At 42.2% G+C, this 144,179-nt stretch overlaps 1 protein-coding gene across 1 annotated transcript; it reads right to left on the bottom strand.

Annotated features, from left to right (window-relative positions):
* Positions 1-75,609: 75,609 nt before the first annotated feature.
* LOC140367116 (ras association domain-containing protein 8-like) lies at positions 75,610-111,430 on the bottom strand. The gene is made up of 11 exons (XM_072453451.1): positions 111,102-111,430; positions 109,014-109,237; positions 90,532-90,702; positions 85,967-86,147; positions 83,074-83,243; positions 81,592-81,821; positions 81,172-81,375; positions 81,018-81,092; positions 80,141-80,263; positions 79,399-79,525; positions 75,610-77,483 (listed from the first exon to the last, which is right to left on the bottom strand). Exons 3-11 carry the CDS (start codon positions 90,641-90,643, stop codon positions 77,368-77,370), a joined length of 1,338 nt encoding a protein of 445 aa, XP_072309552.1. The 5' UTR covers positions 90,644-90,702; positions 109,014-109,237; positions 111,102-111,430; the 3' UTR covers positions 75,610-77,367.
* Positions 111,431-144,179: the final 32,749 nt, after the last annotated feature.

The raw sequence follows: 144,179 nt of genomic DNA, 5'->3' as shown, positions 1-144,179 counted from the left end.
GAAGTAACAACCACTTTTCATGTGGGGATTGGAAAAGATTAAAAGGGAATAATTTACTCATGTTGGACGATTTCAAAGCAAAAGCAGTGCAAATGTAAACCTTTGAGACCAGGAAGCTCTTGATCATTACGGCACTTTCCCGACGATTACGATGGAATTACTTTTTCAATTAAAGAAAGAAACGTTAATGATCATCGATCTGATACGACAGAAAAGGGGGAGAGGAAGCGAGAGATTGGGAGAGAGAAGGGGCTGAGAGAGAGAGGCCGTCACAACCAAATCTATCTTTAGCTTTTCAAGATCGATTCGGCCGATCTCGAGGTGGAAGAAATATTGCCCTCCACAATTTGTGTCGCTCAGGCTAGTTTGTTAGCATGATTATATCTTCATTATTTAAGTAGACAGAAAACACTTAGACATGTAATTTAGCTTTAGTTAAGTAGCCAAGTTTAATAGTTTGCAAAGATAATTTCATAACAGATGTAAAATATCATCCATCTGCCCCCTACAGGTCTGACAACTTATTGAACTAAAATGCAGTTAAGATAAATATATTTTGAATTAACAATTATAAAAATGCTATCACAGAATAGCACATTTTTTAGGTTTATATTTTCACTTCCTGTTTGTAATTGATGACATCACACTAGGAAATTACCCAGCAAACACTGGGCAAACTCTCATCTAATGTCAAGATTATTTTATTTGAAAATAGACATATATGAGATTTGATGAGAGGCACATTTAGGGGAATCCAGACTCCAAAGAAAGAGTGGGGATGCACACAACCACAATGTCTTAGGGTTCACGTCTCCAGGTCCAGCTCCATGAACTGATAAGGCGATTTTCATTTATTCTACAACCATATGGAATAGGCTTGACATTGCTCTTTTTTTCAGATGATAGACATGCATTTACGAGTATGTATTAGCATGTATCCGCATACATCACTTTATTTATCACTTTTATTTTGAAAACAGCTTAGAAGGTAACTTTGTTTTGACACTTTGACACTAAACAGAGGACCATACAAATTATGTGTTTGGAAAGTTTTCTGTTGAAAATGTGTCTTTCATGATATCAAAGTGCACATTATTGACACACAGAAATGCTAACTGTTGTTTTTATGACCGTTTAAACAATCATTTCACAAAATAAACATGTTGCTGTTGTAATAATTTGTCAAATCATAACTATTGTATGATTTAAATGGACTTTGGCCCTTATTTACAGTCTGATTGCTAAGTAAGAGTTGTAGATGTCGTATGTTGCCGGTGTCATATTTACCGGCAGTGTCAAACCAGGAAGTGACATTATAAACGTCACAAATAATCGCCAAATTGGAGAAAAACAGGCAAAATGTTTGGTCAAATCTTAAATATAAACATGTTCCCTTTGTTTTACTTAAAAATGTAGTTTAATTTGTCACATGGACTTTAAACATGGACAAATTCACCAGAGAGACACAGTCATGGAGGGCATACAGTGTTCCTGACATATTCTTTTCTGATTTATCATTTGAGTTTCTCTTCTTCCTTTTTTGTCCTTTACTTTTTGGTTTGTTTGTTTGTTCTGCTTGTTTGTCTGTAAAGAGAAAAACTACTTTCAGGTTAGCTTATTAATGCTCTAACAAACATTCTGTACACGGTTTATTAACACGCATATTTTTATTTTACAGCTCATTAACACATGTAAACAAGTAACCAGTGTTTGTGAATGCCGCATAAATAGTTGTCGAAGGATCATTATCTTAAAGCGTTACTGTTGTGGCGTTCTCTACATTTTTCTCTTCCTCTCTTTTTCTTCATTACACATTGCCCTCTTCTTCTCTCTCCTTCTTCATCTCCCACTGTTTCATGGCTGTTCTGGTTCTCTCTCTTCTTCTCCATTTCCTCTTTCTCCTCCTATACTCCGCCCTCCTCATCTTCTCTCTCCTCCTTTATCTCCCACTGTTGGTTGATCTGGTTCTCTCGCTCCTTCTCCTTCTCCTCCCACACCTCGCCCTCACTCCTTCTTCATCTCCTCTGTACCGTATCAATATTCATGTCTGTCTCATTAGCCTTTGATCCGGGCGTGCGAGCGTGGCCGGCCGGAGCTTTGCCGAACGGTTGCCGGAGCGATGCCAACAACACAGGGCCGTTTGAAGTGTCAAGAGAACAGCTGCTGCCATTGATCTGCGTCGACACACGCACGAGCGCACACGTACAGATGTGCCCACAAGGTCTGTGAATACTCGTGTCGACTGAAGAGAGAGTTTGCGCTGCTCGGATCACAACCTCATTTATTTATTTATTCATTTATTTTTGCGCACGCAGCCTTTTGTTTCATTTAGCTCGTATGTCGCTGCGAAAAGAGACATGTACCTTCAGAAAACACACGCGTGACAAGAAGAAGAAATGTCGTCGACCCCTTTATAGTACGCTGAAGTTGAAGTATTATATGTATTACACGTTTGTTATTATGTATTGTACTTTTTCATGTACAAAATAAGGCAATTTCTGTGTAAAAATGGCCAAAATTGACACATTAGGTACAAAAAAAAGTTTCTTTGGGGATTTTGGACGTTCATTTTGTATTTGAGTAAACTAGATGACCATTTTTTGTGGAGTTTAGACTATTGACAAAGCTTTCAGTACAAGGTCGTAAAGTTTGGTGTGGGAGGTGCTACTTTAAGGCCTGATCTTTGTTTGTGTGGGAGAAAACGGCTTTGTGTCCCAGAGAAATCTATGGACGCAAGTAGATTAAATTAAACGATATAAAACTTCTTCAGATGCGGCTTGGTCATTGTCATTTCCGCTTGAAAACTTACAAATATTGAAGAAAGAGGTGTAATGTCTCACCATAATAGAAACATTTGATCTACTGTCATATATGTTTCATTACGTTCCTTGGTCAGATTATTATCAGATCTGTAGGTTTTTGGTCGATTAATCGGTCGATAAGTGTCTTAGTTGATTAGAATTGTTGATAGATGACTAATTTTTTCACATTTACAGACTGGCGAGTAAAGGTTAGTCTGACTTTTTACACATAAATGGCATATGGATGCTAGCGAGTGCAGTTTGGGTCAGATATCGTCCTTTAGATCTGACCAATCAATGCGGTAGGACACGTCTTTAGTCGACCAAGAGTTTATTTGCTGATAGTCCCCGACGGGCAGTGCAATAAAACGGCACACGCTGTGGAGGCCGGAGAGTTCAGGGGCAAAGCGATGCAGTAAATAGAGCTACTTTGTGAGAAGACAAAGAAGAACAAGAAGAAGTCTAAACAGGAACTGCGATGTGTGCGGGGAATGAAAGTGGAGCCTATTTATGGCCAGGACAGAAAGGAAATTATCATGAAGCCGTATGTAATGTCAGTAATTTAGTTCCTGTTAAAAGCTTTGCTTGTCTGGTTGAAAAGGCGGACACGAGCAACTTTTTTTCCCCACTTCATTGTATAAAATCTACAGAAAAGATAAGTGTTGGAGGAGCCTGTATTTAGTTGAAATTGTTCTCTATGGCTGCAACTGGAAATTATTATTGGAGTCAAACAATTATTTCTGTTGCATGTCAAGACTTTTTGAGTGCATTTTTAACCAAGTAAATGTTGAACTGTCGTGACTGACGTTGGCTAGAGGAATAAAATGTAAGAATAAAGTGTGTTATTATAAAAATCAGACATCGTTTAGTCTATTTTTGCCTAAAACATTTCATTGCATGTGTTTTAGAGACGATTACGCATTCAAAACAAAAATGAATTATTATTACGATTATTATTATTTTTTGATTAATTGTTGGAGGTCAAGAAGCTTAAAAGCCCTGATGAATAGCTCCATTGTGAAATATTCAGTCTGTTCGTTTGGCCAATATTAGAATTTTTAAGATAAAATATATGTAGAAAAATATGCACGGACAAGTTTTAATAGTCATTTAAATCATGATATGCTCAACATACCACACAACAAATATATTGATACCTTCATTTAAACACTACATGGACAATAATAATGTACTTTCCAACAGATTAGTTTCTTCAAAGTGCCTACGACAGGTGGGACTCGACCTGAACACAGTTGAGATATTTATATATGAGATTTTGCAGGGGGGAAAAAATCTGATTTGATCCCAGCTTGGCATTTATTTAGCTTTTTTCCTTTTACTTCCTTGATGTAAATTGTGACAACACTCTAGGTAATTCTGTAACAATAATTCCTCCAATGTCACAGATTATATTTTGATTATATTTTTTATTTGTATTTTGAAAAAAAGACTAAATCTAAACCTTTTTTATCATAATTTAAGTTATGGTTATTCAGAGCAAATATTAATGCACCGTCCTAACTTAATGTCATGATTCTTGTTTGGCCTTTGAGAACCCGCCGCCGACACTGATTGATACCGACGATCAGGGCTGCACGATATATATCGTAACTGTATCGATATCGCAATAGGCTGATGCCAATCAATGCTAGTCAATATAGCAACACATTTGATGTATGGCAAGTTCGCCGAGTTCAGCTTTTCAAATGAAAACATTGAAAAGGTTTTATTCACGCTTTTCCTTGAATAAGCCTGGACTCACCGTTTTTATTTGGCACAGATTGACATATTTGTTTTAGTTTAAAGGTTGAATGGACGATTTTTTTGGCACAAATCTAAGTCTTATTTGCTCGTGGCGTGGACTGCCAATTAGTCCTGCCACGTATCAATCATAAAACACACCTATCGCTCACCTGCAGCCGCGTGTGGCTCGTCCTCACGTTTCCGTGTGCCTAAGCGCATGGATCTATCATAATATAGTTCCCTCAGTGTACGGGGCAAAATGAAGACGGAGAAAGACAGTTCGAGCTGACGCAGAAGAGACGGAAATCTACGGGAGATGCGATGCGCTCCGTCGCGCTAATAAACAAACGCACGTGTGTGTTGTATCAGTCCGCACGGGGGTGTGCGCATGCGCACTTCCGCCTGCGTTCTCAAATCGCCGAAAAATCGTCCATTGCGCCTTTAAGTGAAATGATGATGTCAGAAAGTACATTTAATCGTCGCCATGGTCTCAATATCGCAACAAACTCGATGTATCGCGAGTGCACCGAGTTTTTAGAGTGAAAACGTTGATTTTTATTCATGCTTTCTTTTAATAAACTTGTCTCTGTTTGGTTTTTATTTTGACACAGATTCACATATCTGTTTCAATACAAGTGAGTTTATCACGTCAGAAAGTACATTTAATCGCCGCCACGATCTTGATATCAATTGATAGAAATCTATATCAACAAAGAAAAATTACCATTATTTTCCATTGGATTTAAGAAGTTTTGTGCTGACTAAATTATCAAATGTCTATGTTTTTGTGATGATCGTGAGCGTTGCAGTGAGTTGCTGCAACACTCCCTCTTTTCCAACCTTTTTTGCTGTTGCTATTTATTGTAATATTGTAACTATTCTCTGGAACTTTTTTGCAGTCCTTTGTAAGGCCAGGGCTTACAGATACACTTTGATTCAATTTTTATTTTGTTGGATTATTGCGTGTTTTTGTTGCATGTGCGTTGGCCCCCAGGCCTACGTTTGTCTACACAAAGGAGCAGCTGTTGGAGCCCCAGATTGCGGTGGTTTGCCCCCGGGACCGACAAGAGATTCCAGCGGAGATGCTTTGCAAGACACGCAGAGGCCGGCATGCGGGACGAATACTCCGGGAAAAGAAGAGATGCTTCAGATCTGTTCTCCCTGCCATCGTCACTGGAAACGTGAGATCTCTCCAGAACAAAACAGCGGAGCTGGTGGGACTCACACGATCCCCGCACAAGTACAGGGACAGCAGCATCATTCTTTTTACTAAATTCACATCTATGCTGGACCATGCGTCTCACCCCCCACAGGACACTGTCTGCTTTGGAGAGCAGCTTCAGTGAAAGACTGATCCACCCTCGCTGTCTTTCTTTCTTGCTGCTGTTAGTCCTGAACATGTGTCATTCAGCTTCATAATCATGCGCAATACTGTCATAAGCATGTGCAATACTGTGACAATCATCCCTGGTGCAATATTTTCTGTCCATATAACAGCTATAGCGTGTGTAATTCTTTGATTATTTTATTTATTTATACTAGATTTAAATACAGTATATGTATACAGATTTAAGTATATTTTTATGGAAGTTTGTAATATTCCACTTCTGTTTCTAATCTGTGTTTCCGTACCAAATTTGTGTTGCAACATTTGCATTCAATTCAATTCAATTCAATTCAATGTATTTTTGTAACACCCAAAATCACAACAGCGGTTGCCTCGGAGGGCATTTCCCCATTGTGGGCCAAATAAAGGTTAGCTTATCTTACTTTAATCACACACAAAAAAACCTGGCCAAATCTGAGTTGGAGGTCATTTTTGGATGTTTTTCCCACTTTACAGCCTCCGCGCTTCTCCGTTCCACATTCTTCACTCTGCAGTTTATTGCATCAGGAGTGCTTCAGCAGCGCATCAGGAGCACGGCGCGGCGGGAGCATGTTAAAGATCGATATTGCCGTCGTGTCTGATAACGTTAGGTCCGCCTTAATGACACTAATGAAGCGGCGACGGAGATAACGACAGGAGCCTCTGAAGGAGTCTGATAGAGACGTCTGAAAGAACCAGGACTCAAACTAAGAACCAGGACTCAAACCAAGACCCAGGAGTCAAACCGAGAACCAGGGCTCAAACCGAGAACCAGGGCTCAAACCGAGAACCATGAGTCAAACCAAGAACCAGGGCTCAAACCAAGAACCAGGAATCAAACAAAGAACCAGGACTCAAACCAACAAGTAGGCTCAAACCATTTCAGATGCAAAGCAGTGGTTCCAAAACGAGTCAACCCAGTTTAATCTTTTCCTTTTTCTGCGTCTTGTGTACATTTTTTATTTTGAAGTCGTTTTTTTTTTGTGAGTAGGTTTTGGTCTACGTTTAGAACATAACCAGTTTAGTCCTGCTTTATTCTGGGTCCTGTTTTAGACTTGGTTTAGTCCTGCTTTATTCTGGGTCCTGTTTTAGACTTGGTTTAGTCCTGCTTTAGTCTGGGTCTTGTTTTAGACTTGGTTTAGTCCTGCTTTAGTCTGGGTCTTGTTTTAGACTTGGTTTAGTCCTGCTTTATTCTGGGTCCTGTTTTAGACTTGGTTTAGTCCTGCTTTAGTCTGGGTCCTATTCTAGACTTGGTTTAGTCCTGCTTTAGTCTGGGTCTTGTTTTAGACTTGGTTTAGTCCTGCTTTAGTCTGGGTCCTATTCTAGACTTGGTTTAGTCCTGCTTTATTCTGGGTCCTGTTTTAGACTTGGTTTAGTCCTGCTTTATTCTGGGTCCTGTTTTAGACTTGGTTTAGTCCTGCTTTAGTCTGGGTCCTGTTTTAGACTTGGTTTAGTCCTGCTTTATTCTGGGTCCTGTTTTAGACTTGGTTTAGTCCTCCTTTATTCTGGGTCCTGTTTTAGACTTGGTTTAGTCCTGCTTTATTATGGGTCCTGTTCTAGACTTAGTTTAGTCCAGCTTTATTCTGGGTCTTGTTTTAGACTTGGTTTAGTCCTGCTTTAGTCTGTGCCCTGTTTTAGACTTGGTTTATTCCTGCATTAGTCTGGGTCTTGTTTTAGACTTGGTTTAGTCCTGCGTTAGTCTGGGTCTTGTTTTAGACTTGGTTTAGTCCTGCTTTATTCTGGGTCCTTTTTTAGACTTGGTTTAGTCCTGCTTTAGTCTGGGTCCTGTTTTAGACTTGGTTTAGTCTTGCTTTAGTCTGCGTCCTGTTTTAGACTTGGTTTAGTCCTGCTTTATTCTGGGTCCTGTTTTAGACTTGGTTTAGTCCTGCTTTAGTCTGGGTCCTGTTTTAGACTTGGTTTAGTCCTGCTTTATTCTGGGTCCTGTTTTAGACTTGGTTTAGTCCTGCTTTAGTCTGCGCCCTGTTTTAGACTTGGTTTAGTCCTGCTTTATTCTGGGTCCTGTTTTAGACTTGGTTTAGTCCTCCTTTATTCTGGGTCCTGTTTTAGACTTGGTTTAGTCCTGCTTTATTCTGGGTCCTGTTCTAGACTTAGTTTAGTCCAGCTTTATTCTGGGTCTTGTTTTAGACTTGGTTTAGTCCTGCTTTAGTCTGCGCCCTGTTTTAGACTTGGTTTATTCCTGCATTAGTCTGGGTCCTGTTTTAGACTTGGTTTAGTCCTGCTTTAGTCTGGGTCCTGTTTTAGACTTGGTTTAGTCCTGCTTTATTCTGGGTCCTGTTTTAGACTTGGTTTAGTCCTCCTTTATTCTGGGTCCTGTTTTAGACTTGGTTTAGTCCTGCTTTATTATGGGTCCTGTTCTAGACTTAGTTTAGTCCAGCTTTATTCTGGGTCTTGTTTTAGACTTGGTTTAGTCCTGCTTTAGTCTGTGCCCTGTTTTAGACTTGGTTTATTCCTGCATTAGTCTGGGTCTTGTTTTAGACTTGGTTTAGTCCTGCGTTAGTCTGGGTCTTGTTTTAGACTTGGTTTAGTCCTGCTTTATTCTGGGTCCTTTTTTAGACTTGGTTTAGTCCTGCTTTAGTCTGGGTCCTGTTTTAGACTTGGTTTAGTCCTGCTTTAGTCTGGGTCCTGTTTTAGACTTGGTTTAGTCTTGCTTTAGTCTGCGTCCTGTTTTAGACTTGGTTTAGTCCTGCTTTAGTCTGGGTCCTGTTTTAGACTTGGTTTAGTCTTGCTTTAGTCTGCGTCCTGTTTTAGACTTGGTTTAGTTCTGCTTTAGTCTGCGTCCTGTTTTAGACTTGGTTTAGTCCTGCTTTAGTCTGGGTCCTGTTTTAGACTTGGTTTATTCCTGCATTAGTCTGGGTCTTGATTTAGACTTGGTTTAGTCCTGCTTTAGTCTGCGTCCTGTTCTAGACTTGGTTTAGTCCTGCTTTAGTCTGGGTCCTGTTTTAGACTTGGTTTATTCCTGCATTAGTCTGGGTCTTGATTTAGACTTGGTTTAGTCCTGCTTTAGTCTGCGTCCTGTTTTGGACTTGGTTTTGTCCTGCTTTAGCCTGCGTCCTGTTTTAGACTTGGTTTAGTCCTGCTTTAGTCTGGGTCCTGTTTTAGACTTGGTTTATTCCTGCATTAGTCTGGGTCTTGATTTAGACTTGGTTTAGTCCTGCTTTAGCCTGCGTCCTGTTTTAGACTTGGTTTAGTCCTGCTTTAGCCTGCGTCCTGTTTTAGACTTAGTTTAGTCCTGCTTTAGTCTGGGTCTTGTTTTAGACTTGGTTTAGTCCTCCTTTAGTCTGGGTCTTGTTTTAGACTTGGTTTAGTCCTGCTTTAGTCTGCGTCCTGTTTTAGACTTGGTTTAGTCCTGCTTTAGTCTGGGTCTTGTTTTAGACTTGGTTTAGTCCTGCTTTAGTCTGCGTCCTGTTTTAGACTTGGTTTAGTCCTGCTTTAGTCTGGGTCTTGTTTCAGACTTGGTTTAGTCCTGCTTTATTCTGTGGTTTAGTCCTGCTTTATTCTGGGTCCTGTTCTAGACTTGGTTTAGTTCTGCTTTAGTCTGGGTCCTGTTTTAGACTTGTTTTAGTCCTGCTTTAGTCTGCGTCCTGTTTTAGACTTGGTTTATTCCTGCATTAGTCTGGGTCTTGATTTAGACTTGGTTTGGTCCTGCTTTATTCTGGGTCCTGTTCTAGACTTGGTTTAGTCCTGCTTTAGTCTGGGTCTTGTTTTAGACTTGGTTTAGTCCTGCTTTAGTCTGGGTCTTGTTTTAGACTTGGTTTAGTCCTGCTTTAGTCTGGGTCTTGTTTTAGACTTGGTTTAGTCCTGCTTTAGTCTGGGTCTTGTTTTAGACTTGGTTTAGTCCTGCTTTAGTCTGCGTCTTGTTTTAGACTTGGTTTAGTCCTGCTTTAGTCTGGGTCTTGTTTTAGACTTGGTTTAGTCCTGCTTTAGTCTGCGTCTTGTTTTAGACTTGGTTTAGAACATGTTTTTTGTTCTTTTTGCATGATCTCAACAACAATTTTCATACAATATTTTGGATAGTGCAGGAATGTTCAAAAATGTCTCAAAATGTCTTAATTAACCACCAAATTTCAGAAATATCACTCTTGATAATTGTTTCCGTCTCTTTTCGAGCTCATTTTTAACAGTTTTAACAATAACCAACGCAAACACTCAATTGTGCACATTTCCAAAACAACAACTGTGATATTATGATTTATAAATACTCCCCACTTTTCCTTGTTTCACGACTTCTCTTTACTCTTTCTGTCGGATTGAACAAAAGACTACAATCTAGCGAGAGGACAAAGTATTTATACTTCTAAAGGTATTCCAGCGGAGGCATGAATGAACATGTCAATCTTCTGTCTGTCCTGTATCACACCGGGAGCGACCCCGAACTGCACCTCCATCTGCTCTTCACCCCTTCTCCTCCTCCTCCTTCCCCTCCACCTTTTACGCACTCCCTCGTCTCCCTCGTGCTGCGCATACCAATCAACCTGCCGCACAATTCTCGGGAAAAAGGATGGAGAAACGTGGAAGAAATGTGGGAGCAGTGTGGAAGAATGGGAAAGAACAGAGGGGGAGATTTACCTTGGACGTTGTCAAGAACTTGGAGAAAGGAGGAGAAGGAGGAAGAGGAGGAGCTGTCGTTCGTCTTGTCCCGCGCCGGTTGCTTCTCAGATGTTGGCTCTTCGTCGGTCTGGGACGTTCTGGCGCTGCTCCGCGACCGTCTCAGCCTCTTTCACTACAAATCCCCTCCTCCTCCTCCTCCTCCTCTGTTTCTCCTCCTCCGCTCAGAACTCCACCCACTTTCCCTAAACCTGCCGTCTCCCCCCTGAACAAGTGAATCCCCCGCATGCAGAACAGCTTCAAAACGCTCATAAATGGAAGAAATTAGGGCAGGTGTTGTCACGATTGGATAATTTAAAACTCGACTCTGCGACCAAGGAAAAACTCGATATTCAGTTACGATTTTGACGCCACGATGATGGTAAAAGAGACCGTTTTTTTAGACAATAAAGAGCTCCTGCACCACTAAATGTGTCGAGGACTGTTGTTGAGATAATTATATTCTGATGTTTGTTAATTGTGGCCCAAACTACAATGCTGAGCGAGTCCAATCAGAGGATTCACAAGAGAAGTACAAGTTTATAAAAAGGCACTGAAACAAAACAAGACCAGAGAAAACGTCCAATGAAAAACAGAAATGAAAACACAAACCAAATGAAACGTCCCATTTAGTCCAGAGTCGGTCAAACGTGTCCATTTTCAAATCAAGTCCAAATGTCCAATAAAATGTCGGTGCAATTTGTGTCATCCATTTTTTAGTGAAGGTCTTTTTCGCTACTTCCAGAAGAAAGTTCCAGAGGTAACTGTATTTAGTGTCAATAGTAGTGTTAGAATCAATTAGTGTTAGATTTTTGATACTTTTGACTCGACCTGAGTTTTAAAAGAGGAACTCATTACCCATCAGTTCACAACACTACACAATGAACGTCAAAAAACCCGCCATCCAAATTCAACAGTTTAATTGCGGAGGTTGTAAAAACGGTTCTTTTTCCGTCGTGACAGGAGCCCGGAAAACCAGCGAATCAAAAAGACGTTGGACAAGAACAAAAGAAGAACAAATCGTTAAAAACCCAAAAGAAACCCGGAGGAGGACCACAGTGAAGAAGAAATCCTTCTTCTATGGATTGAACCAGGACTAGACCAGGACTAGACCAGGACTAGACCAGGACTAGACCAGGACTAGAACAGGACTAGAACAGGACTAGACCAGGACTAGACCAGGACTAGACCAGGACTAGAACAGGACTAGACCAGGACTAGACCAGGACTAGACCAGGACTAGACCAGGACTAGAACAGGACTAGAACAGGACTAGAACAGGACTAGACCAGGACTAGAACAGGACTAGACCAGGACTAGAACAGGACTAGACCAGGACTAGAACAGGACTGAAACAGGACTAGAACAGGACTAGAACAGGACTAGACCAGACTAGACCAGGACTAGAACAGGACTAGAACAGGACAAGACCAGGACTAGACCAGGACTAGAACAGGACTAGACCAGGACTAGACCAGGACTAGAACAGGACTAGACCAGGACTAGACCAGGACTAGAACAGGACTAGACCAGGACTAGAACAGGACTGAAACAGGACTAGACCAGGACTAGAACAGGACTAGACCAGGACTAGAACAGGACTAGACCAGGACTAGACCAGGACTAGACCAGGACTAGACCAGGACTAGAACAGGACTAGACCAGGACTAGACCAGGACTAGACCAGGACTAGAACAGGACTAGACCAGGACTAGAACAGGACTAGACCAGGACTAGACCAGGACTAGAACAGGACTAGACCAGGACTAGAACAGGACTGAAACAGGACTAGAACAGGACTAGAACAGGACTGAAACAGGACTAGACCAGGACTAGAACAGGACTAGACCAGGACTAGAACAGGACTAGACCAGGACTAGACCAGGACTAGACCAGGACTAGACCAGGACTAGAACAGGACTAGACCAGGACTAGACCAGGACTAGACCAGGACTAGACCAGGACTAGAACAGGACTAGAACAGGACTAGACCAGGACTAGACCAGGACTAGACCAGGACTAGAACAGGACTAGACCAGGACTAGACCAGGACTAGACCAGGACTAGACCAGGACTAGAACAGGACTAGAACAGGACTAGAACAGGACTAGACCAGGACTAGACCAGGACTAGAACAGGACTAGAACAGGACTAGAACAGGACTAGACCAGGACTAGAACAGGACTGAAACAGGACTAGAACAGGACTAGAACAGGACTAGACCAGACTAGACCAGGACTAGAACAGGACTAGAACAGGACAAGACCAGGACTAGACCAGGACTAGAACAGGACTAGACCAGGACTAGACCAGGACTAGAACAGGACTAGAACAGGACTGAAACAGGACTAGAACAGGACTAGAACAGGACTGAAACAGGACTAGACCAGGACTAGAACAGGACTAGAACAGGACTGAAACAGGACTAGACCAGGACTGAAACAGGACTAGACCAGGACTAGAACAGGACTAGAACAGGACTAGACCAGGACTAGAACAGGACTAGACCAGGACTAGACCAGGACTAGAACAGGACTAGACCAGGACTAGAACAGGACTAGAACAGGACTGAAACAGGACTAGACCAGGACTGAAACAGGACTAGACCAGGACTAGAACAGGACTAGAACAGGACTAGACCAGGACTAGAACAGGACTAGACCAGGACTAGAACAGGACTAGAACAGGACTGAAACAGGACTAGACCAGGACTAGACCAGGACTAGAACAGGACTAGAACAGGACTAGAACAGGACTGAAACAGGACTAGACCAGGACTGAAACAGGAATAGAACAGGACTAGACCAGGACTAGAACATGACTAGAACAGGACTAGAACAGGACTAGACCAGGACTAGAACAGGACTAGAACAGGACTAGACCAGGACTGAAACAGGACTAGACCAGGACTAGAACAGGACTAGAACAGGACTAGAACAGGACTGAAACAGGACTAGACCAGGACTAGAACAGGACTAGAACAGGACTAGAACAGGACTAGAACAGGACTTCTCCAGGATGGACAGGACTCACTTCTAGACTGTGGAGCCAGAACTGTCAGCAGGACAGAGGGAGGTTCATCTGGTGTAGAGAGAGTTCCTCCAGGCAGATGAGGAGCATCCAGATGACAGGTCAGGGTTCAGTCGTCACTGGAGCAGCAGCACTGCCCAGATGGAGAGAGAGAACGAGAAAACAAGTGAACAGCAATGAACACTTGGACACAGGAGAACAAAAATATGGGGAGGAAGCAGAGGATGGAGCTCAAGTTGCCATAGTTGCTCTTAGGGCAGTGGAGCTGGGAAACTGTGGGTTTTTATTTCTGTTCCTAACTGGCCTGACCATAAGCAAGTTCAAAGTTTTAAGCCTGGTCTTAAATGAAGAGACCGTGTTGGCCTCTTTAACACACACACACACACACACACACATAGGAAGTGCTAGATTCTAAAGTGGGTTAAAGGGGAAGTATTATAAAAGCCAGCCTTTAAACTTGTAATAACTGTGTTCTCTCGTCATTACCTTTTTCACATTTGTGTTACGATCGATTCTTCCATGTTAGAGTGTGTCAGAAAATCCCTGTGTTCACCTACCCCCTACTCCTGCCCACTACTCTGTACTTACTTTAAAGTGTTGTGGTGTTAAATCCATCATTCATTTAATAATAAAAATGCAGTAATAAGTATTTGTGAAAAAAGCTAACAACACCAAGCAGATCTCAAGGAAAACTGAGTGCTTTGATTTGAGTGATAATAATGTAAAATTGCCCCGGCTTTTCCAGATATTGTTACACTTTGAGAACATTCTGGTATGTGGGACCGACTGAAAGCTCCTCTGAGATTCTCTAGGTCTAAAAGTTCACCACGGTTTTCAGATCTGCATCAGTTGAACGACACATAAGAGATAAAGGCAGCGCCGTCATCACTTATTCAAACAGAAAGATATGTAAATATTCAGAAGTGCTGCAGGTTTTATACAATGACAGTTTATTAATTCTTTCTTGTCCCTTCGGTCATTTCTGGTGCTCTGCCGCCTTTGGAAAAACCAGGTAAAAGTAAAAATGAGAAAAGGAAGGAGAGAGGTATTGCTGGCTGGTTTGAAATTCTAGGGTTGGATTGGTGGAGTTTGCATGTTCTCACTGATTATTTTATTTAAATGTGTTTCTTTATGGAATCCGTCTGACTTTAAGAAGCAGTGAACCTTTGCTTTTTAAGTTGTATATTACATTTCAATTGCTTGTTTTACTACAAACTAAGGGGAGGATTAAATGAGACGTGGAGATGTGGTCCACGAGAACGATGAGATGATGTAATTACATGACCACGCCCCCCCTCTTAAGACCTGACCCCCCCTTCCGGCCGCTAGACAAGAGAAATATTCGTGCTCTATTTTTTTCAATGATTTACAATAAAAGGATTGATAAATATTTTGTTTGCATATTTCCTTTTTACTGAACACATTTTCCGCAAAATAAGTGGTTGCACATAACTGTTATTGCACCGTTCAGAAAGAAGGAAAGAAAGAATGAATGAAAGAAAGGCCAGGGAGTTTGAGGGTTCTTCAGTATCTTTGCTGTTCCTGCACAGCACTTTTCTGGACTGAGATGTCTGATATTTTATCTGCTGTAGCCACTCCACCCTCCAGTTTGGGGGTCACAGCTCAGAGTGCTCCGATGACCACAGGTACCACTTTCGCTTTCACCTTCCACCCCTTCTCCAGTTCCTCTCTGAGCCCTTGGTATTTCTCCAGTTTCTCATGTTCCTTTTTCCTGATGTTTATCCACCACCACAAGGACCTTGACTCGGTCATTCGGGGGTGTTTCCCACTTTGACCTTGGGGTTTCCAGCCCATGCTCCTCACAGATGTTCCAGGAAACTATGAGCTTCACGTTTGCTTTCCTGCCAGACTCTTACAACCTACAGGGACATTTTGTGGTTTAATATTCAGCAATATTTTCATAAACTCTAATAATGTTCAGTCTGTTTTGTTTGATTTAGGCTTCCTTGAGTGTTTCTATTGTTCATAAACTCTAATAATGTTCAGTCTGTTTTGTTTGATTTAGGCTTCCTTGAGTGTTTCTATCGTTCCCCAGCACCTCGTCCTTGTTCACGCTCTCCTATCGCTCTGTGCTGCCGTGCATATCGTCTCCACTCCGACGACTCTCTCCTGCTCGGCTCCTCGCAGTCTCACCCGTGCTGTGCCTCCGCATTAAAATTCACATTGATCAACTCCGTCCCATAATTCATTTGGGCTCTGGTGGGAGCATTGTCACCGGCACAAGAGGCTATCCAGTGGCGTGATGACTGAGATAATTATTTCAGCCATATGCGCCGCAGCAGCGGAGCCCCCCGTGTGAACCAGGGCTGCGCGGTTTGGAAGTCAAATGGTTTTTTTGTGGAGCCAAACTGTGATTAGATTCAAGCGTTACGGTTTAAAATCCAGATTCAGCTCACAGTTAGGTAGAAAAGCAGACACTAATTGCTCTTAATACCAACACCATATACTCATTTGAGCAAGTATCCATGCTATAATGACAAAATGTGACCTTTCCGTTTAATTTGAGCATTTATTTTTGTATTGTTTCATTCTTAGTATAAAAAATCAAGCTTGGAATGTTAGTGTTGTTGTGTTCCAGAGAGTTGATGTTCAAAATATTCACTGTTAAACCGCAAAATGCCTTTAAAATATCAGCAAAAGCATTTAGAATTGCATGCGATTCAACAGTTAAAGAGGACATATTGTGCGAAAGCAACTTTAAAGTGAAGTATTTTCTAATTTTGACTTTATTTGGTGTATTTCTACCTGTTTTGCATACAAATTATAGTTTTACACAGATCGAGTAGTAAATCTGTGTGGAGAGAAAATGACAGGAAGTGACTTTACAGCAGGGACACACATTCCTGTCAAAGTTTATGCATAATTTACACAAAGAAACAACTTTTTGACTCTCTAAACATTGTTTCAACAAAATAAAGTCGCTTTCATATGGATGAAATATAAATTTTCCTCATATATATATATATATGTATATACAACATCATTCTTTATATATATATATATATATATATATATATAGTCGGGTCTACAATATGTGGTAACTAATGAACACAAGTGAAATTTACATTTAAAGAATGATGGTGTCTGTGTAACCCCTCAGTCCTGTCCTCCAGGTAGCTCCATTGTAAAAGAGTTAAAAAGTTTTAGATGTGTTGTTTGAACTGAAGACGACATTATGAACATTATTAACAATCAACACATAGTTTAGCCTCAGTCGTTCCTTTGAATTCTTAAACTGTTTAAAATCATGGGGGAAATGAAGATTTACGAGTTTCAGAAACTTCAGCAAAAAAATGTATTCCAAACCATGAGTTTCAGTTTCCTATGGGCAACATTTAGAGGACTTTTCCCCTTAAAATATAAATTGTTTGAAATGTTTAATTGCTATTCTTATTCTTTTTTTAGCATTATGAAACCCATGGTTATGATATGTGTGTGGTCAGGCTTTTGTTTGGATGAGGATTATTCCAAATGGTGAGCAATGTCACCGTCGTGGCGTGTGACAAACTGTGCCTGATGATGGCTCCTGTTGATCTGCAGTTTGTTATCGGGGCGTGTTTGGCCTCTTTCCCCCTCCCCCTCAAACGCTCCGCGATGCCCGAGGAAGAGGGGAAAGAGTGTCACTATGGAAACAGGGGCAGAGGCAGCAGCAGAGGGATATTTCTCTGTCTGTGCGGAGGAGAAGAGAGGGGGGAGAGAGGGAGGAGAAGAGAGGTATAGAAGAGAGAAGAGGGAGAGAGATGTGAAGAGACAGGGGAGAGAGAGAGAGATGTGAAGAGGGGGGAGAGAGGGGGGAGTGGGATGAGAAGGGGGAGTGAGAAGGAGAGAGAGAGAGAGAAAGGAGAAGAAAAGGGGGAGAGAGATGTGAAGAGAGGGGAGAGAGAGAGAGATGAAAAGGAGGGAGGAGAAAGAGGGCCACAAGGAGAGAGGAAGAGAAGAGAGGGAGAGAGGAGAAGAGAAGGGAGAGAGAGAGAGCTGTGAAGAGAGGTGGAGAAGAGAGATGAGAGAGAGAGATGTGAAGAGAGGGAGAGAGAGAAATGTGAAGAGGGGGAGAGAGAGGAGAGGGAGATAGAGTGATGGAGGGAGAAGGGGAGAGCAAGAGAGACAAGGAGGAGAAGAGAGACAGAAAGAAAGAGAAAGGAAAATAATAGGAGGACAGAGGGGGTGAGGGAGTAGAAAGGGAGAGAGAAGAGTGCAAACAGAGGTAGCGAGAAAGAGATAAGCAGTGCAACAAGGGGGAATGGGGAAGAGAAGGAGAAAGAGGGAAAAAGAGGGAAAGAGAAGGAGAGAGAGATGATATATAAAGAGAGAAAGAGAGATAACAAGAAGGAGAGAGAGCACAAGGGAAAGAGAAGGGGGAGAAAAAGAAGGTACCCCGCCTAAGGCCCGAAGTCACTGGGATAGGCTCCAGTCACCCGCGACCCCGAAAGGGAACAAGCGGTAGAAAATGGATGGATGGATGGATGGATTTAATTTCATCATGATATTTTTTTCCTTAAAAGAGTTTAAAAAATGCAGTGGATTATTCTACAAATTGTATGATGTATTGCATAAACTCTAAAGTGAAGTAAATCCTAGTTTAGTCCTCATTAAGTACTGGTTAAATTCAGGTTTAGTCCTTATGAGATAAGATAATATAGGATAACCTTTATTCCAGTGTTGCAACACAGATTAGGTACAGAAACAGATTCATTACTGGTTAAATCCTGGTTTAGTCCTATTTTTGTCCTGATTTAGTCTCGATTTAGCTTCAGCTTTCATCTCTCCGTGCCCGATCATCCTCCAGTAGATTTAGCAATGTGATTAACCACGCCTACACCGAACCCGACACAAACTTTACGTTCCACCCACCCGCTCCCCCCTCCTCCCCCCCTCCCCCCCTCCCCCCGTCCCCTGTGCGAGCCAAACGAAACGCCAGATAAACCTCCACCTCCTGCAGCAAATAAAGAGCACTTTATTAGTCTTCTCCAGGCTTCACGAAGAATGATGTTTAATATTGGACGATCTGCTACACAGTTAATCCGATGATTGCAGACGTGTTCCAAGCTGCTCATACCTCGTTCCACCCATAAGCACATTGGATATTATAATGTATGTAGTATTTATTCACGAGTTATTTGGTTGGTACAAGAAAAATGGCATGGCATTTTAATAATGGCATCATGATATTGTGGCGCGCCAATTCGAGCCGCTGGAGATCAAATGGTGTGTTGTTTTTTTATAAAGTAAAATGGCCGACGTGTCTCCAGATACGAAGTAAACGTCGATTTTATTGACAACCATTGTAAAGTTGATTTATTCCAAATTAGAAGATGTAATCCCTCATTCGTCCAGGAACGGTCAATGGTAGAACAGGCTTTAAAGGTCTCATATCATGCTATTTTTGAACCCTAAGGGTATATTTGATAATAATAAGTGTTGTGCAACACCCATAACATACTAGTTATAAAATATCACCCATACCTTGGACCCCGCGCACAGACCCGGAAATGCAGACGGCTTAGTTTGAGATTCACCCCCACCTTCGCAAAGAGCGATCCGCCTCCCCCAATCCCGCCCTCCCCCTAACTCGTGACGTATTCTCAGTGTGCGTTCCCCGCCCAACCCGTGACGTAGCCTAGCGTGGAGATGGTGGGGGTGTAAACCAATAATATATTAGATCCATGGTGTAAACAGAGGCCGAGGCATGTGCCGGTACACAGCGTATGACACAATAACACATGTCAGCGGCAGCACCATTGGAACAAAAGAAGCAGCATTTGATGCTAACCGTGCCTAAATAGCCAAGGTTCTTCCCGAGCGTGGAGGCAGGGGGTAGGGGGGTGTCTTACAGGTACAGAGTGCTTCCTGGCAGAGTGCTTCCTCCTCGTCCGAGGAGAAGGATAGAGACTGTTCTCTAGCTAAAGACTGCAGGAATCAATCAAAACACACTTTGGGCACGTATATGAGGTACCAATAGCACTGTAAGAAGGTTAAAAGCTCTGAAAAGTCGATTTTGCATGCACCTTTATACCTAGTCTGTTTTTTTGGTGGGGGTTTTTGACCCGGAAGTCATTTTCAATCTGTAGGTACTGGTCATGAAACTGCCCAGAGTTTACTATGGCCTCGTTTTGTGTTGTTCTTCTGTTTTCTCTGCTATCTTCGGCGACCTTACGATAACAACACAAATCATTCATGAATGACAAAAATACAAAATATACGTACAAGGACTTACTTTTCTGTCCATTTGAAAGTTATTTTAATATAAAGGCGTTTAATTGTCTTACAACGAGGTAATTCCATGCAGTAGAATAGAGACATGCAATAAAAATTAAGATAAAGAACAGGCTGGTTTTTGTTTTTTAAATCAAGAATGTATTGATCCGGAAGTCATTTTCAATCTGAAAGTACTGGTCTGAGGAGGCAGTTGACACATGAAACTGCCCAGAGTTGGTTTTAGCCTCGTTTTGAGTCGTCCGTCTGTTACAACTTTACAAATACAACACGAATCATTCACGAATAAAGCAAAATATATGTACACATTTTTCTGTCCATTAAATATATAAAATACTGCCCTCGTCCAACAGGGAAGCATAATCATAAACTTGATTTTTTCTTTTTGCAGATTTTGCATTTTTAGTCAGCATTAGTTAAACACTAGACTTAAATGTTTACATATGAATATCCCAAGATTCCTTAGTGAGTTCATGTGTATATCTTTATCAATAAAACTCAAAATACTGAACATTCAAACATAAGGGGAAGGAAACATGAACACAAAAATACACAGTGCTGTTTTTGTCGGACAGAGAACGACAGAGAACAACAAGGAGGAACGGCTCGTGTGCAATTTGAGGCAATCACGTTCCGAACCGCCCTCTTTTCCTGACTTTAATGATATATAATGCTTCACAGTGAAATGACACGTCGCTAATGTTTAGAAACGAGCAGAAAAACAGAACAATACGTCCTTGGACTCTCCTCGCGACGAGACAAAACCCAGAGCAGAATTCATTATTGATTCTTTTAAATGCGGTTCTCAAATAAACAGCGGCTTTTCCATATGAATGTTTGTACCTCCTGTATCTCCTCTACCTCCTGTACCTCCTCTACCTCCGGTACCTCCTCTACCTCCTGTATCTCCTCTACCTCCTCTACCTCCGGTACCTCCTCTACCTCCTGTACCTCCTCTACCTCCTGTACCTCCTCTACCTCCTATACCTCCTCTACCTCCTCTACCTCCTCTACCTCCTGTACCTCCTCTACCTCTTGTATCTCCTGTACCTCCTCTACCTCCTATACCTCCTCTACCTCCTCTACCTCCTCTACCTCCTGTACCTCCTCTACCTCTTGTATCTCCTCTACCTCCTGTACCTCCTCTACCTCCTGTACCTCCTCTACCTCTTGTATCTCCTCTACCTCCTGTACCTCCTCTACCTCCTGTACCTCCTCTACCTCTTGTATCTCCTGTACCTCCTCTACCTCCGGTACCTCCTCTACCTCCTGTACCTCTTCTACCTCCTGTACCTCCTCTACTTCTTGTATCTCCTCTACCTCCTCTACCTCCGGTACCTCCTCTACCTCCTGTACCTCCTCCACCTCCTGTACCTCCTCTACCTCCTATACCTCCTCTACCTCTTGTATCTCCTGTACCTCCTCTACCTCCTGTACCTCTTCTACCTCCTGTACCTCCTCTACTTCTTGTATCTCCTCTACCTCCTCTACCTCCGGTACCTCCTCTACCTCCTGTACCTCCTCTACCTCCTGTACCTCCTCTACCTCCTATACCTCCTCTACCTCTTGTATCTCCTGTACCTCCTCTACCTCCTCTACCTCCTGTACCTCCTCTACCTCTTGTATCTCCTCTACCTCCTGTACCTCCTCTACCTCCTGTACCTCCTCTACCTCTTGTATCTCCTCTACCTCCTCTACCTCCGGTACCTCCTCTACCTCCTGTACCTCTTCTACCTCCTGTACCTCCTCTACTTCTTGTATCTCCTGTACCTCCTCTACCTCCGGTACCTCCTCTACCTCCTGTACCTCTTCTACCTCCTGTACCTCTTCTACCTCTTGTATCTCCTGTACCTCCTCTACCTCCGGTACCTCCTCAACCTCTTTTACCTCCTATACCTCCTCTTCCTCCTGTATCTCCTCTATCTCCTGTACCTCCTGTACCTCCTATACCTACTCTACCTCCTGTACCTCCTGTACCTCCCTCTGAGAGAGCTCATCCCTCCACAAAACTTTGAACAGAAGAGCAGAGGTGGTAGCATTTATTTACATTTACTTTTTCAAGGAATTGTATATCCTGGTGTTCTGATTTAAAACACTCAGTGACAAAACCAACATGAAAAAACCTTTGCTCCCAACGTTGGGTTGGAACCTACGACCCTCAGATTAGGAGTCTCATATTCTACCTACTCTACTTGAGTAATACTACTTTGAGTAAAAATCTTGGAGTTTGAAGTAACAGTTTCTTACTTTATGACTGATAAATGATTTGAACATTTGTGTTTTTCCTTCTGATATGATTTAGTTTAATTTTTGTTTAAAGTAAAAGTCAGTTTTACCTTTAGCAGACACTTGCCTCAATGAGCTGTTTGTCCTGTAGCTGTAGTTTCTCTGCTTTAGCTTTGTAGATTAATAAAACCTCTCCTCTGAGCCACTGCTACACTGACAACCACAATGAATTAATTGTGCTGTTGTTGTCTAGTCTACGTTACATAAACTTTGTTTTTCAGCACATGTTCTGAAAGCATCTTTCTTTCACTCGATCTGCTCTAATTTATGCCCTACACTACACAAAACATCAGTTAAATGATGGAGAAAAGGCATTTTTGTTAGCTCCATGGTCAGATTGCATGGAGCGCTGTCTGCTGTAAACACAGCGCACTTGCTACGCTCCCGCCCACTTTCTACATGCAGCCAATCATACACCAGTTCAACAAAATAACCAATGAGACAACGGGTGAAGAGAGCCTGCATCCAATCAGAGATGGGAACGGTTAAAAAATGTAAACATGAAAAATTTAATAAATTGAGGCCACTGCAAGGATCAAACCCGGGTCACCCGCACCCGCACCCGTTGCTCTACCTGCTGAACTAATCTCTTCTGAGGTGTGAACAAGTAAAAAAAATGTAATCCCGTTGCTCCGCCCATGGTCTGGGTTAGTCCGTGTTTAGTCCAGGTTTAGTCTATCTTTAGTCTATCTTTACACCATGTTCAGTCCAGGTTTAATGTAGCTTTAGTCCATGCTTTAGTCCGTGTTTAGTCCAGGTTTAGTTTAGTGGAAGGGTCGGCAACCTGCGGCTCCGGAGCCGCATGCGGCTCTTTAGCGCCCTCCTTGTGGCTCCCTGGAGATTTTTCAAAAATTTATGAAAACTGAACTAAATGGGGGGGGTATATTTGTTGTTTTAATATGGTTTCTGTAGGAGGACAAACATGACGCAAATATTCTTAACGTTTTCCAATGTTGTAAAAATGTATGTTGTGAAAATAAATTTGCGTCAACGAAGATTTGCGTCATAGTCTGCGACGCTCGTTTCAGCGCAACGCACATGGGCGGCGCAGTGCCAGGCAGGTGCCAGTTGTAAACAAACCGTCATGGAAGAACTTATGAGAACAGAGGATTCAAGGAAGAATGGACCGAATCATTTGCTTTCATTGCCAATGCAGAGGGATTGCCTGCATGTTTGCTTTGTCATGAGAAGTTGTCGAATAACAAAAAGAGTCATTTGGAAAGACATTTCCAGGATGACATGAAGGATTTGCCGCAAAGACAGTGAAGGGAAGGGACATTAAAACGGGAGGCAACATCATCAATCGGTAAATCAAGGACATTAATTCAGCTCGAACATACTCAAGTGCCTGTGAATGTGATGTGATCGATATCGAACATGCAGCGCTGATATACAGGTATGTGAACTTTGACTGGCCGACTTTGAAGAAATGAAAAAATATATAATTGCAGGCTTTGTTCAATTCCACTGTTGCCCAGATACGGGGGAAAAGAGAAGAGGATTGTATTGTTATTGAGGTTTGAAGTGGACTGCATTTTTGTATTTTTCTAATCCTCTAAATAAAAATGACACCAAAAATCAGATTTCTTAATTGTATTTGTATATTTTGATCAATGCAAAAAAATATGCTACATTAACATTGTAATGGAAGTTAAACTTCCACCAATTGTAGAGCAGAGTAGTCACGTGGTACGTCACTCGAGCGCTGCCGGGAAAATAAACATTTAATCAGGAATGCTCATTATGTATTTATAGCCTTGATAGTAGGCTAATATAGCAATAAAACATTTCAATGTATTCTAAAACAATCCTTAGACTATCTGTTAAAAAATAAAATTGCCTATTATAATACTCTTTACGTATGTTATAACATATATTATAATATAGTTATATATTGAAGTTCCGGACCTCGGCTTGTGGACATTTTCCCAAACTTGACCTCGGTGAGAGTTTATTAGTGACCCCTGTTGTATATGGATTTGGTCCAACTGTATTTTGATCAAGAAACTGCATATTCTCATTCCGTCTCCATGACAGCCAAATTGGATTGTGGCTTTCCTTTCACATGCCGCCGAGATCCTGCTATCCTCACTATCATCCAATTTGGTTCTCGCCCTCATAAAACCACCACAGCTGGCCCAAGCAAAGTTGTCCAGAAGATTTATGTGTCTGCAAGTCAAATTCCTCCAATCTCTGCCTAACAGTTAACACTTTAGGTAGAAAATTGGCTGGGGGCTACAATCTGGCTTAAAGGGGATGTATTATGCAAAATTGACTTTTCAGAGCTTTGAAGGTCTTTCTCTAGAGAAATTCTTTACAATTCAAAAACTGCTATTTAGACACAATTCCAATTGAACATAAAAATAATTCACCCTGGAGAGACAAAGAGACCACGAGAATGGACTGTTTAGCAAGCTTTATTTGCGAGTTATTTGGCGCTCAGACCCCGGCGGAAGACGTTGCAATCATGGGCACTCCATGATCTATTTGTATTAGGTGTCTCCCCCCGGAGCCTGGAGACTGGTGGTGGTAGATGTGGAGAGGAGGTAGAGGATGAGGGGAATGTAGAGGAGGAGCTGGGGAGGTGGTGGGTCGCAGTACGGCTTGAGCGGCCGAGCCATCTGCCTGAGGGCTTAAATGCCATCGCCTGGTGCTGATTGGGAGCAGGGAGGAGTCACTGGAAGCGTTGATTGGGGATGAGGAGCAGGTGCGAGGGCCATGGTACAGACGCCCCCTGACCTTTCACCCTACTTCTTTGGCCAGGAAAAACTGCATAACCTCTTTGGGATAAGCGCAGAAACCTGGGAGAGTCCATGGTGAAGGAGGGATCTGACTCTCACAGACGGACAGGCGGGCGCCCGCTTGAGTGCGATGATGGAGCTGGGGAGCAGGGTCCTTCCATGGTGGCCTTGATGTAGGAAGGAGTTAGGTCTTCCAGGCTGAATTTACGCAGGCTTCATTTCACCCTGGAGAGACAAAGAGACCACGAGAATGGACTGTTTAGCAAGCTTTATTTGCGAGTTATTTGGCGCTCAGACCCCGGCGGAAGACGTTGCAATCATGGGCACTCCATGATCTATTTGTATTAGATGTCTCCCCCCAAAAACCCGGGGTCTGAGCAGCTGTGTGCCAAGGTTATTACGGATACTCAGAAAGAACAGGACAGCAGATACTTAGAATAGAGTAGACTGGTCAGGCCACGAGGCTGCCATTGATCACGTGGTGGCCCGAGAGGGGCGGATGCGTAGCGACGGGGAGAGTAGGGGGCGAAGCCCTGAAAACTATAAGCGTCTGAAATGGAGGCCTCTATTCGCGGAGATGTGGTGAAGGACCGAGGACGGGAATATGAAGCGCCTGGAGTAGATAAGAAATGACGTGGACACGTGGAGAGCTAGAGGATGCGACTAAGGAACAGGTAATGAGGAAATATGAACCACCACCAGTATTTGTTGCGAGACGAGACTTACTCGAGATGCGAGGAGCGTTGAGCCACCAAAATTGGAGGCAGGTAGGGACAAACGTACGGGTATGGGCGAAAGGGACTGTCGCCCGAGTTGTTAGAGGGCTGTGGAGGATATGCCCTGAGTGGCCGCGGATGTGGCGGCTCCTATTCTAAACTGGTGCCCGGTGAGACGAGGGGGCGGATTGCATAGGATCGATGTTACCTTCGGGTATTTCCGAAACCAGGGGGCTGCCTCTGGAGTTAGGAACGGCGGGGAATGAAGTGCGCCGTGGTTTGACCCGATTGGGAATTTACCCGATGCCCTGAGCCACGTGTGCGTGCTGTGATGATGCAGGGGCTTTACCTTGAAAGTTAAATTATAATAGAATTCTGATTCCCCCCAAAAACGAAGGAGGCGGCAGATGACAGAGTGGAGGTGCCGGCAGACGGCGAAGCGTGGACTGGAGAGCGCCGGCAGACGGCGGAGCGTGGACTGGAGAGCGCCGGCAGACTGCGGAGCGTGGACTGGAGAGCGCCGGCAGACGGCGGAGCGTGGACGGGATAGCGCCGGCAGAACGTAGACCTGAAAGCGCCGGCGGAACGGCAGAACGGAAACCTGGAAGCGCCGGCAGAACGGAAACCTAGAAGCGCCGGCAGAACGGAAACCTGGAAGCGCCGGCAGAACGGAAACCTGGAAGCGCCGGCGGACGACAGAGCGTAGACCTGGAAAGAACGGCAGAACGGAAACCTGGAAGCGCCGGCAGAACGGAAACCTAGAAGCGCCGGTGGACGACATAGCGTAGACCTGGAAAGAACGGCAGAATATAGAACTGAAAGCGCTGGCAGAACGGCAGAGCATGCACGCCGGGGCAGACGGCGGAGCGTGCACACAGTTGCGCGCGCGCAGGGCGCCGGGCAGACGGCGAAGCGTGCACACAGTTGCGCGCGCGCAGGGCGCCGGACAGACCGCGACGCGTGCACGCAGTGCGCCGGAGCAGACGGCGAAGCCCGCACGCAGTGCGCCGGAGCAAACGGCGAAGCCCGCACGCAGTGCGCCGGGGCAGACGGCGAAGCGTGCACGCAGTGCGCCGGGGCAGACGGCGAAGCGTTCACGCAGTGCGCCAGGCAGACGGCGGAGCGTTCACGCAGTGCGCCGGGCAGGCGGCGAAGCGCGCGGGCAGTGCGCCGGGGCAGGCGGCGAAGCGCGCGGGCAGTGCGCCGGGGCAGACGGCGAACGTGCACGCAGTGCGCCGGGGTAGACGGGAGAACGTGGACTGACAGCGCCGGTAGACGGCAGAACGTGAACTGCGAGCTCCGGTAGACGGCAGAAGGTGAACTGCGAGCGCCGGTAGACGGCAGAAGGTGAACTGCAAGCGCCGGTAGACGACAGAAGGTGAACTGCGAGCGCCGGTAGAAGGTGAACTGCGAGTGCCGGTAGACAGCAGAAGGTGAACTGAGCGCGCCGGTAGACGGCAGAGCGTGGACTGAGAGCGCCGGCAGGCGGCAGAGCGTGGACTGAGAGCGCCGGCAAGCGGCAGAGCGTGGACTGAGAGCGCCGGCAGGCGGCAGAGCGTGGACTGAGAGCGCCGGCAGGCGGCAGAGCGTGGACTGAGAGCGCCGGCAGGCGGCAGAGCGTAGACCTGGAAGCGCCGACAGGCGGCAGAGCGTAGACCTGGAAGCGCCGACAGGCGGCAGAGCGTAGACCTGGAAGCGCCGGCAGGCGGCAGAGTGTAGACCTGAAAGCGCCGGCAGGCAGCAGAGCTGGAAGCGCCGGCGGGCGGCAGGGCGTAGACCTGGAAGCGCCGGCAGGCGGCAGGGCGTTGACCTGAAAGCGCCAGAGCATAGACCTGAAAGCGCCGGCAGGCGGCAGAGCGTAGACCTGAAAGCGCCGGCAGGCGGCAGAGTGTAGACCTGAAAGCGCCGGCAGGCAGCAGAGCTGGAAGCGCCGGCGGGCGGCAGGGCGTAGACCTGGAAGCGCCGGCAGGCGGCAGGGCGTTGACCTGAAAGCGCCAGAGCATAGACCTGAAAGCGCCGGCAGGCGGCAGAGCGTAGACCTGAAAGCGCCGGCAGGCGGCAGAGCGTAGACCTGAAAGCGCCGGCAGGCGGCAGAGCGTAGACCTGAAAGCGCCGGCAGGCGGCAGAGCGTAGACCTGGAAGCGCCGACAGGCGGCAGAGCGTAGACCTGGAAGCGCCGACAGGCGGCAGAGCGTAGACCTGGAAGCGCCGGCAGGCGGCAGAGTGTAGACCTGAAAGCGCCGGCAGGCGGCAGAGCTGGAAGCGCCGGCGGGCGGCAGGGCGTAGACCTGGAAGCGCCGGCAGGCGGCGGAGCGTAGGCCTGGAAGCGCCGGTAGAACATGGGCTGAGAGTGCCGGTAGACGGCAGAACATGGGCTGAGAGTGCCGGTAGACGGCAGAACGTGCGGTAGGCCTTAGATTATAATAGAGTTTTAATACCCCCCAAACCAGAGGAGGCGGAGCGACCGTGTAAAAGCGTCGGGAGTCGGAGACGGAATGATTTGTCATGGAAAAATTAAAAAACGTTCCACTCGTGGAGGAGGCGGGACCGGAAGTGAGGTGGGGCCGACGCGTCGCCAAACAGATGAGTCGAGAGGGGAGGGGGCGAGCTAGCCGGGTCGCGCAGTGTGGAATGAACACTGAAGTAAGATGGCCTTGGAGGAACAGATTTGGCCCATTAAAACGACCAGAGGGGCCCGGAGCGAGCAGATTTCGGGCAGAGGGACAGTAAAGGAACAGTCTGTGGGGCTGGACCGACTGGACCGGTGCTGCAACTCCTGATACGCGCATGCGCGAGTAAGCCGGCCTGACAGGCAGTTTGAATTGAATCGCGGGCCTTTTTGTGCGGCGCTTGCGCTGATCGCTTTGCGACGGTGAGTGTAGCGTGACTAGAATTCCCGTACTTTCGGCTATAGAAAGGTGCTCCAGAAAGGGAGCTGCCCTGAGATTTGGGAAGTTTGAACATAGCTGGCCGCACCGTCATGCGCCCACGGTGTAACGTGGGATATTTTAAACGTGAATATATATTACATGATGCGACGTAACAGTTGTCTTTTGGACCGGGGGATTGTAGTGTGCCTGCGGACTGGCCACATGACCCATTTCTAGTGAATATGAGTCTGAGACATGCAGCGCATTTATTTTATTGTTTGATTATATATTTATTATTAATAAACCCACAGAGTGTTTGGAAAAGCTGAGGAGCAGATACACTTCTGGTGAATGAGATTGGAGCGAGCTGAATAAAAGCCCTAAAGGAATGAATGGCACGATATGTACAATGCATGGAGCTGCCTCGATCTGCTCTACAGGAGCAGCCTGCGTGAGGTGAGAGGGCGGAACAAGGATGTTAGGAATGAAAAGACGAAAAGTTAGATTGTTGGAGACCCGTAGTTGGGAACCTTGAAATCTTGCTTAAGATTGTGATTCAAGCAATATTCTCGAGATGAAGACAATTTAAAAAACACTTAATTTCGACTGGGGAGATCGCTGGGCGTTCGGCCTGGGGGCCCCGTATGGCCAGCGGCGGGCCTGGGACAGGCCCCTGGAGTCGAGGACAGAGCGCTGCCGCGTGTTGGAGCCTGACGTGGACAGGAGCGTGTTCTGGAGCTGGACCAGGTGTCACGTGATCCGGTGGAGACAGCTGTGGCGCGGGAGGAGCCACGTGAAGGAGCCGTCCCGGCGCTCGATGCGGAGGAGAGGCGCCGCGGCACAGCAGCGTGCGCGGAGCGGCTGATGATGATTTCCTGGTTCGTGCCGCGGGGCGCGCGGCAGGTGGATGGGACGTTTCGAGCAGAAGTGAGGAGTCTTGTAATGAGAGAACGCGGCGAGACGCTCAGCTCTTCCACCGGGTCGGGTGGATGCGCTCTTCCGAAGCCGGAGGACCCGGGGCCCCCGTGAGAGGAACACGGAGGGTCATCTGATTTGAAATCTGACATGATATCAGTCGCAGTACGGTTTGAGCGGCCGAGCCATCTGCCTGAGGGCTTAAATGCCACCGCCTGGTGCTGATTGGGAGCAGGGAGGAGTCACTGGGAGCGTTGATTGGGGATGAGGAGCAGGTGCGAGGGCCATGGTACAGACGCCCCCTGACCTTTCACCCTACTTCTTTGGCCAGGAAAAACTGCATAACCTCTTTGGGATAAGCGCAGAAACCTGGGAGAGTCCATGGTGAAGTGAGGGATCTGACTCTCACAGACGGACAGGCGGGCGCCCGCTTGAGTGCGATGATGGAGCTGGGGAGAGGGGTCCTTCCATGGTGGCCTTGATGTAGGAAGGAGTTAGGTCTTCCAGGCTGAATTTACGCAGGCTTCATTTCTGCTCGACACAATAGCCCACACTCTTACGTTGTGGTTGTTCTATGATACACGTAGGATTCAGCAGCGTCTTGAAGCCGTTTATGCACAAATTAAAAAATGTATCTTCAAAGTCCGACCTTTTACGTTACGTGATCTTGGACGTTTACGTTGACAGAAACCAACGCCGCAATTTTCAACTGGAAGTCAGTGAACTTCTTTTATCAAGCCCTTTTAGATCAAGATTGGGATTTATCAACAGAGGTGAATAGGGAAAGCAAAGTATTAAACAGTCAAATATAAAGGGAAGTAAATAACACACAAAGTACTTTACAACTGATGTTGTTTTCATTAGCCTCATGCTCATGTGCAATTTGAGGCAATCAAGTCCAAACCACCCTCTAATCTCGACCTTAATAATATATAATGTTAACAAAAGAGCCCTTCTTATTATTTATTTGATCAACATTTGTGATTTAAGATTATCATAATCCAAGGTATGACGTCATATGAACAGACAAAATCTTAATGTGTATTTGTCTGTTTTGGTGGAGAGTCACCAAAACTTAGAGTCCTGGTTGTGTCTGTGGAGTTCCACAGTATTGCTATAAACTTAACAATCTCCATGGAGACCACCACCACCAGGTCAAGTACGGTGGAAAAAGGAATCCACTCATAATATGTATATTATTATTTTTATTAATATTGTGTTTTTCAAGGCATTTTATAAACACGTGCAAATAAATAAATGTAAGATATGTTTAATTCTATACAGTGGAAAATTCATAGTTACACTGTCCTGACAAATACAATGGTTCTTTTTTCTGGTTTTAGTTGTAATTGGGTCCTGCTTTCTTGCATCCTTAACCTAAAGCCACGTGTCCACTGCACAATGTTGGCCGCCTGCGAAAATCCTGAGTCCTGGCTCAAAATCGTGGGTCGTAGGTCTCACAGTGAGACAAGAACAAAGTCTAAACTTAAAACTGTTGTACAAACAAAGAGGATCTATCAGAATCTATCACTTTAGATTGATATCAAACTTGTTTGATGTTTTTTAGTCTAGTTCGCAGAGTGAGCCCTCCTGTCACTGCTTATACCATCAGTCTTTGTAAACACGAGCGCCTCAAAGTGCTGCAGAAGAGTGCCACTGTGAACAGAATCTTATCACATCATTTCTCTTTCATTTACTAACTTTTACAAACAATAAAACACTGGCCTAGAGCCTAGAGTCTGATATTCTCACAGACAAACTGATCGTAGCTACAATTGATCGTGTGAAGCATTGCACACTGACTTGACTGTGTTCTGTCATATCACTTTAATACAGCACAGCACGTCTTGTGGGGCATCCATAAATCTTATGTAAATAAAATTACAATATACAGAACATGTAATACAATATAAACATAAGACTTTCTTGATATGAGGCGTGAGCGGTAGAGACGCCACCGTGCCCTTCACATGTCCTGGTTTAGACCTGGTTGTGATCCCGGTTTAGTCCTTTACTTTACTTCATTTCAGTGCAAGCCCTGCTCTAAAACCACTACACTTGGCCAACAAAAACGTGTCACAAAGATTTATGTCTCTCCAAGACGAAATTCTCCAATGTGGGTGTGTTAGTTCTCCACCGCAGCATTGGTGCGGTTGGCAGGATGACTGACGGCAGGTTGATTGGGCGAGCGGTGGATTTCTGTGTGCCTGGAGTCAGATTGTGAGGGGATTGGACCAATTACTGCTCAAGGGCAGGAAGACAGGGCACTGGGCTCTGACACAGACCAGGTTTCACTCACAAGGAGCAGAGCGCTAAAAGATTACAACAACACAGGTGCACAGGCTGATGGGCAGCATAATTGGACCAAGAATTAGTTTTACTGCAAAATGATAAAGAAGGGCAATTTAAAGTGCACATATTATGCAAAATGTACTTTATTGAGTATGTCATAACTTTGTTCCATCTTCAAAAACATGGAGTTGTTTTTAGCTTCAATCACACTTGATTACCGTATCCCGTTTGGTAGGTCATCTCCCCTCTGAAACCCAGAAAACACACACACTGAGAATTTGAGTGTTTCTGCCATCAAATTATGTCATTACAACTGCGTGTTAGCGCAAACTAGCTTATGTTCATTTTCCCTTGGCAATTCCATCTGCTGCAAGTAGAGGGAGTTCTAACACAAATCCTAATGAAGAATAGACCATGTGAACAATTAAATGCTAACTACCTGAAGTTGAGGATGAAATCAATTGCTTTAAAGTAAAAGTTTTCTTCTAATTACATGGTTTATTTTTTTGTTGCGCATCAACCAACTTTATTTCTCCTGTGGAGTCAAACGGGTCAAAATCAGACTTTAACGCAGGTTTCAGGGGTGATTTGCTTTGAAACTTTGCTCAAATGGATAGAAATAGCAGCGTTTTCAGTATTTAGCAGCAGTTGTACAATGTCGATGAACCACAAAGTACAAGAATGTATTATTAAACGTGACCATCAGCAAATTTCAAAAATGGAATGAACATGCAGTGAAGCATTTTGCCAAGAAACCACTATGATCAGTGGGGATAGCCAATAAAAGCACGTTTCCTAACATTTGAGAACAAAAAAGCCTCTATAATAAATCACAATTATACTTATAGTTCAGGAATAGTAGGCCTATATTAATTTAATAATGCCCGATGGGCAGGGCCTACCCAGAGTAGGATAAATATCTGAGTTCTCGGTCTTGATTTGCAGATTGAGACTGACTCTTGGATGAGAGTCGAAACATATAATTTAAAAAAAATCTGAGTCCAGAGACTACAGCTGAATCTTTTTCTACAAAGATGGCATAAAATAATGTGAGACCTCGGGCATCCAGACATTTAGCTGAAGACAGACCTTTCACCCCATTAGTGAAATGTTAGACTTACTGTACCTCTTCATTCTGCGGATATGTCACTTTCACATTTTGAGGAAAGGTGCTGGTGCTTCTTAATTACTTGCTGTTGTTGCTTTAAGGATGATTAATTACACACATGGAGCTGAAATCGAGTGAGAGGAGAAGACTGCGGTGCCTATCTAACCAGAAACACTTCACCATTTTGAGTTTCACAACAAGCATTTAATGTCATTATTTTACATTCTTAAATGCCAAAGCAGAGATTCAATAGCAGGTTAAAAGCACAATATACAAATACCGTATTTTCCGGACTATAAGTTTTCATAGTTTTGGCCGGGGTGCGACTTATATGTGATATTATTTGTTATTTTCACACTTCACAACTGCATTTCATACTCCAGTGCAAATGTTTTTTCTTCTCTATTATGCATTTTTCAGCTGGTGCAACTTAATCTCCGGTGCGATTTATAGTCCGGAAAATACGGTAATGCAAAATATATGTTCCTTTTTTCCACAGTAAGGGTTGTATTGAAAAGTGCACTGATGTCTCTCTGTAGACATAACGTTTGGCATTCAGTGTTTCTATCCATTACAAGTGTTTTCCTTGCTAAATGCCCTGGCAAACATGTATATGTACTGCAGATCGGATCCTTTTAGATTAAAAGATTGCTGTGTCAACTTGTAATTCTTTCATTTCAGCTTTCCTGCTATATGCTAATTCTATAAACCCAAGTTAAGTATAAAACACTTTGTGATGACTTTTCTGAAGCAAAGTCCCTCTTAAATGGAATGATTATGAAAATCCCTGACTGTTCCATTAAAGATAATTTAAACTAGAATTGCATTTAAAAAACTACATTTCTCTTGTGGAAGGTAAGAAAAGCTAATGTATATTCAGTAAGGTTTATAATTGCTTAACAAGCCTCCCAGAACTGTTTATTTATCAAACAGAAAGTCAGAGAACAAACAGAAAGTCCAATGAAATGGTAATTAGCAGATTAACATCACAGGAATTAAGCAAATGGATAAATGTCCCAGAGTGCCCCCTGTCCTTGACCCGCCTTCTGCAGGAGAACCGCAGTGAAGACCTCCTGCTGGTGCTAGAGTCAGGACTAATCATGGACTGGCCTCCTGCTGGTGCTAGAGTCAGGACTAATCATGGACTGGCCTCCTGCTGGTGCTAGAGTCAGGACTAATCATGGACTGGCCTCCTGCTGGTGCTAGAGTCAGGACTAAACATGGACCGGCCTCCTGCTGGTGCCAGAGTCAGGACTAAACATGGACCGGAATCCTGCTGGTGCTAGAGTCATGACTAAACATGGACCGGCCTTCTGCTGGTGCTAGAGTCAAGACTAAACATGGACCGGCCTCCTGCTGGTGCTAGAGTCATGACTAAACATGGACCGGCCTCCTGCTGGTGCTAGAGTCAGGACTAAACATGGACCGGCCTCCTGCTGGTGCTAGAGTCAAGACTAAACATGGACCGGCCTCCTGCTGGTGCTAGAGTCAAGACTAAACATGGACCGGCCTCCTGCTGGTGCTAGAGTCATGACTAAACATGGACCGGCCTCCTGCTGGTGCTAGAGTCATGACTAAACATGGACCGGCCTCCTGCTGGTGCTAGAGTCATGACTAAACATGGACCGGCCTCCTGCTGGTGCTAGAGTCAAGACTAAACATGGACCGGCCTCCTGCTGGTGCTAGAGTCATGACTAAACATGGACCGGCCTTCTGCTGGTGCTAGAGTCAAGACTAAACATGGACCGGCCTCCTGCTGGTGCTAGAGTCATGACTAAACATGGACCGGCCTCCTGCTGGTGCTAGAGTCAGGACTAAACATGGACCGGCCTCCTGCTGGTGCTAGAGTCAAGACTAAACATGGACCGGCCTCCTGCTGGTGCTAGAGTCAAGACTAAACATGGACCGGCCTCCTGCTGGTGCTAGAGTCATGACTAAACATGGACCGGCCTCCTGCTGGTGCTAGAGTCATGACTAAACATGGACCGGCCTCCTGCTGGTGCTAGAGTCATGACTAAACATGGACCGGCCTCCTGCTGGTGCTAGAGTCAAGACTAAACATGGACCGGCCTCCTGCTGGTGCCAGAGTCAAGAATAAACATGGACCGGCCTCCTGCTGGTGCCGGAGGATAGTGATCGAGCTGCTATACTTCCCCCCAGCATAGTTGCTCCCAGGGCAGCGCAGCTGGGAACTGTAGGATTTTATTTCTGTTCCTAACTGGCCTGACCATAAGTTAATTCAAAGAGGAATGTTTTAAGCCTGGTCATAAATTAAGAGACTGTCGGGCTTCTTTAATAGTCAACCATGTTATAACGCTGTTCCCTAGTTAAAGACATACTGGAGTTGTACTTTGCTTCAGTCACGCTTGTTTCATTACTCCTGTTTAAGAGGTCGTCTTATCTGAGCGCTCAGAAATTACTCAGTAGTGATTTTCCCCAGATTGTAACATAATATCTTCAGTGCAGTTTTCAACATCACCGGACTCGTTTTGAACATTACTGCACAGCAAACACTGATATTGGCATGTGGCCTTGTTGCTAGCTATTAAAAAGCTTTTTGCATGGTTCACGTCTGTTGCTGTAAGCAGAGGAAATTATGTTTTGGACATGACCAAAAGCAATGTGCCCACTATCCCTCCGGTGATGACTAAACCGTCACAAACTGGCCGAGCTAGTTATTTACCAGGCAAAATCTCCTTCAAGTCTTTGGACATGTTTAAACTGCTGTGAATCTCAAGGAGAAATCCTGAAAACGTAAACATCTTACCATTGTGTGAACACTTGACACAAAAAGAGAGAGAGAAAAGAGAAGAGAGAGAGGAGGAGGAAGAGAGAGATGGGGTAGAGGCAGTAGAGATAGTCAAGGGTATACTGGCATATAAAGGAGAGAGAGAAGGTGACGGGAAAAGTGATAATGAGGGGGTGAGGGAGTCAGATAGAGGAGCGAACACTTGTAAAAGATGTCTTTGATCAGCTGACTTCAGACGAGCCGTCACCTCCTCCATTATACAGACGCCATGAACAAAGAGGAGCTGCATATGGAGCCAAACATGCACCGAATACACAACACTCACCTCTGGCCACCAGAGGAGGCCACACAGGGCACGCAAAAACAGACCGCCAAAAGTAATGTGTAGGCAAGTTTGTACTGATGGCCTGGTTTCAAAATGTTTTGCTTAAAGGGAGGGTATTCATGGTTTTCAGTCACATGACTTATTTAGTTGCTGTTGCCTCTCGCTGTTAGATGGTCATGAAACTGAAACGTAAAAGGGTTGGTACTTGAAGAAGACAGGAGTTTTGGGCTTTGATCTTTTGATTCTTAAAAGCAGAGACAAACTTTTGTGGACGTTTCCATCTGCTCTTCCTCGTCCACAAGCCTCTGCACCAGACAAGCCTTCAAAACTTTCAAGAGCACGGACTTTGTGTCTGATCCTAAAATATAACACAGTTGGAAATTTAGCTTATTAAAACTGAGAGTAGGCTAATGTTTATTAGCATAGCCAGGCAATAATATGTGAACTAGCATTAGCATTAGCTGCTAACGACCTGAAAGAAACAGCTCAGTCTGGAGTGATTTCTGTGAGTCCACTGACCATGGTAACACATTTCTGGACAAACGGGGTCTTTGGGGATGTTATAAAAGTGAAATAATCCTTTGTTTTCAGACTTTTAGATGAAACAGACCATAGTGAGCATACGGCTTTTGTCCTCAAGATGGCAGTAGCAACGAGTGAGTGAGGTCACTTCAAACCCATGAATTTAGAATTTGTATTTCAAAATGTATAAACGTGACTGGTCTGTGTCTTCAGATATGAGATAAACATGATCAAATCAAATATTACATCGACAATTGTTACGTTGATCTGTCCTTCATTAAAAAAAACTTTGTACATGATGCAGGCAAACCGAGAGGACATCCGAGAGGCATCAATCGAGGGAGGACACAGAATTTAACATTTTGTATTATTTTTCTGTATGAGATCTGTTTTTTTGCCACTCGAGATCCTGGCACATCTTCCCAAAACTCACATTTTTATCTTGTCATTTTCAGGCAAACGTCACAACCATGAACAAAGTAACCTTTGCCTCCATCCTGATATTTAGTCAAACCTCCATGAGGTGCCTTCAGGAATCCATTTAAAGTTGTCTGCTCCAGTGGACACACCCTGGGCCTCTGCAGCGCTGGAGCTGAACCACCGGGGCCAGAATCAACCGATGGAGGATATTTTAAAGTCTAAATCTAACTGGATGTATAGCAAATGCCAAAGCGTTTAAGTGCGGGTGGCAGAAGGGAACTATATGTGTCTTATGGGGCATTAAATAGTGATAAAACCGGACATTTGCCCATTATAGGTACATCCAGGCGTGCAAGACCTTGCTCCGGCAAATCGTACAGTAATGCCTTTTCCTATCGCCGTCTCGGGCCGTGTGTTTCCTCTGACAGTCTAAACGGGAAATTGAAATTGCTTGTCGCCAAAGTCACATTTGGAGACGATATTCAAGTGAGTGATTGGAATGAGAATGTCAGGGTGAAACGAAGAGAATGAGCCAGGATTAGAAGGACTCAAGTAAATAAGATGACCGGCAACTTTTAACAGACTCATTAAAAACACATAAATAGCAACGTTTTATGAACACGGAAAATGTATTTCTCTGTTTTTCGGGTCATTGTATTAAGTTCAATCCCATGTGAAAAGAAGTAGAGTAGATATTTCATCAATCAATCTGTTACAATTAAGTGTGGGAATATATTATATAGCATGCACGAGAAAAGTAACTTTCATATATTTTACTTTAAAGCAGTAGCATAAACATTTTTGGGTAATTTTAGTTAGAGAATTTAGTTTGTCTTTTTTTCAGCCCTATTTCAATACGTGCAATTTCCTCATTTCGAGACAAACAAATAATTGATCTAATCTAATTTTATAACTGCAGATTGATGTGGATTTTGTTTTTATTGAGTGTCTGCGTTGAGTGTCTGCGTAATGACGTCACGCAGACACTATATGTTCTTGTATTGTGAGTGATGTCACATTTTTTTTATTATTATTATTATTATTATATTTTCCATGATTTTCCATTTAGCCAGTTTCAACTCCTTAACGCTTTAACCGATTTCAACATGTTATACCTCATTGTGATCGCTTTCGCAGTAGTACGTGTGCTATTACGACATTTGAAAAACATTTATGTTTTTGCATCATGAGTGTCTGCGGAATTCTTTAGACTTTATTCTTTAGGCTTCATTCTTTAGAATTTTGAGACGGAGCCAGTCGAGCGAGAGAGAGAGAGAGAGAGAGAGAGAGAGAGAGAGAGAGAGGGAGGGGGAGAGAGAGAGAGAGAGAGAGAGAGAGAGAGAGAGAGAGGGGGGGAGATGGGGGGAGAGGGAGAGACGCAGACACTCCAGTAATGGCTTCAGCCATTGCAGATTTTCTAGTTTAAATTGTTCTTGGCAGCACGGTGGCCTTTCTGTGTGGACGCTTCTCTTTGCGTCTGTGTGGGTTTCCTCCAGGTTCAACACATGCAGGTAAAATCACAGAGTTAAAGTCCTGACCAAGACGAGCTCAAGCTCTGGAGCTGTGTCCTCGAGCAGCAGCTGCTCCTGACAGGTTTCCCCAGCGACACAGGATGAGGGATGGGGGTCAAATGTAGAGAATTTATTTCCATCTCAAGGGACTGAGAAAAGGATACCTTACCTTATATCATTATTAAAAAATAATCATAATAAATTGCTCTAAGGGGTCATTTGACATTCAAATTATCTTTCTAGCCATAATAAACATCTCATGAATATGTTGTGTTCCCTTCACTGCTCCTGTTTTTTCCCTCTGACATTATCTGCCATCAATGTGGAAATGCACCATAATAATGTCAATGGGAGCGCATTAGCAGCTCTTGGCTGTTTATTTGTCAGACACACCATTAGGTAGAGTCAGGCCCAGTCACAGCTCCGGAGAGAGAGAGCTCTGTGTGGTAAATTAGCTCACTGTTTGTTTATTGTTTACCACTGGTCAGACTGGTTTAATGAGGATTCATGGAGGTGTAATGGTACATTGACATCAAAAGTGGCAAAATCATGTATGCATTTGTGGACCGCGTGTTTGAAGCCCTGAATCCTCATCTTAAGGAGCGTTGCTGTGGTTCTCTGCCAAAGAAATGACTGATGTTTCCAAATGTATTATCAAAAGTATATCCATAGTTGACACAAGGAATATCCCCAAGATTTAGGCTTAAATGCAGGAAAAGGAGCTATTTGAGTGTTCACTCCAAGTAAAGCCTGGGGTTAAATGGCTCGCACTGGTGGCAAGGTCCCCTGAAGTTGGGAAGTACACAATAATCTACTAATACACCCACGACTGCTCCATGGCTTATAAACCATTTTATATCTATGATGATGGATTTTCTTTATGTTTGTTTCTTTCTTGTTTAAACATGATCGATCAGTGCTAGCTTCCTCTGATGTGATTATTGTATCTTCACACATTCACAGCGCTGATCCAGTCACTACAGAGTATTTAGTGATGTCTTCTGTTGCTCTGTCACGTGATAAAATGAACAGCTGCTGTAGCACAGATCCGGTTTTTCAAACACAAAGGATAAAGCTAGTCATCATTTGGGGAAAGTTCCAGAGTGGTTGTAGCACCGTGAAATCCACACAAAGTTTCACTGTGTAATCGCCTGGTGTGAGTCGTCATGCTTGTAGAGAGCTTGTAGAGAGCTTGTAGAGAAAAGTTTCTCATTGCACCTTTATTCAAAGGAACCATTTAAGACAATGAAGACTTTTTCTTCTGTTCAAGTACCATTTTGTTGAAGTGGCTGTACTCATCCAATCCAAATCCTACTTTACACAGCTCCAGTCTCATCTCGGTGGCTCGACGGCGCAGACAGCTTCATTATTAAACCCGGCCGTCTCGCCTTGTCACTCGCCGTCCAAAGGAATGGCCAAAACAACAACACAGTAATATCGCTGACATTTACAATAGGCGTCTGGTATCATATCCAATTTCTCCCCTCCACACCCTTAATTCTCTTTTAATTGCTTTTCCGGCGTCTGCTCCTGGAATAAGGCTGTCTCTCTTCATTTAGAAAAGTGGACTGATATCACCGGCACTTTGGATGGCTCCTGGCTCTATAATAACATGTGGGGTTGTGTGTATTTGTGAATGAAGAGTTGACTGAGGAGCAGACAAGGCCAAAACCTAAGATAATTTGGTAGCATTTCTGAATAAATAGTTTTAAACCAAGCTTTGATTAAACACGTTGGAGCACTTCATTATCATAAAAGTTGCTAAACAGCAATGATAGCGGTGATTAATTGTCTTCCACTGTGCGGCGGAATTACATTGTCCTGTTTTTTTTCTATCTCGAGGTTCAGATGAGATAAAGAAGACAAGAAGATGTAGGGTCATTAAAGGGGCTATTTATAATTTTGACAGTGAAGAAATGAGCAGACAGCCAGAGGAGCGTATGCAGGAGGGTAAGAGGCACAAGTAACCAAGGACATACGATTACAGTCAACTTTTGTAAGAGTTACTTCAGAACATGAATACTGAGTAGGAAAGAATATTGCTTCAAGTTCAACCAATTGTTAGAATACAGGTGTTTTGTTTCATTAGCCCGTGTGCAAGAATGTTAATTTGTGGACTAATTTTTGTGCGTAGATAATAATTACTCTCAATACTACATTCCTCATTTCAATTAAAGCAACTTGAACACTCTTGACTGACCAACAATCTAAAATAGGTGACTTGATTTCAGTTTCAGTCCAAGTTCATTTTATTAATTGTCGATTATCAAAAAAGAAAAAAGCTAGAATTTATAACGTAAAACTGCTTTGTTTACCTTGTTCACTGACATCTATCTTGCAGCTCTTTCCTGGCATTATACTGTATATTACATTGTTTGTCTCCATTGTTCTCTGCCTCCCCAACACTTGATTCATCGTTTGACTGATTCAAGTTATCACTTGACAAGGTTTGATGATACAGTTGTAAACAGAAGGTAGATTATACTATTTCTGTTTAAGAAAAAAAAAGCTTCAGCGCCGGGAACACTTGTGCAGTTTGGCTCTTGAAGTCACTGCAAAAGATATGTACACAGGTTGTTATTTTCTGTAGTTATAGTAATTAGCAGGTTGTAGTAATAATAATTTGTTTCAAAGTAGCCTATTTTTTCCCCCCAGAGGAGTAAAAGACTAAGAATAAATGAAAATGGTCACCATTTTCATCTCTGCAAAAGGAAAATGTTTTTCTTTTTCGTTCCTTCCTTCACTATCTTTCAAAATATTTCTCACTTTCTTCAAACAGTCTGAGCAGTGGTCGTTTCCCCAATGATGTACTCATGACATTCTTCTTCACTGCAGAAAGAAAAACATGACTTGCTTATATTTATTTATATTTTTGAGTTTGTCTCAAGGTGATTCTGGATGGATATTGTGTTTCAATATAACTGCACGGTCAAAAACAAAACGACCCAAATACTATTCTATATTTACATTAGTACTGAAACTAGATCCTAGGTCCTTTGATACTGAAAAATAAAAGTTTAATATAGGTTCTGTTCTCAATTGTTTTATGATGAAGACAACAACACAAACATTGCATTCTACAAAAAAGAAAAAAAAAGTGTTTTGTTATTGCTGCGGTATTAGTATTGATCTTCAAAATTGAGTATGAAATGTTAGTATTGAGGCAACACTACCTTTGGCTGGGATCCAGAATACACGCGTCTTCAGTTCTTTACGAAGAGTGAGTCTGGTCACACTCGGTCGCGCCTCGAGCCAAAATCAAACAGAACTGTGCAATCAGGCGAGTTTATTTCTGTGACACATGTGAAAAGTTGACTGGTCATCATCATTTACAACTGAATCTAACTTTGCTCACCTTAGATTGTTTTTCAGTGTTTTTCAGTCCCCCGTGAGACATATTTTTTTCTTTCTTTTTTCCAAGCGGCCATATGATGAGTGTGCCTGTCAGTCACACTCATCTGAACTTGCAGAGATGAACATGGTGACCAAACAGTTTTTCTATCATTTATAGTTTAGTCTTTTACTCCACTGACAGATACGCATTTTCATTAAACAAAAACAAAAATAAATTCTGTCGAAAAAAGGCTACTTTGAAACAAATTATTAATACTACAATCTGCTAAGTACTATAACTACAGAAAAAATAACAACCCGTGTACATATCTTTTGCAGAGACCACAAGAGCCAACCCGCACGAGTGTTCCCGGCGCTGAAAGCTGAGGTCCGTCACATGTTTGAGTGGCAGCGGGGCCCAGAGCTCCAGCGGTTGGCACCAGCTCCTCCACTTTTATCCAATCCTGCGCGTGCTGTTTAATCAAAGTCCGACATTTCCATAATTCATGTGTGCCCATCTGCTCGCCACCTACTCCCGTGCCCAAGCGCAGAGTAAACAGGAGCAGGAGCAGGGCCAAGGGGTGAGTTAATGACAGAAACACAGCGCGCATACAGAGAGAGAGGCTGCAACAATTTATGGACTAATCATGTCTGGTCGAGTGTAAAAAAAGAATCATGCTCGTGTCTCGATAATCATAATTGTTGACTAGACCATACGGATTCTAAAACTCACGCACAAATGCGTTTGTCTTTTTTTTTCTTTGGGAGAAAAAACATGGAGCATAGTATGGCAACAAGATACAAACATGTTAAATAGTCCTAAACATGTCCAGCGTAATGGTCCCATTTGGGAGTGTGAAGCTTAAAACATCACAAACTATGAAATACCAGGGCTGATTTTTACCATTAGCAACAATATTTAGCAACCTCGTGATATACTTTTCTTAAATCTAACGTTATTTTGAACAATAAGGCACCGCAGATGATCAAGGTTGATTCTTAAAGTTCCTTTCATTGTGTTTTTGTCCACCCCATCCCGTTGCTTTTAAAGACTTTTTCTGTTATCAAGTTGGAAAATGATTTATTTCGTGGGGATTTTAACATTTGGGTTGATGGCTCACCCTGTCCGCAATGGAACTCTGACTGAAACATTTAATTTTGAGCTGCATGTCTCGGTCTCACTCACCAAAGGGGCCAACCTTTAGACTTTGAGTGTTGCTTACCTGTATGTGGAGGATGATCAAACATATGAGTGATCATAGCTGTGTCCCCTGAGCCTGTGGTTGAGACTTTATGGTCTCAAAGGCCCATAATCACTGCAAATACAGCTGACACATGTTCTGCTGTTTGATCCTTATGAACCCTATGAATTGTCTTGATGTGGACAATTTATTTCATTGCTTTAGAAGCCACTGTGTATCAATTTTAGAACAGATGGCCCCTGCAAAACTCACCTATAGGTTACAACTCAGGGTGTAATCCCTCATTTATCCAGGAGTGTTCCATTGTAAAAAAAAGTTTCGACACTCAGCCGAGAGTCCTTCTCAATCCCGATTGAGAAGGACTCTCGGATTCCAGATGACTACAACTGAATCTTTTTCTACAATGAAATGATGGAAAATGCCAGATCTGCTTACTTCTGCCAGCGAATAACATTGAACCCAAAGTGTGCCTTGACATTTTCAATTCTATTATATGTCGTACAAATCTGACAGCAATTAATTTCTTAGGTTTCTCACTGATAAGATTAAGATTATCAAAGACCAAACCCCACCTCTTTTGTGTGATAGCCCTGTTTCTGTGGAGCTTGTCTTCCACAATTGGTCTTCATTTAAGCCTGTCACTCTGGGACATCTCGGCTCTGGTGACCAAGATGAAACCCTCCTCTTGTTCTGATGCCCTTACCTGCAGGCTTTTCAATGTTTGATGTAATTGGTCCTTGGGTTACCAAAATGGTACATCTCTCTCTGTGTTTCCTGGTCATTTAAACTCAAAAAGACAAATTTGGATCTGACAGACCCAAAAAGTTTCAAACCTTTTAAAAGCTCCATTTCTTGTCCAAGATCCTAGAAAAGGTGATCTCTGAACAACAAGGAACAAAAAGATTTCCTCGATCAATCCAACATTCATGAAACTTTTCAAAGTAGTTTTCACAACCATCATTCTACGGAAGCAGCATTATTAAAAGTGACCAGTGACATTATGATGTCTGCTGATTCTGGAAAATGCACTTGTTCAGTTAGATCCGTCTACAGCCTTCGAAATTGTTGGCAAACCAAATAATGTCTGAGTCAGGGGATTTGTTGTGTGGAGTTCCTCAAGGTTCAGTTTTTGGTCCTGTTCTATTTTTGATATATATAATCCCCATGGGAAAGATTATTAAAGAGTTGATGTCTTCTTCTACCTATTCGCTGATTATATTAAGCTGTAGAGATCTAGAAGCTTAAAGGAATAATGCAGGATTTTTGGCGTGCAATCTGAGTCTCATTTCCTCGTGGCATGGACAGCCGACATGTCAATCATTCCCTGCGTCCTACAGCACACCTGCAAGCTTGTTCTGGCTCGTTCCCAGAATAGAAGCACGTTTCCCTGGCTGCGCATGCGTGGTTGATATGCCGATTTGTGTTTAGTGAGTTCCTTCAGTGTACAGTACAAAATGACGACAGAGAAAGTTCGAGCTGCCCAGAAGAGACGGAAATCTGCGGAGACGAGAAATGCGATCGGTTTGCACTAATAAACAAACGCACGTGAAGCAGCGGCTGTTGCGTGCACGAGGTTTGTTGGTAGGCGGCGTCTTGGAAACAACAGGTGGGTGGGGGGTGAGTGTGCGCATGCGCATTTTTAAAAAAGGGACAAACAGTTGCCTGAGTTCTCAAATCTGCGAAAAATCCTCTACTATTCCTTTAACTTCTGATTCAGTTGTTTAGTGCAAATAAAACAATGGCTGAGTGACAACTCCCTGCAGCAAAATGCAGACAAACAGAAACACTGTCCCTGATGAGGCAATTCCAGTTCAATCTTGGCCAGTCTGCTAATTTAAGTTTTAGAAATGTATATTTGACAAAGACATTTTGCAAGCAGTTGACGAGGAACTATTTCTTTCAACATAGAAAACTTTCTACACTGGAACTGATCTGGAACTCATAATTCAGTCTTTAGTCTCTTCACGTTTAGACTATTGTTTTCCTGTCTACATAAGGAGCCCTCTCATCTGCAACTGGACCAGAACTCTGCTGTGATAATCTTGAATTGCACAAATAGAAGGGCTCACATTTCACCCATTCTCAAAGCCGTTTACTGCCTCCTGGTCTCCCACCGGATACAATTTAAACTGTTAGTGCTGACTTTTAGAGCCTTGCATGGTCAGGTTCCTGTGTATATCAGCTATCTGATCAAACCTTACACCCACTCACTGAGGTCTTTTGATCAGAAATTTGATTGTTCCTCAAACTCGTTTTAGGACCAGAAGAGACCGATTCTTCCATGCTGTTGCGCCCAGACTCTGGAATGATCTTCAACTCTCCCTGCGGTCACGGTCAGTTTAAAATCTTTTTATTCAGTCAGGCCTTTTGATTACAGTTGTTAAAGGGACTGATTTGCTGTGTATTGTTGTATGTGTATTTCTCAATATAAGTTTTGTGTTTTTATTCTTTTATTCTATGTTTTAGCTGTTTTGGGAAGCACTTTGTGACTTCTGTCTATGAAAGGTGCTATACAAATAAAATGTACTTACTTACAAAAGCATAGCGGGCCACAACAGTTTGACAATCATCCACAAACCTCACAGTAATAGTGAACCTTAGAAACTAGAGGTCAAAGTTAGATGTTGATAGTTATCATTCATTGGCAAATGTGACGGACACATTAACAACAACCATGTATCTGCGTTGTCAACAAACGACTAAATTACAGTTTTTGATTTGCTGCCATATTCAAATGAATGAGATATAATGATCACACAAGCACCAGGCTGTGTGTGCATCTGCTCTAAACATGTCACTCCTGGAAGGGTCCATTAAATCAAAATCAAGAGAGTCAAAATCTCTTTACGATTTTCATAAATTATACACTTAATTGTAGAAGCCTTCAGTCACATATCTCAACCTTTGTTTGCTTGATAATGTATTTAAAACGTCTTAATGTATCAGAAAGAATCATTTGACTAGTCAACAAGTAAAACAATAAAACACAGCCCTATAAGAGGGAGAGTCAGAGAAAGAGTGAGGAGGGAAATGGAGAGAAAAAGAGATGGAGAGAGTAAGTAAATAATGAAAAATTAGGGAACGAGAAAATGAGAAGAAGAGAGAATGGGTAAGATATAAGAGAGAATAAGAAAGAGAGAAAGTGAGAGCAGAGCACGAGGAGAGAAAGAAAAAGTGATGATGTCCAGTAAATGAGGGAGAAAGGGGAGAGTAAAGAACGAAAGAGAGAGGGAAGGAATAAGTTGTGAGACGGGGAGAGAGTGTAATAAGAAGAAGACAAAAGTTGAAGAGGAAGAGTGAGAGAGAAGAGAGGAACAAAGGGTAAGGAAGGAAAGAAAGACCGGTGTAAAAGAGAGGGATGGAGTTAGTGAAGGGGGATAAAAGAGAAAGGAGAGGATGGAGAGTGAGCGGGCGCAAAAAGAAAACAAGATGGAACGAGATAGATGGAAAGAGAGAATGGAGAAAGGGAGAGGAAAAGGGAGGAGAGCTGAGAGAGGGGGAGAGACAACTATAACTCATCCCAAACACAAGTGTCTAATCTTTCTACAGCACAACATTTGCATCATAATGTAGAAATTAAAGTTAAGAAATTACAGGTGCCAGATCATAACTCACTGCTCTCACACACTGCAGACGTTCTACAAGTCACTTGAATTCATCTTCATTTGAGCAGTTTTGACTGTTCATATTAATTAAACTTATTGGTGATTTCACACCGCAGTGTCCAAGGCGTCCAAGGCGTCAAGGGCGTCCAGTGTTTTTGAGGCTCGTTCTGAGCGTTGGGGGCGGCGCAAATCGCACATTTTGATGCGGTGTGTTTCGAGCCTTTAAACGTTGTGGTCAGAGGTGAACAAAGCTGAACTTTTTGAGTCACTGTAGCTTAATCTCTTATGTTGTTGGCAAACAATCAGAGATTAAGTTACAGTGGTGAATCTACGTATTTCATTATCCAGAAGAAGGACCATAACAAACACAGTACCAGAAAAAATGGATGATAAATGAATTGTGGCAGTTGTTGGGCTTTGCAAAGCAATGTCTCTCAGTCTGGTCTGCCACGAAGAGACCAACTACACCAAGAAACAAAATAAAAACTCCTTAGCCACGAATGTGCATTAGACACCTTGAATAGCGCAACTTTAAAGCTGCGGTTTGATTGCAGCATATTAGGTCTGTGTTGCTTGGTTAAATACTGAGTTTCAATATATTTCAAGCTAAAGATTTAACATACTACTATCTAACTTGGGATCCAGATCTCAACCTCCTCTTCTGTGTCTCAGGGGAACCAGAGGAGCTCATTGGGCAACATTATTTAGAACATTTAACTTTAACAGTGATTTGTGCTACACTCACTGACTCTGCAGAAGTCTCTTTTTTTTTTTCTTGACAAGCAGGCACGTTTGGCATGAGTCCCTGATTGGCATATCCATCTTTTAGTCCCGCCTTTCTGAACTCGAGGAGATGAGCCCAGAGACCAGATTTAATTTGTGAAATAAACTCCATGTTTGGGCTTTTCTTTCACCAACTTTATTCAACACTGTGAATTCTGCAAGAAAAAATAAATACAAATATAAGAAGTGCTGAATGAAATGCTGAAAATGATAATATTTATAAAACTTTCCAGGGAACCAAACTCTTGCTGCACAAAGTGAAACAGGATCTCCCAGAAAATGGCTTTTCCCACTAATGAAATCTGATCCGCTCTGATCCGGGCGGTGCAGATACTTTCAGAAAACAGTAACTGGCTGATATTGCCGAGCTGTGGGTGATTGAATCAGCGGAGCAGAAAACAGAGATGCTACAAAGCCCAAAACAAGGTAGGTGCAGGAAACAGCTGACAATTTTCAATATAACATCACAAAGATACAATTTTACTTCAACTTGCATCAGTTTAGACACAAAATAGAACGGGACAGTTCCATCAAAAGTACTGTTCGATCAGGAGTGTTCAAACTTTTTCCATCCTGGGCCACATATTAAAACACAGAGAAAGAGGGCCACAGACCGACAGTCATTATGGTGAATGAAGTGCATTTAGCAGGTTTGAGCCACATCTTGAGTCAGGCCTGGAACCAAAATACTGAGATTATGAAGGTGGAGGTTTTTCACAGTAATAAGTACAGTTTTTAGTAATTTAGGCCAAGAGAGAATCTATAACATTACAAGCCTTGGTAGAGGTCTGCCCCAACGCAATACAGTGAACCCTCGTTCTACGCGGGGGTTACGTTCCAAAAAGAACCCGCGATAGGCGAAATCCGTGAAGTAGAAACCTTTATTTTTTTACAGTTATTATACAATGAAATACTCCATAAAACATTGAAGCTCACCCGCGCCGCTCTCATCGGCATCGCAAACTTAAATTTGGCAAGCGGTTTTATGTACGTGTACATATTAATCCATAACATTATTGACACACAGGTAGAGAAGACGCGGAGAGACTGTTTAGCCAATCAGAATGCAGAACACAACGCATGATGAAAATCCGTGAAGCAGCGAGACCGCGAAAAGTGAACCGCGTTATAGCGAGGGTTCACTGTACACGTTTCCACATACCCACCAAACTAATAACATAAGGTTATGGTTAAGGTACATTTTAATGTCAGGAAATTTGTCCCCTACATTTGACCCATCCTTATTCGCCGTTGGCAGATGCCCATTGTGATAAATTGCAGAGTTTTACTTTTATTAACCTGCGACTACTGCATTAAGGCTGAATCTGCTGAGCTGAAAGGCCGTGGCTGCAGTTTCAGGGACCGCGGCATTTCCCTTATAGCCTCATGGCTGACCCTATCCCTATCCCTATCCCTAACCTTAACCTTAACCCTAACCTTAACCTTAACCTTAACCTTAACCCTAACCTTAACCCTAACCCTATCCCTAACCTTAACCTTAACCCTAACCTTAACCTTAACCTTAACCCTAACCTTAACCCTAACCCTATCCCTAACCTTAACCTTAACCCTAACCTTAACCTTAACCCTAACCCTATCCCTAACCTTAACCTTAACCTTAACCCTAACCTTGACCTTAACCCTAACCTTAACCCTAACCCTAACCTTAACCTTAACCTTAACCTTAACCTTAACCTTAACCCTAACCCTAACCTTAACCTTAACCCTAACCCTATCCCTAACCTTAACCTTAACCCTAACCTTAACCTTAACCTTAACCCTAACCTTAACCTTAACCCTAACCCTATCCCTAACCTTAACCTTAACCCTAACCTTAACCCTAACCTTAACCTTAACCCTTAACCCTAACCCTAACCTTAACCTTAACCCTAACCCTAACCCTAACCTTAACCCTAACCTTAACCTTAACCTTAACCTTAACCCTAACCTTAACCCTAACCCTAACCTTAACCCTAACCTTAACCTTAACCCTAACCCTAACCTTAACCCTAACCCTAACCTTAACCTTAACCCTAACCTTAACCCTAACCCTAAACCTAACCTTAACCTTAACCTTAACCCTAACCCTAACCCTAACCTTAACCTTAACCTTAACCTTAACCCTAACCTTAACCTTAACCTTAACCTTAACCTTAACCCTAACCTTAACCTTAACCCTAACCTTAACCCTAACCCTAACCTTAACCTTAACCCTAACCCTAACCTTAACCCTAACCCTAACCTTAACCTTAACCCTAACCTTAACCCTAACCCTAAACCTAACCTTAACCTTAACCTTAACCTTAACCTTAACCCTAACCCTAACCCTAACCCTAACCTTAACCTTAACCTTAACCTTAACCTTAACCCTAACCCTAACCCTAACCCTAACCCTAACCCTAACCATAACCTTAACCTTAACCCTAACCTTAACCTTAACCTTAACCTTAACCCGGCGCGGTCTAAAACGGCGCTAAAACGCGGTCAAATAGCGGCGCAGTTTCAGGTGCCGTGGCGCGCGGCCGGCACAAAAATAACATGGCTTTTTCGGCCGCGCGCCACGGCACTGCAGACACTCCCGAGCTGAAAAGGTAACAAATATTCATAGTATTGAATTCAGATATTAATGGCCTTTACAGAAAACTCCATGTATCAGGACAATACCTAGCCCTCTTATGCACCAAAACAAAAAATAAAGTAAATCTGACATGTATATTACAGCGCCAACATCTCACACCAAAAATAACAATAGAACCTCTTTAAATTTTAAATCTGGCCATTGGTGGGAAAATATGTACAAGTCTCTCAACTGGATATTTTGTTTTGTTAGAGTTTAGATCTTTAGAGTGACACTGTAACATATAAGTCTTGAGATTGGAGTTTCGTTACTGCTCTGCCTTGTCCAAAAAACCTAAAGGGCCAAAAAAATCTTTAATAAAATGACCTTAAATCTATATTTTACAGACACGTTCATGTACATTGTTTTAAATTAAATTTTGTATAATCCTAATATATAAAAAACCCTGCTAAATTTAACTTTTTTTCCCTTCAATTAAAAAACAAAACAAAAACACAACAGAAACTACAATAAATTACAAATAAATATCAACACAACATTCAAAAACAAAATCATGGCATATTTAAATTTAAATAAAACATGAAGTCTGAAGTATTTTTTTTTCAATTTGTTTGATGTCATAACATTTTATTCTAATATTTTTATTGTACAGAACTTTAAGGTGTGAAAAGTTCTATATAGACAGATATTGATTGACAAATAAATCCATGTTGGACCATGTTTAGAGCTGTGGATCTTAAGTATGATTCTGGTGTGAAGAGGTCAGCGATGTAATCAGTCCTGCCTGACCCGGCCTGCAGCCCCATTTAAAAGCATCACAACGTTTTCTCCAGGGGCGCCGCAGACAAATGACTTGTACAGCCCCCAGAATGAGATAAGCCAAGTTCTCCTCAAACTTATCAAAAGTGCTCATCCCAAAGTGTGGCAGACAGTGTGGAAACTTTTACTGGTGTACAAGCAGAAAATGTGTGACCGTAAACTGAGGTGGAAAAGTCTTGTAGAGATTCAAACGCAAAATTTAAATTGTTTTTGCCCGAGGTTGTGTTCAAGTCTTTGTACCAAGCGTCCACTTTACCTGAAACGGTTTTTGATCCCATTTGGATAAAAAAAAAAAAATGTAAGTTTTTGCAATAAAATAAAAAAGGAAATTTGCCGTATTGTTTGCAATGTGTTTCAGAAATGCAAATGCAATTCATGCTGAACAAACGTACAACACCAAGTAAGCAATGGGAAGGAACTTATCAAAATAATTATATTCCAAAACAAATGTACAAAATTTGTAGTAAAATGTAATTGAAGTCATTGGTAAAAGAAAATCATGGGTCGTGGTGGTAACTACAACTACAAATGAAAAGAAAACGTGTCGATTAAGAGTATTATGTTGTGGATATATGTCGTGTAGTCCCTCATTCGTCCAGGAGAGTTCCATTGTAGAAAAAGGTTCAGCTGTAGTCATCTGGACTCAGTTTTAGAAAAAACAAGATGTTTCGACTTTTTTTCTTTTCATTCATGCACAGAGACACTTTTTCAAGAAATTGTACTTCATGGAGTAATTTTTTGGCACCGTACTTTTACTCCTACTTCAGTAACAGTCTCTTACTTGAGGAAAGGTGTTGTTTCTCTTCACACTGTGACAAAAGCTTAAAAATGTCGTCAACATGAAATGATTTAAACATTAGTGTTTCTTGCACTATTTAGTTTTTCAAAAGTTTCTCTGTCTTTTGAAAATACCAGATATAAAGTTTTGTCCTTCAAATTACAAATCAAAACTTCCACAACTAACACATCTAACACATCTTCGAGAGGGTAAATGTAAATATAACATGATTAAAAAGTCGATTTTGCCCTTATACGCCTCCTTGAACCTTCCCTACACTTTAAACGCAGGTGAAGTCTCGACCTTGCCATTGGACCGAACAGCCTCCTCTCACCCAAACCCTGCCTCAGTGATCCGTTTGGCTCGCTCGCTCCGTTATCAGAGCATGTCGTCGATCTTTGTAACGTCCTGCAGCGTCTTCTGAGGGCGGCTGGATCCATATCTCCAGCAGACACACTCGTCCTGCTCCCCGAAGGCCCAGTGCCCTCGACAAACAGCCTCTGCTTCACCAAGGACGCAAACCTTTCCATCTGGTCTAGAAGCGTCAGGAAAGACGTCTACACTGTAAAGTTAGTGTTAGCATGTCTGACTGAAACTGAAATATTATTAGTTACATACAAATTTTGAATACATTTACAGTAGACTTGCTTAACAATATTTCTAACCTATTGATATTTAAACCAGATATTTTTGCACACTGATGTTTGGCTCGAGCCATGGAATGGAATGGAATACGAGAAGCCATTGTTCTCCCCTGGTTTCTTCTTATTGTTATTATTCATGGTTTTCTGACACAACTCTGGTATTTATGACGCCCTGAACGTCGATGAAAAGTCACACATGGGGTATAGACGGGATCGGCTCGGCCCAAAATCGAATAAAATGGAGCTTGCGAGAACGCCGGTCGCAACAGCGCCACCTAGAGCAAAAAAGAAAAAACATGAAATGTTTTTTGATGATGTAATTTAAAAAACAAAAGAAAAAGAAAAGAAAACATTGAAAGCAGTCGTCCATTCTCACCTGTAAGTATACACTTTTTGTAAATAGAACTGTTTTAATTTTTTTAATTTGGGTCATTAAATACTGACTGACACTAGTTTGAGCGTTTGTTTGGTTTTGATAGATTTTTTTTTGAAGATAAACTCACTAAACATGAGATATAGATTTATATACTTAAAGTTTAAAAAAAAAGTCCAGGCATAATCTATATACAACAAGTGCTATTATTATTATTATTATTATTATTTATTTTATTTTATTCCAAAACAAATTGGTATTAGTGTAGTTTTCTTTATTTTATTTGTGTAGTTTTCTTTATTTTATTTGTGGCTTTGGAGAATAAACTGATCCTGATTCATCACAGAAAGATTAATTTGACTAGAAATACGTGAGTTACAGCTTTGAGTAATTGATAACACATTAAGAGTTCCCCTTTTATCACATGTGAACAAATAATAATATGAAATAAGAATAAGAAAGAGTTCGATGTCACAAGGTCAGATTTTACTGTCTCCGTAGGGAAATCTGTCCTGTACATTTGACCCATCCACCACTGGCGCGACCTGCCATGGGATCACATGGTTGAGATAAGTAAACATACAGTTTTGAGACGTTATTTATCGACCACAGTCGTCACTGCACTAGATATGAATGTGACCGTGCGTTTGCAGACATATTTATTTAGTAAAAAAAACAGCTAAATTTATGATGGGTCTGTTGCTTTGTCTTCTCACTTTGTAAAACATTGTCTCTGTAACAATCTTCTCTTGCACCTGCTCTTTCTTTCTCCAGTTCCAGTGGAGAAGCGTTGGCATCGCAGTGTGTAACTATCCTTCATCCTCTGGAGCGTGAACACCATTAGGAACTCACTTCGTGCTTGAGTTCCTCTCATATCCTCTTCTGCAACAACTTCCTGCCAATTAAGAAACAAAACCAAACAGTGACCTCTGTTGGAGTAACTCATTTCCTTCTCAATGAATGTCAATGGGCTCCTGATTGTAATGCACAGTGTGTCCATTGTGCTGTGCCAATTTAGACCAAGTTTAGTACTAGTTTAGTCCTGTTTTAGTCTGGGTTTTGTCCGGGTTTAGTCCTGGTTTAGTCTGGGTTTGGACATGGTTAGATTTTCAGGTCAGGTTAAGATTTTACTTCTGTAGACACTGTTAAAGGTTCACTCCTGGTTTAGTTAAATGTGCATTATGTAACTTTTCGAGATTTGATTGAATTCGTTATTTTATCCCCTCCTTAAAGGTGCCATAACATGCTTTTTTTCACGTTTCGTAGTTTATCCTAAGTGTATAATTGATAATAATAAGGGTTGTGCAACACCCTTAACAGAATAGTTAAGAAATATCACCCAGACCTTGGACCCCCTCACCAACCCGGAAATGCAAACGGCTTGGTTTGATATTCCCCCCCCATCCTTGTGAAGAGCGATCTGGCTCCCCCGCCCACCCGTGACGTAGCCCCACAGCTGTCTGCTCCGCGCTGCGCTGCTCCTGCCGCGCCAGTGAGTGAGAAACGATAGAACTTCAGATCAACACTACTTTGAGCCGAAATAAATCTGGTGTTTATTCTACAGCGTGCGCAGAACAGATATATCTATATATATATATATATATATATATATATATATATATATATATATATATATATATATATATATATATATAAAGTCTTATGTCCATCGCGCTCTTATTTCCTGGTTTTTCGGTATCGGATAGAACTTCTCTCCGTTTATTTTCCCGGTTGCTGCCACATAAACCTTCACCATTGTGATAATAGTAAAGAGTGCGATATCATTAATGAAGTTTTGGGCCTCTTTGAGCCGTGTTTCCTCGTAAATCGAAGCAGAAAAACTCCGGGGCTTGTATGAGGAGACGAGCCTGCAGCTACGCGGAGCCGGGGGGAAGGGGGCGGGAGGCGGCAGGCGGGAGGGGGGTGGAGAGGGGGGAGGGGGAGGGTGAGGGGGGATGATGACGCGTGCCTGTGATTATGATGCGGTCCTGTGAACACCCCCCGTCAGTTTGGAGATTCGAGGAAAGGAGATTGTCTGTAGTATAGCTAAACACTGTGGGAATCAATCAAAAAAACACTCTGGGTACATATTTGAAGCACAAATAGCAATGTAAGAAGGTTAAAAGCTCTGAAAAGTCGATTTTGCATGTTATGGGACCTTTAAACCGACACCTTAACACCCTGGTAGGGTCTCCCAAGGCAAACAGGTCCTGGGTGTGTCGAAGTTTAGTCTATACAGACTAAACTTGCCCGAGACTACAGCATGTTTCGTTGGCAGCTGTGGTATGGTGCTGGTTGTATCTCTTATCAGAGATGAATCCATGGATGAGCACTGCAGGGGAGGAGCCGCTGGAGTAGAAGTGTGGGGAGCTGTTTTTTCTTGTTCTGTTTCTGTCATAATTTTCTTCAGTTCTTTCGCCAGTTGTGCATATGCGCTATGATGTTCGTTTTCAGAGGAGGGGCACTGCAGTTCTCCTTTGGCCAGAGGTGGGGGTGCGCTATAGCTGTGACGTTGACCTCGTACCCCAGTCTGCTCGCTCTCTTCATCTGTGCTAGAGCCTCCATCTTTGTTTTTGCTATTCACTCCAAAAAGGATGTACTTATCAGCTCTGTTTTTCTGTTTAATTTTGTTTTTTCTGATTGTTTGATGCTCTTCTGGTTTCACCTGAATATTGGCCAAAAATGGTCTCTCTCTTCTGATTAAAATGTCTTTTGCCATTTTATGTAGTTTCACTGAAAATGATACATTTTCTTCAACAGTTTTTCCTTTCACTGTCCAAATTTTATGGGTTTTGTAATGCAGGACCTTGTATTGATGATCTTCATTAATACAATTCCATTGTTGTTCTGTGGGAGCCACTGATTCATCGCCGTGATTAATCAATCTTTTCTCTGCATTTTTTTGGAAGAGGTTCTTCATTTGTGTAGTTTGCTTTTTTGCTTCCTTTGGGTTTTGTTCATTTGCACGGATTGTGTTTTCGAGATCCTTCAAAAATGTATTAATTTTGAATGGAATAAGGTCCATTTTATTTAATTTATCTATATTTTTAATTTTTGATTATTATTATTTGATAATAAAAAAGTGTGGCAGTCAGTGGTATTTCAAAAACAAACAAAACAATAAAACAAATAACTATGATTATTACTATAATTCGAACAATAATTATAACAATAATGATGAAATAAAATACGTTTAGGGGAAAAAATGATATTTAAATTTAAAGATTTAAAATTTAAATTAAAAATGTAATTAAAAATTCAATTTAAAAAAATAGAAAATTTAAATAGAATACAAACTTGAAAACAGCAGCATGTTGTTCGTCTTGCAGTTGAAATTCGACTCCTCACAAGATTTAGCTGTGTTTTATAAAGCTGTTGCTTGGGTCTGATAAAAATGGCCTGACCTTCGCTATGACGTCCGCTTTAAGATTGTTTAGACTAGTCCACAGATAATCAGAAAATACACAGAATAGTTAAAATACACAGAATAGTTAAAGGCGGTATGGACGATTTTTCGGCGATTTGAGAACGCAGGCGGAAGTGCGCATGCGCACTCCCCCGTGCGGACTGATACAACACACACGTGCGTTTGTTTATTAGCGCAATGGAGCGCATCGCATCGCTCGTCTCCCGTAGATTTCTGTCCACTTCTGCGTCAGCTCGAACTGTCTTTCTCCGTCTTCATTTTGCCCCATACACTCAGGGAACTATATTATGATAGATCCATGCGCTTAGGCACGCAGAAACATGGGGACGAACCGCACGCGGCTGCAGGTGAGCGGTAGGTGCGTTTTATGATTGATACGTGGCAGGACAAATGATTTATCCACGCCACGAGGAAATATGATAAAAAATTTGCTGAAAAAAATCGTCCATACCACCTTTAATTGTGACTCATATGCAGCAAGATCGTCTTGACTCATGATAAGTAGGACACAGACATGACAATAATTTGATCAATATCCACAAGTGACGGGTCAGACTGAGAGCAGTTCAGAAGCCCCTTATGAATAGAGACACCAAGGCTAGTTACGTTGCCCCCGATTGGCGTTACCAGGGCCGCATCCTGGAGCTGGGCCTGGTGTGGGTGCTTGACGGCGAGCGTCTGGTGGCCTTTCCCAATGGGGCCCGGTCGGGCACAGCCCGAACAAGTGACGTGGGGCCGTCCTCCCGTGGACCCACCACCTGCAGGAGGATCCGTAAGGGGCAGGGAGAGAGATCTTGGCGGCAGTCGACGGCAGGGGCCTCGACGACCAGATCTCCGGACGCAGGAACAAACTCTGGGGACATGGAATGTCACCTCGCTGGGTGGGAAGTGCCTGAGCTTGTGCGGTAGGTTGAGCGGTATCGACTAGCTGCTTAAAAAGGGCTGGACGCTCCACTCCTCTGGTATTGCCCGCGGGAGAGGCGGTGGGCAGGTGTGGGCTTGCTTATAGCCCCACAGCTCAGCCGCCACGAGGTTGGAGTTCACCCCAGTGAACGAGAGGGTCGCGTCCCAACGCCTTTGGGTTGGGAACAGGTCTCAGACTACGGGCCAAACAGCAGTGCTGCGTACCCAGCCTTCTTGGAGTCCTTAGGACGGGTACTGGACAGTGCACTGACCGGGGACTCCGTTGTTCTATATAACAGCAATAACAGTGACACCTGAAGAGTGATCAGGAAGAACGGCTTCACCAATCTGAACCCGAGCGATGTTCAGTTATTGGACTTCTGTGCTAGCGGATTGACCATGTTCAGTGCACGTGGCACCAGGACACCCTAGGCCAGAGGTCAATGATCAACTTTGTTGTCATGTCATCTGACCTCTGGCCGCGTGTCTTGGACCACGTTGTCGACTTCCATTGTCAATGCGGCTGCTTGGAGCTGTGGTTGCAAGGTCTCCGGTGCCTGTCGTGGCGGCAACCCCTGAACCTGGGGGTGGACACCGGAAGTAAGGGATGTCATCAGGCTGAAGAAGGCCTATCAGGCCTCTCTTGTAGGACTCCTGAGGCCTTTGACAGGTATCAGCAGGCCAGGCGGGCCTCAGCTTGTGCCGTTGCTGAGGCAAAAACCCGGGGCTGGGAGGAGTTTTGGGAGGCTATGGAGGACTATCGGTCGGCCCCAAAGAAATTCTGGCAAACCGTCCGGCGCCTCAGGAAGGGGAAGCAGTGCTTCACCAACACCGTTTTCGGTGCGGGTGGAGACCTGCTGACCTCGACTGTGGATGTCATCGGACGGTGGAAGGAATACATTGAGGACCTCCTTAACCTATATGGAGAAATTGTGTAAATATGAGTTTACCCATGAATTTCCCATATAGAGGTTAAAAAAAATAAAAAAAAATTATAATATTTTTATTTTATTTTTGTATTGGTATAATAATACATATATCTAACAAAATGCACGTCCAAAAGGCTAATAAAATCAGAAAACGTTATGCGCAAAATCCTGCCGAGAAATCTGGGTCTTTACAGCCTTCCCGGAGCCTTACGCACGAGAATACAGAAGATTCTGTGTCAATAAGCCCTTTGTCCCGCCCCTCTTTCTAAAGCTATTTTTATTGGCTAGAATAATATGTCAATCAGAGTCTGCTACGTCATTCACATGCGGCACTATTTAGATGTAAACAGACTAATCCATGTGCGTCGCAAGCGGCGCATTTTTTTTTGCGGAGGCTGTAGCAAACTCGGTTGGATGGTCTCATTCTGTAGGGAACAGTCTGAAGAAAAGAAGGATACCCAACATTATTTTATAGGTCAAACAGGTCATTTGTTATGGACGGAGAAATGCGCCGGACAAGCGCATTCTCGTCCGGCGAGAAACGAAGAAAAGTTTGTTTACTTGACAATATCTCGAAATCGGATAACTTCAGGAAAGATACAAGTGGATATTGTTTTTCAATGGTTCCTTACGGACAGACTGAATACAAGGATGTACAGAATTAAAGCCGTTTCGTCCGTCATAAACAGCAAACAGGTAGGACATGCGTTTGTAAAAGTTGAGACTTTCTCACAAACTATTGGCAATTGCTTCTTGGGGCATATTATTCAATGTAAATCAATGACATTTTCTTTTTTTTTTTGAGAAAATAAGCTTTAAAAGTATGTATGGCTTGCTGGTATTGACCACGGAAATAAAAGTGATGATGTAAGAGAATATTTGAGATATAGAAAATGCTCGCCGGCGGACAGGTGGGTGGTAACAGGTTAATCCCACCGTCACCTCTTCCGAAGAGGAAGCAGACGACTGAGGACTCAGAGGCTTACTCGTCTATTACTCAAGCTGAAGTTACTGAGGTTGTTGGCAAACTCATCAGTGGCAGGGCTCCGGGGTAGGTGATATTTGCCCTAAGTACCTAAAGTACCTAAAGTATCCTAAAGGACTGTCTTGGCTGACCGGTCTCTGCAACGTCGCGTGGCGGTCGAGGACAGTGCCTCTGGACTGTCAGACCGGGGTGGTGGTCCTTCTGTTCAAGAAGGGGACCGGAGGGTGTGTTCCAACTACAGAGGGATCATACTCCTCAGCCTCCCCGGTAAGGTCTATTCCAGGGTACTGGAGAGAAAAATCCGGCCGATAGTCGAACCTTGGCTTTCGTCTTGGTCGTGGAACACTGGACCAGCTCTATACTCTCCATCGGGCCATCCGCCAGGTCTGCCCTTGTCTCCAGTTCTGTTCATAGTCTTTATGGACAGAATTTCTAGTTGAGTCAGGGGTTGGAGGGTGTCCGGTTTGGGGACCACAAAATCTCATCTCTGTTGTTTACAGACAATGTTGTCCTGATGGCCCCATCAAACCCAGACCTGCAACATGCACTGGGACGGTTTGCAGCCGAGTGTGAAACAGCTGGGATGAGAATCAACACCTATAAATCCAACGCCATGGTTCTCAACCGGAAAAAGGTGGCTTGCCCTTTCCAGGTGGGTGGGGAGTCCTTGCCCCAAGTGGAGGAGTTCAAGTATCTTGAGGTCTTGTTCACAAATGAGGGAAGGATGGAATGTGAGATTGACAGGCGGATCGGTGCAGCGTCTGCAGTGATGTGGTCGCTGCATCGAACTGTTTACCGGTCAATCTACGTTCCTACCCTCACCTATTGACCATAGGTGAGGGTAGGTGAGGATAGGTAAGCTTTGGGTAATGACCGAAAGGACAATATCGCGGATACAAGCTAGGTGGCTGGGCGCTCCCTTTAAGATAGGGTGAGGAAATCTGTCACACGGGGGACGCTCGGGCATCTGTTCCGGATGCCTCCTGGACGCCTCCCTGGGGAGGTGTTTCGGGCATGTCCCACCAGGAAGAGGCCCCGTGGAAGATCCAGGACTCGGCCTCGGATAAGCAGAAGAAGATGGATGAAGATGGATAATTACTTTATTTTGTTTTATTCATTTATTCAATTAAATTTTAAATTATTGAATTTCTTTTTTTTTTTTGCATACACTCAGAAGACAATTACACAACATCAACAGGAATATAAAAGGCTGCTTAAAAGTGCTCACACAGACTTGGACTACATTCACCCTGCAGGTCTTGACGCTCAATTCAGATTTTTCCACAGTAGGCCACAGTCAGAGAGCTGTATCTTTCAGTTCCGTTCCCACAATCTGGGCACTACTTTTTAAAAAGTTTTTCTGGGGCCCAAATATACGAAGAATCTTCGACAAAAAGTTATCCGCGAGCAACCTTGCAGTATTTGAGAGAATCATTCCGAAAGTTGACAGTTTCCTCTAAATTGGACATATTGAGGTGTATACAACTTTTTGGTAGCCCGTCATCTTGTAACCATTTGGCATGCAACAATTATTTTTTTCCCAAGTCATCTGCATTACTACTTTCTACACAGTCCTTCGTCATTCACACTATTTCTAGCTCAGTCTTTTACCTTCCAACCATTTACATTGGGGCTAGGAGCGCCGATAATTGGCTGCAGAGCTCTCTTATGCGGTGCAGCCTGATAGTTTGCACGCTTAGCATGCTCCATGAGAGAATCTCGAGTTGGTGGTAAAGCCTCCTCGGACGATGAATTGAGGCAAAACCTGTTGTATCGGGCTTCGTTTACATCACTAACACTTCAATCAATAGAGTGCACAGACACTTCTCCAGTGTCACAAATGTATTGGTACCTATAATGAAGTCTTCACCACTGTTCCCTCTAAGCTGCGCGCCTGCGCAATTGCGCACTGCTCGCACAAGAAAATCTATGGCGTGCAGAAAATAAAATTCACCACAATCAGCCACCGGGGGCAATCTAGCAGGAAGCGCAAGCGTTTTACACACTGTAGACTCTTGTGGACAGTAGAAGCACTGTCCAGGGTGGACCTGTCATAAACCACAGGTGCCACGTTGTAACATGACATATTTACACAGAAATAAACGCAGTAGTGATACGTCTTTTGAACCGGGGGTCTCGTGGGGCACGGGGCACACCCCGCTGTCCGTGACGCACCCCGCGGTCCGTGGCGCACCCGCGGTCTGTGGCCCGTGGCGCACCCGGCCGTGGCTACAGCGCCACGGTGCGGTCAAATAGCTCAGCAGTTTCAGGAGCCGCGGCACGGCCATATAGCCTCATAGCTAACCCTAACTCTGACCCTAACCCGGCACGGTCTAACCCGGCACGGTCTAACCCGGCGCGGTCAAATAGCCCAGCAGTTTCAGGAGCCGCGGCACGGCCATATAGCCTCATAGCTAACCCTAACTCTGACCCTAACCCGGCACGGTCTAACCCGGCGCGGTCAAATAGCCCAGCAGTTTCAGGAGCCGCGGCACGAAATAGCCTTGCAGTTTCGGCCGCGCGCCGCGGCTCTATAGACACTCCCGTTGCTCACAGTGGTCATCAGTGTGCCCAGGGAGCTGCAGCAGCAGTCTTGTATTTGCCTCTTCATGGTCACATGTGAGATTTTCCATTTTGTCTACAGAGACAACACCACTCAGTTTTATCAAGTCGCACATATCTTGGTGAGTCACAAAGATCTCAAATTTTGCTCCCAGCCAACTCAATGTGGGCATCCTTCCATGTCTCATAGAGAAAGTCAATCAGAGCTTCTTTATTCACACCTGACGACAAGTACTTTTTCCACTGGTTGGGTGTTTTTTGGTTGGCACTATATATCTGCAGCAACTGGAAGCCACCACCAGCACGTCGTGACCGTTCAGCATTTTTTATGCTGATCTGAGGATATCTATCAGTAACAAAATCAACCCTCAAGCAGTTATGCTTTCTAGCAAGGCTTATTACTTGTCCAAGTATGTGATCAGCAAGCTCTCCAAAGGTTTCTGGTAACTGTTTCATGCCCTGGATCATAGCTATAGCATCTATCAGAAGGGCACCTCTATCACCATCAGCAGACTTCAGGTATAAACGGTCCTTGTCAACCTTAGATTAAAGAGTAGCCTTTCGGGTCTTCGCTAGAGATCCATCTGTACTTGCCAATGGATATGAGATGTTACCAAGAGAGTATGTCAACATCTCCTTTAGATTTATGGCACGATGCCTTTAGATTTATGGCATGACTGATGACCAACAGTCTGGTGAACAGTTGACAGTCATTTTTCAAGACTACTTTCTTTCCATCTTTGGTTTTAGAGGATTTTTTCATCTAATTAGAGATTTTATAGGTGAGAAATTGTCTTTCTTTGATGATAGTATTCTGTCCTGAACAAACGCCTGAAGGGCACTTTCTCCTTTTTCACCAGCTGTAAGGATGTCGTTTTTGACAATCTCGTTGGCTACTACACCCGAGCTTATACAGACCATTCTCTGTCTTTGTTCATCCGTGTCTTGTCCAACTCCTTATGACCTCGTTCCTCGGGAAGAATGCCAGCCATCATCTCGCATTGTCTAGTTATAGATGCCATTTCAAGATGGTAGAGTAGCAATCGCTGAACAGCACCACAATTCAGAGTTATCCCAGTTATTCCACCCTTGGTCTTAGAATCTCGATTGCATGTTTGTTCAATAGCTTGGTCACAAGCAATAGATGAGAAGGTATTGCTTTCCTTCCGTTGTACAGTCCAGTTTCCCTTTGCTGTTATATCTCTGTGATGATCGGAGTGTGTTTTTGGGAGATTGAACATCTCAATCCAATAAGCTGGGAGGTATCTAGCATCATTTTGATGATCATAAGCAAAGTACCCGGCCATCATGTGCCTTATAGCAGCTAGGCGCAGATCCCAATCTGACTCTCTTGTAAAAGACGGTGAGCTAGAAATAGTGTGGATGACGAAGGACTCTGCCCCTAAATCTGTTCTTGGATGTCTTCACTGTTCTTGTAAATCCAGTGGCTGCACTGGTGGCCGGTGCTCTTGCCACAAGGCTCTGTTGTCATGTACAGACATTTGTAAGTGTTCCAATTGTAAGAACTGTGAAAACACTGACACCTCAAAGGAAGAAGTCATCATGATGGAAGACAATGATGCAGAGGACAGCGACTTTGACCTGTGATGTGTCTAAGTTCAACACTGAATGGTTTTAAATTTAGAAATATTGTATTTGGCTCTTGTAAATTTTATTGTGAAAAATAAATAAAACATTGATATGAAGATAAAGATTGACTGATGAGGTGTAAAAACATTAATTTAAAAAAAAGTTATACGTCTAAATATAAGTAACCTAATAAGTAAGACCTGGAATTTCTGAAGATTAATAACTGAAACTTTGGGAATGTGAAGTGGGGAGTGGTACTGATTACTCCAGCAAAGATTATTGTCCTAGCCTCAATGAATATGGAATGACGGGTTTCTAAAAAGTGTTTTTACTATGTCTGTATTTCTAAGTCAATTAAGATAATCGACTGGGACTGGGAATGTGTAGAAAGTAGTAATACAGATGTCTTGGGGAAAAAAATCATTGTCGCATGCCTAATGGTTACAAGATGACGGGCTACCAAAAAGTGGTATAAGATAAGATATTCCTTTATTGTCCACACATGGGGAAATTTCGTTGTCACAAAGCAGTAGATTCAGATAAAAGGACAGATAACTTAAAGGTCCCATAACATGCAAAATCGACTTTTCAGAGCTTTTAACCTTCTTACATTGCTATTTGTGCTTCATATATTTACCCAGAGTGTTTTTTTGATTGATTCCCGCAGTGTTTAGCTATATTACAGACTATCTCCTTTCCGCGAATCTCCAAACTGACGGGCGGTGGGGGCAAGACCGCGTCATAAGGGCAAGCAAGCGTCATCAAACACCAGATTTATTTTGTCTCAAAGTAGTGTTGATCTGAAGTTCTATCGTTTCTCACTCACTCACGCGGAGAGGCGCATCGCGAAGCAGACAGCTGTGGGGCACACACTACGTCACGGGTGGGCGGGGCAGACACACGCTCTGAGTCTTCGTCACGGGTTGGGCGGGGGAGCCAGATCGCTCTTCGCAAGGGTGGGGGTGAATATCAAACCAAGCCGTTTGCATTTCCGGGTTGAGGGGGTCCAAGGTCTGGGTGATATTTCTTAACTATTATGTTATGGGTGTTGCACAACACTTATTATTATCAATTATACACTTAGGATAGACTACGAAATGTGAAAAAAGCATGTTATGGCACCTTTAAAGGAAGTTTTTTGAAAAAAACACTCTCAATAGAAGGACTCTTATAAACAAAAACAAAACTCTTATTAACAAAACTCCTCTCATATCTTAATAGGGAATGGAGGGAAAAAAATAAAACAAAAAGATGAGATAAGATAAATAAAATAAAATAGCTAGCATAAGACAAAATAATACTAATAAACACTATGGCATTAATTGCGTGTGAGAACAGTAATTGCACATGAAAATGACGGTATTGCACATGATTAGGGCTAGCAGTGCTTGTTGTAAAGTCTAACAGCAGCAGGAAGGAAAGACCTGCGAAACCTTTCCCTCACACAACGAGGGTGGATCAGTCTGTCGCTGAATCTGCTCTCCAGAGCGGACAAAGTGTCCTGCTGGGGGTGAGACTCATGGTCCAGCATAGATGTGAATTTAGCCAGGACCCTTCTGTCCCCCACCTCCTGCACCGAGTCCAGAGCACAGCCCAGGACGGAGCTGGACTTGTTAATGACTTTGTCTAGCCTCCTCCTCTCCCTCTCTGTGATGCTGCTGCTCCAGCAGGCCACACCGTACAGGAGGGCTGATGCCACCACAGAGTCGTAGAAGGTCTTCAGGAGTGGCCCTGTCACTCCAAAAGACCGAGTCTCCTCAGGAGGTAGAGCCGACTCTGGCTGTGCAGGAAGCTGTGTTGTGAGTCCAGTCCAGTTTGTGGTTCAGATGAACACCCAGGTACTTGTATGAGTCCATTCTCTCAATGTCCCTTCCCTGGATGTTCACTGGTGAGGGGGCAGTGGAGCCACCATCTTCTTGGTCTTCCCCACGTTGATGAGGAGGTGGTTCCGCTGACACCAGTCCACATAGTCCTGCGCCAGTCCTCTGTACTCCGCATCATCGACGCCTGTGATGAGGCCGATGATGGCAGAGTCGCCAGAGAACTTCTGCAGGACACAGCTGTCCGTGTCGTGTCTGAGGTCTGCAGTGTAGAGGGTGAAGAGAAAGAGCGCAAGGACAGTGCCCTGGGGCGCCCCCACACTGCAGGTCAGAGTGTTAGACACACAGTCCCTGGCTCTCACAAACTGGGGTCGGTCTGTGAGGTAGTCCAGAATCCACTCTGCCAGGTCGTCCCTCAGGAGCAGCGGCTGGATAGTGTTGAAGGCGCTGGAGGGATCAAAGAACAGGATCCTCACAGAGCTGCCAGGCTTTTCCAGGTGAGAGCGAGAGTGGTGCAGCAGGGAGATGACAGCGTCCTCCACTCCGATGCCAGGCCGGTATGCAAACTGCAGCGGGTCCATGGCTGGGCTCACAGTGGAGCGGAGGTGGTGCAGGACCAGCCGCTCCAGTGTCTTCATCAGATGGGACGTGAGAGCCACTGGCCTGAAGCTGTTGAGGTCTTTGGCGCGCAGTGTCTTGGGCGCTGGTACCACACAGGAAGTCTTCCAGACCTGTGGTACCACCCTCAGCTTCAGGTTCATGTTGAAGACATGCTCCATAACTCCACAGTTCATCTGCGCAGGACTTAAGGAGCCTGGGGCTGATGCCGTCAGGTCCTGCTGCCTTCCTCACTTTAATCCTCTTCAATTCTCGCCTCACTTGTGCTGCTGAGACAGTCAGTGGATGGCAGGGGGACTGTGTGCTGAGGGGATGGGTGAGTCCAGGTGGAGTGGTGAGCTGATGGGCCGGGACAGAGATGTGAAGAGGAACGGGTGCGGCCCATTGTCCAGCTGTGGAAGAGGGAGCATGCAGCTGTGCAGGGGGAGGGGTGGGTGATTGATCAAATCTCAGGAAGTGAGAATTTAGCTCATTCACCCACTGTAGGTCCCCCTCCGTCTGGGCAGGGGGGACTTAGAAGCCTGGGATGGTTTTCAGGCTCCTCCACACTCCCTGAATGTCCTGCTGCTGCAGCTGCTCCATCCTCCTCTTGTAGCCGGCTTCCGCCTGCCTGATCTTCCTCCTTAGCTCCTTCTGCACAGTCCTCAGCTCCTCCATGATTCCTGACCTGAAGGCGCTCTTCTTCTCCTTCAGCAGAGCCTTCAGTTCACGAATAAGATAAGATAATCCTTTATTGTCCACACATGGGGAAATTCCGTTGTTACAACGCAGTAGATACAGGGGGATAGGACAGATAACTTATAGGAAGTTTCAAAAAAACACTCCACGGCTTGTTGTTTGGAAAACACCGCACCGTCCGGGTGGGAACAGTGTTCTCAAAACAGAAGTTTATGTAGTCCGTGATGCACTCTGTGATAGTGTTGATGTCCTCCATATGTGGGTCATAGAGCTCAGTCCAGACAGTGGTGCTGAAACAGTCCCTCAGAGCCTCCTCGCTCTCAGCAGACCACCTCCTCACCACACGGGGCACCACAGGCTGCCTGCGCATGATGGGCTCAGGGGGGGATAATGACGCGTGCTTACCCTTATGACGCGGTCTTGCCCCACCGCCCGTCAGTTTGGAGATTCGAGGAAAGGAGATAGTCTGTAATATAGCTAAAAACTGCGGGAATCAATCAAAAAACCACTCTGGGTACATATATGAAGCACAAATAGCAATGTAAGAAGATTAAAAGCTCTGAAAAGTCGATTTTGCATGTTATGGGACCTTTAAGAATGGGTCAAGATTTCAAACATGACACTGCATGAGTGTGGGTATATTTATCAGTGTTTTTTAGAGTTATGTGGGGCACCATCCTGTATTAGGCATTTAACAATTCAAATATCTAAATTAATTAATTCATTAAAACATGCTTTTTGCTCGTTAATCCGAAGGTTTTTGAGAACGTAACCGTGACATTCCCTGTTCTGGAATTTAATGAACACTTTACCAATTGTGGTTTATGAAGATTTAGAGAGAGAGAAAATGACTCTCTAACTTAATTTGAATCGAAAAGCAGTCATTCGATGAAAAATGTTTTTCCCAAAGTTTTGTGAAAGTCTCTGCTCCTGCACATGTGGTACCGCTTTACGCCCCGCATTCCTGTCACCATGGCAATGTTCGTAGGTCGTCTGTGGTTCGCTACAAAGTGAAACCTAATATTATTCCTAAATGTAAGAAGTCTGAAATAGAGAGTTTGAATGAATTTAGTTGTGTTGGTTTGTAGAAAAGGGGCGCTAACTACATAATCACAAGCTTTTTTTTTTTTATTTATGTTTTTTTGAAATTTTTACTTTATTTACCTGTTGTACATATACAATAGTTTTACAACAATCAAGTAGCTGTTTGTGGAGAAAATTAGAAAAATCTGTAGAAAAGAACAGGTGACATCACACAAGGGACTCATTCCGTCCAAGTTTATGCAGAATTTACACACAGAAATTACTCTTTTGACTCTCTAAACATCAATTTAACAAAATAAAAGTGCTCTCATAATGAGAGCACTTTTATTTTATTTTATATTTAAATTTTTCAACAATAAAAACAGACTTTTTAAATCTAGGCTTAAAATGTATTTATTTAGACTGTCTTTTAACACTTGTATTTTGTATTATTTTGTTTGTTTTTACTTAGTTTTATGTTTTGTATTGCCTTGATTTTCTATTGTGAAGCACTATGGTCACTTTGAGTGTTGTAAAGGGCTCTATAAATAAAGATTGATTGATTGATTGATTGATCTTAACTCCATTTCAGTTCTTTGAGTAATCCTGTCCTGTCATAGGCACCTGTCATAGGCACTTTGAGTTTAATGCCATACTGTGGGACATTCCAGGCAAAGCGATGACATTTACCACCGAAAATGTTACACAGTGCGTCATTAAATGCAGAATTTAAATGTTGAATAGCCTCATAACTGATCCGTTGGAATGACAGTGGCATTAGTGGTCGCTGTGTCAACAGAATGATCTCGTAGACAACAACAACAACAACAGAGGCAAGAACCACTCAAGCGAGCCCATTTGGATCTGGCCGCATTTGAGCTGCTTTCAACACATCTCCGGCCCCTCATGACACGCCTGCTTTGATGGGAGTAAGAAACATGATGATTTCACTTGTCAAATGGCCGTCGTCTAGAGGGGGCATTTATCCGTAATGACTTTGAACCCACTTCAGTCTGTCCTCCTTTCTCCTCACAGAGACAAACACCCGGGCTATACAAATGGACGAATCATCTTATTTGGTTATGCACAGATAATGGCGCGAACACAAAGCAATTACACTCGGGCCGATTGTCATGTCACTGTCGCACACTTCAAACTGTTTTTCCTGCGGAATATTGTTATATTTATAACAACTTTTATGCATTTTTGCTTAAGTATTGCTTGTACATTATCTTGTATTAAAGAATTAGCTTCATTCATGCTCATTTGTTAATCCTGTTTACGAGCTCTTGTCTTCTCTGCTCCTCCTCTGAGTCTCACAAAAACACTGTTTCAAGTTTTGTCAGATTTGTGGCGTGCTATTTCTAAGTCCATAAATTGTCTCCAGACTTGTCCTGGGCATTTCTGACTCAAATCGTATTTGTTACAACTGGCTTTTGTTTATTTTCCCGTGAACATTTCCTCTACTGCCAGTAGATGGGGCGCTAACATAAGCTCTAATGAGGGAATTACTGACTAATAAGTTCAAAACATGAGGCTAAAGCAAAGATACTTAAGAGCATATTTAAAGGCATACGACAACATAAATTGTGCATAATATGTGTCCTTTAAAGCAGCGGCCCCAGACCCTTTTTCTCGTAACGACCAGTACAATCAGAAGAGGAGCAACAGTGTAAAATGTGCTCAAACCCTTGTTCTAAATATCTGGTATTCGTCGTATTACTGATATTTGTTTATTTGGCTCTATATTTTCTTTGTAGCAATAGAAAATGACACGAAAATAAAGTTCATTTTAAGTGCCGCGGTTCCTGAAACTGCTGGGCCATTTGACCGCGTCGCGGCTCTGCAGCCACGGCCTTTGGAAATAATGAAGGTACGTTAAACCATCCTTGGGGGAAAATGCAACCCCATGTGAGGCATATTTACCATCCCTTAAAAAAATTCTGGGGAGAGCACTGATCAGGTTTACAAGAGAAGACGCTAAGGAGACCCTCTTGATTGTTCCACTATCAGAGGAGAGGACGGAAAGCTCCAAATAGAAGTATATAGAAAACCTACACATGGATTAGTAACTGCTCTTTGGCTCTAACCACCCACTACAGCACATGCTGGGAGTGTTCGGAACATTACAACACAGAGCCCAAGAGGTGCCCACCAGCTCAGAGGGCAAGAGGAAAGAGGAAAAACATGAGGAAAGAGGAAAAGCACGTCCTCTCTCAGCCTGTGGATACCCGGCTTGGGCTCTTAACAGAGTGAGGAGACCCAAAAAGCAGGACAAAAGGGACAAAACGAAAAATAGAACAGATAAGGAAGGGTGTTTCTATCCTTGTGTCTCGAGCTGCAAATATTTTTTAGACAACACAATATCCATGTTTATTTTAGGCCAGACAACACTTAAAGACTGGTTCACCCTAAGGACAAGATGCCGACACAAAAACTGAGCAATGTGGTTTATTCTATCCAGAAAATTGCAAAGAGCGGTACATAGGAGAGACTAAACAGCAACTTCACAAGATGCTTTATTTGCACAGAAGACATGCAAAATCAGGACCCCAGAGCGCCATGCATCTTCATCTTGAAGCCACTCACCACTCTATCAAAGACAGTGAGGTGAAGATGTTAAGCAGGGGAAGAGATGGTTTGAGTTATGAGTTAAAGAGGCAATCTTTGTTAAAAAAGAAAAAACGTCCTTAAATAGAAATGGTGGTTTAAGATTCAACCTTCCGGTTGTACATAATAGTGTCTTGAAACCCTGGAGCGGGAGACGCCCAGGGAATTATGATGATAATCAGGTATTCAGTGAGGAGAGAGCGAAAATCAGTTTACAATAGGATGTAGATAGCCCATTACAGGGCTGTTAGTAAAACAAAGAGGGTCATTTCAAGTGAAACCAAATACTGATTTTATCAGAAGGGCCCGTCCGGAGGGCAGGGCTTACTTAGAGTAGGATAAATATCTCAATTCCCAGACTTGATTTGCAGATTGAGAATGACTCTTGGATGGGAGTCGAAATGTCCAGATGACTACAACTGAATCTATTTCTACAATGGAACACTCCTGGACGAATGAGGGATTATACCAACATGCCTGTATTAGAGTCTCAGACTTTTCACACCGAGTACCAGATCTAAACCGGGTCCAAAACAGGACTATTCTAATTCGAAACTAGGACTAAAAGACAGGTCTAAAGTAATTACTCAAATATTTTGTTTTGACCCAGGACAAACTCAAAAGAAGACATAAATGTGGATTAAACTGACTTTATTTTTTGCAGACATTTGAACTGCAGGAAACTGTGTACCACCTGAAGGAGTCACAGTTTGAGAACCATTTTGTTTTTCTCTCGATTACCAAGAAAACAATGTGGAAATGAAATGTTTGAATCATGCTTAGGGATCATCTCAAAATGGGTTGAAGCTGAAAAGACTTAATAATTTCCGTCGGGGGGGGCAGTTATTGTTTTGAAATGCTTAAAAACTCTTGTGCATACGGGGAGCAAGGCGGATGCGCGCGGGGGATCACGGCACGCGGCGCCGAGCGGCGCCGTGGCCCCCGTGCGGCGCTGCACGGGGATCACGGCGCGCCGTGGCCAGCGCGGGGCTGGTGCAGAAAAGTTGGAAAAGCTTTTTTGCGGCAAGACGTGGCGCAGCAAATAATCAAGAGATTTGGCTCTAGTAACGTGACAACGCACTGACCGGAAGAAGGAAACAAAACAAACCCCGCATGAGGTTTCGGCCAATCACAGAAGACGTGAGATTCTCACTGAGACAAAAGTGCGTGTTCCGCTTCTGTCATTCAGACATCACGTCTAAGGTCTAAACTCAGGCAATTGACAATTACAGGTTTTGACAAGAAACATGAGTTTCTCACTCTCTCACCCTCTTGAGACTATCTCAATGTGGTCACCTCACAGTTTGGGTTGAATGGGACGGTCGTAGGGCCCCTAGGGCCCGTGGACCATGTGGATTGAGTAAACAAACATGCGCGACAGGTGACATTATTTGGAGAGTTCATAACTTCCACTGATAAACAGTAGAAGGATGTTCAGGGATGTTCACTAGAGGCAGGGCCGGCCCAGCCTATAAGCGAACTAAGCAGCCGCGTAGGGCCCCGAGGCGTTAATAGGGGTCCCAATCTGGCAACCCGTCTTATGAGAAGTGCAAGCGCAGCGTGCACCACTAGTGTAGTAGCGCTGCTGGCGCGGCAGCGCACACAGCGGGAACATATAACACACAAACCGCATTTATTTGTAATGACAATCTGGCAACCAAGACACCAAACCTGCGCTGATTGGTCAACTTCATTGTGCGCGAGCAGAACGAGAGCAAAACATAAACACAACAGAACGTGGTCCCTGCGTGGTCCTCATGTCCAGAGGAATATATCTCCTGATGCCGAAAAACAAAAGAAGAAACTTCTTGACGATGTAAAGAAACTGCAAACTCAACAACACTCTCCAGGTATTGAACTTCTCTTACAAAGAGACGGTTAATGCTGCTGTTTGAAACTACACGATTCTGTCACGTTAGTTCGCTCAGGCTGGAGGCGACGAGAGCTCTGCCCCGCGCACAATATGTGTCTGAATGAAAGATAATAAGATTAACATTCACACCAGCCCAGTAGTGTTAGCTGCAGGTGAGGCCGGTGAGGGGCGTCTATGCCCCAGGTCACTAAGAGGCGGAGATCCGGTCCGGACGAGCGCCGTCTCGTCCAGAACCTCTGACGTGAGACTTTGGAGTGAACAGTGTGCGGCCCTGTCCCGGGCCCCTGTGCAGCCTCAGTCAGAGATGAGCGGGTTTGAGTTTGCGTCCCTCTCTCTCACATCACCATGTGTGAGATCAATCGTGACTCGTGATGTCTGTTTTACTTTGACTTCTTAAAGTGCAATAAGAGGAACGTAAAGGTTTATGCACGTAAGGTCCATCAGCCAATCACATCGCAGCATTGTTTCATGCAGAGTCCAGTGTGTGATGAACAAACATTTATATTGTAATTAACTTTTAATAGAACAATAAAACATTTCAATTTATTTAAAAAGCATCATTAGACTATTTGTTATAAATTATAATAAATTGATAGTGAAAAATAACCAGACATATTATGATTACGTCTGTTATAGAATAATACTATATATTTTTATACAAAAGTGGCAACGTTGCAGAAACACAGTCTCTTCACTATAGCTAGGTTTGGACCTTCACTTCTAGTTCTGTTCATTCTCTGGGAATAACATGTTTGCACTGTTTTATCAGTGTTAATTGTTAATCAAGCAATGCTTATGCCATTTGTTTAATTTAATGTAACTTGTTTTGTCACTTTGGCAAGAAGGAACAGTTGGGAGCTGTAAAAGATAAATTAGTAAGGATAACATTACTTTTACATTTTCAGTTAAAATGAATCAATTTGACCATAATTATTTTTCATAGCCAATATTGTATTGAGTAATTAAGTACACTAATGTATTAATAACTGGCTTTAGTCATTTTCTCCTGGCCCAGTTTCATCACATCATCATTTTATAGCATCACAACCTCAACATTTTACTCTTACTTTAGCCGGCTGGACCACATTAAAATGCACCAGAAGACACAAAAAAGGTCTGGGGGCTCTCCCCCTTTCTGGGGGAGAGCCCCCAGACCCCCCCTGTTCATTAATTTAAACTAATGTGCTAATGTGGCTGTCGACCTTTAACGCCCCCAAATACGCCCAAAAACATATCTGGAACATGTGTTTTTTGTACAGGGAGTAGAGGTGATGTCAGCGGAATACCAAGTTGCATTGTGGGATTTAAGTTATCAATATTTGAGCTTGTGAGGTGTTGAGAATAAACTAACTGGCAAACAGATGCCCTGGAGTTTTGGTGCGCTTTGTTTGCGTTGAAAAAAGTTCCCATATGTGAATTGTTTACTAACAATGGCAATAAAACTGATTCTGATGACGTGGTGAGGGGCCCCCAAAAATGTTTTCGCTTAGGGCCCCCTGAAGGCTTGGGCCGGCCCTGGCTTGAGGTGAGCAGGGTCTATCAAACTACTATCGTTTTATCAACGCGTAAAATTTTATGTGAAGCCAGTGAAGTTTCTGCTTTTACATTTCTGTACTGTCATCCCACTCTGCTTGACCTGCGACCTTAGTGTACTCCTAAAAGTCTGTAGTGTGACAGCGGCGCCTGTGTTAATTTATGACTAGGACGAGCAACAAGCTCAGCGATAAGCCGAGGAAGGAAATATATGTTTGAACATCTGTGCAGAGCTTTAAAATATTGCTATAATAGTTTTCCATTCTCATTCAATCAGCGTCGTCATTTTCAACTCAAAAGTCAGCAGATTTGTTTCTTTTCTTCACATGATGTAGTAGTAGTTGTTGTATTGCAATTTCAAATCAATAAAATGTACAATTATCATCCTCAGGTGCCACTGAATCAAGTTGGCTGTGTTGCGTCACCCGCTTGTCTCCACAAAGCCAAGATACTGTCAGTTTAATGCCATACTGCGGGACATTCCATAAGACAAGCAGGTGGCGTTGCAGTTCTAACAACACCATGAAAGTTACGCAGTGCAGCTTTAACTTTTCTTCGCCTAAATAATGACCATAAACATGCCTGAGATATAACATGGAAATGTGGCCCAATCATCAATAACCTTTCTGCTGATCAAGTTAATAAAAAATATAAGTTGTATGAGTTCAGTTACTCTACAGATGATAAACCTCTACAATTTACTGTATATATTTAAAATGTTTTTATTGGTTCAGTTTTGAATTTTGTATTTAATATGTTAAACATATTATGTTGAGATTAGGGTAGTCGAAAATCAATAACCAAGCACCAATAAATACTGAAATCCAAACGTATATACTTATATGATCAAGAGCAGCTTGGGACGTTTCCTGAACAGTTTTAAAATGGTCTTGATCTTTATAAAGTCCTGGTCTAGTCCTGGTTCTGTCCTGGTCCAGTCTTTGTCCAGTCCTACTTTAGTCCTGGTTTTGTCCTGGTTCAGTCCTGCTTTAGTCCTGGTTCAGTCCTGGTTCAGTTCTGGTCTAGTCCTGGTTCAGTCCTGCTTTAGTCCTGGTTCAGTCCTGGTTCAGTTCTGGTTTAGTCCTGGTCTAGTCCTGGTACAGTCCTGGTTTAGTCCTGGTCTAGTCCTGGTTCAGTCCTGGTTTAGTCCTGGTCTAGTCCTGGTTTAGTCCTGGTCTAGTCCTGGTTCAGTCCTGGTTTAGTCCTGGTCTAGTCCTGGTTTAGTCCTGGTCTAGTCCTGGTCTAGTCCTGGTTTAGTCCTGGTCTAGTCCTGGTTCAGTCCTGGTTTAGTCCTGGTTCAGTCCTAGTTCAGTAGGATCTCTCCTTGTGGTTCTTTAAGGTTTCTACTTTTTCCTGTAGATGGGGACAGGGCATGCTCTTCCTCACACAGACACACGGGGCGCTCTGGGACTGTTCTCCATTTGCTTCATTCCTGTGAACGTTGTTTAATCAGTTTTTTATTCTTTGATTCTTTGATCTGCTGTTGGTTAAATCGCACTACTAAAACGCCCACGAGGAAACAGCTGTTGCAATTTTTGGGTGTTACAAAAAAAACATTGAAATTAAGAGCTGAAATTACATTATATTGCCTGATTAATCATCATTTACGCCTCGATCTTCTTCCATAGCATCAAAATCAAGTTTAAAATCTTTATATTGTGACAATACTGTAAAGTGTGTAAATAAGAAAATATGTAAAGTAGGAATGTCTATACTAAAGTATCAATCTTATTCAAAACCACTAAATTAATATTGTGAATCTTTGTCAGTTTTAGCCCATCTGTATATTTTTTGCACCCAACTGGAAATGTACAAAAAAACAGAAGCTTAATCAGTTTTATGTCACGTTGCCCCCAAGCGGTGATGCGAGGTACTGCACTCAAGGTTTTCCTCACCGTGGATGACTCATTGCTCACATTTCAGAGCATTTTGGAGGAACGTGGAGCGTGTCGTGAGATGTATGGCACCAAAGACGTCTCGGCCCATTTGCCGTGTTGTGTCTCCCGTTTGAAATATGGAGGATTTTCCCATTTGTGTCTGTGGAAAACTTGTGACGAATTTGTTTTGTCTCCAAATCGATTTCGAACTCATAAAAGTGCTAAACCAGTGCTAAGATGTATTGACATCTGATACACCTGAAAAAGATGAACGTTTATTTATTCATTTTATGGGTGCATAGATTTAGCTGCACTGTAAAAAGTGACTTTTTTAATTAAATTGATTTGTTTAGAATTGTGTAAGTTATTATAGACTAGATCATTTAAGTTTTTTTTTACGCGAAATGGCTTAACAAATTTGTAAACCGTTCTGAAACAAATTATCACGGTAACATGGATTGAAATATAAATATCATGAATTGAAAATCTGCAACTTGACTGGGTAAAATATATCTTATCTCCATTTGCAGGTAAAGTGTGTTGTATGTACTGACAAAGCAACAAGTAAATAAATCCAAACTAGTTGAACAGACTGAATTTAAGTCATCTTAACTCTTGTCATTAGTCATTTTCTGCAGTGTAATAAAGGTTTTGAAAGTAATATTAGAAACCAAAGAATATCGAGATAAGACTTAACCATGGCAATCAAACAACTGAAAGATATATTTTTCTGTACTGTTGTTGTTAATATATATTTTTTACAGTTAAATCTCTAAAAATTAACCAAGATATTTAAAAAAAATCAAACAAACAAAAATGTAATTTTCGCCCACCTTTTCTTTTCACATTGTCAACTTCCTCTGGTTTTTGACACCAAAAGGCAATCGCATATGGCTGTAGTCATTGCACATGTTTTACATTTATACCTTTGCACACAGATCAACAATTGTCTTAAAGGTGTGCTATGTAACTTCTCTCCGTGGAGGTGCTATTGCTTTGCCTGGAACGTTCTGCAGTTTAACTGTATATTTTATGAGACATTTAAATTGATTTTCTTCAATGCATGCCCTTTTTGGTTCTATACATCTTGTTTTTTTAATTGTTCATTGTTTTATGTTGCACCGAATCACCAAAGCATGTTCCTATATTTGTGAATTTTGTTCATTGACAATGGCAACAAACCTTTTCTGATTCAAATCTGAGTGTTGCATTGAACCTGAGGATACGACCTCGCTCACAGTAAGAACGTTGTTATTTTTCAAGCAATAAAAAGGTTGAAAATGAAGGACTCCAAGATAAGATACATTTATTGCCGTACTGTGGAACATTCCAGGGGGCGAACTCCCGGAGAAGTTACGTAGTGCGCTTGTAAGGTTTCTCCATTGCATCAAAAACACAAATTGGTGAATGCTGGTTTTTAGAGTCTGTGATTTGTCTGTGATAATGTTCATGAATTCTGACATCATGGTGGCTTAGGGGCGGGACATTTGCCACACAGTGAGAAGCTCCCTGGTTTCGACACCCGTGTTGTGAGGGACCTCTCTGCGTGGAGTTTGCATGTTATCCCTGCACTTGCACCATGTACAAAAGGCCAATCGTCCAGTTACTCCTGACCAAGCTCAAGATCTCCAGACGTGCGAGTGTTGAAATCACTCGGGATGCAACAATACTCCGACAGTTCTGGTGTCACTGTTCAGTACTCGTGTACGCTCGTGTTGTGTTTATTTTGATTTGGAAAGGAAAAGCTACAGGAAGTAATCAGCTCCTAGAGGTTTACAGCTATAATATTGAAATAGAGGGGGGGTTGTTTTTAAGTCACTTTTCATCCAACAGTGATTGACCCAGGAGTGACAAAAATATGAAACTTGAAAAACTCTTTTGGCTTTACATGTCAATAAATAAAGGCGCTCGCAATTCACACACAAATTAAGGTAAACGCTGTGTTTTATCAGGAACATTTTATCATTTCAGTGATCAAAAAGAAGAAAAGAGAGTTCTCCTTTAGAACGCGAAATTCTTACACAAGCTGTAAATCATTAACTCACATATAGAGTGACTTACAGCTGTCATGCTGAAATGTATTGTTCTGTTTCAAGTTTATATCAAATAGGTTCTAATTAGCAGAAAAATAATATGAAAATTGGGAAACTTTTAGGATTTTTTTAGACTTGAGTTTTCTTCCAAATCTATAACAGAATGGAACTGATAAGCTCTGAGCGGTCGAGTCTGGTACAAAGCATCTCGTCACTGTTTTCTTTGATTAAGGCTGCTGTGCATGTTCCCTTTGAAATAAACTAAACTAAAATGAATCAAATCATGACAAAACTGTATCGTTGCATCCCAAAGGTCGCCCATTGCTCCTGACAGGTCGACCCAGCATTACTCAGTGCGGACTTTACTTTAACCTTGAGCGTGAATCTCCTTTAGGCTAAACAAAAGTCTCTCTTAGCCTCCTCGGGATAGTTTTTCAGAGGCTCCTTATGTCACATTTGCGGAGCTGGAGTAGAGTGTTAAAAGGTTTTCCATTGGCACAGAACAGAGGGGAGAGCAGCGTGACGTCCCCCCCAAACGCCTCGGGGACCACGGCGGGTCAGACGTAGATGCCTTCAGGGTTGAAGCTGGTGGAGACGGGGCTCTGAAGCGTTCGCAGGTCCGTGGGCAAGAGACGAGACGAGCCCAGGAGCTTCAGAGAGCCACACTCTTCCTCTGTTATAAAGAGAGAATAAAAACACTTTTAATATGAGATAAAAACAGAGAAAGCTCTAAAAATGTATGTGTTTCTGTTAAAAATAGCAAGAGAGAAACGTATGTCTTTGTTATTCTGAGCTAGATAAAAGAGAAGGGTCATTTGTACTGTTGTCTGTCTCGACCACAAGGGGGCACTGTGGAAAAGCTTGAGCCACCTGCATTAGTCACAGTGGTGAGCGGCGTCCTTGAAATAGCATTACATTTGACACGATGAGACAAAAAAATGGACAATAACTCAGAATGCAGTTGAATTAATCACTGAGTTTAGTTGTTTAGTTAAAGTGCTAAATCTCATCTCCTGTGGGCTTTTCCTTCTCCTTCAGACAGAGAGAGGAACCATTCTATTCCAGCAGTGCAAAGTAAAAAAGAATCCATCATAAAAGCATTAAACAAACTTGAAGAGGTCAGATGAGCTGAAGAACTGACTGGCGAAACGTCTTTATTCTGAAAACGTTTGTCCAGTAAACAGTATGAACGTGCCACAATAGTGAATTATCGATACATGGCGATAATACATTTTGTGAAACAGTATCGATATCGTGGGCAGCTGTATCGATATATCGCCATGAGTCATTTTTGGTAACATTTCCTGAATTATTTTGTGACTACAATTTGGTTGCTCGTTTATGAAAGGAAACTTGTTTATGCATAAAATTTAACATTTTGACAGTTTGATGATTAAAATGGGTGTTTTTAAATTTTGATTTTGGGCAGGTCATATTTTAACAAAGTAAAATGTTGTTCAAATGTATTGGATTCTTTAAAAAATAGTGACCTGTCGTGGATAACACGAGCGATATATCGATGCATCTAAAAATCGCGATATTATCTTATCGTGAGCTGAAGTATTGTGTATCGTATCGAATTGTGAGGGACCCTGTGATTCCAAGCTCTAGTAGACAGACATTTCATTTGCTATACAACATAACTTTTTAAACTTATAATATTTCAACTGTAAATATGATGTAGCACATTTATGGGACTTTCAAAACAGCTTCATGGAGATATGATGGCTTTGCTTGGATTGAAACAAAATGTGAAAGGCTAATGACAAAAATATATAAAGGTCTTCAACTCTGGCTAAATATTTAGTGTGTATCTAACATTTAAAAGAAGAAAAATCCAGTAAACAGTTGTAGAAAACTGTGAAACTGCAGCTACGTCACGTTTATCACTGATGCAGACTTTGGGATCGCACGCTCTTAAACGGATTCAAGAAAGAAACACATTTTATCAGGTGCCCTTAATTCTGCCACTCACACTGTCAGTGCATAACCCTCTCCATGGATCTGACCTCCGAACCTCATCCAAGGACTTGGAAATAGATCATTTAAAAAAACAATGGGAATTATTCTGAACTTTATATGCTCCAATTCTTCTTCTTTTTTCCCCTTTTTTTGATGCCACTCCAATATTTTCTACTTTTATTGCTTTATTTCCCTTGTGTTCCTCCTGGTCCAGCTCATTCTTTGAGGGTTTTTCTGAGTTTTTTCTTCTTCTAATTTTTTATATATTTTGTCTATGTTTTAATAAAAAATGAAATAGCAAAAAAAAAGAAAGTTTGTGAGGGACATATTGTGCTTTTTTCAGGCACATAGTATTGAGTGGATTGTCATTGTAAACCGCATTATTGATCTAAAATGTGTTTGTAAAAGAAACAGATCGAAAAGTAAAAGTGTCATTTCATCATAACAGATGAAAGACGAGAAGAGATGTGGGCAGGAAAACAGGACATTTGCACGACTACACAGAGTTACTCAAACATGCAGGAATCAATGACGAGGAAACGCTGCTGTAGCAAGGTTAAAAGCTCATTGAAGTTGGCTTTGCATAATATGTCCTTTATAACGTTAGAGGGGCGGTGTGCACTTGCCGTTGCCCGTCTCCGGTGCGCTCTGGGCGGGCAGCACCGTCACCTTGGTCCCCGTCTGCTGGATGAACTGCTGGAGGTTCACTTGTCGTAGCTCTTTGGTCAACTGCTCCAGCTCCTGCTCCTTCTCCTGAGGCACAGACGGGTTAGTGAGGCCAGTAAATTAACTTGAATGAGCTAAATCGAGGTAGATCTTCTGAATTCATTTTGACTCGTATCCGGGCACATCCCCAGACTGAACGACAGATTAAAGCGCTACATGAGCTCAGCCTTCTCTTCTTCCGCTGTGAAGAGGCAGCCGGCAAAACAACTTTTGAGCTCTTTCCCTCATTAATAAATCTTTTACTGAAAGAGGATTGAAGTTAAATTCAGATACTTCAAAGTCTTATTCAAAATGGAAGTATGGATCACTGGAGGGATGGTCTGCTTCGTTCCTGCTGAATGCCCTCTTGTTCTTATTCACTTGAGACTAGTTTAGCTTTGATCAAAGATAGTCCTGGTTTAGGCATGTTTAGTTCCTAGTTGGGACCAAAATTAGGACGATTTTGTCTTGAGATAGTCTAGTTTGTCCTTGTTTAATCCTTGTTCAGTACTTGTACTTTGTAAATAGATTCATTTCAATCTTTTACTCAAAAAACATGATAGTTTATTTAAAAAAAAAAAAAAAAAAGAAATCATACTTGAAAGATAGAACTAGTTTTATCTGTTTGTTCTATGCCTTGGTTTTTGGATCCTGAGTCCAGACCTGTATTTTCCTGCTGGCCTGGCAGAGGGCGCTCTCCAGGGCTCTGCAGCTCCTCTCCAATCTGGACGAGTTCTGGCTTTGCGCCTCCAGCTCAGAGCAAACCATCTCCAGCTGAACCTGGGCCTGAGGAACAAACGGGAAACATCTTTTCACCGAGTCAATTGTTCACTCAAAACTAAAAGGAGGCAAATTATGCAAAAGTTAATTTCAAGAGCTGTTTTTTTCCCCCAGCTTTACATTTAGCATCATTTTTCTGTTGTTGGCCTTTAAACTTGCTCTTGAGTATCTTTACTTTGACATCTTGTGTTTATATCATATCATACTTTATTATTTGTGTTCTTTTAGATGAATATTCAGGTTTACATTGCCAAATAATAAAATAAAGATGTACATATAATAATTGTTTTTACCCCACATTTTAAAATATTGAATCTGGTCATTTAAACAGATTTGATCAGAGCCTGAGGACCATTGAGTTTGTCACATCTTTTATCAACATCCAAAGCGCAAGATGTGATTGTGTGGACTTAAAGGGTCAGGGAGGTTTCACTGCACAAAGATTAGATAAATGTTTGATGAGAATCCTGCAAAGTAAAGCTTAAACTTGGAGAGCACTGATTATTGTCTGTTTGAAGAGAAATAAATGATTCAAAGTTTGATGTGTGCGCAAGACTCTGGATGGTGTTTGACAAAGTTCACAGAAACTAAAAGTGGATTTGTAAAGTAAAGACCTAATCTTATTACGTACTAATAGAGTTCTGTTAGCGAGATGAATATGACAAGTTTGATCAGTTTTACACCAGAACTTCGATGTGAAATGAGCAGTTTAACCTGTGTTTGAACAAAAGTTAAAAGATTGAGTTGTGTACGTTTTTACCTCTTCTTCATTGAGTTTCTGATTGAGCTCAGCTTCATGCTGCTGTCGCTCCTGATCAAGGCTCGTCTCCAGAGTCTGAGAACAACAGGAAATATACAAATACTGTCATGCTCTGTAAGTGAGGTGCTCTCACCTGTACCTGAGGTGCTCTCACCTGTATGTGTGTGAGGTACTCCTTCAGCTTGGCCTCACAGTCGCTCACTCTGCTCTGAAGCTCTGTGAGTTGCATGCAGAGCTTCTGTTCGGTTTCCTGCTCCATTTGAAGCTCGTGTTCCCAGAGGTACTCTTCCTCCAGCTCCACTGAGGTGCTCCTCAGCTGCTGCTCCAGGTGAGATAGGTCCTCCTCCAGGTTCTCCTGCTGAAAAACAGGAAATCATACACATCAGTGACCATTCACTTTCAAAGTCTATGACATAAATAAAGCACATGAAGTCAGTTTCTTCTGTTCCTGTGACTCAAGATTTGAAATTACATTTAATCAATGCAGTGCTGACACACAGTATGTTTTGTACAGAACACATGGAGAATCCAGACAATCTAAATATTGTCACTAAAGGCCGACTCCAGCTCTGACCTGTCCGTCTGCAATGGCATCCTCACAGTCCCGCAGCTCGTCCTCACAGCCCTGCAGTCGACCCTCCAGCGCCTGCAGCCTCTCCCTCTGCCGCTGCACCAGGCGACTCAGCTCACGAGATGGGCTGACGGGGGCCGAGGACACCCCACTTCCCCCAAGAGAGGACAAACCACTGCCCCCCAGCACCCGGCTCAAGTTCAGGTTCACCCCGCGCTGCTGCGTCTGCTTGGCTGAAACAGGTAGGGAAAGAGAAGAATGGAATGTATTTAAAACAGAAGATAACATGTTCAACTCGTATAACACTTTGTATGAATTTTTAACACTCCCACAAAATGATATTTTAGTCGCACTATTTGAAGAAAATAAATAATTCAGGTTTAAAACTCGCTTTACAAACAGCACACACAGGTGATCTCTGGGTGCTTTGCTCTTTTCATTTCACACGTCAATAAAGTCTGCAGTACGGCTGTTTTAGCTTTTGTAAACAAGTCTGCTGCTGACGGGGGAGCGAGGAAGGAGCGAGGAGGGGGGGACACCTACATTTTCGTCTTCTTGTTGCTTTGAAGCTTCAATACATCGTTGTGGCAGTAATTGTTTTGAAATGCACGGGGAGTGCGTACGGGGGGGGGACGGCGCACCGCGGCGTGGACCATGTGGATTGAGTAAACAAACATGCGCAACATTATTTGGAGAATTCATAACTTCTACTGATAAACATACCAAAGGATGTTCAGGGACTAAAGGTGAGCAGGGTCTATCAAGCTACTATTCTTTTATCAACGCGTTAACATCAAGCCAGTCTTTCGTCTTTTGAGGGGGGGAGGGGGTCCAGAGAGAGGCGAAAAAAATTACGTCTTTTCAGCTTCAACCTATTTTGAGAAGATCCCTTAGCCGTAGGACGTGCATGTTTATAAAGGGTTTACTTTTGAGAATTCATGCGTTTTCATGTACGTAGGCAGAGTACTTTTCACCATTCGAAAGATAGAATAATTCATTTTGAAATTATCTCTAAGCTGACCCGCAAAAATAAATTAAAAAAATTAAAAAGCTATCTAAAATATATATACGTTTTTTTAATCCTTCACAACGGCAAAAGTGCAGTCATTTTTGTCACTTACTTGGAATTTGGGCTGCAACTAAAGATTATTTTAAGAATTGATTAATCTGGCATCTATTCAATTCTACTCTATTAATAGATTACTTGTTTTGATTGTGAAAGATTGAATATTTGACCTAGATCAGCCGAAAGTAATGCCGCCCGAGGACATAGTAAATGTATGTTTCCAGTGTCATTTTAATGTAATTGCAGCTTCCGTTTGAAACCTTCTCTTGAATAGTCCAGATGACAATTATTTAATTCCTAAACTAGCAATTAATCAATTAACTTGTCTAAACCCCATTTGGAACTTGAGAATAAACTTGTCTGCAAACACTTTTCCTGTCAACGTTGTGTGTTTCTAGTGCAGCGTCTGTGTGTTTTACCTTCCGAGTCTTTGCTCTTCCCGAAGATCTCCCTGAGGCCCCGGGCCCCACCGCTGAAGGTGAGGGACTTGCGTTTGGGCTCTTTGCGTCTGAGGGAGCGCTCTGTGGCGAAGGGGCGGAGCTTGGCGAGCGGCGGCAGGCTCTGGCGATAAAAGCCTCTCTCTGGGATCCTGCAGCAAAGGACAACGTCAGGTTCGAGTTTATAAATGTGATTTCAGAGTTAGAGGAACGTGAGATCTTCTACAGGATTAGAATTATAACGCATTAGTCTAAGAGACGAACTCCAGATTTATGTGAGGTTCGGGTCCCACAAGTGATTACAATAAGGGCCTCGTTAAGCTGATTCATCGGTTGATAGACAGTGTATAGACGCATATAGACTAGTAGATATGGACAACAATGAAACGAGAAGGCTTGGAGTTAGCTCGCTTAAGATTAAATACACAGTTTCTTCTGTAAATATGCGCTTGTAGTCTTGTGATGGCACTAGGGATGTCACGATATCCAATTTTAACATTACAATTTAACGATTATTCACGATTATTGAGATTATGAAACGTTGGTGAAATCTTTAACTTTCTTTCATTCTCGTGGTCTGGCATGTTACTGTTCCTCAAGTTTGGGACTGGCTTTACGAAATTCAATTTTCTGAAAGAGAAGATGAATGTTAAAAAAACAGCCAGATTATTAGTTATTTACATTTTACTGACTTAATTTGGCTTCTAAAATTGTCACGATTATTATTTTTTTGGTTCTGACAATTACATTGTGACCAGAATAATCACGATTATCGATTAGCCTAATATTCTTGTCATCCCTAGAGGGCAGTTTTGGACAGACACATGCTGAAAAGTTTTGAGAACCTTTTCCATTCTTTTAGTTCATTGATCGATCGGCAGACGATCAAGAATTCCTTTAGTCGAACCTAACACCTAATTCCAGTCACTGCATCATGTGTCTGCCCCTGATCTCGGAGCAAGGAGATTTCGGGTCCAGTGGAGGTCTAAAGAAGGAGGTCTATTCTTCCAGACACCGAAGCAGTCTGGAGCGGTTTTCAGGTCAATAGACAAATACTTGTCTGTGCTGCCTTGGTCAAACTGTTGTAACAGGCAATCTGCACATAAACCACTCAAAGTGGTAATTACAGTTCCGACGTTACATCAAAAGCTTTACATTATATATCAGTCATGCAGGCTCGGTGGTGCTTCACATTTTTTCTTTCTTTCTCATTAAAAGACAGTATAATCACACACAGCAACATTTCACACTGCCATATATATATATATATATATATAAAAGAGCCAGGGTTTCTCAGGGGAGTCGTCTTTAAGTCGATATCGGCAAAAAGTCTGGCTTGGACTGGACAATAGGGGGCCATGACCACTGTTTCCTCTAGCCTGCGCAATTGCGCACTGCACGCACATAGTGCGCGCAGAAGAAAATCTATGGAGTGCAGAAAATTGTATTCACCATAAACCTATTAATTCATATGTAATATTAGACCTAATCTAATCTAATCACCAAACGGCCACCGGGAGCAATCTAGAATGAAACGCAAGCGTTTGACACTGTAGAAGACTCTAGTGGACAGTAGGAGCACTGTCCAGGGGACACGTCGTGTAACTCGTGTTCTCTATATTTTTAGTTTCAAAACGCTGCGTATTTTATTACAATCAGACTCATATTCACTGAGATATTAGTCTAGATAGTCCGGCAGCGCAGCGGACCGCGGGTGCGCCACGCGCCCCGGTTCAAAAGACGCATCACTACCGCGTTTATTTTTGGGTAAATATCATGTTACATATCTCATGTTGCAACGTGGGCACCTGCGGTTTATTGACAGTTGCGGCCCGTATATGGACAAGTTCTATTTTCTTCGTAAATATAGTGTGCGCGACTTTTATTCAGGAGCGCTGTATGTATCATTGGCTGGACACCTGTCAGTAACACCTGTCCAGCCAATGATACAATACGGTTTACATACGCTACACAGCCAATCATAGCATTGATAGTGCATACGTGCCCTGCCCATACGCACCTTGCAGGTTCGCTAGCTAACAATAATGCGGCAGAGTTAAAAGACGCAACCCCTTATCATGGCAAAACGAACGGGCAGCGCCTGGGACACATCCACTCACCAAACCAAAGTAAAAAAGAAATGCGGTTCTTTTAGGATGGAATGGCTTGTGCCACTGGACAATAGCCAGGCCAAAGCAGGACTCTCACATATAACGACTATAAATCTCATGAACAACAGGATTTTTGTATTTTTCATTTTAAGTGGGCCTAATTTCTTGTAATAAAAGTAAACTAATAAAAATTGCTGCTCTAATTTGATTATTTTAATGTAACTTGCTATGATGCAAGGTTTTGAACAGGCGTGCCGCGTGGCCACAGCGTGCACCTCTGATGTTGCTCACTGTGGTCCTCGGTGTGCCCAGAGAGCTAGTGTGTTTGCCCAGACACATACAAAATTGAGAGTGTCTACTGAGCCGCGGCGCGTGGCCGAAACTGCCATATTATTTTGTGCTGCGGCTCCTGAAACTGCGGGGATATTTGACTGCGCCGTTTTAGACCGCGCCGGGTTAGGGTCAGGGTCAGGGTTAGGGTCAGGGTCAGGGTCAGGGTCAGGGTTAGCCATGAGGCTATATGGCACTGCCGCGGCTCCTGAAACTGCTGGACCATTTGACCGCGCCACGGCCTACAAAATAAGAGGGAACATTGGCCATGACGGACACTTCAAACACCCCAAAAATACTTATTCAACCTTGACAGGGGTTTAACGAAGACATTTAATAAGATCAAAATGTTTTTGCTTTAAAATCTTTTGTCAAAATGGCCGACAACTGCCCTTCAAACGGCTCTCCTACACTGACAGTAAAGCTCCTCCCACCTGGCCGTGAAGTCAGACGTGGGGCGTTCGCTGAGAGACGGCCCAGTCCTCTGGAGGATGAGCTGCACGTCACTGGCATATTGTCCCCACTTGTTCAGCGACACCACAGGAAACTCCTGCGGCGACAGGTGGCGCTCCGTGTCCCGCCATTTCTCTATCAGAGTGTAGCGACCGGTCCGCCCTGGGAAACAGACAAGTATTTAAGCTTTAAAGTGCGTATGACAAGTTTTTAAAATTTTCTAATTTTGACTATATTTGGTGTATCTATAGCTGTTATACGGATAAATGATAGTTACACAAATCAAGTTGGTATTTGTGGAGAAAAATGTAGGAAATGACAAGAAGTGACAAGAAGTGACAAGAAGTGACATCACACTGGGGACACTCATTCCAGTCAAAGTTGATGCATAATTTACACAAAATAAAAAAATAAAATACTTTTGAAACATTAATTCAACTAAATAAAAGGTACTTGCATATATTTTTTTCCTAGTGTTTGCTGGCTAATTTCCTAGTGTGATGTCATCAATTACAAACAGAATGTGCTATTCTGTGATAACATTTTTATAATTTTTAAGCAAAATTCTAAATATATTTATCTTAACTGAGTCGTACAACCTGTCAGAGACACTTTAACATACAACAGCAAGTAAAAGGACACATATTATGCATTATTTGCATTTTCATTGTCCTTTAAAAATGCTCTTGAGTATCTTTTCTTTGGCATCTCATGTTTTAGAACTTAAAATGATAAAAGCCAAACATTACTTTACATCAATCAGGCGTTCCCTCATAGGGATTTGTGTTAGACGCCATCTACAGGCAGCAGAGGAAATTATTACCATGGGGAGAAAAACAAAAGCAAGCTTGCCCCGACATGCTAATGTGAACACACAGTTGTTTTAATTGTTATTTGAGGGAGAAATGCTCAGCACGAGTCTGGTGATGATTTGTGTTAAAAATAGAGCATATAAATATATCTTTTAAATTATTAAATGTATTATGTATTATGATAATTTTATATTTTTCTTTACATGTCAGTGTTTTGATGTATGTTTTTGTTGCTGTACACTATCCACTAAATCAGGGGTGTCCAAAGTTGGCCCTCAGGTTTCCTGCTTAGTTGGCCTAAACAACAAAAAGTAGTACTTTTACTAAAAAAACTAAATAATTTAAAACACCTAATATTAACATTCCAAGCGTTATTAAAGGTGTGTAGGGTGACGTTAATCCAAATACTATATTTGTATATGTGTATTATTCTATACTTTTATAATATACTATATCTACTTTATCCTATATTTCTAGGATATTATATCTGTGGCCCTCTGCTCTGTATAAGTTTCAAAATGCGGCCCTCTGATAAAAAAAAGTTTGGACACCCCTGCACTAAATACTGATGAACATGCTGCTTGCTCATCCATAAAAGTCACCTCACTCTACTACCCATTACAAAGGTTTTAAGCCAACTTACAATATATAGTGTGGCAGTAACTTCTGCAAAAGAACACCATCAAAAACCCACTAATAAATAAACTTTGATTGACCTATATGGAAATAACAAAAGGCATATAAGTCATGAGAGTACACCATCAATAACCCTAAACATAGCTAAATTCTTCTTGCCATCTCCCACTCTAGATCCAGACTTCCTTTCTAGTCCTACAAGTCAACAGTGGGAAAATCCGAGTGCACAAATGCAGATTGTACCATTTAAAAGCCGGGGTTACGGGTTCACGGCTTAGTATGAGTGAATATATGTGTTTTCGGCCTGTACACAAGACGATAAGAGGAAAGACGGACTCAAACCCACACATTTCTGACACAGAGGCTGTAAAAGAAGGGCATTGTTCCCCAGGCGTTCCCATCAAAGTGTCTCCGCCGGGACAAAAGCGACACAAAGGACACTGGACGGCTATAACTCCTGCTTTAGCTGTATGTGAAAGGCACTGTTGAATTGTGGGAGATTTAGCTGCCATGACGTGTTAGCTTTGACGTTGTACAGACTCCATGTATATAACTTCAAGAGGCTGCACACAATTTTTGTCCATGTCTGGTAACACCAGATATATTGTACCCTTTAGAGATCAAACAAACGTCCGGACTCTTTGTGAAGCTGAGACTGTAGGTTTTTCCTGATTTACTTTAAATTCCGCCTTGATTTTCTTTGTTAAATATTTGAATGAGTAAAGCTGGTGTTGGAGGATGGTCTGATTGAGACTAAAATGAACATTTGTTGGGTTTGACAATTCTCTTATAAAAGCTGAAGGTAAATTTTCTTAAAATAAAAAAATTAAATTTCGAAATCCATTAAGTCCCATTAAATTAATAATAATAAAGGACCCAAGCTTGAAGGGGGATAAATAGGGACCACCTTGGGACCTTCTTGCTGTGAGGCGAAAGTGCTAACCGTGCAGCTTATTACAGGGGGATAAATAGGGACCACCCGCGGAGGGGGAGGTTTTTTCTTTTTAAATTAAGGAATGCATTAGGAAAGTGAGGAATAAAAGGAGCTGGTTCTGTTTGTCGTGTTTTAAGCCTTAAGGATCTGTGAAGGATATTTGATAAAATGGGTATTAAAAGTGCACTATGTAACTTTCCTGATGGAGGGTCTTGGCCCGGGTGTTACACAGTCTGGCATTAAACTTATCAAACTTCATTGTAGTGCCACCAGGCCAAGCAGATCATGTCTGTGGAGAGGCGCTCACAGTCAGAATGCATGATTTTCAAGGTACTTTTGTGCTATAAATAAAATATATACGTTTAAAAGGACAGTTATGCATTATGTTTTACTGTAATCGGCCATTAAACCTGCTCTCAGAAACTCTGCTTTGGCATCTCATGTTTTAGGGGATTTAGAAAAGCCCAACCAGGGACAGGAGTTGAAAATTAGCATTGGCTATAAACTTTGTATGCATCACATCGGCTACAAGCTTTGTTTTGTAACTATGTATGATTGCATTGTCCTTGTCAAATAAATAAATAAATACAAAGACACCTTAAAAATTATAAATTACATAGTGCACTTTTTAAATATAAATTAAAAATACATACAATATTTAACTGAAAACAGAATTGAACTTGGGACCTTCTTGCTGTGAGGTGAAAGTGCTAACCGTGCAGCTTATTACAGTGGAGTCTCATTGGCAAAAGCTGTACTTGCTCTAATAGATTTAACGGCCTGTACAATATGTCTAATTAAAGCCCAACATTGACGGATAAAAGCAGCTCGTCCTGCAAAAGCTCATGTCAATAAGTCCGCAGCATGACTCATCTACTTTCACCAGCTCGGGAAAATACCTCTGTGTCCTCAAATCACTTCTCATTTTACTGCAATTTATCACGACTTTAGTACTCCTGACAGCACCAGGCCAAGACAGGACACAACCCAGAGTCTGAGCCCGTCCGGAGTGCCCTGTGGGGAATATAGTGTAATACAGATATAATATAATAGAGCAGGGGTGTCAAACATCCGGCCCGCGGGCCGGATCCGGCCTGCCAAACGTTTTAAGCCGGCCCGCCGAACATTTTGAATTAATATTTAATTATTTGTATTTATTTTTTCGTTCATAGAACCGTAGTTACTTTCGTAACCATTGTTACAATAAATAACCCGCGACCCAGCCTAAGCGTCGAAATGGAGCCCGCGGCCCAAAATGAGTTTGACACCCCTGTACTAGAGATATAGTATAATATACTAGAAATATAATCGAGTACTAACATAATATTCGAGAAATATAGTATAATACAGATAAAATATCCTGGAAATATAGGATAATGTAGATATAGTATGATATCAAAGTATAGAATATACACAATATACAAATATAGGATAAATTCTTTGGTTAACCTCACCCTACACCAGGGGTTACCAACCTTTCTGCCTCCGTGAGCTAATTTCATCAGAACAAAACAACCGTGAGGGAACATTTTATATCTTGTTTTGGCCCTAACCCGAATGTCCGAACACCTATGGCCTGGGCAGAGTGTGTGAACATCCCCCGCTCCTCATCTATGGCCTGAGCAGAGTGTGTGAACATCCCCCGCTCCTCATCTATGGCCTGAGCAGAGTGTGTGAACATCCCCCGCTCCTCACCTATGGCCTGGGCAGAGTGTGTGAACATCCCCCGCTCCTCACCTATGGCCTGAGCAGAGTGTGTGAACATCCCCCGCTCCTCACCTATGGCCTGAGCAGAGTGTGTGAACATCCCCCGCTCCTCACCTATGGCCTGGGCAGAGTGTGTGAACATCCCCCGCTCCTCACCTATGGCCTGGGCAGAGTGTGTGAACATCCCCCGCTCCTCACCTATGGCCTGGGCAGAGTGTGTGAACATCCCCCGCTCCTCACCTATGGCCTGGGCAGAGTGTGTGAACATCCCCCGCTCCTCACCTATGGCCTGGGCAGAGTGTGTGAACATCCCCCGCTCCTCACCTATGGCCTGGGCAGAGTGTGTGAACATCCCCCGCTCCTCACCTATGGCCTGGGCAGAGTGTGTGAACATCCCCCGCTCCTCACCTATGGCCTGGGCAGAGTGTGTGGTGTGTGAATGTCCCCCGCTCCTCACCTATGGCCTGGGCCAGTGCGATGACGACCTCCTGACACGTGGTGAACTCTGTGACCCCACACACGATGCGTTGCACCCCGTCCACCCAAACTTTCAGCTCCATGGCCTTCATCCAGACGCCCTCATTCTTCTGCAGGACCCAAGGGCAACGAAGGGGTTTTACTGTCCATCCTGGAAGACAAAAGGGTGATGATAAACAGATCATTCAGACCTGTTTTAGCTAAATGTAACCCATATCTCAATTCAACCTCTTATCACTAAGCAGGGTTCAGAATAAGTGGTATCGCATCGCAAAATCCTCTCAAATGCGATGCATTCGTCAGAAAAAAGTGTTTTTGTATCACAGCTTTTGCGATACAAAAATGTGCGTTCTATTGTATAACCCAGGGGTGTCAAACATCAGAATCCGGCCCGCCAAACGTTTTTATCCGGCCCGCCGAACATTTTGAATACAATTTTTTTTTTTCGTTCATAGAACCGTAGTTACTTCCGTAACCGTTGTTAGCGCTAAAACTACACGTCCCACAATGCCGCTGGTGGCCGCCCCTCACCCACGTGGCTCTTCACTGCTGTGTGTGCTGCCGAGGGAGAAGTGCTGAGAGAAGTAAGACACGCGTTTGCGCACTTTACAGCACTTACGCACCTCAGAGCAGAGGTCTGAGCAAGGACAGAGACGTGTGGCTTTATGAAACACGTGGAAGAAAGAAAGAAGACAGTTTTGTGGATTTTAGAGTTGTGCTAAAAGTGGAGCTAACAACAGGAAAACTAACTTCTGTGATGATGCTCTGTGAGGAAAATATCCTCTACAAACCTGGACAGATCAGGAGCCACAGGTAAAACACAGGTCAGAGTGTAATAAAGTATGAACATGACTGTGTCCACACTAATGTGACTGAACACACAATGACCTCATTTGAGTCACTACATGAATCATTTGTCACTAAGATCCACTTAAACTATGAAAATATCAAGCTCATATTGAGTTTGAGCAGAAACATGTCTGTAATATGAACATTTCACATCAGAAATGAGCAGTCTTTCACCTGCCGCACATTTGCGCAACAGTCTCCAAAAATATTACTAGGCTGTAAGAAAGCTATTTATTTCTTATATTTTTTATCGTTTTATTTTGTACATAATATTTGGCCCACGATTTGAGAAAAGAGTTTGGTTTGATGGAACACTGGCTCATAACTTAACCTCCTTAAACGCTCCACGTGTGTTTGTATTTAGTGGTGAGTCAGTTCAGGTGAACAGATAACTACAGATTACTACACAGACGTGGAAATATTAGTTAGTACATTTAAAAGGTTTTTTAAATCTTGAGAAGTTTATTTTGTTATAAAGTCAAATACAATATTTTTCAGTTCCAAATACCCATGACTAAGTGTTTATCTCTGTAGATCAACTCTGAAGTTGTAATGCACATAAACTGAAGCACAGTGTTGGTGAAATTACACTTGTTTTTCTTAATACATTTCAGTTTATGAGAACAAACGTGTTTGTAATTTCTTTTTAATTGATCCAGTAATTGCCTCAAAAACAGCGTAGGCAATATATATAATTGAATAATAATTATAATATATATATATATATATATATATATATATATATTTTTTTTTTTTTTTTTTTTTTTTATTTTTTTTTTATTGTTTTATGTTTTACGTTATGTTCGACCCAGCCTGAGCGTCGAAATTCGGCCCGCGGCCCAAAATGAGTTTGACACCCCTGGTATAACCAAAGCGCCTAAAAGTACTGATCACTCGTAAATCGATCGTCAACAACGGCATGACACAATGTAGGACGCTGTGTTGACGTGACGAGTCCCGCTGCTGTCTCAGATCGCGAGTCTGAAAGCGGGAGGAGCCACGTGTGGTAAAGTTAGCGTCATGTTCACAGATACAGACTTCCGGGGTCAATAGCTCCTAAACGCAAAAGTCTTTGCAGATCATACACAGCCAAAATACTCATATTTACACTGTCAAGTGACTACAACCTCGTTTTAAAAAATCAGGTGCGTATTTTGGGCGCAGCGAATCACACGGCTCCAAATGTGCGGACGGAGCCGAGACGCGTGCTTAGGGACCGTCATCAAATGTGCAGCCGGAGCCGAGACGAGTATTTAGGGACCGTCATCAAATAGCATGACAAAAATGGAAACGTTTTATAGCTGGATTGAAACGTCAAATAGAGCGGTGCAATTTGAATAACACAATAAATACACCATGATGGACACCACAGCAACCTTTATTTTCCCATCAGAAGTTTAATAAATACTTTTTGTTAGTGTAAAGACAATTCATAAATGAGACTCCTGCAAATAGTCATCTGATTGATGAGGATATGGAAGAAAGTTGTAAATAAGGCAATATGACTTGGTGTTAATTAATATGTTCAACAACTAATTTTATTTGCAAGTTTTCTGTTTTATTTTGAAAAAATGTTTAACAAGTGTTTAAGATAAGATAAGATAATCCTTTATTGTCCCACATGCAGGTGAATTTCTTAAGTTTTTTCCAAAATAGAATGTTTACAAATACATTTGAAATAAATAATCTTGTTACATCAATGGAAAATATAGATTGTTAGTCACTTTCGTGTTTTGCTAAGCAATTATCAAATAGCTATACGAATTAGAAAAAATTGGCGGATTCATTTTAATCTTATTGCAAGAAAACAACAAGTTGAATATGTTTTGCCAAAGGGCCTTTTCAAGCCACAGCTGCCCTGGGCAAGACTGACAGAAAAAAGGCTGCCAATCAGCAATAGATGGAAAGGGAGACCAAATCTCATAAACTCAATAAAAAAATAAGTGTCAATACATACATTGGTAGTCTTTACTAAAGCAGCAGTTAACTAAAACATCCTGTGCATCAAAACATGGAATAAAAGAGACAAAGAGGAATAGAGCTTTATAAGTGTGTCTATATCTGACCAAACATCCAACCAAGTATAGGATTTATACAGAAAAATACCAGTAAACAATGGATTAATATATAAAAAGGCAGCATAAACTCACACATGACTAGTGAACACTGAAAATTCTGGTACAATAATTTGTTGACGAATGCACACTTTTTACTGGACTGGGTGCGTTCACAATCAGACCATGTCCAAACTGGGACTAAAATCGTAGCTAATCCTGGACTAAACCAGGACTTGAACAGGACCAAACCAAGTCTACATCTGGACCAAACTGGGCTCAAACCAGCACCCAACCAGGACAAATGTGAACACCATCCACAGAGCGATAGACCTACAACTCCAGCTTTCTCATGCAATATGTTGTGTTTGATAGTGTGTGTTTGAAAATCTCCTAAAAACATCTTAAAACATTCTGAAACACCTTAAAACAGCCTAAAAAAGTTATAAAAACATCCTGAAACATCTTAAAAACAACCCAAAACATCTCATAACTCTTCAAACGTCCTAGAACGTCCTAAAACATCATAAACACATCCTAAAATGTCTTAAAACATCTTAAAATATCCTTAAACATTGTTGGTGTAGTCCCTCATTAGCCCAGGAGCGTTCCATTGTAGAAAATGGTTCAGTTGTAGTCATCTGGACTCAGTTAGAAAAAAGCATTTTTTATTTGTTTTTTAGTCCAGATGACTACAACTGAACCATTTTCTATAATCCTTAAACATTCAAAAAACATCCTGAAAATACCTAGAACTTCCTAAAACCTCCTAGAACATGCTCTTCTGATTATTGAGGGTGAGTCACTTGTTGTGCACTTGCTGTAACCGCTAACGCGCTCGTCCAATATGTTTTTTATTTGCTGATGTGGTGTCAGCAGCAAACGGAGGAGTGGAGGACGTGTAGAACAAGAGACTAAAGTGCTGACACCGACTGTTTTGACTCCAGTCATTACTAACCTGGCAAGGCCACGGCGTAGAGCAAACGCAACAATGCACACCAGGGAGAGGCGGAGGAGGAGGCGGAGGAGGAGGTGGAGGAGGAGGCGGGGGAGGAGGTGGAGGAGGAGGCGGGTCCTAATGCGGCACTGACTTCTTGGACAATTATATTTTCTTGTTTTCTTATTCCTTGTGTTCAAATAAAATGTCCTTGTGATAGTCCATTGGTGATACTGGTGAATAGTTGTATTATATTCAAAATGATGACCACAGTTCAGAAGCCCACAGAGATTTGAAAATCACACTGATTGGAAAAATGTGGAGTAAATATTAGAAAGGTCTTTGTCTATGTAACGATCTCAACGTGTGGTGTGGTTCTTTTGAATAATATTAAAGAAGAAATCAAAGCAAATTTAAGTTTTATTCAATTTAGAAAAACAATGTAAAGAATTAAATGTGAAATATGAGGATATTGAATCCAACAAACAACAACGAACAGTAGTTACTTTTGTGTTGTTATTCTTTGCTTCGCTCCTTCAGCTCCTCTCTCCTCTATGCTTCGCTCCTTCAGCTCCTCTCTCCTCTATGCTTCGCTCCTTCAGCTCCTCTCTCCTCTATGCTTCGCTCCTTCAGCTCCTCTATGCTTCGCTCCTTCAGCTCCTCTCTCCTCTATGCTTCGCTCCTTCAGCTCCTCTTTGCTTCGCTCCTTCAGCTCCTCTCTCCTCTTTGCTTAGCTCCTTCAGCTCCTCTCTCCTCTATGCTTCGCTCCTTCAGCTCCTCTCTCCTCTATGCTTCGCTCCTTCAGCTCCTCTCTCCTCTATGCTTCGCTCCTTCAGCTCCTCTCTCCTCTATGCTTCGCTCCTTCAGCTCCTCTATGCTTCGCTCCTTCAGCTCCTCTCTCCTCTATGCTTCGCTCCTTCAGCTCCTCTCTCCTCTATGCTTCGCTCCTTCAGCTCCTCTATGCTTCGCTCCTTCAGCTCCTCTCTCCTCTATGCTTCGCTCCTTCAGCTCCTCTTTGCTTCGCTCCTTCAGCTCCTCTCTCCTCTTTGCTTAGCTCCTTCAGCTCCTCTCTCCTCTTTGCTTTGCTCCTTCAGCTCCTCTCTCCTCTTTGCTTTGCTCCTTCAGCTCCTCTCTCCTCTATGCTTCGCTCCTTCAGTTTCTCTCTCCTCTTTGCTCCTCTCCTTCAGCTCCTCTATCCTCCCTGGCTGGTCCAAACGCCCCAAGCTTCCTCAGTTTAGAGCCTCTCCATCACAGCTGCTGCAGTCTCAAAGCGTTTCCCCTATAGACGGCACATTAACCTATACACGAGCCTGTACACAGTTTGAACACGATTTAAAAACAAAAGAACATCTGTGTTACAACATTTGAGCATCACGTCTATTGTTTCAAATAAAAAACACAGCAAAGAAGAGAAGATTAAGAATGAAAAAGGAAATGAACACATGTTGTAAACTTCCAAATAAAAGTATAAAGTCATTATTTTGTCTCATAGTAAAACCTCAACTAACACGTTTAAAGACCTGCTTTGACACATTTTTGTTGGATAGACACTAGGCATATTTTGATCATCATAATCGTCATATGGACCCTAACCCTAACCCACACTCTTAAACACCCTTTTATAACAAAGACAGCGGCATTATTAAATCAAAATTGTCAAAAAATAATAAACAATACATTATTTCTAAATATTCTCAACCTCGAAGTCTTCAGTCATCATATTTCAACAGGTTGATAGTGCATTCAAAACGTCTCAATATTCATAATTAAATCTCACTTTTTTCCCTTGTACAGTCGTAATGAGAAGGTTTTAACATTGTTCTGTGGGAAGTAGTTGTACAGATAAGGCAGGACGGGTGTGGACGTTTTTTACTGTGCAGTAAATTAGCCCGAGGATGAATTCAGCTCAGCAGGACGCCGGAGGTGCAGAGCCAAGGTGCAATAAAAGGAGTAGAACTGTACACACAAAAGAAAACGTAAATGATTCCTATTGCTGTAGTTTTGTAATTGCAGCGTTTTAAATCCAAAATTGAAGAAAAAGAAAAGGAAACAGCAATGCAATCTCAAAAATATGGGCAAAATGTAAAAAAAAGTACCAGCAAAAGTGGCAATTCAATACTACTAACCAAAGCATTAAATGGTGGGCTCAAGACGCGTTATGCCCCCTTTTTAGTCGACAAAAAAGAAGGCATAGAAAACCCAAACCGTCCACCCAAAATGACGCAAGCAAAAACAACTATTTACACAAAAATATACTTGGAAACATCGTGCATTTATCTGTAAAAAGACAGATTAAACTCATGATTTACTCCCAAATCTTCAGCTAATTCACTCTATGCCTTCTCCTTTTCTCCCACTGAAATCCTCACCATCTAAATAAAAGAAGTACTGGTGGTCAATTAATGCAGAATAAAGGTTGACAACCCTGGTGTTTAGATTTGGCTTGAACAAAAAAAACTGTCTACCCAAAGCAGTGCTACTATGATTATCTATACATCCATCCATCCATTTTCTACCGCTTGTTCCCTTTCGGGGTCGTGGGTGACTGGAGCCTATCCCAGTGATTTCGGGCCTTAGGCGGGGTACATCCTGGACAGTGGCCAACTCGTCGCAGGGCTAACACAGAGACATAGACATTACACTCTCACATTCATTCACTAGGGCCAATTTAGAGTCACCAATTTTACCTAACACATGCATGTCATTCATTATAAATGATATCGAAATCTTGTCTTGACCCGATCTTGTGTAAAGATAGACCGATATAGTAAATAGTTCTCTAGCACAGGCCAGATATTTAGTTTTGGCCAACCTGCAGCCAAAATAATACACATAAAGCTTTATTTTACTACTTTAATACAAACTTGCGCCGCGTCTCCCCCCCTCTCCTCCCGTGGTCCGTTTTGGAAATTACAACACATTTCAGACCTTACAACAAGTATTAGACCTGTTTAAATGTTTGACCAGCACAATGTGATCCAAAAGTAAAGCAAACTCTACACAATGCCTTTATAACTCAGGGTTTGACTAAACTAACAGCAGAAGGTGTTGTGGCCACTTTAATTTTCACATCTGCTGCTGAAATGTTTTCATAGATGTTTAGTGGATGACGGTGTGGAGACTGGATTGCATTGTGGTTTTATGGACCGGGCGTCTCAGTGACACAGCCCTGTAAAAGTATCAGTTGCTCTTTTTACATGGACACAGGAAGATTCACACACACACAGGCCTGTCACAACCACACAGTTAAAAAGATTGCAGAAGAACTGACGGATTCAACTTAGAAATCGACACATTTAACAAAAACTGGACTGAATGGGACAGCTACCTTGTGCTTTAAACTTTTTTTCTTTAATTCATATTTTCAATTGTATAAATTTGTTTTTCTTTCTGGTCTTAAATTATATATATAGATGTATTTAATTTATTTATTTAATTTATTATTATCATTATTATTAATTATTTATGCCCACTTTGTAACATGAGATTGTGTTTGTTTGTTTGTTTGTTTTTATTTTGAACAAGAAATCATAAATAAAAATAACACATAAAAAGATTGCTTGGTTTGTTTACCATTCAATATATTGCTACTTTTTTCTTCTTCCTTTTTAATAATTATCTGACTGGAATGAAAAAGCTAAACAATAATGTTCATCAATTCCATTAGAAGTTTTAAAAGAAAACTATAATTCATAATTTGTGTTGACACAGCCTCATAACATTCTGTGCTCCTCAAAACTTGGACCCCAGAGTGACGTTGGCTCCAAGTTTATTTGTTCCAGTCGTCAAGTCAGAAAAACAATGGGTTAGGGTTAATACAGTAATGCAGTGGCTCCCAAAGTGGGGGTTGGGTTAAATCTATTACACTGTGTTTAATCTCTCTTTGATATTTTCGTAAAATTGTGTCAGATAACACAATACATTTCTCAAATAAATACAATTTCTGTACTTTTTGGGCTATATAGCTCTCAGGCTGAGAAATAGATTTTCAAAGTTAGGGGCCAGGGGGTCCCCTATCTAAAAAAGTTAGGGCCCCCATTTCAGGGGCCCACAAGCGTGCGCCGCATCGCGTTGTCATAAGAACAAGATCAATTTGTTGTTTTAAACCTGGTTATTAGCATGTAAAACAATTTAAAGTACTTTTATCTTATATTTGATATGAAGGAAGGGCACAAATACTTAATTCCTATAAACCAGAGATCATGATCTTTCAATACTGTTTAATTTAATATAATAAGGTTTCTAAGATACAAAATAAATACTGTATACAACATTTGACACAAGGAGATCTTATATGTTCTGCAGCAGGAATAAAGAAAATCACAGTCTACAAAATAACCTGAGTACAGAGACAGCAAGGAGATCTTGTATGTTCTGCAGTGGGAATGTATAAAATCAGTCTACAAAATAACCTGAGTACGACACAAATATAAAAAGCGGTATTTAGTCAAAAGATAAGAGCGCATGAAACGTGACAGAGCAGCTCCGTCCCTGCGCGGTCCCAGTGAGAGCGCGCACGTCCGTTTCCTCCGCCTTAATATCGCAAATACACATTTTAAACCAGTTTACCACCCGTTTTCTCCAGCGTGTTTTGTCGTGACTAAGGCTGTACACCTAGAAGTGTGAGTTCTGAGTGTAAAACACGCCAAATCTACTGTTACACGCTCCTGCGCGCCGCGTCTCCCCCCCTCTCCTCCCGTGGTCCGTTTTGGAAATTTAATATATATATTTATATTTCGCCCGCCTGTTCAATATATTTCATTTAAAAATCCATAAACCAAGTAATACTACGGCCTTACTAGTTCAATCTTGATTTTTTTTCAAGGAATTTCGATACAGGGGCACCCTCCAAATTTAAACCCCGTGCCCGCCGGCGATTTGAGGGGCCCCGGGCCCCCATCTAGTTCTCAGCCTGGCTCTCCTGAATAAAAGTCGCTCCAACAAAATTTACAACAAAAAAAGCAATTGTACATATACGGGAGGCACCTGTTAATAAGCCGCAGGTGCCCACCTTGTAACATGAGATATTACACATAAATATAGCACCGGTTGTCTTTTGAACCAGGGGTCTCGTGGCACAGGTACACATAATTAGACTAATTTCTATGTGAATAGCATTTTGAAGCTTAACAAACAGAAAACAAATCACATTTGTCCTTATTGTCCCCTGTCCTTGATTACTCTGAGTGAGCTGATTTACATGTGTCTGTGTCTTCACATCTTGTTGATCTGCTTCTGAGCTTTTGCTTAGTGAGTGAACGTTACGTTGTAATGTACTGTTAATCAGTGGTGGGCCGTCAGGGCCAGCAAGGCCTTCTCTGCTAGCCTAAACACAATCAGAATATAATTTTTTTTTTTTTTTTTTTTTTTCCACACAAACACTTTTTAAATTATTCCCCAGAGTAAGAGTTATACTCTTCATTTCATGGCTTTCCTCTTGGTTGCACTGCTTCTGCCCCAGGTTAAGATTTGGAGGGCTGGTCTTTATGTTAGATCTTTTATCCAATCATATTCAGCCATCGTGTGTTGTCAGGGGTCTAAAATCTGCTCTCAGGCCTTCAGAATCAACAGTGCGGGCGCTTGTAGCTTAAAGTGAATGGTAGAGATGCACCGATCACTCGGCCGCCGATTAAAAAAGCCGGTTTTATGTCAAATCGGCCAGAATCGGTGACCGGCCGGTCCATGTCGTAATTGATGCTCCTGCTCCTTCAGGGGATGCTGGCACTTCTGCTTCACCCACAGGTGTGTAAAAGCATTTGGTTGGATTACAATTTGTCTTTTAGCCTGTGTCATCTAAATTGCAATGTGTGTTTTTTTTTGTAGGCCCACGAGGAAGAGGACCTGGAGGCAGACCCTCCTCATGTTCCATCTGCATCCTCTCCTGCAGAGGGTTCCAGCTCATTCAAAAGAATGTGTAAAATTACAAATGTATGAATTACTATATGTAAATAGTTAATTTGATTTCAATCTGGAACCATTGGAGCATGAAGATGAGATGAATGAGTGGCATCTTCTGCAGGAGAAATGGACTCCTTTTTCCTCTGTGTCCGCCACTCTTCTCCAGGCCATATTAGTTAGTATATAGTTTGTGTGTGTGTGTATAATGATTATAATAGACAGACAGACAGACAGACATATATATAATTTTTCCACAAAATAAATTACATTTTATCTAAAACGTGTGTCCTGTATACATGCACCTTTTTCATATATATAATACTGGGTAGTTTGTGGGAAAATCAGTGGCTAGATAGAAAATCGGCATCGGAAAAATTTCAATTTCCGGTTTCCTTAAAAAACGGAAATCGGTATCGGCCAAGAATTTTGGAATCGGTGCATCTCTAGTGAATGGAAATGAAAATTATGTGTCAACCAATCAGCTTTAGAGTTGGCTCTTGTACGTCTGCTGCTGTTACACAGGAGCCAGCAAGCAGTGCACGTCTTTTGATTGGATTACCAATATTGAGAGGCGGGTCTATGCAGAACCTCAGAACGAGGAAACTGAATTTGACAGACAAATTAATATGTGTACTACTAAGCGTTTGCGTAGCGTGCAGACCTACGCAACAGCCTCGCGACTAGACGTACGTTTGTTTATTAGCGCGACGGATCGCAACGCATCTCTCGTCTCCGTAGCTTTCCGTCTCTTCTGAGCCAACTCGAACTGTCTTTCTCTGTCTTAGTTATGTCCTGTACACTGAGGGAACTATATTATGATAGATCCATGCGCTTAGACACAGGGAAACGTGTTAAAAAAAACATTACGTACTTTTGCTTTTTTATTTTACCCAGTATTAGTAGGAAGGTAGTGAGGGCATCCACTGTAAAGGACCAGTTTGCCAGTTCTTTCATGTAGACGTCTCCAGGACTCACTTGTTTGGTCTCTTGCCGTATGCTAGCAGGTGTTGGCACGAATCAAATGCTGAATTGAAGGAGCCAGCAGCTCCAGTGTGTGTGTGTGTGTGTGTGTCCAGATGTTTCTCACTTACTCCACACTAAGGTCTCACAAAACGCATTCGCAAACCACTAATAAATGTCTCGAACCCGCAGACATTTTATTTGGTTTCCATGTTGTCCAGGGTTGCAAAACGAGTCATGATAGAATGAAAATGTAAATGGATGCAACTATATAGTAACAACAACAACAACATCAACTTTTTGGGGTCTTGTAAAACCAGCGCCCTCTGTAGTTTAAACCTCTACAAACATGAGCTGAACTGCACCTGATTCTTGTCTCAGTTTAAATGTTATTAGAGGAGTTAATTTATGGAAAGGGTTTGATGAAACATTAAAATACTTTAAAACTATTTACACCTTTAAAAGAAAATGTAAGCATGTAATGTCCTAGGAAAAAAGAGAAATTTAAGGAATTGTTTAATGTGTTAGTAACTGTTTGCATCCTGTATGTCTGTTTATATTATACATATTCGTCTGTAAAATGTTATGTTTCTACTTTTTGTGCACATTTTTCCTTTGCTATTTGCTAAGAAAATAAACGAAAGAAAGATTTTCAGTCGTCTCTCAAATGCTAATCCTTAAGAACGCGTTTCAAATGTGAACTTTGACCCAAAACCTGATGACTAAAGCTGCACTATGTAACTTTTCTGGTGGAGACACGCTATTGCTTTGTCTGGAATGTTCCACCGTATGACATTAAATGCATCTATCTAGCATTTATTCAATCACAGTTGTTGATCGCAAACACCTTGATTCTTAATATAAGGGTGCGGGCCTCTTCACAGATTTGACCTGTAACTTGATCTGGCGAGGGTCACCTGCTTGTCTCCGCAGAAATACAAAATAGAGACGTCTAATGCCATATTGTGCAGCATTTCCGGCATAAGCAATAACATATGCATGAAGAAAAGTGACCAGAAACGTTACAGACTTTAAAACAGACAATAAACAACATCTCAGACATCAAAGCGCAATTACACAACTTGTTCAGCCCTTCAGTCCCATTAGCAGCTTCTGTCCAGTTTACATTTTTAATCTAAATGGCAGTGTCTACAGACTACGGCTACGCGGCGACGAATCGTGTTCCATTTACTCGTCCGCCACGTGCGAGATGCCGTTTGGAGCCACGTTCATGCTCGGTGTGCTGGGATGTTTTTAGAGCCGGGCTGTTTCATAGATAATAACGGGACAGTGACGTTTCTCCCCCCAGAAAAGAGCAGCGCCGTGGATTTTGTCAATTGTCGAGTTCTGCTGTCAGCATGAGGCCTGACTCAGTGTACTGTATGTCCACTGGATTTCTACAGACACAGAACTTTCTCAAAGTTTTATCACTGGTTCCAGTAGTTTGTCTCTCAGTCGAGCTGTAGTCTTACCCTACACGCATCGCATTAGTTGACTAAATGGGGCGTGGCAAGCCTCTTTATGACCAAATATCTGACACAAACTGCACAAGATTTCATTTACAGACATAAATATTCATTTGGTAGTCAGAAAAATGGCAGAATGTAGTCCTTAAAATCCCAGTTAAACAATGAAATAACAAATTAAGACTGTTCAACTAAGAAAACATAGATTGTACGACTAAGCGACTAAAGGCTTTAAGATTTGTCAGGGACTCCTTTTTCAACCCTAACAAACCTCTGACTGGAGGACCATTATAATTAAATTTTTACAAAACTAGTGATTAGGACTGCAAGACATCAACTGATTTAAAAATTTGAATGGTTGGGATTACCACATCGCAAACTATTGAAGTCCTTTGTAAATTACAAAATATCTTCTTATCGTCTTATTTCATATAAACGCTGCTAAAGTTGTATTTTAGATATCTCTGTGTGATTCTTATCATTTATTGTATTATATTCATTTAGTGGTTCATATTTCAGTCTTCTCTCAAATGCTGATGCTCCTGGTGGTGGAATTTGGAAACAAGAATGTAACTTTCAACAAAAATGTATGTAGTTTCTTCTTATACTAGTTCAGATATAGATCAAGAGCATGTTAATTATGTCTAAGATCGATCAGTATCTGGGTTTCTTGGGCAACCCTTGATGAGACGAGACAGAGTATGAATGTAATGCAATCTAAAGCGTCTGTACTGTAAACATGGCTGTTGAACTCATGAACTTTTGCCTTCTCTGGTTTCAGACGAGAGCCGAGTTTCTAAAAACTAATCTTAGAATCCACCCTCAGTGTCACTCTCTGGAAGCCGCAAAGGGAACGCACATGGAGGGAACAGGACTGGAACTTGACTGAAAATGAACGAAATAAATTAAAGGCGTAATAGACAATTTTTCGGCGATTTGAGCACTTAGTAAGTAAGTAAGTAAGTACATTTTATTTATATAGCACCTTTCACAGAGAGAGGTCACAAAGTGCTTCACAAAACACAGAATAAAACAATAAAAACACAAAAAACTTACAGTGAACAATACATATACAACAATACAGTAAAATCAGTCCGTAAAACAAGTGCATTTAAAAGGCTTGACTAAATAAAAAGGTTTTAAGCTGACCCTTAAAAGCAGTAACTGAGTCCAGTGACCGTAGGGAGAACGGAAGGTCGTTCCAGAGTCTGGGGGCAACTGCCTGGAAGGATCGGTCTCCTCTGGTCCGAAAACGGGTGCGAGGAACCAACAACAGTTTCTGATCCAAGGACCTTAGTGAGCGAGAGGGAGCGTACGGTTTAATCAGATCGCTGATGTACGATGGGACCTGACCATTTAAAGCTCTAAAAGTTAAAACAAGAATTTTAAACTGTATCCGGTAGGAGATCGGCAGCCAGTGAAGGGCTTTAAGAATGGGTGAAATGTGGGCCCTTCTATTTGTGCGGGTCAAGATCCTCGCTGCAGAGTTCTGGACCAGCTGCAGACGAGAGAGTTCCTTCTTGTTAAGACAGGAAAACAAGCTATTACAATAGTCTAAACGTGAAGACACAAATGCATGAATTATAACTTCCAGGTCATTTTGAGACACCATTTTCCTGAGCTTAGAGATTTTCCTCAACTGAAAGAAACAGTTCCTCGTCAACAGCTTGGAGTGGTGCTCTAAAGACATGTCTTTGTCAAAGACAACACCCAAGTTTCTAAGACTTGGTTTAGCAGTCTGGCCTAAAACACCCAAGTACTGGTTTATCCCTGGAATGGCATCATCAGGGGCAATAATCAGAGTTTCTGTTTTGTCAGCATTTAGCTGCAAGGAGTTTTGACTCAGCCATTGTTTTATTTGCACTAAACAACTGACCAAGGAGTTCAGCTTCTGGATCTCAGAAGGTTTAAAAGAGCAATATAGCTGAATATCGTCAGCGAACTCAGGCGGAAGTGCGCAGGCGCACTCCCCCTGTGCGGACTGATACTACACACACGTGCGTTTGTTTATTAGTGCGACGGATCGCATCGCATCTCTCGTCTCCCGTAGATTTCCGTCTCTTATGAGACAGCTCGAACTGTCTATCTCCATCTTCATTTTGTCCCATACACTGAGGAAACTATATTATGATAGATCAATGCGCTTAGACACACGGAAACGTGCTGCTCTCCTGTGAACGAGCCGCACGCGGCTGCAGGTGAGCAGTAGGTGCGTTTTATGATTGATACGTGGCAGGACTAATCGGCAGTCCACGCCACGAGGAAATGGGACTCAGATTTGGGCCCAAAAAATAGTCGATTCAACCTTTAAGTTTAAATGGGGAAAAGAGTGTAATTTTGTTTTGACTGACAAAGAATGGGAAAATGTATGTACTTCACAATGGAAGACTGCAAAGTCTCATGAAGGAATTCTGTTGGAAGAATGTGACCCGTTTCATCAAAACATCATGTCAAAGAGCTCATTATTCACAAGGAAATGAGGAATGTTGGAGGAATTGAGGTTTGTAGGAGGCACATCACTATCATGTGTTCTGGGACTGTCCTGTTGATCAGAAATATTGGACTGAAATTAACAAAGCACTGCAGATGGACTAGACTTCAAAACTGTGTATTCAGGCCTCAAAACTCCATTCATTGACAAAAAAAATGGATACCATTGGAACAAAAAAAAAAAAAAAAATCACATTTGGACAGAAACTGGACTGAATGGGAATTTTATTTTGGACTTAGGAGTTTCTTTTTCTATGCATTGTTTTCTTCAGTTTTACCTAATTTCTCTCTCTCTGGTCTTGGCTTGTTTGATTTAGTTAGAAATGAACCATGTATAAGTAAGTCACCATGATGTTTTGTGAAGAGAGCTGGTCCACGTTTCCCTGGTGACCAAAAAGGGGTTTGTGAGAGCTATGAACAAGTTAGATTTCAAATCCTTGTACCTCAAATCTAGTTGGTAAAAGCATGTTGGATGGAGCTGAGTTTAGACTTGAGGAAAGACATTTAACTGTTGTTGTTTTTTTTTTTTTTTTACATACTAATAAAATATATAATATAGCATCGCACTTGTTGCAGATGCCACTACACTTTTTTTGACAACGTTTAAAAAAAAAAAATGTAGTGGCATCTACAACAAGTGCGATGCAACATTATATTTTTTATTAACTCTTATTCCTAAATTAAAATTGTCATTCTCAATGGGACTTTTTAGTTAAATAAAAAAAGGTAAATACATAAAAATTCCCATAGACTTTTAGAGTTTCAAAGTGAGCCTACACTTTTATTGATGATCTAAATCTGAAACATGACAAATTGCAAAGTTATATATATACACATGAATAAATAAATACTAATCTTAAATCTGAAACTCGACAACCCGCAAAGTTCTAAATAAACCATAATTGCAGTGCATCTCCAAACGCTGTTCACCAAATGTGTTAGTACTATTTTTGTGGAGTCTTTTTGTACAGCCTCTGGTTTGTGTTGCACGTCCCGCTCCCCTCCTTGTTCTGCCCGATGTTTTTCTGGCTCTTTCACAAAACAAAACAACAGCTGATGATGCAACGGCTCACAATGTTTGGAGAGGAACAGGAGGTCGTGACAGGAACAAGCTCAAGAGAAACAGCGAGAGAGAGAATCCACATGCTAAAGCTAACCGCTAAAAGCATGACTGGGTGCAAACAATCCCTCGCCATGGTAACGGAGCCCCGGCTTTGTCCCGGGACCCTCACAGATGACTGCATTGATTGGAAAGGGCAGGGGCCGGGAAAGTGGACAGCATGAGGCTCGACTGCAAGCGTGTTTTTCGCATTTTGGGAGGTTTGGAGTTAAAGTAAAGAGGAGGGTTAGTTTGTCGAGTAAGTTGGGTTATTAAAAAGGTTAAGAACATCTTCTGAGAGACAGACAGGCCAAGAAAAAGAGGTCTGCTCAGTAAAAATTCATGTTAAGGTATTTTTGAATGGCCATCTGCTTACTTACTTTTTTTGCTCTTTTTTCTGTTTATTGTGTTAATACATTTTTGCGAACATCTTTTGTACAGCGTCTTCACTTTAATTCACACTTTTACAGTGTTGTGTTAGATTTATTTCTGTTTAATTGTTATTTATCTTGATTTTTATTACATGTTCATTATGAAAGGTATGATATGGCCTAGCCTTAGCTACTTTAATCATCTGTTCTTATTATAAAATCCACAAATCATAAACCTGATCAATTAGATCAGCGACAACATCTACTCTATGGATCTAAAACTGCTTTGCACAGCTAATAAAGCAGTAAAATAAGTAATACTAAACTATGTGCCTTTACATTCCTCCATGTTTAAGCTCTGTTTCGTGAAATGCATGGGCTGCTGCTCGATGGAAACAGTTTAGTGATTACTTCCGAATGGACTTTGTCAGCTCCTCAGCGCAGCGTGGAGGAAGGTTTAGCTGAGTGTACAAAAGACCGGAGTCATCAGCGCCGACGGGCCCTGCTCTGACGAACCATTAATCTTACATTTACAGCAGGGGAAAAAGGTCCAAGTGTACACTGTGTAAACAATGTCTCCTAAAAGCTCTTTTCATTACACTTTAATATATGTCATTTAATGTGTGTTTAATTCAAGGGTTGGACAGCAAACAAACATATTAAACAGTCTATTTTTTCCATTCCTCTATTTTACTGATATATTTATTTATATTTTTCACAATTGATTATTTATTTATTTGTTGGCAACTAGACATTAAATAAAATATACACCAAGAATGTGCCTTAAAATTTGTATTTTTTTATTTTAAATACCAGTTTTTAATGTTGTAGATATAGTTTCCTTTTTTTCAATATTGACTTGACTTGTGAAAGACGCTTAAAACAAATGAAATACACTTTTGGGAAAAAAGTTGTATTGCGTTTAGCATCGAACCAGAAGATACATATTTACACATCAGTTATGTATATGCACGAATGAGTTAGAACTTGTTTTGTCATCTCAGCTTGGCCTAATGTTAGCTAAACAAAGTGGCAGTGCCTGAGAGAACTGCAGTTTCAAAAGTTAATCAGCTTGTGAAGGGGCTAATCCGTTAATAACCCTTTAAGACTCAGAGCTTAGTCCAACGCAAGACGCAAACCCTCAATTCATACACTGCACATGTGAAATATTGTTCTCCACTTACAAAGCAGTGGCAGGGGTAATAAATACATGCAGAAGTTATGAGGACATGCAACGTCACAGGGAACAATCTGCAAATTAAATAGGCGTTCACTGGGCACTGGATGATCTTGATATTTTGAGTCACGACTCACGATTGACAAAAATAATTCAGACACAAAATAATCAGAGTAATTATTCAAATTGCTGACAGTTTATTAAAAAAAAATATGGATATTTGCAGGGCTGCACCTAACGATTATTTGTGACAATATTGTGATAGTCAATAAATCGATATAGAACCTCATGAGTCATAAAACGTCTTCTCGTGGCAGGTTTTGTTGTTTGTTCATCAGAAATCAGAAAATGATTATTCAATAATTAAACTAGTTGGCAATTACTGTATTTCAATTTGTTATGACTAAACGCTTAACTTGTTTAAACATGATAATATTGTACTTTGTTTTTAAGAAAAAAACAATCACAATCTTGGAGAGAAACTTGATGCGTAAGTGGTGTTTTTTGTGCACATTCTGGAGATATATCACTGTTGGCAGTTATATCAATCATACAAAATGTAGCACAAATTATTATTGTCCACCTTTTTACTGCAAAAAAAACCGAATGCATTCTTTATCGTCCAAATTTGTACTAGTAGGGTTGACAAAAATTAAATAGCAGGAAACAAAATCAATACTAAAACAATTTATCATAACTAGAATTAACTACTTGAGCAGGAATCAAAGCTGAAAATTAATACAAAGACAAAGTTGGATCTTTATCTATATCAGAACTAGAATAAGACTCAGCCAAGACTCAAAGAGGATTCAAGACTTAACCAGGACTCAATCAAGACTAAACTGGAACAAAACCAGGACAGAACCCACACTTAACCACTACCTAACCACTACCTAACCAGAACTAAACCAGGACTCAACATTGAAACTGGGACTGAACTAGGACTAAACCTGAAAACTAAACATGGACAAGGCCAGGTCTATTCAAGGACAAAACCAAGTCTACATTAGAATGAAAGTGGGCTCAAACCGGTACCAAACAGGTAAAAGTGTGAACGCACCCTAAATCCTTGACTGAATCAATACTGAACCAGGTCTCAATCAAAACTAAGCCTCCGCTGCACTTTCATCACACCTTGAGAACCACAAATCTAACACATACCTTTGTAACTCTTGTCTTCAGTGTCAGTTTCTCTTCAGTGTTTGTTCTCGTACGTTCTCCGTTTCTCTTCAGTGTTTGGTCTATTACGTTCTCCATTTCTCTTCAGTGTTTCCACGTGCAGGCTGCTTTGCCCTTGCCTCCATCACACATGTGCACCCAAGGACTCTCTCCCTTTTTTCTCTCCCCCCGTCTCCCCCGTCTCCTCCACACCGGGCCGGTCCTGCCTGTGCAAGAGAGAGAGGAGGCCGTCTGATTAAAAGCGCTGCTGACGGGGCACTTATAGTTCTACTCTATTAGGAGATTCATCATTGGCAGGCAGCCTCAGGCACTCACTCATATGAGCTCCGCCGCCAATACACTGACCACTGCGACCACCTCGGCAACCACGGCAACCACCACAAACACCTCAACCACAACAACTACCCCAAACACCATCAAAATCACTATAACCACCGCGGTAATGCAGCTTTGAAGGTTGTGAGCAGACCTTTTAATAGCCTTATAACAAGATATAATTCTTTTTATATATAATATATTTTTTTCAGGCTTTATTAGACAGGAAAGGTAGGCGGGAAATGGGGGATGAGAGAGAAGGGCTTTATTAAGCCTAATTAAGGCTAAGTTATAAAGTGCAGAGTAACAGTTTTACATGTGGTGTGATTTGCTAAATCTTGTGCAAAGCATCTTCTCTTTTATAGAATTAATGTGTTTGTATATGGTCCCCAACAAATAAATAATAAAGTAAATGAAACATTGGCAATTTGTTTGCAAAAAAATGTTTTTTGCTGTGAAGGAACCTTTTTCAGCTCCTGGTGCTTTTTTTTTGTTCCATTCCAAGTTTGATGTGCATTGGCAAGAGTAGGAACTAGGGACTGGGGCCACACTTAAGTGACATTTGAGCTCCTCTCCAGACCATTAAAATTCACACACATTTACAACACTAACTTCATGTGGAAATATATGTCTTTCATCATCAGACTATTTTGATCCACAAGAGAAATTACTTGGACGCAGTGGCTCCAAAAATACAATTTATAATTAGTAAGTAGTAATTGCAATTTTTAACACCTGAACACCTGTTGTTTAATTTCATTGTTTGAGGTAATTGTGCCTCACAGTTTTAGTGTTACAGTAAATAAACACTTGAATAAATATTTAAATATTCCACACAACACTATGGCTGTGTGAACGTGATCAAAGGGACATTATTTTCCTCTAAATCCTTGTTCTTGATGTTATGTGCCTAAGAAAACATGCCTTCATACTGTGGGCTAGCTCGTCACATCACAGATCTGACTTGTAACTTGACTTGCCTCCATGCAGACAGATAAGTTAAGTCATAAATGTCTAGTGTTATTTCCCAAACAAGGGTATAAAGAGATATTTCTGCAGCTTTCTGGTTAATGTTATGGTTCGTTTACGTTTTGTGCCACACTTGAACCTCAACCAAGACGTTTACAAAAAACACTTTGCAGATTCCACCTCCAATGTCAACCATCCCAATGATCACACCTATGGGATTTAAAAAGATAAAATGTTTGTCACTAATGAAAAAAAAGTATTTAACAGCAACATACAAATATCACAGTACAAAACAATCAACATTTCACAGTATTTTTTTTACAATATTGTGGAGGGGCGCACATCATTTTGTATAAATTATACTGTAAATGTCTTGACAAGCATTTGGTGCGCATCATTTTTGTCATATTATTTTAAAAAAACAAAACCATATAAGGACAGTTATTTCACGTTATCTGCACTGAATTGGAGCAAAGAATCATGGTCTATGTTCCCTCTGTTTTGCTGCAACAAAACAATGAACGCATTGAACCAAAGAAGCAAATAATGTGTCATCACGTGATATCTCCCATTCCAGTTACTGTTACATCTCTGTTAACTTTGAGACAGTTTTTGTTTCACTTGGATCAGTCCCTGTAATTATAATTAAAGCAGGTGCGTTATTCACCATCAATTTACAACTACAAATCTGGCCCACAACCACATTTGCGCCTAATTGCACGTGCAGCATCGCCAAATGGTACATTTGCGTTAACTTGACCGCATCCACGCGTCTCGTTTACGTACCTTTCCACGCGTAATGTGTCCGGAGCGCCGCGTGCAGCCTCCGCGTCGGGATGGAATCGGACTTTGTTTATCTCGCGTCGGTGACTGTTTGTTCCCTGGACGTATAAACACAACACGGGACATCCGACGGCAGCGACACGGAGCTTTCCTCGCGCTCTTCTTCTCCTCCTCCTCCTCCGCGTGAACTACTGCGTGAGATCGTGAGAAGGAGAAACGCGCACGACTCGCGAATGGCACGGGAGCAGAAGTGGGACACCGCAAAGCATGACGGACCCCCCTGGCAAAGGGGCAGCTGCATGCGCCTGATGCTCGGGTTCTGTGGTGTTTGTGTGGCGTGGCGGAGACCGGGACGTCCAAACACGAGCTTTTGGAGACGTCAGCGCGGGTCACGTGGTCTCCCTGCTGCGTCACGGTGTCCCATGCGCCATTTACGCACCATCACAAACGCGCGAGTGCAGTGCGTGGATGGAGGAGTGTCAAAAACCACGATCCTTAAACTTAAAGCTGAAATATTCACTGTAAATACCTAAGCAAAAATAAATAAACCATTCTCCGCAAGAAAGGCAGGCTGGTATGTTATAGAAAACAGCATAGAAACAATCTGAATAGAAAATAAACAAAGTAAATATTAATGTTAAACACAGTGACACATTATTTCAATATTTTATTCTTAATATAAGCTAAATATTCTGTATTCTGATACCTCACTTCCCAAAGGCCAACACACTTCTTTGTTTGGTAAATGAACATCACTAAATGTAACATTAAACTGAACTATTGTGTTATTGTATCATCAGACATCTCACAATAGTATTGTGGGCTGTCACAATATATCATAAGCTTCTTTACTTAAACAAATAAGTTTATTACGGCAAAAACAGCAACAAGCAACAAGAGACAGAGGGAACAACATAGACCATGATCCTTTGCTCAAATATAACTTATTATCAACAGTAGGAGCAGTAAGATTCACACTAAAGTCTTGTCAAGGCATTTTAAAGCCACTTCAAATATTGTAATAAATATAACACATTGCATATTTTTACTCTAGGTTTGAGACCACCCCCTCCTCCCAGATTGTGACTACCTCAGCCAACCCAACCCAAGTCCACCCACCTCCCCCACCACTCTCTCAGATCAGAGAAAGGATGTGAGCGGGTTCTTTCGGAAATCCAACCCCCAGAAAGCTGCTGGACCAGACGGTGTCTCCCCCGCCACCTTAAGACACTGTGCAGGAGAACTGGCCCCCATCCTTACAGACATTTTTAACACATCCCTGGAGGCATGCCATGTCCCAGCCTGCTTCAAGTCGTCCATAATTGTCCCTGTTCCAAAGAAGCCCCGGATCACTGGACTTAATGACTACAGGCCTGTGGCGCTGACGTCTGTAGTCATGAAGTCATTTGAATGCCTCGTTTTGCCCCTCCTCAAGTTCTTCACCTGCTTCCTGCTGGACCCCCTGCAGTTCGCCTACAGAGCCAACAGGTCTGTAGACCAACCTGGCACTCCACTTCACCCTGCAGCTTCCGGACTCCCCGGGAACCTATGCCAGGATCCTGTTTGTGGACTTCAGCTCTGTATTCAACACCATCCTCCCTGCTCTCCCAGCTCAACATGCCTGACTACACCTGCAGGTGGATCACTAACTTCCTGATGGAGGCAATGCGTGCGGCTGGGGAAGAATGGAAAAGGCTGAGGAAAGCCAAGCTACCAGCACAGATGATGGTGCAGTTCTACGGCGATCATTGAGTCCATCCTCACCTCCTCCATCACCGTGTGGTGCTCTGGAGCCACAGCCAGAGACAAGCAGAGACTACAGCGCATTGTGCGCTCTTCCGAGAAGATGATCGGTCGCGAACTTCCATCTTTACAGGACCTGTACATATCGCTCTGGGACAAACAGGTTGGATCACAGCCGACCCTTCTCACCCTGGACACTGACCATTTGAGCCACTCCCCTCAGGCAGGGTGCTACGGTCCATCCGGACCAGAACTTCTCACCATAAGAACAGTTTCTTTCCCTCTTCCATTGGACTCATGAACATTTCTTAAACACTGTCACTTTAACTACAATTTAATCAATCACTCACTGCACTGTTCACTTTCTGCACTACATCTGTGCGTTTAACTGTAAATTTTGTGTACTAGTCAACCTATTCTTATTCTATAGTAGATTTAAATATATTTTTCTTCAAAGCACAACCTTTTTTATTTTATACATGTTGTTATATTATTGCTTGTTGTTGTATGATTTAATTTATAATATCTGTAACCTTCTCTGGTTCAGTTCTGGATTAGAACGATTGTATCAATTGCTTGCCCAAATGTGGACCTGGAATCCTATCCTTCTGTTGTAGACCTAATTTGGACTAAGATCAAACCTGTTTTAAACCTGTTTAATGTGAAAAGTTTTACAACCTATAAAATAGAGAATTGTAGTGTATTTACTGTATTTTATTCTATAAAATATACAATCATATTAATCCTGCAACTAGATCACTATGACGTTACATGCAGTGAATCTGTGCTGTATCCAGGGTCTCAAATTTAGACTCTCCCAGGGGCATATAATTACAGTTTAGTGGCTGTATATCAAGTGTTCCTCTGTCTAAAAGTAAAACCATGCGCAAACCACTGCAGAAGTTACATGCTGCTTTAGCCACATAAACAAGGAGCAGTGTGAGCCTCAAACTGTACATGCTGTTTGGTTTGTTTAAATGTGTCTACTGCTCCTTAAAAAGCAGATAAAATTACAAACTCCTCTGCTTTTACATCTGCTGCACACACATTACACTGGCTACAGAGAGAATGACATGTACAGATAGACATAAAATACAGTGTGATTGTTTGTTGTGTGGTTTAGACACATTAATGGACATCTGAACAAAAGTATCTACAGTGTCTTGGCTGGTGATTAACAATACAATTTACAAATTCATTTAGAGAGAGATTGATACAACAGTTTTTGTGAGTCTTTGTTTTGAAAGGGGGGCTAGTAAATGTAGCACTTATGAGTATCTATTTATTTATTTATGTTAATTGTGTTATTTATTTTTAATTTAATGTATTTATTTTAATTGTATAATTTATTTTAATTTATATATTTTTTGTATCATGTGTTTTTATTTATGTTTATTATGTTATGTTATTATGTTTATGTTATGTTTTTATTGTTATTACTATTATTTTGTTTTTGTTATTATTAGTTAGTTAGTTAGATAGTTAGTTAGTTAGTTAGTTAGTTAGTTAGTTTATTAAACAACTAAAACAGGGCAAGAACAGTATTTTAACTCTTTACTTTTTTGAAAAACTTTAATATATTGTACTTTTTAAGAATAGTAAAAACATAGACCTTTACTACCGAGCAATTCAATTATTTTGAGTTGATTACTTGGATAATTAATTTGTCATTTAATTTATATTTTAATTTTAATATATATTAATTCACTTTGGTGTACTTTTTTACCTTTTCTTGATCAACATGCATGCAATACCAATAACTTCAAAACTTTTGGCTACGTCCCAGCTCTGCCTGCATTAGCTTCTCATACATTTCTAATTTTTTGGTCTAAAACGGTGAAAGATGAGTTCAGCACGTGGTAATTGCGTGAGCGGGAGCCCTCTTTTATCATTGTGTCAGAGCGAGACGGCGGCGAATTTGCTCCAAAGTGAAAAGCTTTTGTGATTCTGCAGCTTCAGCACAACCGGAGTCTGCAAGTTCATGCGGTGTATAGGGACCGGGGCATTGAGCAGGAATTTTAAAGAAGGAAACAAACACGAAAACATGATGATTTTCCAGCGGTTTGGCGTTAGTATAATGCGTCTGTCGGAATAATTTTTGAGTTGCACCACTGTGTCCTTGGCCTAGACCAGGGGTGTCAAACATCCGTCCCCCCAGACGTTTTAATCTGGCCCGTAAAACATTTCTAATTTATATTTGTTAATCTCCGATGGATATATAGCGTTTTTTTCGCTAGAACTGCGAGTCAGTCCTACAGTCCTTTGCACTAGCCGCCCCTCCCCCGCGCTGCTCAGCACTGCTGTGTGTGCTGCTGGCGCAAGTGTCGAGGGCAGAGAAATGCCGACGCGCGTCGCGCACTTTACATACTTGAGCGAGGAAAGAGACGTGTGGTTTTGGGAAACGTGGAAGAAAGAAAGGAGACAGTTTTGTGGACGTCAGAGCTATGTTGAGCTATCAACAAGAAAACAGACTTCTGTGATGATGCTCTGTGAGGAAAACATTTCATATTAGAAATCATATCACAAGTCCATCTTCCTGTTCCTGCTGCTGATATATGAATATGGACTCAGTCTTTCACCTGCTGCAGATTTGGCACTCAGATCAATATTTCACTGAGGGCAGGTGAATATGGACCAGTGTATTCACAACTTTCTTCAGAGTCTTGTTCTAAAACCTACAAATCAAGTTAGAAATCTGAGGGTAATAATGGACTCAGACTTGAATTTCAACAGCCACATCAATTCAATAACATCATCAGCTTTTTACCACCTCAAAAACTGTCAAAATCAAAAGTTCAGATTTGGAAAGACTTATCCACGCGTTTGTCTCCAGTAGATTAGACTACTTTAACGGCTGCTCACTGGCCTCTCCAAGCGAGCTGTAAAACAGCTACAGAACATCCAGAACGCTGCTGCTCGGGTCCTGACTAGAACCAGGAAGTACCACCACATTAGTCCTGTTCTCAGGTCTCTGCACTGGCTCCTGTGGCTCAGAGAATAGACTTTAAAGCAGCTCTGCTTGTGTACAAGTCTCTCCATGGCCTAGCACCAAAGTACATCTCGGGACATGTTAGTGCCATATGAACCATCTTGGTCTGTGTGAAGAGTGGACTGAAATCTGTATCAAAGAAGACATATTATGCTTTTGCTGGTTATACATTTTAATCACAATAATCATCAACTTGAAGGGTTTAAAATATTGAAAATTGCTGCGCTAATTTCTGCCCCTGTAATTTTCATCACTACAAAATGATGAAAAATGTATAGTTTATATTTGAAAAATGGGAAACATTGTTTTCAGATAGGAATATTATTCTTTCTTTCATTCTTTCTTCTTCTCGGGACGAACTCCCCTATTTTTCACCTAGTTAACATTGAAGAAAATTCATGAAAATGTACACAAAAATCTTGCCTTCTACATTTTTCTAAATTAAAAAAAAAAATGCTGTGTCAGCGCCCCGAAATGTACAAAAATGCATTGAGGGATAGGAAATGGCCCCCAAAAAAATCTGATCATAGAATCATGAAATTTGGCAGTGATGTGAGTTCGAATCCCGACTCTGACAAATGTCAAATTTGGGCAAATGTATATACGTATCATCACGGCAACGCTGTCCCCCCCCACCAAATGTTGGCCAAATATTATAAGAATTTGTTAAGCAGGGCTCAGGAGTTTTTCCAAATGTCGTACTTTTACGAACTCCTCCCAGGGTGTTTGTCTGAAAAAGTTGAAATTTGGTGACGATGGTGTTGAGGACTGGGACATCAAAAGTTATCAAAATTATTTTGATATCTTTCGGTGTCTCAGTGCAAACCTTTGCTAGAATTTGAAAAATGGCCTAATTTTTTTATTTACTGTGTCTGAATTGCATCCTCTCCTTGAACCGACACCTTAACGTGGTGGAGGGGTTTGAGTGCCCGAACGATCCCGGGAGCTATGTTGTCGGGGGCTTCAAGCCCCTGGTAGGGTCTCCCAAGGCAAACAGGTCCTAGGTGACGGGTCAGACAAAGATCGGTTCAGAAGCCCTTTATGATGAGTTCACAAACAAGGCCGGTTACGTCGCCCGGATCGGCGTCACCGGGGCCCCATCCTGGAGCCAGTGAGCCACCACCCGCAGGAGGATCCATAAGAGGCCGGTGCAGAGAGATCTGGGCGGCAGTCGACGGCAGGGGCCTCGGCGACCAGATCTCCAGACACAGAGACTAACTCTGGGGACATGGAATGTCACCTCGCTGGGGGGGAAAGAGCCTGAGCTTGTGCGGGAGGTTGAGTGATACCGACTAGATATAGTCGGCCTCACCTCCATGCACAGTTTGGGCTCTGGAACCCATCTCCTCGAGAGGGGCTGGACGCTCCACTTCTCTGGTGTTGCCCGCGGGGAGAGGCGGCGGGCTGGTGTGGGCTTGCTTATAGCCCCTCAGCTTAGCCGCCACGTGTTGGAGTTCACCCCAGTGAATGGGAGGGTCGCGTCCCTCCGCCTTCGGGTGGGGGACAGGTCTCTCACTGTTGTGGCAGCCTACGGGCCAAACAGCAGTGCAGAGTACCCGGCTTTCTTGGAGTCCTTGGGAGGGGTACTGGACAGTGCACCGACCGGGGACTCCTTTGTTCTACTGGGGGACTTCAACGCCCACGTGGGCAATGACAGTGACACCTGGGGAGGGGTGATCGGGAAGAACGGCTTCCCCGATCTGAACCCAAGCGGTGTTCAGTTATTGGACTTCTGTGCTAGCCACGGATTGTCATAACGAACACCATGTTCAAGCACAAGGGTGTCCATCAGTGCACATGGCACCAGGACACCCTAGGCCGGAGGTCAATGATCGACTTTGTTGTCGTGTCATCTGACCTCCGGCCGCGTGTCTTGTACACTCGGGTGAAGAGAGGGGCAGAGTTGTCAACCGATCACCACCTGGTGGTGAGTTGGATCCGCTGGCGGAGGAGGAAGCCGGACAGACTTGGCAGACCCAAGCGCATTGTGAGGGTCTGTTGGGAACGTCTTGTGTAGCCCTCTGCCAGTAGGGTATTCAACTCGCACCTCCGGTAGAGCTTCTTCCATGTCCCGGGGGAGGTTGGGGACATTGAGTCCGAGTGGACCATGTTCTCCGCCTCCATTGTTGGTGCGGCTGCTCGGTGCTGTGGTCGCAAGGTCTCCAGTGCCTGTCGTGGCGGCAATCCCCGAACCCGGTGGTGGACACCGGAAGTAAGGGATGCCGTCAGACTGAAGAAGGAGGCCTATCAGGCCACTCTGGCTTGTGGGTCTCCGGAGGTCATCGACAGGTATCGGCAGGCCAAGCGAGCCGCGGCTCGTGCTGTCGCAGAGGCAAAAACCCGGGCCTGGGAGGAGTTCGGGGAGGCCATGGAGGAGGACTATCGGTCGGCACCAAAGAAATTCTGGCAAACCGTCCGGCGCCTCAGGAGGGGGAAGCAGTGCCTCACCAACACCGTTTACGGTGCGGGTGGAGACCTGCTGACCTCGACTGGGGATGTTGTTGGACGGTGGAAGGAATACTTTGAGGATCTCCTTAATCCTTCAGTCACGTCTTCCGAAGAGGAAGTAGAGACCGGGGACTCAGAGGCTGGCTCATCCATCACCCAAGCTGAAGTCACTGAGGTTGTTCGCAAACTCCTCGGTGGCAGGGCTCCGGGGGTGGATGAGATCCGCCCTGAGCACCTAAAGTATCTGGATGTTGTAGGACTGTCTTGGTTGACACGTCTCTGCAACATCGCGTGGCGGTCGGGGACCGTGCCTCTGGACTGGTAGACCGGGGTGGTGGTCCCTCTGTTCAAGAAGAGGGACCGGAGGGTGTGTTCCAACTACAGAGGGATCACACTCCTCAGCCTCCCGGGTAAGGTCTATTCCAAGGTTCTGGAGAGGAGAATCCGACCGATAGTTGAACCTCGGATTCAGGAGGAGCAGAGTAGTTTTTGTCCCGGTCGTGGAACACAGGACTAGCTCTATACTCTCCATCGGGTGCTCGAGGGTTCATGGGAGTTTGCCCAACCAGTTCACATGTGCTATGTGGATCTGGAGAAGGCTTTCGACTGTGTCCTTCGGGGTGTCCTTTGGGGGGTGCTCCGGGAGTACGGGGTCCGGGGCCCTTTGCTCAGGGCTGTCCGGTCCCTGTATGACCGGAGCAGGAGTTGTGTTCGCATTGCCGACAGTAAGTCAGACCTGTTCCCAGTGCATGTTGGACTCCGCCAGGGCTGTACTTTGTCACCGGTTCTGTTCATAATTTTTATGGACAGAATTTCTAGGCGCAGTCAGGGGTCGGAGGGTGTCCGGTTTGGGGACCACAGGATCTCATCTCTGCTGTTTGCAGATGATGTTGTCCTGATGGCTCCATCAAACCTGGACCTGCAACATGCACTGGGACGGTTTGCAGCCGAGTGTGAAGCGGCTGGGATGAGAATCAGCACCTCCAAATCCGAGGCCATGGTTCTCGACCGGAAAAAGGTGGCTTGCCCTCTTCAGGTGGGTGGGGAGTCCTTGCCCCAAGTGGTGGAGTTCAAGTATCTCGGGGTCTTGTTCACAAGTGAGGGAAGGATGGAGCGTGAGATCGACAGGCGGATCGGTGCAGCGGCTGCAGTGATGCAGTCGCTGCATCGGACCGTTGTGGTGAAGAGGGAGCTGAGCCGAAAGGCAAAGCTCTCTATTTACCGGTCGGTCTACGTTCCTACCCTCAGCTATGGTCATGAGCTTTGGGTAGTGACCGAAAGAACAAGATCGCGGATACAAGCGGTCAAAATGAGTTTCCTCCGCCGTGTGGCTGGGCGCTCCCTTAGAGATAAGGTGAGGAGCTCGGCCACACGGGGGGAGCTCGGAGTAGAGCCGCTGCTCCTCCACGTCGAGAGGAGCCAGCTGAGGTGGCTCGGGCATCTGTTCCGGATGCCTCCTGGGCGCCTCCCTCGGGAGGTGTTTCAGGCATGTCCCACCGGGAAGAGGCCCCGGGGAAGACCCAGGACACGCTGGAGAGACTCTCGGCTGGCCTGGGAACGCCTCGGGATCCCCCCGGAGGAGTTAGAGGAAGTGTCTGGGAAGAAGGAAGTCTGGGAGTCCCTGCTCAGACTGCTGCCCCCGCGACCCGGCCCCTATAAAGCGGCAGAAAATGGATGGATGGATGGATGAATTGCATCCGATTTTAATCAGTTGTTAAACCCTTCACCTTAAACCTACTTGAAGTGAACAGAGTGAAATAAAATTCCATATGAGCAAAATATTAAGTTTTTGCAATTTTATGAAATTCATTCAAAAAAGTCATTGAGACTCATTTGCTATGCTGTAACAAATATGACAAAAACCTCCCATGACATAAACCTCCCATGTTATTCCAATGGGAAAATTGCCAAATCTCTGAAATTTGAACATGCTTACACTTTACTCCTCTTCCTAGCCCGATTAACCTAAAACTTGAGTGTGTCACGGTGTGTGTTTTGCAAATAATTTCGAAAAAAAAAATCCTTTTTTGCGTGTTTATCCCTATCCTAAAATACCAGATTTTGTCACCGCTCGAGGTCGGGTGGATATATTACCCAGTCTCATCCCCATTTCACGCTGCACAGTCCTGTCAGATAAAGCCTACGGGCTAAAAAATACAAGAAGAAATTAAAGCCGCAAGCGGCATCCAACGGCCCTCGCGGGCCGCCGGCCTTCCGACTCTGCGCTTTCGACTTGATAAAGATGGCGCCCTTATTGTGTGTTGAATTAAAAAAGAACTTGACAGACGGCGACACATTGGACATGGCCAATCCAGTGCAAATGAACACAAGTGTCAGTCAAATTTGCTGCGCCGCCGCACAGAGACCGTAGCACTTGGAATAAAAATATGGATAACTTTTGATGCCGCGCTTGTGTAGATGATTTTTCCCAAAGTAAAGCTTGATCGAGCTATTGCCCACGGAGGAGTTTGTTAAAGTGTGAAGCGTAAATGTGAACATTTCAAGGATTTGGCGTTTTTCCCATTTGTGACAGTATATTTGCAGCTCCACGGCACAGAGACCGTACCACTTAAAATCAAAATATGACTAACTTTTGATGCCCCGTTTGTGTAGATGATTTTCCCCAAATATGAGCTTGATCGGGCAATCGGCCTAGGAGGAGTTCGTTAAAGTGTGAAGCGTAAAAATGTGGTGATTTTAGAGATTTCGCTGTTTTCCCATTTCTGACATATATTTGCGGGTCCGCCACACAGAGACCGTAGCACTTAGAATCAAAATATGGGTAAGTTTTGATGCCCCGCTTGTGTAGATGATATTCTCCAAATATGAACTTGATCGGACAATCGCCCTAGGAGGAGTTTGTTAAAGTGTGAAGCGTAAAAATGTGGTGATTTGAGCGATTCTACAATTTTCCCATAAGGATAACATGGGATGTTTCTGTCAACGCTACGGTTACGCCGTACAAAATATGACTTTGGCTCTCATACCTGTATGATCAGGATGGCAAATTAGAATTTCGTTCAAAATATCATGTCATTTGGAAAAACTCTATTGTTTATAGGCCACTCTGAAGGCCAAATAGTCAGAATTCTGGGAAACGTTTGCGGCTCCGTCGCACAAAGACCGTAAAAGTTATCCTTAAAATTTGGATAACTTTAGATACACCACTTGTCTAGAGGACGTACACCGATTTTGAGGTTGGTGGGCAAAACGCACTAGGAGGACTTCGTTAAAGTGTAAAACATAAAAATGTGGTAATTTGAGAGATTTTGTGGTTTTCCCATAGGGATAACATGGGAGGTTTCTGTCATCGCTACGACTACGGCGTAAAAATTTAGGCATTTTTGTGATTGGCTTTTGTGATCGGGACGGCAAAATAGAATTTTGGGTAAAGTTTAGACAATTTTGGTAAAACTAATTTTTGACCTTCAATGTTAATTTAAAGGTCACTCTGTAGGGGGCGCTATCACTGCCATTTCAATTTTGTCAGCCTAAACTGGTCCAAACTAGAAAGTTTAACAACTGATTCAAATTTGGTCCTAATCGGACTGGTTTTGATCAAATGGGAGCAATTTTTAGACCTGCAATATTCCAAAATAAGTTGTCCAACTTTGCGGCTGCGCCGCACACAGACCGTAAAAGGTATCTCAAAAAATTGAATAACTTTAGATGCCCCACTTGTCCAGAGGACGTACGCCGATTTTGAAGTCGGTGGGCAAAACGCCCTAGGAGGAGTTCGTCAAAGTTTGACGCAAACAAAATGGCTAACTCAGCTTGTTTTCATTTTCAAAGGAAGATGGCGGCCATAGGGTAAGTTTGGGGGCGTGGCCACAATGATTTTTTTTGTTTATCCTCACGAGAGGAATGCGTGTCCCAAATTTCGTAGCTTTACGCCAAAGTTGACCTCGGGGCGTCTCCCATAGGCGCAATGTATTTTGACTTTTGTCGGTGGCGCTGTCGCGCCATTTTTTAACGAAAAAAAAAATGGCCCAGAAAAAATAAAATTTTTCGCCGATTCTGAATTTTGGGCAAAGTTTGGTGAGTTTTTGAGCATGTTCAGGGGGTCAAATTAGAGATCAAAGCGCTGAAGAAGAACAAGAAAAATAATAATAATATTTTTAGCAAAAACAATATAGCCGTTTTTACTATAACAACAAATGATACATCGTTTGAAAGCTCTAAGCCTTCCCGATGCCGCCATGGGGTGGAATTATCATTACGAGCGCTTACGCGCTCGTCACTCCCTATTCCGTCGGGATGCCCCGCCCACTCCCCATAGACTTCCATTGATTTGAGCAGATACAAGCATGGCCCATGCCTGCGGCATGGATTCTCGCATACGGGACGATGCCAGGAGGGTTTTTGGAGGAATGCAGCGCTTCGCGCTGCTGTTGTCAACAATTAGTGAATGGGCTACGCCCATTCACTAATTGTTGACTATTTCTGTCATAGCGGGAGTAAGTATGCATGATCCATGCCTTCGGCATGGGCTAGTTCACTGTACTTGCCAGGGGCGACGGGGTACCAAACATGCGGGCTGCGCCCGCATGTTTGGTCAGACAGTTGCAACGCTGCCTTCGGCAGCGTTGCGGGAGCAATAGGCCCTCCCCCTGCTGGGGCTCGGGCCTAAATACCAGATTTTGAGCATTATTTTATGTTTTGACCTTCCATTTACTTTAAATTATGAAGCAGATATTGTCCATGCAGTCACTAGTTTGCTTCATTTTTTGCACTACTACTACTACTACTACAATATTGGTCAAAAAAGTATTAAACAAATATATAATGCTTTTTTGCGGACTCCATTGTCTGAGTCAGACACAGTTCTGACATCAGATGTCAAAAGAAAATAAATGTAAGCTTTCTTATAGGTCTCTCTCACAGAACACGTCAAGGGTAACTCCAACAACATTAATTTTGTTTTCTTAAGATAATCCACAAACTTACATCTTTCATTAAGACAATCAGTTCTGAAGATGTCTCACAGTTAAGCACCAAAACATGTCAACGAGGTAAAAATGTATTGTCTTAAAAAAGAACCTAGGTTTGTGGAAGTGTGGATACGTTTATAAATTGTCCTTTTTACAAGATTTGACTAACAAAGTTGACTCCTTCAAACACTCTTTCTGTGAATGGTTCAAAGTGAGCAAAAGATCAGCAACATGTTTCAGAAATGTGCCAAAGTGATTGGAAAAACTAAACTGTGCCACTGAAATAACTGAAATCACTGGAATTTGCAACATATTTATTTCTATTTTTCACTCCCTCTGCAATAATGCATATGTAAAACTGTAATATATACTCAACTGTAACTGTAATGTATTTGAACTAGTTTCTTTCCATCTCTAACAAAAAATATGTAGAAAAAGTTTGAAATCACCATCTCCTGCTCTGGCTGCGTCTTGTTATAAAACTGGAATATTAACAGATGGGTGTGATAACTGATTTAACTTAAATTATTTGATTATTTTAGGGTTTTTTAAATCTATTTTGCAGCTCCAGTATCACATTTGTGTTCTCATTTCAAGCTAAAATGAATGAATGAATTAATGTTCTTGAAACCAGTGAGAAATGTCATGTTACAGACGTTTACATGTATGAAATAAATCACTTATTCTTCTTTTTTCCATCTCTTCAAACAAATGTGTCATGCAGATTTCTGATTGACCTTTGTCAAAATGTTAGCCCTTAAATTACCGTGAAGAGAAAGACCTTGTTTGTTTCTGAAATACGTAAACGACGCTGAACGTAGCTTTGCCTTCAGGCGCAGACTTGTTAATAAGCCTGGATTAGTTGAGCAAGTGCAGGAGAGTCTGAGTCTGTAACGAAGGGAGAAGAAAAGTCCGTTAACAAGATTCATTTAGCTTCTCTACATTTACGCCACATCCAAGTTAAACACTCGCCATGTCACCTTTTCTGGTTTGAGATGTTTCCGCTTGGAGCGCATTGTTCCGCACTATGGCATTAAAAGGGCCTGTCTGAGTTTGAAATGATAAACACTGTTTGATTTGAACAAAAAAAACAAAAATGTGTGTTCGAATACTAAAATGACTTGTCAATCTGGCTTTTCCCATGCCAGGACTTGACTTTTGGCTCCATTTACTGGCTGCCGGGGAAATTACATAAGTGAGATAACAAAAGCTATATTGCCCGATAACGCCAATGCAATGCAGTTGTAATGAACGTGACGGCAGAAATGCTCAGAACGAATCCGGTGACGATTTATGGACTTAAAAAACAACAGAAGGTCTCAGAGCTCGACCAATAGCATCACAGATCTAGGAAAATCAGAACGGAGAGTTTTTGACACGTGGAGGGAGATGGCTTTCTAACCAGGCTTGATTGGACAATGTAACTCCAGGTGTGGTTTTGACAAGGGAACAAAAAATAAATGTTGCATAATGTGTCCTTTAATATTATCACAATATTTTCCGTAGCTAAAATGTGTTATTGTGACAGGCCTATGATCTATCTTCACGGAAACCAAAAGATGAGACACCAGACCAAGTTACAAGTCAGATCTGTGGCGAGGCAAAAGTATTTGTCAGAGAAATTGCGACCAAATCTTAGTCTGAACCCCTTTTGCTTCGTTACACAATGGGTTTTTCTTCCGATTTGCACTATTTCTGTTCCGATAACGACCCGGCGAGATTGTCCTTTCTTCACCTGCGCTCTGCAATTTAAAAGAACAGCTCCATTGTTAGTGTCGGCGGAGTTAATCCCTGCTTTGTAAAAGGCTGTTTCGAAGCCTAATTAAAAACACCGTGTTAGCAGATCACCGGATTTCTGTCAGATTTCAACAAAATCCTTTCAGGCCAAAGATTTAGAGAATGGCTAATGAGAAGAAGCTCTAGACAAAGTTTATTTTTGAGTGTTGATAATGTGGACGGTAAGGGACAGTTTTTTTGTTTGTGTCTGCAGTTGTCTGATTGTACATGTTTTTATGTTATTTCCATAAACTACGCCTATGTTTTTGTTTAAGATATGAATTATAGGTAAACAAAAATGTACACATAACTATCTAAATGACTCAGGATTCTGAATGTAATCCACAAAATGGATGAATGAAGCTGTTGGTAGAGCGTAAACTAAAGGTTGGTGGTTTGATTTCCGCCTCTACAATGCTCAAACTGGTTTGAGTGTCCAGTTCGGCTGAGTTCATGTTTATCTGAGAAGATTAGAGAAAACAGACACATTTTGCAAACAAAAATGTACAAAGCTCAAAAGGAGTTAACAGGAGTCCAGTGGTTCGCCATATATAAGCTCATTTTAACTATATATATGCTCATTTTAGCCATGTTTAAACAAATGTTAAACATATATAGCTCACTTTAACCATATATAAGATCATTTTAACTATATATAATATAATTTTAACCATAAATAAGACATTTTTTACCATATAAGGTCTTTTTACAGTTTTTTACAATTAATAAACACAATTTTGACTGTTTTGGTTTATTTAGCAAAACCCTACACACAATTAGCACAACCACAAACCCAATTAGCAAAACACCTTAGCTCCTTTGCAAGATTAAACACTCTTGTAAAAACTATACACTAACGTATCAAAACCATATTTTTTACCATATGAAACACACACGTTGCATATGACTTAACTATGTTTGCACCAGTTACACACGGCTGTTGAAAACCTTAAACACTTTTGGCCAATCCTGCTTCTAAGTGCACAGAGTCGTATGGGTGAAGTACACAGAGAATTTGCAAAACATCGCTCGGATTTGCACAACTGGAAGCACAATGTCTGCTCACACTTTGTGCAAAACAATACACACAGTGAACACTACACACACTTGTATGTGTTACTGCAGACACCACACAGGACACAAGACTAATGCTGTTGACTGTGCAATTTACAGTTTTTTACGATTGAATAAACACTCAAATCTAAAGTTTTGCCCAATTATCAAAACCTTACACTCAAGGAGCGAAACTCGGCCTCAGATTTGCACCACTGTAAACACAATAAGTCAGTTCACACTTTGTGCAAAACAATACACACAGTGATTTACAACACTGAACACACTTGTATTGCATTTAAGACACAGAAGTATATCAAGATGTCACTTCCTTGCAATTATAAAGCACTGACTGTCAAATGACCACACCCATGTGCCAATCCATTGAACACTGTCATCAGGCGCGCAAACACAAGATTGCTTAATTGTAGACACACCAATCAGGTTTAAGCACTATAAAAATGCAGCAGGTGAGTTCACCAAACTGAACCAAAATGGAAGGAAGAGGAAGAGAGAGGATGAGAAGGAGGAAGAGGAGGAGGAGAAGGAGGCAGAGGCCGTGCCAGAGGTTGAGGTGGAGGTATGGGTAGAAGAAGAGGAAGACTTCAAGCAGGAGGAGGAGGGGGAGGAGGAGTTTGGGGGGTTGGCTTGAGTATATGGACAAAAATAAATGACATTGTCAACAGCATTAGTCTTGTGTCCTGTGTGGTGTCTACAGTAACACATACAAGTGTGTGTAGTGTTCACTGTGTGTATTGTTTTGCACAAAGTGTGAGCAGACATTGTGTTTACAGTTGTGCAAATCCAAGCGATGTTTTGCAAATTCTCTGTGTACTTCACCCATACGACTCTGTGCACTTAGAAGCAGAATTAGCCGAAAGTGTTTAAGGTTTTCCACAGCCGTGTGTAACTGGTGCAAACATAGTTAAGTCATATGCAACGTGTGTGTTTCATATGGTAAAAAAATATGGTTTTGATCAATTAGTGTATAGTTTTTACAAGAGTGTTTCATTTTAACCACACAGGACACAAGACTAATGCTGTTGACAATGTAATTTATTTTTTTCCATATACTCAAGCCAACATGGCAAAATAAAGATAAAAAATTCCCAGTTTTCATGAACATAACATTTTATCCAGTACAAAAAATAACCCCCCCAAACTCCTCCCCCTCCTCCTCCTGCTTGAAGTCTTCCTCTTCTTCTACCTCTACCTGTACCTCTACCCCTACCTCAAATCAAATCAAATCAAATCAATTTATTTTTGTAAGGCCCAAAATCACAACAACAGTTGCCTCTGAGGGCCACAGGGAGAAATGAATCAACAATGTCTGTGGTGGCGATGGAGTCAGACAATGTCTGTGGTGGCGAGGGACGATGTCCCAGGGTCCTCTGTCCTTAGACTCTCCTTCTCGGCCAGGAAAAACTACAAAAAAAAAAACAAAAAAAAAAAAAAAACCTCGACCTCCACCTCTGGCACGGCCTCTGCCTCCTTCTCCTCCTCCTCCTCTTCTTCCTCCTTCTCATCCTCTCTCTTCCTCTTCCTTCCATTTTGGTTCAGTTTGGTGAACTCACCTGCTGCATTTTTATAGTGCTTAAACCTGATTGGTGTGTCTACAATTAAGCAATCTTGTGTTTGCGCGCCTGATGACAGTGTTCAATGGATTGGCACATGGGTGTGGTCATTTGACAGTCAGTGCTGTAGAATTGCAAGGAAGTGACATCTTGATATACTTCTGTGTCTTAAATGCATACAAGTGTGTTCAGTGTTGCAAATCACTGTGTGTATTGTTTTGCACAAAGTGTGAACTGACTTATTGTGTTTACAGTGGTGCAAATCTGAGGCCGAGTTTTGCTCCTCGAGTGTAAGGTTTTGATAATTGGGCAAAACTTTAGCTTTTAGTGTTTATTCAATCGTAAAAAACTGTAATCGCAATGGAGGCAGGTAAAATACTATTGTAAATGTGCAGATTCTAAATATATATCTGGTTCACAAATGTCCTGTTTTAATCTTGTACTTTAGACACTACATTTTGAAAAGACTGTGAAAAACATCTTGCTTTGTGCTAACAAAGAAGACGTTGATGCTAATTCCTATTTTGTGTGGATCAAGGTCTTGTAATTACAGAGATTTTAACCATAAACCGGGTCAAAAAATCTGTGAACTGACGATAAAGGGAAACAAAATCCTGACCTGTCCTCCGTGATGTTCCACACACTGGACCATAATCGGATTAACTGAAATCAGATATAAATGCTAATGAGCTTATTTCCAGGTCAGTTTGCATTTATATAACAAAAGGATTAAAAATATTAACTTTTCTAGTCTCAAAATTGTATTAGACCTTCACAAAAAGTCTAATTTAGGGATAAAGCCAGTGATATATCTGTGGAGACAATTAAAAGGAACACTATTGCAGGGTCAACATTCGTGTATTTGTCCAGTAAAACCCAAAAATCTGAATTTGCCTTCATCATATAGATATAGTGTCTATAAGATAAAATTAAATAAACAAATAATATAAAATACATTTGTACATGTCTTTAAACCAGGCTGATGTCACACACATTTTGTCATATTCTGTGGTCAATTGCAGTTTCTCCAGTGAAACCACATTATGTTAAGGAACTTACTGTAATTGTATACAGACTTTTAAAGGGCCGACTTGTTAACTAATTGTCGATATAATTAATTGTTCTGACGTCCCGTGAACACAGCCTGTTTGCAGTCTGTGTGAAAGTGTAACGCGGCTTTTTGCTTTGCTCGACCTTAAAAAAACACTCTTGCCTGTGAAGATGATTGGCACTGGGCCCGTTCTCTGCGCCATGCTGCTTGCTCTGCTCCGCAGCAACAGTCTGAAGGTCGTTTCACAAAGTCATGGCTGACGAATCAAGCATAAGACAAGCTTTTGAGATGAAAAAACTCTGGAAGCATCCCAGACCTTTTTTTAATGCCATGATCACGTCTCGATTTTACTACTCTATAACACACTGGCAGACAGAACTATCCTGAGGCCGTTGGAATCTCTGCACAAGCCTTAAAAACCCTGGACCAGAAACCACGACAGCATCACCACTGCCACGTCTTACACAAATACCGACTGCTAAACTTTGTCAATATACAAACACTAGCCACAATTCGAATGGTAAACAGAGCACTTTGTTCATCGGTTGTGACTTCCACCAGGGGGCAGTATGTCGTATAAAAACATAAAACTACATTTGCACAAACAGCCTTCTCCTGTAACGGAATAAAGGAGTGGAACATTCTTCTACTGGACTAAAAAGTCAAATAAACTATTCGACATTCTCTGTGGAACTGAAAAAGTGGATCTGCAATGAAACTTGTCATTAGCGATTAAACCTTCTCCTGCAAAAAAAAACAACAAACAAGAAACAGGACCAGAGAGCAAGACAAAAAATAATAATAATAATAGTAGAAAAAGAAATAATGATAAATAAAATAAAATAAGGCACAGTAAGTCCGACAGTCAAGTCTCATTTAGTCCAAAGTTTATCCACTTCTTTGCCTTTTTCCCTGTCGCCAAAAGTATGTTCAGTTTATTTATTCCATGACAGGAGTTTTTTCTAAAATCGAGAGGGAAGGCAATGTAAAAAACAGTCTGTAGTGTTTTGTGAAATTCAGTCCAATATTTGATTTTATTTACTTTTGAATGCAGATTTCTAGATTATCTTTGTATCAGTTTCATGTTTTAGCTTTTCTCTGGCAGATTAATCACACCATCCAAAAGTAAAGACTTCTTTTGCATGTTTTATTCGCTCTCTGGCAGGTTGACAACAGTGGTAGTCGTCCACTTCCATACGGCTCTGTGAAAGAGCCATTAAACGTGTACAAAGGCCTTAGCATGCCCGAGCCTTCACCATAGGACAGCGTTCCAGCGGCCCATCGTACCGCGCGCCGTAGTGGTCCTCTGAGCAGTACAGACGCCAGGAGTGGTCCGTGGAGCCGGAGTTGCACAAGTGATAACCGGCCCGTCGGCGAACCCCCCTCTGAGCGACGACGATGTCCACCCAGTGCCCGCTCCACTCCACCTGCACCAAGGTCAGGGAGAGGTCACGGAGAGGTCAGGGAGAGGTCAGGGAGTCAGGTAGAGGTCAGGGAGAGATCAGGGGCAATACCATAATAAACGAGTGTAGCATGCAAAATTTTAAAGCTTTTTTCCCTCCCTTGTTCCCACACCAAAAACATGCCTGTTTCCTTCTTCCCTTTCAGTCATGTCTTTGTGATTTTAGTTAAACTTTTTGACGGATAGCCTTAAAATAGCACCTTTAAATGTATTCAAATTAAAAGGTCTTTCTTTAGAGAAATGCTTTACAATTCTAAAACTACTAATTAGACACAATTACAATTGAACTTGTAAATAATTCCGCTCAACACAATAGCCCATTGTGCCGGAGTCCAAGCGCAGCCGCATAGCAGGATCCTGGGGAGAGGGTTAGAACACACGCTGGTCAGATTGTCAGTTGGCACTAAGACCACTGCAAAGTCCAGGAAGAGCCTGGCGCACCTACCCACTAATCAAGAGAGAGTTTTAACACAAAAAGCTTTGGTCGAGTTTCGTCTGGGACAATCAATTTAGCGAAAGCTAAATCTAGGGAGGGGTACATTTTCGATCTGGCGGATCACTAAGCAGGGACAAAATGTATGATTCATGTCAGCAAAATTGTTAAATTGAATGAATAGAAATGTCCAGATGCATGTGTTAAGCAAAATTGGTAACTCTAAATTGGCCCTAGTGAATGAATGTGAGAGTGAACTGTCTGTAATGTCTATGCCTCTGTGTTGGCCCTGCGACGAGTTGGCCACTGTCCAGGGTGTACCCCGCCTAAGGCCCAAAGTCACCGGGATAGGTTCCAGCCACCGACCCTGAAAGGGAACAAGCGGTAGAAAATAAATAAACAAATTAATTAATTAACTAATAGAAATGAAGGTTTTGTGATTTCTGTCATGTCTTTGTGATTGTAATGCATTCCTGTTGTGTGAAGCACTTTGAAATGCCTTGTGTACGAATTGTGCTCTTCAAATAAACTTGCCTTGAGCCTCAGAAAACACTTGGTTCCAAATTTACTATCAGAGGTAGATATTTTGTGCTGTTTTTAAGACCATAAACCATAACTAGACACATTCTGATTATTTCTAACTCAAATCAATTGAATTATTTTTGTGATTCAAATGTTCCTTTTTGTTGCCTTTGCATTTGCATAACTCTACTCAGATAAATGTTTCTAACGAGAGAGCAAGGGCTGTTTCTGAGCTTTTACTTTTGGCCGTGGCTGGAGAGCCGCGGCGTGGTCAAATGGCCGCGCAGTTTCAGGGACCGCGGCATTTCCCTTATAGCCTCGTGGCTAACCTTACCCCTAACTCTAACCCTAACCCTAACCCTAACCCTAACCCTAACCCTAACCCTAACCCTAACCTGAAACCTTAACCTTAACCTTAACCTTAACCTTAACCTTAACCTTAACGGCGCGGTCTAAAACGGAACTAAAACGCGGTCAAATAGCGGCGCAGTTTCAGGAGCCGCGGCGCGCGGCCGGCACAAAAATAACATGGCAGTTTCGGCCGCGCGCCGCGGCTCTACAGACACTCCCTTTACTTTTGGTGTTATTGTGCCCTCTACTGGTAACAGAGGGAATGAACCATGAAAAAAAGCACCATTAGAAACAGTTACTATCTGTTGCTATAATGGCAAATCTGCAGAAACAATCACAAAACAAACTAGTAAACTTACAACTTGTGAATGGAAAATTAATTCAGAAAAGTATGTTTATGATGAGGGAATCGTCTTATACCAGGGTTATAAAAGCTAAAAGAAAAGGTCATTTTTACGCAATATTTCCACACTTGCCAAACATTCCAGGTTATAAGCCCATCAATTACAATAGTAACTGTCACAGAATATGTGTGCTTTCTCTACATAAGCGATGTAATGTTGCATCTGTCCTGTGCAGGGAATACAACAGGACTTTAAACTTATTTTATGGTTATTGTATTGACATTTTAAAATTATTTTCATAGTCTTACAGTGGTTCTGCCTTAGAGCAAGACTCTTCTCAGAATCAGAATAAGGTTTATTGCCATTGTCAATGAGTTCCTATAACTTGTCCTGGTGATTCGATGCAACACAAACAACAAAACAACGATCAATGAATACCAGATACAGTATATCAAAAATAAGTATGAATAAAGTTAAAATAAAGTTAAAAATAGGCTTGATATGTACATGCAATAAGACGTGAACAGTGCAGTGAGTGCAAAGTGCTTAGGAAGTGTTCATGAGTCCAACGGCAAAGGGAAAGAAACTGTTCTTGTGACGGTTCTGTAGTCTCCGTTTGTCCCTGGCTGTGGCTCCAGCGTACCACACGGTGATAGAGGAGGTGAGGATGGACTCAATGATGGCCGTGTAGAACTGCACCACATAGTGGAGATGGGGGAGTCTGTTATAGTGAGGGGGGGGCTGGGGGGCTTTGACTTTCCTGAAGTCCACGATCACCTCCACTGTCTTCTGGGCGTTGAACTCCAGGATGTTACCGCTGCACCAGGACACCAGCCGGTCCACCTCCCTCCTTCTTAATCTATTCAGGAAAATTCAGCCGTTATTTTTCAAAGGATTGAAATAAATATCTAGCTTTGATAATAGTTTTGTGTTGATAAGTGTCAGGGTATTGATACAACAAACAACCTCAATTCAAATAAAAATCAGATCTGACAAACAATAAATAAATAATCAGTATTCTCATTATGGTTTGTGCTTTAAAGCTGACGGGAAGTTGGACGCGGCAGCTGTTTTAAAGTGGTTCCTTGCTTTATAATTAAATTCACCAGCACTTGGGACCAAACAGTTCTGAAGCTGGTGTCATCATTATTAACTTGTGACCAACTCAACCATCTGCATTTATCTTTGCAAGCACTTAAGCACCTATGGGACTATTTCACAAATAAAGAGTGAAATTTAATACTTTGTTAATATTACAAACAAGTAAAGCCAAGAATGTATAGTAAAATGTTGTTATTTTTATATTTTTGTTAGTCCTGGTTTAGAAACACTTTATCAACGGTGAAGTAAATTTTTACACCTGGTTTAGCCCAAGTCCAGACCTGGAATTGTCCTGTTTTCGATCTTTTTCAGACCTGGTGATACTCGAGATACTGTTTGAGACCCACTGAGGTTTACTGTAACACAAAGACAGACCAGCAATAGAAATAATACTGAATAGGCTCCATGCAAACCTATTTTTAGTTCTTCTTACTAACCTGAATGTTTGCAGATTGGACGGGACAGAGCGGAGTGAGCTGAGTCACTCCACTGTCCTTCAGGTCCAGCTGTACCTGAGCGTTTGCAGTGCACAGTGCTGTTGCGTCAGTCCTGCACACAGACCCTTAAGTACGGACTTGCGGAGCTCGTTCAGACTCTGGTCTAACAGTCTGAGTCTGGTCCAGTCCAGACTGAGGACTTCTGCCAACGCTTCCCCACATCCTGCAATCAGCTTACACTTTTGCAATCTGAAAGAGTTAAAACACAGAATAGTAAATCCTTTAACATGTTAACTTTTATCTCTTTGCTCTTCATTTTTAAGCATGCAGTAACCTTTTTTTATTCATTGAACACAACAGACACTTATGACGCTGCTGCTTATGATAATGCTGAGGATGTTTTTAAACCCAAACCCAGAGAATCTCTTTTTAAAAAGACGGTATTTATCTTGGATAAAGTTGTTTTAGATAAATAGCCTATATATTAGGTGTGGTATAAAGACCTATCAACTATTCTGGAGAATTAATGTTTTGCCCAGATTTCTCTATCTGTTCCAGACCCAACCGGCTGTTTGATGAGTGGAATAAAGCGATCTCAAGATTTACATGGCAAGGAAAAAAACAGTTTCCCATTTAAAACTACAATTATCAAAAGAAAAGGGAGGCTGGGGTTTACCTTGATTGAAAAATTACTTTATTTCAGATCAGAGTGCTGCTATACTGGTGTGACCCAGAAAAAATATTGAGATTGGGATTCCTATACAGGCCTTACTGTCAGACGACAGACAGCTGAGTCATTTGGGGGAGGTGGAGAACCCTTGGGTGAAATCTGTTTTTACAACATGGAAGGATATAATCAAAACACACAAACTTCAAAAATCTTAAATTGGTTTGCTTTCGATAAAAATTTCACACCTAACCAGCACAGACTCAAGATATAACGTTGGGACAACAAAAGATATAAGGTCTTTTACCAGATTGTAAAGGAGTATCTTACAGTAAGAGCTTTGATGAGTTGAAAGAATCCTTTGGCTTAGAGAAACAGGACTTTTATAGGCATTTACAAAAAAGGAGTGATTATAATCAAGAAATTAAAAATCATCATAGCCCTTTGACTGAAACCTTCATTGAAGCTTATAAATCTGAATTTTCAAGGGGATTAATATCTAAATCGTATAAATGTATTAACAATCTGGGCAGTCACTCTACTGATTACATCAAGAATAAATGGGAAAGAGAGCGTCACTTTGTTCTGGTTAATATATAGAATGGGAAAGTATATGTACATTACATTGGAGAACCACGGGGTCACATGTTTGGAGGGAATTCTGTTGGAAAAGTGTGTCTTGTTTCTTCATAACCCCATGTCAAAGTGCCCATTACTCACAGGGAAATGCAGAATGTTGGAGAGGATGTGCCAGCCAGGAGGCAAACCACTATCATGTATTTTGGGACTGTCTTCCTGTTGTTCACAACTTTTTGGATTGAGATCAACAAAGCCTTCAGACAATTTATGACATCACCATTCCAATGGATCTCAGAACGGTGTATTTGAGCCTCAGGACTCAGGAATTTTGGAACCTCCTCCTGGCAGTAGCAAAAAAGCAATCACACAAAAACAAAATGACTCAAAAAGTACTGACAATCAAGGACTGGATTGAAATACAAAAAATTACATTTGGACTTGTTTGAAAGGGAACAAATTAATGGGACTGTGGGCTAAATGGGACTATTGTTTTGAACTATTAATGCCTTAATTTCCTTTTACTTTGTGTTGGATAGCTGCTGTTTATGATATACGTCATTTTAATTTCGGTCAACTGAACATACAAAATAAACAATTAAACATCCAAACATATCAAAACAACAAAAACCCCTTATCATCGACCCTCACATCTCAGTCATGGTCAGAGCGCCAACGTTCATCTTCTAAACTGTTCATGACACTCACATTTTTTCTGTGTCTGTTCAAGTTGCGCAAATACCAGTGTTTTGTTCAGCCAGTGGAGCGTTCTTTCTCCCGCTCTCCTTCATTCTCTGAACAATACCTTATCTCACCTCCTCCTCTGTTCTGTCATCTGTAAAAGAGCTTTGTATCCCTGGGCCTGACACAGACACAATCTCCTGCGCCCGGAGACGGTGGAGAGCCTCTTCTACCTGCACAGATTCACCAAGGACGCCAAGTACAGGGAGTGGGGCTGGGACATCACCCAGAGCTTCAACAAGTACACCAGGGTACGGACACACTCTTCACTGCATCCCGCTTTTCCTTTAGAGGTTTTTTTTTTGTGTATTATTTTCTGGGTGTTTTCCATAATCCAAAGCAATTCTTTATTGGTAAAACTGGATATAATTTAACTTATTGCATTTGTTAAAACAAATAAATGTAACTTATAGACCTATAGAAGAGAACATTTTAAGAATAGTTGCACACAGCTTAGTACTGCTCCGTCCTTCTGGAAATCATTTGGAAAGGAAAGCGGAATAAAAACAAACTTTGTGGCTTGTAGAAATGAAGAAAAATGGAGGTTTGAATGGTGGTCTGTTGGCAATTATAGATATTTTCTACACACTTCTTTTTTTCTACCTTTAGGAGCAGCACGGAAACATTTCAGTTTATAAAATGTGCTGTATTAAGTGGATTCCATGTACACATTTTTGATCAACCAACTACCTTTTACTTTAGGCATTATCTTAGTGGAATGGGTGGTATAGTAGAAATAGCTAAATACATTTAATCATTTGTTTAAAATGTGTTTATTATATTTTACACTACGCTATTGATCAAGTTTTGTATGGATTTGCAATAAATTGAATAGATGCTAAATGCAAGTAGGCCTATATCGTTTGTCCAGCAGAGGGCGAAGACGAGAGGAACTGCTACCACCTACTGTCCGATAAAACAAACATTATATATTTTTACATTTTACCAAAATTCGACTTAACTGCCCCATAATCGATAGATTCATCAGAAGATCGTGTTTAAACATCGACCTTAATGTCCGTGGATCTTTGAGTATTTTGATATTTATGCTTACAGCAGGCTGATAGCAGCTAGCTCCACAACCTATAGTAAAGCTAAGGTGGCAGGGGATTCTGTTGCCATGACAAATGTGGAGGCCATCTTGTGATTGTAGGAAGAGTAAAAATAATAAAAAAGTAATGTAAAACAGAATCACATATTAAAGCGTTTAAAGTGACATAATATTTGTGGTCTGGCAAATACAGCAACTCTACCCGTCTCTGTCAGGACAATTTTTCTACAAAAATTAATTCATGTGGCAGGCGAGGGTTAATGCTAGGACAATTGTACTCGTAAACTATTATTAAAAACCAACAACGCCACCTGAGAGAAGGCTCAGGACCTAAAATGGATAGGCTAAAATAAGGCGCACAGGTAAGCAAAAGCGATAGTACCGAGGCATAGCTTTACAATACAATTTATTTATAATTGCGATCATTTAGATCAATTTATTCACATGAGTCACACATTCAATTCCGTTCACGGTTCCAAAAGTTTGGCCTACTGCAGCCACAGTGACGATGTACAGACAGCGATTGTCCGCGATACGGTCCAGAGAAAGCTGTCCGTAACACGGTCCAAACAAAAAGGTGTCCGTAACACGGTGCAGAGAAGGCGGCGGTCCAAAAGAAAAAGGGGAGGTGGCAGCGCCGGGACTCTGAGTACAGATAAACACATTACACACAATCAAATACAATACAATTTCGCACAATTACAGAAGTGCCATAGTTCAGTGGGGCTATGACAGCACACCTACCGGAGACCCAGACACCCCCGACAGCCACACAGTAGACCCCGAACGCCTGACTCCGTTCAGCTATACGGTGCTGCCTCTAAAATAACAGCATATAGACCTCTGCACTGTGCCGAAGTTGATTAAATATGCCGATTGCCCTCACCCGCAGAGCAGATTAGTCGCTTGTTGCTGGCTTTACGCCTTGCGACCGCAGGCTTGACGCTCCAACACGGCGCATCACAACTCCGCACTTTTCTGCTACTAAGCAACAAGCGCTGCACGGCGGATGTGACGTCAGAGAAGGGAGAGGTCAGGTAAGGGGAAGCGGACCCATTTTATAGTGCGCCCCCTACAGTTGATTGGATAAAATGCAGTGGCGCTCGACGCCACACCACTACATTCAACTCTGCACTGGCCGAATGCTTCCTGTTATTCATGCAGAGTTTCAGAATCAAAATCAGTGTAGCGTCCAGTCGAATTGAGAAGGCCAGAACTGATGGTTAAATGTCTTTTAATAATTCCTTTCCGTGTCATTCAACCAACGTAAGAGCTAGACAGAATAAAATAAAAAGACAATTACATTTTGGACATAAATCCCCGTATTTCTAACTCATTACATTGGTACTATATTTTCACAACATATACATCCATAAAACATTTCAAATATCTCATAAATACAATCGTTTTCCACTACAGACCTTGTTCCCCTGTCGACTGTAGCTAGATCCTTGAGTTTATCCGTGTTTTGTCCGTTTTCCGTTGTTCCATTTACTTTTCGTCTTTTCCAGTGTGTCAAGTAGACTTCCGTTTTACCATCACTTCCGGTTACACAGGAAGTTACCAAAATAAAGCAAAAACCTTACCATAAAACATAAATGTGTCAAATTGACCTTTACACTCCCATCAAATTTTCTGTTAATGAACATGAAATAAACACAAATAATTTCTTAAAGTTACTTAACCGTAAAACAACTATATGAACATGTAATAATTACAACATCTCAGTGCATTTTAGCTTTTATAACATTTACTTTCCACAACCTTCTAATAGCAGAACTAACTTATGAACTGGGCGTTCCACTATAGACATTTTATGCAAACGTTCACCCTTTTTGTTAAGATTTCTGTCTGCAAAGGCTATTTTAACCTTTCTCACAAGTCCATCTGTATCTGTTACAGTATCCAAAACTCTTCCAAGTCTCCATTGTGATCGTGGTTGAGTTTCATCTTTGTCCATCACTATGTCACCTGTTTGAATATTTCGTTTAGGAGTGTGCCATCGTTGTCGGACCATAATGTTTTGAAGATACTCTTTCTTCCATCGGCTCCAAAATTGTTCCGCTAAGTACTGTACTTGGCGCCATCGTTTTGGTGCATACAGGTCCTCTCTAATAAATTGTCCTGGAGGAGGCAACGCTGTTGTGGTTTTCATTGTGACGAGGTGATTTGGAGTTAGTGGTTCCAAACTGTTTGGATCATTGAGATTGTCCGTCGTCAGTGGGCGGCTGTTTACTATTGCAGCTGCTTCGTACAAGAAAGTTCTGAGTGACGAATCTGTGAGTCGTCCCATTGAGAGAGCAAGTGTGGCATTGAGAACGTTTCTCACAGTCCGTATTTGCCGTTCCCATACTCCACCTGCGTGACTAGCATGAGGGGTGTTAAGAACAAAGTCACACTGTTTTTCAATTAGAAAGTTTGTCAGTTTATCAGTGTCTATCTCGCTTAGTGCTGAACACAGTTCATTTTTGGCACCCACAAAATTAGTACCTTGATCACATTTGATTTGTCTAACAGAGCCTCTCAGAGCAATGAAGCATCTTAGTCCATTAATGAAAGCGTCCGTAGATAGGTCTTCTAACATTTCTACATGTACAGCTCGTGAATAGAAACATGTGAAAAGGAGGCCATACCTTTTGTGTTCTTTTCTTGCTTGTTTGGTCAGGAACGGGCCAAAAACGTCCATACCACAGTATGTGAAAGGTGGACAATGTTCAACTCTTTCTGTGGGAAGATCCCTCATTTTTTGTCCTTCCACAGGTCTCCGTAGTCTCCGACAAAACACACACTGGCGAATGTAGGATGATACTGTTTGACTTAGTTTGGGGATCCAATAGCCACTGGACCGTATTTCGTTCATAGTGAAGCCTTTTCCCTGATGATTCGCTCTTTCGTGACAGTGAGCTATTATCAGTTTTGTGATATGATGTTCTCTTGGAATGACCATCGGATGTTTGAATGAGTTTGGAAGTGATGAGTTTCGTAGCCTTCCTCCCACCTTGAGCATGTCGTCTTTATCCAAGAAAAGATCCAAGTTGTGCATTTTATTGTTTTTTGATAATGCTTTACCTTTGCCTAGTGACTTTATTTCAGTGGAATATGCTTGTCTTTGTAGGTCTTTGATGTTGATTATTTCTGCATTTTGTCTTTCGGTTACAGTGCTCCGTGATTTTGATTTGTCTTTGAGCAGATATCGTTTGAGACGCGCTACTGCACTGACTGCGCGAGACCAGGATGAGAACTTGGTGAGACGGTCACTAAGACTTCTGTGTTCTGTGGTTTGTGTATTTAGTGACTGCACTTTTCTCACCTCTGGGTCTCCTATTGGGAGTTCAATTGTCTCTTTTGAAGGAAAATGTATCTCCTTTTCCCACAAGAACTGAGGCCCTGTAAGCCAATTGGATGACAGTAGTTCATTTACTGTTGTTCCTCTTGATGCCATGTCAGCAGGGTTTTCAATTGTAGGTACATAAAACCATTGTCGTGGGGTGGTATTGTTGCGGATCCTTTGCACTCTGTTAGCGACAAACGTGTGGAAGCGTCTTGCTTCATTATTTATGTACCCCAGAGTAACCTTTGAGTCCGTCCAAAAGAACTCCTCCACGTTATCATAGAGTAGCTCCTCCTTTAGCATGTTGCTTACTGTGACTGATACTGTAGCTGCAGTCAATTCTAGCCTTGGAATTGTGGTGACCTTTGTTGGAGAGACACGTGCTTTGCCCATAATAAAGCTACAGTGGACATCTTTGTTTTTATTTATCAGTCTTAAGTAAGTGCATTGTCCATATCCTGTTGTGCTTGCATCGGAAAAGTGATGCAATTCCTTTTTTGCTACATCTCCAAATATTGCAGGAACATAACATCTGTTTATTTGCAACTTTTTCAGATTGTTCAAATCCCTTTTCCAACTCTCCCACCATGGCTTGAGACATTCAGGTAACGGCTCGTCCCAGTCCATTCCTTGACGACACATTTCTTGGAGGATTTTTTTGCCATTGAGCACGTAAGGAGCAACAAATCCCAAGGGGTCGTATATTGCTGCGACTGTGGACAAGATTCCACGCCTGGTTGGTGGTTGATCTTTTTCTGCGATGTTAAACGTGAAACAATCTTTTTCTATGTTCCAATAAATGCCAAGTGCTCTTTCTGTTTGTGTCTCGTTGAACGTCAAGTCCTTTGTTTTTGTGTCTACTGCATGTTCCGAAGCAGGGATGCTGTCAAGAACAACACTGTTGTTGGACACAAACTTGTGTAACCTTAGTCCACCTTTTGCACAAAGTTCACGCGCTTCTTTTGCTAGTTGTACAGCGTCCTTCACTGTCTCCACACTTGTGACTCCATCATCAACATAGAAGTCTCTGGCAATGAACTGTGAGCCTACAGGGTACTCATGGTTGTTCTCTTTGGCCATATGTTTGAGTCCATAGTTCGCACAACCAGGTGACGAAACTGCGCCAAAGAGGTGTACTGTCATCCTGTATGCTTGGGGGGGTTTACTCATGTCACCGTCTTTCCACCATAAGAACCGTAAGTAGTTGCGATCGTTTGTGTTGACTTTGAACTGGTGGAACATCTTTTCTATGTCACACATTAGAGCAACTTGATGTTGTCGAAAACGTACAAGTACACCAGTTAAGTTGTTAATCATGTCAGGGCCGGTAAGTAAATGTTCGTTAAGACAGGTACCTTTGTGCTTAGCTGAGCAATCAAACACCACGCGCAGCCTTTCTGGTTTCTTTGGATGATATATGCCGTGGTGCGGTATGTACCATGTCTCACCTTCTGGGCCATTATCATCTGTCTCTTCTGCATCATCTCTTTTGATGATGTCATTCATGTATGTGACGTAGTCCTTTCTGTATTTTTCATCACGCATAAGTTTCCTTTTGAGCTGATTGAGTCTGCTTTCAACAAGTTTTCTGTTATCTTGCAATTGCGGCCTTTTCTTGAAGGGTAATGGCATCTTGTAATGTCCATTCTCAGTTTGTATTATGCCTTGTTCAAGTTTCTCGAGGAACGTGAGATCCTCCTGTGACACAGCTTTCTCGTTTCTTTCACCATCTTTGAAGTCCTTTTCTAAAGCACGTATTGCGTCTGCAGGAGTGGAAGGAGGGATTTCCTTGATGGTTATTCTGTGACAGACACTGTTCATTGTGCATGTTTCGTTGCAAGGCACTGAATTACCAACTATGCTCCATCCTAAATCAGTGTGAATAGCATATGGCTCATTGTCTTTGCCAAGGAGTACTTGTCTGGGTGCTAAAGCTCTGGGACAAGTGTAACCAATGAGAAGACTTACTTCACAATTGAGGAGCGGCGGGACATCATCCACAATGGGTAACAGATGACTCCACAATTTGGCTGTTTCACATGTTGGTATGTGTTCTCTGTTTGCAGGTATGTAGTCCTTTGTGTAAGCAGTGGGGAGCCTTATCACTGTTGCTGAATTGTAACCTCTCACCAGAAGATCACACACTTTTCCGCTGCTTACAACTGCATTTTTACCCATCATTGTAGTCAGTTTGAGTTTTACTGGGCACACATCTGCTTGCAGTTCACGTGTTATATCTTGATCAATAAAGATTGTGTCACTCTGAGTGTCTAATAATGCATAGACTAGTTTTTCCTTTTGTGGGTTTGTGGCGGTTGACACCCATACTGGAACTATCATTGAGGTGCTGACAGCGTGTTCTGATCTAGCAACATTTAGTGACATGGCTGTTGCAGCTTCCAGTGTGTTACCTTGAATTGCGTTGTCTGTACTCACGTGACCTTGTGTGCTTCTTTGCAGGCGGTAGCTGTAGTTTTCATCATGGAGACAGGTTGGGTGTCTCTTAGAGCAAGTCTCACAAGTGGGGCGGCGTCTGCAGTCCTTAGCGTTGTGCCCTTGTTTTAAACAACCATAACAAAGTTTGTTGTCCTTTATATATTTCTTTCTGTTTTCTAGGGTCATTTTCAGAAAGTCTTGGCACTTAATAAGTGGATGTGTCTCTTGGCACAACATGCATGAAGAGCCACTGTGCATTTTAGATTTTGCTTGATTGTCGCCATGTTCAGTTGCGTTTGTGTTAAATACACCTGCTTTGTTCCTTTTGATTTCCTTTGTATTCCTTTTATCATCATTTGTTTCAGTGGACCGTAGTGCATGAATGGAGGTGACTGGATTACATGCAACTTCAGCCTCAAGTGAGAGGAAAGAAGCAAAATCACTATAGCTGGGAAACTCACCACCGTTCATAAGTGTCTTTGTCACATGCCTGTTCCATCTCGCATTTATCCAGTCTGGTAGTTTATGCAACAATTTCTGATTTTCTTCGCAGTCGTTGAGTATTTGCAACCCCTTTACATGCGGCATAGCAAGCATACATGCATTTACAAAGTCTGCAAAGTTCCTTAGTCCATCGGCATCTTTAGATTGTATTTTTGGCCAGTTAGACAACTTCTCTCTAAATGCTCTTTGTATCACAAATGGCTGGCCATATCTTTGGTTTAGTTTCTCCCAGGCATCTTTATATGCTTCTTCATCATTTCTAAAGAAAGTCCCTTCAAGACATTTGCGAGCTGGGCCAGTCACATATCTTTTTAGATAATACAGTTTATCCGCTGCTGAGACTCCATTTTGTTCAATGAGTGATATAAAGGTGGATTTCCATTCAATAAACTTTATAGGCTCACCACTAAACATTGTTGGCTCTGGTGTGGGGAGTCTGTTCATTCTTATACTGTCTTGTAGGGCCTGTGCAAGCTGGCTAACACTAGGGGGAGCTGTTGGCACAGGTATGGTATGAGGCGATACAGTTTGTTTGGGTGTGTGCTCTGGGCTCACCTGTTCACTTTTACCTGACTGCGCGTCGTCTAGTTGAGACAACTCTCTGTTATAGGCTTCCCACCTGGCACGAGCTGCCTCCACGTCCTTCTCAGCTCTCAAACGTTCCAATTCTGATGTTTGAATTGCCATCTTTTCCTTTTGTCTTTGCTCCTCTTGTACAATCTTATACTCTGCTTCCTTTGCTGCGAGTTCGGCCGCTGAGTCTGCTCGTCTTGATGTTAGAAGTGAAGCTGAGGAGTGTTGACTGTGGTTTGATGCTGCGGTTGAGCCATATATGGACAGGGCGTAATCGTACTCTAACAGTCCACGTAAACGTTTTCTTTCACGCTCTGCATCAAAATCTCCATCTACTCCACTTATTCTTTCCAGAATTATTCTTACGACGTCATGTGTCACTGCTTCACATGCATCAGTTTTTCTCCTTATGTCTGATGAAGGTGCCATGGAACTTCTCATGTCATTGTACAGTTTTAACAGATCGTCTCTCTTTTGTTCTAGTATGTCTGCTAGATCAGCTATTTCCTTTTCTGAAATGTCTGACTTTAGTTTTTCTCGTGTTTCACGCACCTGCATTTTCCACTGTTCGTATAGAGTCAAAAGTCTTTTTTCCTTTTTGCTTGTTTCTTCTTTCTGATAAGTTAACATTTTTTCAGTTGGTACTTTGACTCTTTCAGACCGTCGTGGTATTGCTGATGTGCTTTGGACTTCATCTTGCAGCTGCCTCAATGTTTTCTGTTTACTTGAGATTGCATCTTTAATGTCTTGTCTATTCTCACTTTCACTTTGAAGCGAGTCCTTTAAGTCATTTATTTCTTCTTGTAAATTTGTAATCCGATCGTTACTGTCTTCTGGATTTTCAGCTTCGTATTCCTCCATTTTGGATTTATTCTTCTTTCACCTTTTAGCTTTGTACCTCCTGACCAGCTTCTGCCATCTGCTGGACGTTGTGGGTGTTGCCTTGAAACCGTGAGCCCTCGTGGTGCAGCAAAATGGCGGCGGTCA

The sequence above is a fragment of the Eucyclogobius newberryi genome, unplaced genomic scaffold (genome assembly GCF_026437365.1).
Source record: "Eucyclogobius newberryi isolate DKJ021-1_F unplaced genomic scaffold, fEucNew1.0.hap1 SCAF_2, whole genome shotgun sequence".
Classification (NCBI taxonomy): domain Eukaryota; kingdom Metazoa; phylum Chordata; class Actinopteri; order Gobiiformes; family Gobiidae; genus Eucyclogobius; species Eucyclogobius newberryi.
Note: the sequence above shows the minus strand (reverse complement) of the source record. Positions and strands in the feature narration are given on the sequence as shown.

Bases quoted from the DNA above. Each gene is read 5' to 3' on its own strand.
- LOC140367116 (XM_072453451.1), bottom strand. From the start codon at position 90,643: ATGAAGGCCATGGAGCTGAAAGTTTGGGTGGACGGGGTGCAACGCATC. The intron at 81,376-81,591 runs GTCAGAGCTGGA...CCTGTTTTTCAG, and splicing joins ATGCCATTGCAGACGGACAG to CAGGAGAACCTGGAGGAGGA. The intron at 80,264-81,017 runs GTAAAAACGTAC...TTTGTTCCTCAG, and splicing joins AGAAACTCAATGAAGAAGAG to GCCCAGGTTCAGCTGGAGAT.